This window comes from Microcaecilia unicolor, chromosome 1 (genome assembly GCF_901765095.1).
Source record: "Microcaecilia unicolor chromosome 1, aMicUni1.1, whole genome shotgun sequence".
NCBI classification, from domain to species: domain Eukaryota; kingdom Metazoa; phylum Chordata; class Amphibia; order Gymnophiona; family Siphonopidae; genus Microcaecilia; species Microcaecilia unicolor.
Genome location: NC_044031.1, coordinates 265,258,304 through 265,396,451, shown reverse-complemented (window position 1 = coordinate 265,396,451; position 138,148 = coordinate 265,258,304). Strand labels below are relative to the sequence as shown.

Below are 138,148 nucleotides of genomic sequence, written 5' to 3'. Positions count from 1 at the left end.
GTGGGTCCTGTAAATAATTCGGGAGGGTTACACAATCAGTTGGCGTCAACCTCTTCCAGATTGCCCACTTAAGAGTGAAAAAATTCAGCTCTCAGCATCAGGAAGTGCTCACTGAGGAACTTTCCTTCCTTCTAAAGGCTCATGCAGTTGAACCCTTTCCACCAGGGGAGGAAGGGAAAAGGCTTCTATTCCAAGTACTTGTGCCCAAAAAGACCGTGGGAGGGGGAGTGGTAGGTTGTCTCATCCTAAACGTAAGAGCTCTGAACAAATATTTGGTCAAATAAAAGTTCAGGATTATTTCTCTGGGCACCCTTCTTCCCAAGATTCGGAAAATCACCGGTTTCAAGTAGGGAAACACCATTACCAGTATCATATTCTGCCATTTAATCTCATCTCCACACTCGAGTGTTCACAAAATGCCTTGCAGTAGTCAGTGTCATTACGCAGACTGGGAGTTCGTGTTTCCCTACCTGGATGATTGGATGATAGAGTACGTCAGAGAGAAGGTGTTCACAAATTAATGCAGAGAACTATTCAGGTGTTGGAGCTACTAGGGCTCATGATAAACTATTCCCCAAGTCCCAGTTGCTCCCAGTACAGCAGTTGGAGTACATTGGAACCCTGCTAGATATAGTGCAAGCTTAAGCTACCTGCCTCAAGCACATGTGGATGCACTCATTTCCATCACCACTCAGGTTTGGTTCAGCCAGCAGGTCTGAGCTCAGCAGATGTTGAGGTGGTTACACCCATGGCTCACTTGTGAGGTGTCCAGTATACCCTAGCTTTCCAGTGGTGTCGGGCCACAGGGAATGTGACTATCATCTCATTTACCCCCAGCTAGCTCAGTCACCTCTCTGGTGGACAATTCAAAGTAGATTGACTCAGGGATTGCCATTCCAAATTTCTCCATTCTCTGAAAATTCTGACCACAGACACAACCAACTTGGGATGGGTTATTGATGTAGGTGAGCTTCACATCCAAAGGTGCTAGTTCACTCAGGAGACTCACTCAGGAGCCAGTGTGTTTTTTTTTCTAGCAAAATAGGTGCCGGTACTCAAATGCTAGGCCACCTTTCAGAGGTGGGGTGCTCACTGACAGACCCACCCCACAATGGCCAGGCCCCCTGCAACCAGTCACAGAATCTATAACAAGGCAGAATTGGTGTGTAGAGCCTGAGCTCTTTCATTAAAACTTGGGGTCCATAGGTCAATTTTAGCAGACAATGGAAAAGGTGCTGGTACTCAGTACCCCCAAGTACCCCCTCAAAAAAAAGCCCTGCCTGGAGCTGAGGGTAATTTGGAATGCTGTAAAGGCTTTCAGAGATCAGCTGTTGAATCAAATTGTTCTAAGCCAAACAATCAAAGTTGTCCTGTACTATTGCAACAAGCGGGGGGGGGGGGGGGGGGGGGGGGGGGGGGGGGTATGGTCTCTTACCCCTTGTCAAGAAGCTATCCAGGATGTAGCAATAGGCCTCTCACCATGGGATAGGGCCACATACCTGATGGTCTCTCGGTATAGTAATTGCCTGCAAGATCCCCCGAGTCACTTCCTCAGTAGGTCTTTTTGCCATTCATCTGAACAACAAAGTTCCTCAGTACTGTGCCACACTTAGGCTACACGACAGACTAGTGTCAGATGCCTTTCTCCTACATTGGGGGGAGGGCCTCCTGTACACACATCCTCCCATTCTTTAATTGGGAAGACTTTGAAACTCAAGCATGACCGAGGCACCATGATCTTGATTGCACCTTACTGGCCAAGACAGATACGGTTAATTTCTTCTGACATTATCTGCTGTTAATCTTCGGAGATTTGAATGTTTTCCAACCCTTATGACGCAGAACCAGGGGTCTCTTCTGCATCCCAGCCTCTGGTCCTTAGCCCTCACAGCCTGGATGTTGAGAATGTATAGTTTGCATCCCTTCGACTGCCTGGGGGTGTCTCTAGAATCCTGCTGGCTTCCAGGAAAGAATTCACCTCAGTGCAATTAGTGCTTATCACCATGTAGAAGGTAAGCCTATTTGCTTCATGAGAGGTTTGCTATTGTCAAAACCTCCTTTCAAACCTCCAGCTGTCATGGGAACTCAATGACCTTACCCTGCTGATGAAAGCTCCTTTTGAGCCATTTGATGCCTGTCTTCTAAGTGCCTGACCTGCAAGGTCTTACTTTTGGTGGTAATCACTTCAGTTCGCACAGTTAGTGCAGGCCCTAGTAACTGATCACCTTACACAGTTTAACCATAAAAGTAGTTCACACACATCCTAAGTTCCTAAGGTTGTATCAGAGTGCTGCCGTACCCAGTTCTTCCAACATTTTTCCCGAAACCTCGCGCCCATCTGTTTGAAAGTGCATTGCACTCCTTGGACTGCAAGTGAGCCTTAGCCTTCTATCTGGAGTGGACTGAAGTTTATAAAGAGTCCACCTAGCTTTTTGTTTCTTTTCTCCCAAAGAGGATGGGAGAAGCCATCAGTAAACACACTTTATCCAGTTGGCTAGCAGAATGCATCTTTCATTTATGCTTAGCCTGGGCTGACTCTAGAGTCATGTTACGGCTCACAGTTTTGGAGCCAATCGCTGTGTCCCGGTAGCCGACTTAAGGTCAACCTCCACTGAAGAGGTCTTGAAGAGCTGCAACTTGGTCTTCAGTCCACACATTTCACATCTCGCAGCTGCCTTGAGCAGAATAGCTGACATGACAGCTGGTTTGGTCAGACAGTATTGCAGAAGCCTAGAATACAACTTCCCCTCCCCCCCCCCCCCCCCCCCCGGCACATTATTTTCTGTTCCAGGCTGCATGTTCACAATATGAATTTTGTGTGTGTGTGATTGGTTCTGGTTGGCCTTGCCTTTGCAGGTCCCTTATTGGTCGGTCTCTCTTTTTTGTTGTTTTTTGGTGAGCCTTGTAGGGATTCCCACATGAGAGAAACTGTCCTGCTTGTCCTCGGAGAAAGCAAAGTTACCTGTAGCAGGTGTTCTCTGAGGACAATAGGACATACTCTCCCACCACCCCTAGGAGTTGAATTCTTATCCTCTATGCTTTTTACCTAAATGCGGGTCCTATGCAAGTCGGGTAGGAGGGAAGGCATGCGTGGTTAGGCCTGCCAAAGGCTTCTGGAATAATCAGTGTGCCGGATAGCATCCGCATTAGGGCTTCATAGATGATGACACTCGTGTGTGAGAATACTTGCCCTGCTATCCTTGGAGAACACCTGCTACAGGTGAGTAAATGCTAAATTTGTTACTCTCTGAGATGGGAGGGGAGATTACATATTACCAAATCTGCATTTTAATGGTGCAGTTTAATTCTGATGTCCTAACACATTGCAAATGGAAAATGTACTTGAAAATAGATTGAAATGATGGTGGTGTAAAGAACAACATGGCATATTAATACCTTTTAGGATTGCTTAATATTAAATCCGAGGTAATGTAACTTGTGCATATACACCTGTTATGCATTGTGTGTTTAATCTGTGGAATAAGACATCAATTGTTTAATGTTCCTATTAGATTATATAGGTTTGTGCTTTAATAGTGGAAATGCACATATTGAGCCACCCTAACTTCTAGATTGTGAGTAGTGTATATCGACTGCCCTTGATAAAGATGGGAAGAGGGCCTTTGTCCATTAAAATGTCATAAATATTGTGATCTGTTTGAATATGAAGTTAAATTCAGTAGAGAGATCATACTGATGAAATGACTTTATGAAATACCTAAGATACAGTTCAGAAGATACTGGTCAAGCTTAAAAGCAGTGAATGCACGTAATTTTCTTTACATAAAATTGAGGACCATCTCGGGCCCCATACAGTCTATATACAGTTTTTCTTAACTTACCTTCAGTGACCAAAATGGAGTGTAAGTAGTACAAAAAGTTGTTTTAATAGAAGCATTTTATTCTCCTCTCTTCTAAATTATTTTCCCTTTTAACAGTCATGAGAAGTGCTGCAATTTTTTTTTTCATTTGAAATTCTTGCAGAAAGCATGGATTGGCTGTTGTAACAATCTAAAATCATAGCCTTGTTTTAATTAGCAGACTACTTTCTGTTTTGTAGCATTTTATTCATAATGTTCCTCAGTCGTGGAGAAAAATATCTTAAAATAAAGACTTTGTATTTACTATGGATACTACCTGTTTTTTTTATCAGATATTCTGGTTCTCATGGTCTAATACAATTGTCAAGGTTTTCTGCACTTTATGTATGGCTGGCCTATATAGTTTTTGATTAGCTGTTGGCACCAATTGGTGGCTGAATTCCGTTTTCACTACACTGAACAGATGACATTTGGAATGTAATTAACTTATTAATGTGCTCTCTGTGGTTAGGTGAATGAATCTCAATTACTGTTCCCTTATGACTGGATAATATCAGTGGTTGGCCTAGAGTAGGCAAGTGAAAATGTTGGGTGAAAGTGTTTTTCTTACCAAAACCACTGACAGGTTTATGGGAAATGTTAAAATCTGAGATTTGTAAAATAAAATGTAATGGTTCTATAGTGGTAACAAATTCCAACATGCCTGTCATTGGAACACACATAGTTCTATTGCAGGTAATACATAGAGTAAGGAGCCTGTGTACTAAAGAGCAGTTAAGTGCAAAGTCTATTCAGTAAATGCAAAAGGGGGGCAGCAAGCATCTGCACTGCATTTGCTGTATCGGATAAATGCATTGGCAGATAGCACAATTGTCACAGGCCCTCCCACCCTCACCTAAGAATCCCAGTATCTATTGGGGGTGAGGGGGCTTCCTGGTGCCTAGTGTTTCAGGTCGGGGGCAGTGACCGCGCTTGCCTTTTCTGGTGCCAGGTTCAAAATGGCCACCATAACCACTTGCAGTAGTTTTGAGGTATGCTAGGGGATCAATCTGACAGGTAAGGGAAAATTGGCCTTATTTGGCAGACTGACCCCTTAGGGGTAGTACCACAAAACTACCACTGGTGAGCTTACTTTTGAACCCGGCACTGAAAAGGGCAGGAACAATCTAGATTCACTCCTTCCCTGATGTCCTATGCAACAGAGAAGTACCTCCCTCCTCTCCGGTAGGTGGAAGGGGGGGATCGATCTGTGTAAAGTTTTTGAGTTTATCGTTCGTATTCTGCCTCACAAATAACGCTTCATTTTTCTGCTTGCTATTCTGTGCACATTTTGGAGGGATTACTTTGCTGTGATATATATTCCCCCCCCGCCCCAAACCATCTAATAAAATGATTAAACAAAAATGAGTCGACCTTAGTAAAGGATTGATTTTAAACGTAATCACAGAACAGGAGGAGACTCTCTCCATTAACCATGTAGGTGTCCCTTCAGCTTTCTATATTAAATTTGTTAAACACTTGGGAAAAATAAAATGCTTCCTTTTGAAAGTCATTACTGTAGAAATCAGATAAGTGCTTTTACCATTAGCCAGGGGCTACTATACCAGTCCTCGTGAAAAGAGAAATGCAAAACTGGTAATTTTTTGTTTTGTTTTATAGCCATCCACAGGACCTTGGTATTGGTCAGTATTCTTACCCTGATGGTATTTTTCTAAAATGTGTGCTTAAAATAATTGAATTGGAAGGAGGGGAAGGAGAGCAGTATGGGTTCTGTTGGGGTTGGGAGTGTTTGTGAGTAGGATATCTGGAGGGGAGGGGGATATAGAGATTGGGAGGGGGCATTATTTAATCTTTTATGTTGTGACCTTGTTTGAACTTTGTATCAATAAGTTTGCTTTTATATGATCACGCTTCTGATACATGCGATCAATTTGTTTGACAATAAAAATATTCAAACATAAAATAGCTGAAATGACAGACCATTGGGTTTAGAATTAAATTTTATATTTGAGAGAACAGCTACTCTTGAAGATTTTTTTTTGTAATTCATTAAGTTATAACAAAGTACTTTTAGCATCAGTCCATTGAGCAAGAAGGTAAAAACACCACATATGGGTTTGCCATTGAGAAAACTGCACCCTTTCTGCCTCAGGTACAGTCTTACACTGCAAAATGTTTATTTTGAGTATATTCCCCTCCCCCGAACCCCACTCCCCCTAATTGCAAACGCCACATACTTACATAACCCTTGTTTTCCACTTGGGCCCCTACCCTTCTACTGCCAGTTTCCATACTATCACTTAGTAGCACCCCCCTGTGATCACTCTTTGGATGCCAGTCCCCCCTGTGATCACTCTTTGGATGCCAGTGGGCAGTGCTTTTTTTAAAGTAAGGACCAGGCTGCTACAAAGCCCTCACTAACTCTACAGTTGGCTATCAAAACTGTGATTTTATTCTAGTTGCATGAGCTCAGATGTCTTGTAATAGAGCAGGTGTGGGGTCCATATCCCATGTTAGGAGTGTACATTTCTGGGCCAGCAATAATGACTGTTCAAAAGCTTTTTGCCCCAGAGTACAGAACTGAGTTCATTTCCCACTGCAGCTCTTTGTGACTCTGGGCAAGCCACTTAACCCTCCATTGTCCCTGGTACAAAATAAGTACCTGAATATATGTAAACTGCTTTGAATGTAGTTGCAAAAAACCTCAGGAAGGCTCATTTCCCTTTACTAACAAAACCTCACCCTGAGGACAGCAGCAATTTCACCACAAACTGCCTTCCAAAAGTCCAGCCCTATCCTGCAGTGCATTAATTGAATCATGGTACTTCATTCTCCAGGGTCACTACCCCTATTCTAAAATACTTTCGTGTTAGTAAAAGTAGTAGAACAACTTCAATATACATTGGGCTGTATGAAATAAATTTGAGTAGAATGGATCACCTTTAAGTAGGCATCGTAACATCCCTTGCAGTCATTGCATGCTCGAACTCCTGTTCCCAGTACTGAGTCAAAGCCTCTACTATTTCACTTTCTCCTTCTTTGCACATATAGTGAGTTTTTGTCAGCCTCTAGCTGTAGGCTTATTAGCCATAAACTCCTTTTCTTGCTGTAACTACTTAAGCTTCCAGTGCATGATACTCTCATAGTGCTACATCTTTAGGAACACAATTGTGTGTGGGATATGTATGTGGTCTGAAGCTGCACAAAACATATTGTCTGTCCCAATCCATGAAATCTTGTAGTTTATGGCCCTGTTTTGCCCATTCCTGAGCAACTTTACTTCCTATCCCTATGGTGAAATCTGTATTGCCCACAAAGGTAGGCATACAGATGCCTCTGAACTAAAGTTCTTGGTGCCTGTGGAATTGCCTCCACATCTTTGCTGTTGCCTGTAGCCTGCATTAAACAAGAAATGTACAACTGGAGAGGAGTGGGATCAAGTGTAATGGAAAGTTGTAATTTGTGTACACTCAATTTAAGCCATCGTTTTACAAATCAAATACAATAACTACTCAGTACTAATTCTGTTTAGTACCTGGTCTTTCAAGAGATGGTAGATCATTGTTCTGGTTCAAAATTGCCATTAAAGAGCTAATGAAAATGGTGTTAGCATATTATGCAATATAGCTGACACCTGGAAACTTAATACTCATTCACAGTTCCTCCCCAAATGGGCATCAATTGCTCATGTATATTCTTGAGATCCGGCATGTAAATATATCTCATGTATATTCATTGTGGATATCCTGAAAACCTGATGGAACCAGATGTGTGTCAGGGACTGGGTCTGGAAGCACTGACTAGATGTGCTTTCACATGATAACCATTTTCTAACATTGAAGGCTTAAGTCTCCTAATACTGGATAGATGGTAAATTTTCAGAGCAGAACATTTGCATAAATGTAAGGTATAGTGGCCACTATTTAGGTTTATTTTGATTGCTCATGCTCTTGGTTAAGAATTGAAAATGTAGCATCGTGCTCATAGCTTTGCAGTTCAGTTCTGGATGTAAGGGCATTGTGCGTAAATCTTGTAATAATGTGGAAGGTTTTCACATTAACCAAGCCATTGCCTTGTTTACAGAGCCCAGGAATTGATGTAAATTTCATTCTCTGGGTCTTAAGAATACATTTATCTTACCTGAAAAAGATGAAGATAATCTACTAAATATGAATAATTTAAGTTGTGTAGAGCTGTATTCTTTGAATTCTGCCACAGTATCTCAAATTGAGCAATAAAAATCAATAAATACTGGGGAAGACAGGTACTGTGGTGCCTGCTTCATACATAAGCACTTCTTCCAGCTCCCAAATGGTACAGGTTACAGGGAGATGCAGTAGAAAAGAAAGAGGTGTTAACTGGCATTCTAAATCTGGTCAGAAGTTGTTACTGTTGCATAATTTCTGGGATTCCTTGCTCTTAGATCTTGTGCCTAATTCTACAGCAGCCCCAGTCGATAGACAGCCTCAGAATAGAGCCTCGGGTGTCCATGGGTGAACACCAGCTGTGGCCTAGTCTATGGCTATAGGTGGGATTGGTTTTTGTATAATAGGGTGTTTATTTTTTTTTTTTAGCTGGGTAGGGCTATGGCAAGTTTCTATTTTTGTATATTATGTGTTTGAACCAGTGAGCTATCCCAATCAATCTAAAAGTATATCTGACAGCTGCTACTCTGCTGGCCCCTTTTTTTGGTATTTAATTGTTAATACTGTGATAATTTGAACTAGCTATTGCTGTTACCATAGGAATGCAGCAGTTCAGTGCTTGCATCAATATTAAAAGCTAAATTCCTACTAGCACCATAGGCCATACAGTGTCTTCCATTTGTTATTTAGTTCCCCTCTCCATACGAACTACTTAAACTCTACAGTCGAATAAAGGATCCCATGGCCTATGTTGCCCAGATATGAGACCTGGTGGAAGAGGGATAACCAGTGGAACACTGTCATACCGGGGTACAAATTATATTGTAGTGATAGGGTGGATCGAATTGGTGGAGGGGTAGCACTGTATGTTAAGGAGGGCCTTGAATCAAACAGATTGAAAATTCTGCAGGAAACAAAACATCTTGGAATCCCTATGGTTTGAAATTCCATGTGTAAAGGAGACAAGGATAGTGATAGGAGTGTACTACTGTCCGCCTGGCCAGGATGAACAGACGGATGTAGAAATGTTATCAGAAATTAGGGAGGCTAACAAACTGGGCAACACAATAATAATGGGTGATTTCAATTACCCCAATACTGACTGGATAAATGTAACATTGGGGCATGCTAGGGAGGTAAAATTCCTTGACGAAATGAAGGACTGCTTTATGGAGCACCTGGTACAGGAGCCAAGGAGGAAAAAAATTCTAGACCTAGTCCTTAGTGGAGCACATGATCTGGTGAGGGAGGTGATGATGGGGTCACTTGGTAACAGTGATCATAATATGATCAGATTTGATATTTGCTTTGGAGTAAGTATAAACAAGAAATCCAATACGTTAGCATTTACAAGGAGGCAATGGTAAAATGAGAATGGTGAAAAAAAAACTTAAGGGAGTGGCTGTGAGGGTCAAAATTTTACATCGGGTGTGGATGCTGTTCAAAAACACCATCCTGGGAGCACAGGCCAAATGTATTCCATGTATTAAAAAAGGAGGGAGGAAGACCAAATGACAGCCGGCATGGTTAAAAAGTGAGGAGAAGGAAGCTATTAGAGCTAAAAGAAAATCCTTCAGAAAATGGAAGAAGGAACCAACTGAAAATAATAAGAAACAGCATAAGGAATGTCGTGTTCAATTCTGGTTGCCGCATCTCAAAAAAGATAGTGGAATTAGAACAGGTACAGAGAAGGGTGACAAAAATGATAAAGGGGATGGGATGACTTCCCCATCAGGAAAGGCTAAAGCAACTAGGGCTCTTCAGCTTGGAGAAGAGACGGCTGAGGGGAGATCTGATAGAAGTCTATAAAATAATGAGTTGAGTGGAACGGGTAGACGTGAATCATTTGTTTACTCTTTCCAAAAACACTAGGCCTAGGGGGCATGCACTGAAGCTACAAAGTAGTAAATTTAAACAAATCAGAGCTATATTTCTACACATAATGTGTAATAAACCCTGGAATTTGTTGCCAGAAAATGTAGTAAAAGCAGACGATTGTGCAGGGAGGAGGGTTTTAGATTTGTTGGGAAGGGGGAGCCTATTCTGAAAGGATGGGCTCCACCTTAACCAGGGTGGGACCAGGCTGCTGGCATCAGCATTTAAAAAGGAGATAGAGCAGCTTTTAAACTAGAAATGGGGGGAAGGCTGACAGTTGCTCAAAAGCGCATGGTTCGGGATAAGGTATCTTTAAAAGATATCACCAAAACAGGGAAGATAGGGTATCTTGATAGTGAGGTTGCAAAAGAGACCCTAGTAGATCAGGTGTCCCTAAATAAAAATCAGACAAAAGATTACAAATTAGTGCTGTTAAGTACTAAGCATGATGTAAATAGAAGCAACAAACACAGTTTGAAATATCTATATGCGAATGCCAGGAGCCTAAGAAATAAGATGGGAGAGTTAGAATATATTGCACTAAATGAAAAATTAGATATAATAGGCATCTCTGAGACCTGGTGGAAGGAGGCTAACCAGTGGGCCACTGTCATACCGGGGTACAAATTATATTGCAGTGATAGGGTGGAGGGGGGGTAGCATTGTATATTAAGGAGAGCTTTGAATCAAATAGATTGAAAATTCTGCAGGAAACAAAACATTTCTTGGAATCACTGTGAATTGAAATTCCATGTGTAAAGGGGAAAAGGATAATGATAGGAGTGTACTACCGTCCGCCTGGCCAGGATGAACAGACGGATGCAGAAATGTCAAAGGAAATTAGGGATGCAAACAAACTGGGCAACACAATAATAATGGGTGATTTCAATTACCCCAATATTGACTGGGTAAATGTAACATCGGGACACGCTAGGGAGGTAAAATTCCTTGATGAAATCAAGGACAGCTTTATGGAGCAGCTGGTACAGGAACCGATGAGAGAAGGAAAAGTTCTAGACCTAGTCCTTAGTGGAGATCATGATCTGGTGCGGGAGGTAATGGTGCTGTGGCCGCTTAACAGTGATCATAATATCGGATTTGATATTAGCTTTGAAGTAAGTATACATAGGAAATCAAATACGTTAGCATTTAACTTTAAAAAAGGAGACTATGATAAAATGAGAAGAACAGTGAAAAGAAAACTTAGAGGAGCGACTGCAAGGGTCAAAAATTTACATCAGGCATGGATGCTGTTCAAAAACACCAGCCTGGAAGCCTAGGCCAAATATATTCTGCATATTAGAAAAGGAGGACGGAGGACCAAACGACAGCCGGTGTGGTTAAATAGTGAGGTGAAAGAAGCTATTAGAGTTAAAAGAAAATCCTTCAGAAAATGGAAGAAGGAACTGACTGAAAATAATAAGAAACAGCATAAGGAATGTGAAGTCAAATGGAAAGCGCTGATAAGGAAAGCTAAGAGGGCCCTCGAAAAAAAGTTTGCATTGGAGGCAAAAACACGTAGTAAAATTTTTTTTAGGTATATTAAAAGCATGAAACCGGCAAAAGAATCAGTTGGACCGCTAGATGACCGAGGAATAAAAGGGGCGATCAGGGAAGACAAAGCCGTAGCGGAGAGATTAAATTAATTGTTTGCTTCGGTCTTCACCGTGGAAGATTTGGGTGGGATACCGGTGCTGGAAATGGTATTCGAAGCTGACGAGTCGGAGAAACTTAATGAATTCTCTGTAAACCTGGAGGATGTAATGGGGCAGTTCTACAAACTGAAGAGTAGCAAATCTCATGGACCGGATGGTATTCATCCCAGAGAACTGATAGAACTGAAAAATGAACTTGCAGAGCTATTGTTAGAAATATGTAATTTATCCTTAAAATTGAGCGTGGTACCGGAAGATTGGAGGGTGGCCAATGTAACACCGATTTTTTAAAAAGGTTCGAGAGCAGATCTGTGAAATTATAGACCGGTGAGTCTGACGTTGATGCCAGACAAAATGGTAGAGACTATTAAGAACAAAATTATAGAGCGTATTCAAAAGCATGGATTAATGAGACAAAGTCAACATGGACTTAGTGAAGGGAAATCTTGCCTCACCAATCTACTACATTTTGTTGAAGGGGTGAACAAACATGTGGATAAAGGGAAGCCGGTTGATATTGTGTATCTGGATTTTCAAAAGGCGTTTGACAAAGTACTTTATGAAAGACTCCAGAGGAAATTGGAGAGTCATGGGATAGGAGGTAGTGTTCTATTGTGGATTAAAAACTGGTTAAAAGATAGAAAACAGAGAGTAGGGTTAAATGGCCAGTATTCTCAATGGAGTAGGGTAGTTAGTGGGGTTCCCCAGGGCTCTGAGCTGGGACCGCTGCTTTTTAACATATTTATAAAGGACCTAGAGATGGGAGTAACTAGTGAGGTAATTAAATTTGCTGATGACACAAAGTTATTCAAAGTTGTTAAATTGTGGGAGGATTGTGAAAAATTACATGCGGACCTTACGAGCCTGGGAGACTGGTCGTCTAAATGGCAGATGACGTTTAATGTGAGCAAGTGCATAGTAATGATACATGTGGGAAAGAGGGACCCGAATTATAGCTGTATCTTGCAAGGTTCCACGTTAGGAGTCACAGTCCAAGAGAGGGATCTAGGTGTCGTCGTTGATGATACAGTGGGGGAAATAAGTATTTGATCCCTTGCTGATTTTGTAAGTTTGCCCACTGACAAAGACATGAGCAGCCCATAATTGAAGGGTAGGTTATTGGTAACAGTGAGAGATAGCACATCACAAATTAAATCCGGAAAATCACATTGTGGAAAGTATATGAATTTATTTGCATTCTGCAGAGGGAAATAAGTATTTGATTCTGTTGGAATGTATTGTATTTTTACATGCATTGCCTGTCACCTATTATTTCTCTGTGATTACTCTGTGACCTCTGATGTGAATTACTTAGAGAGGTCACACTGCTATGCAACTTCCTGTGGGGGTCAGATGCAGCACATGCAGCACATGCAGCACATGGAGCTCATGATCTCTCCTAACCTGAGAGGATCTATGGTGGTGTGAGCATCCATTACCATCTAAGCACATGGAAGGAGCTGATAATACAAATGTATAGTAATATGTATATATAAGCCTGTCTGATTATAATCTAACTACAAACTGTGAGTAAACAGATGTTTTGTTACTTCAACTTTAAAGTGACTCAGCAGTGAATTATTCAGGGGTGAATGAGAGAGAGATGAAGAAAGAAATTAACATTTCTAAAGCTGAAGCTGTGTGTACTAAAATCTGCTAATTATTTACTACAAATAATCCAACAAAAGGGTTACGGGCCCAGGGTCCAGGAATTGAAAAAGAAGAGAAATATTACCAGGCAGAAAAAAAAGGCCACATTTTTCTCTTAAGTTTTAAAGGAAAGATTCAGTCTGTCTCTCTCTCCCCCCACACAGCAGACAGAAGGCTAAGAAAATGGCTGAGGGAAGAAATTCACCATTGTTCTATTCTCTCAAGGTGCCTAAATTAACTGAGTTTAATTATCGGCAGTGGGAATTAAGATTCATATGTCTCCTTCGAGCAAAAAGATTAGATATATGCTTAGACCAAGACAGAACAGCTGAAAATATGGCTGAATGGGACAGTGCAAACTATTATGTGAAGTGCATGCTTTTGGAAGCTCTCTCAGAGAAACAAGCCATATTAGTGGAGGGAAAAGATACACCAAAGGACATTTTATATAAACTGAGAACTATGTATGCAACTACATATGCAAAGCAGCAACCAATTTGGTTGGCAGAGTTGAATGAAACCAAATTAAGGGATAAAAGTAAATGTAATGATCACATTATGCATCTTATGTCTTCATTTCAAAAGCTAGAACTTTCTGGAATTCCCATGTGTGATGCATTGAAAAGAGCATTTCTTTTTACCTCACTATCAAAGAAGTTTGATGTTTTTAGGTCTGTAAATGAGGCCATTGAAGGGCAATCTTTTGAACAGACAACATCAAAACTAAGGCAGGAATGCATAATAAATGATTCTGAGGAGATGTGTTCTCAAAGTCAGTCAGAGAGAAATGAAACAAATTTCTTGGCAAAGAACAGAGGAAGGCGGAGCTATGGGAAAACTCCACCCAAGGGCAAGCTGATTTGCTACTCATGTGGAAAGGAGGGACATGTATCTAAATGGTGTAAGGAAACACAAAACACTCCCTCTAGCTCACCTAAGCCAATGGAACTAAAGAATTTTCAAACCAGGAAATGTATGAAGGACAAAGATAAACAAAAGGGCTTTCTAATGGCAGAAAAATCTTTGACTATGGTAAATAATAATTCAAATGAAAGTACTTGGATTTTGGATTCAGGGAGCACATGCCATTTAACCAATTGTAAGAATTTCTTTCAGGAAATGTGTCCAGAGGAAGGTATTCTTAAAACTGCAAACGCAGGGACTGCTAAGATCCAAGCAAAAGGTATTGGATTCTTAAAATGCAAAGTGTCTAATGAAGTTAAAGAAATTCCTGTAAGTGATGTCTTGTATATTCCCCAAGCAGTTTGCAATATGCTTAGTGTATCTACATTAGATAAGAAGGGATTTGTGATTCATTTTGAAAACAGTAAGTGCACAATCTCTAAAAATGATGAAGTGTCTGCTGAAGCTTTTATGCATAATGATGTTTATAAGCTGAACATTTCAGGTGAAGCCTCACATATGGCGCAAGTAAGGAAGAATGATGGTAAATGTAGTCTGGAAATCTGGCACCGCCGCCTGGGACATCGTGATTTTAAGGTGATCCAGGATCTTTACAGTAAGCAACTGGCCACCGGCATTCAGATAAGTGCAGATGCTGGTAATATGGAGAAATGCATAGACTGTGTTACTCAAAAGGTGTGAGACCCTCATTTCCTGCATACACAGGAAATAGGAGTAATAAAGTGCTGGACTTAATACACAGTGACTTATGTGGACCGTTTAATATCCCATCATTGGGAAATAACAGATTTGTGCTAATATTCTTGGATGATTTCTCTAGATATTGTGTGGCCTATTTGCTGAAAGAAAAAAGTCAAGTCACAGACATGCTGAAGAAATACGTAGCCATGGTGAGCAATAAATTTGAAAGAAAACCAAAGGTTCTTCAGACCGACAATGGTGGTGAGTTCACTTCGCAAAGCATGCGCACATTTCTAGAACAAGAAGGCATTCAGCATATCACAACAGTAGCTTATACACCAGAGCAAAATTCTGTTGCAGAGAGAAAATTTAGGTCACTTGTGGAAATGACCAGATGTATGCTGTCAGATAGCAATCTCCCTAAAAGACTATGGGGGGAAGCCATTCTCACAGCAGTGTACCTACAAAACAGAATGCCAACTAAAGGCGCTGAGCGCACACCACATGAGACATGGCATGGTAGGAAGCCAAACCTGTCACACATAAGAACATTTGGAAGTACAGCATATGCTCATGTACCAAAGCAAAGAAGGCATAAGCTGGATTCCACAACAGAAAGGGGCATTTTAGTTGGCTATGCTCCAGGACACAAAGGATATAGAATTTTGAATCTGAAAACTGGCATTGTTGGCATAAGACATGTTACATATTTTGATGAAAACAAAGGGTTGATAAAGGCTGGATTATCCCAGATGAGCCTTATCATCCAGAATATGAAACTAGAACCATAATAGACATGCCAGTGTATATAAATGCCATACCAAGGCAGATGTCTGAAAGCAACTCACCTGTATCTAACGAGGAACAGGCAGAGGAAGCAGACACAGAAAGGATCATTGAAGAGGACAGTACAGTTGGAGAAGGGGAATCAATTGGAGAAGAACTCTCAGATTTAGAGGATGCGGAAAGGTCAGACCAACCTGTTGTCAGACGCTCATCCAGGGAAAACAAAGGTGTTCCACCCCCAAGACTGTCTTACCTAACAAAGTCAGCAGAAGCTCAAGAGCCCTTAACATGGGATGAGATTGAGAAAATGCCAGCAGAAGAAGCTGCTGAATGGCATAAAGCTGCACAAGAAGAAATTGATGCATTGGATAAAAATAATACTTGGATTCTTACAAATTACCTCCTGGCAAGAAAGCTATAGGATGCAAATGGGTATTCAAGTTAAAAAGGAATGCACAAGGAAAAGTGGAAAGGTATAAAGCCAGATTAGTGGCAAAGGGATATCTTCAAAATATGGAGAAGATTTTGATGAAGTGTTTGCACCTGCAGTGAAACACACGACAATCAGAACACTTCTGAGCATTGCAGTCTCAAAAGGCATGCAAGTCAACCACATTGATGTGAAAACAGCATTTCTTCATGGAGAAATAACTGAAGACTTGTACATGGAACAACCAACAGGTTTCATAAATACAAAACAAAGACAGCTAGTGTGTAAATTAAACAAAGGTCTTTATGGATTAAAGCAAAGTGCAAAATGTTGGAATGAAAAATTGCATGAAATATTGACAAATTTAGGATTTAAGCAAGGTGAAGCAGATAAATGCTTGTACACTAGGTGCACAAATGGACAATATGCATACATTTTAGCTTTTGTTGATGATCTGCTCATTGCAAGCAAAAGTGAGCAAGAGTACAAGGACATTGTAAAGTGTTTAAACCTCAATGTTGAGATAAAAGAACTTGGTAATGTGTCATACTATCTTGGTATAGAAATTGAGAAACAAAATGATGGTTCTTATCTTCTAAGCCAGAAGCAGAAAATAAATGAGCTTATTGAAAGTTTAGGTATGCAAGATGCCCAAGTTGTAAGCACTCCCATGATCACTGATTTTCTGAAGGATGAAACAGTAAGAGAACCTTTACCAGATAACATCCAATATAGATCAGCCATAGGTAAGCTTTTATATCTAGCTACCACATACAGGGCTGATATAGCAAATGCAGTAGGAATTTTGAGCAGAAGGGTCAGCTCACCTACCAAATCAGATTGGACTGCAGTTAAAAGGATGGTAAGGTATTTAAAGGGTACCATTGATTGTAAATTAAAGATTTCAGCCAATAGTAATCCAAAACTAATATGTTACTGTGATTCAGATTGGGCAGGGGATCATTCTGATTATAAATCCACAAGTGGATATGTGTTTATGTATGGAAATGTACAAATTTCATGGGCCAGTCATAAACAAAGTATTGTGAGTTTGTCTTCTACAGAAGCTGAATATGTGGCAGTATCGGAAGCGTGCAGAGAACTGATGTGGATTGAAAAACTTTTGCTGGATTTTGGAATAGCTGAAAAGAGACCAATCCAGATAATGGAAGATAATCAGAGCTGCATCCGACTGTCACAGAATGACAAGGTTCAGTCACGCACCAAGCACATCGCAACGAAATACCACAACGTGCGAGAGTTGGCAAAAGAAGGGGTCATCAGTCTACACTATTGTCACACAAGTGATATGACAGCTGACATCATGACCAAACCGTTACCCAGAGAACATTTTGTGAATCTGCGTATAAAGCTTGGACTTTGTATGAATAAATAATTGCATGACAGTTATGCATGAGAAGGGGTTTGTTGGAATGTATTGTATTTTTACATGCATTGCCTGTCACCTATTATTTCTCTGTGATTACTCTGTGACCTCTGATGTGAATTACTTAGAGAGGTCACACTGCTATGCAACTTCCTGTGGGGGTCAGATGCAGCACATGCAGCACATGCAGCACATGGAGCTCATGATCTCTCCTAACCTGAGAGGATCTATGGTGGTGTGAGCATCCATTACCATCTAAGCACATGGAAGGAGCTGATAATACAAATGTATAGTAATATGTATATATAAGCCTGTCTGATTATAATCTAACTACAAACTGTGAGTAAACAGATGTTTTGTTACTTCAACTTTAAAGTGACTCAGCAGTGAATTATTCAGGGGTGAATGAGAGAGAGATGAAGAAAGAAATTAACATTTCTAAAGCTGAAGCTGTGTGTACTAAAATCTGCTAATTATTTACTACAAATAATCCAACAGATTCCCCACCAACCAGTAAGAGATCTGGCCCCTACAGACCAGGTAGATGCTCCAAATCAACTCGTTACCTGCATGATAGACAGCTGTCGGCAATGGTCACCTGTATGAAAGACACCTGTCCACAGACTCAGTGAATCAGTCAGACTCTAACCTCTACAAAATGGCCAAGAGCAAGGAGCTGTCTAAGGATGTCAGGGACAAGATCATACACCTGCACAAGGCTGGAATGGGCTACAAAACCATCAGTAAGACGCTGGGCGAGAAGGAGACAACTGTTGGTGCCATAGTAAGAAAATGGAAGAAGTACAAAATGACTGTCAATCGACAAAGATCTGGGGCTCCACGCAAAATCTCACCTCGTGGGGTATCCTTGATCATGAGGAAGGTTAGAAATCAGCCTACAACTACAAGGGGGGAACTTGTCAATGATCTCAAGGCAGCTGGGACCACTGTCACCACGAAAACCATTGGTAACACATTACGACATAACGGATTGCAATCCTGCAGTGCCCGCAAGGTCCCCCTGCTCCGGAAGGCACATGTGACAGCCCGTCTGAAGTTTGCCAGTGAACACCTGGATGATGCCGAGAGTGATTGGGAGAAGGTGCTGTGGTCAGATGAGACAAAAATTGAGCTCTTTGGCATGAACTCAACTCGCCGTGTTTGGAGGAAGAGAAATGCTGCCTATGACCCAAAGAACACCGTCCCCACTGTCAAGCATGGAGGTGGAAATGTTATGTTTTGGGGGTGTTTCTCTGCTAAGGGCACAGGACTACTTCACCGCATCAATGGGAGAATGGATGGGGCCATGTACCGTACAATTCTGAGTGACAACCTCCTTCCCTCCGCCAGGGCCTTAAAAATGGGTCGTGGCTGGGTCTTCCAGCACGACAATGACCCAAAACATACAGCCAAGGCAACAAAGGAGTGGCTCAGGAAGAAGCACATTAGGGTCATGGAGTGGCCTAGCCAGTCACCAGACCTTAATCCCATTGAAAACTTATGGAGGGAGCTGAAGATGCGAGTTGCCAAGCGACAGCCCAGAACTCTTAATGATTTAGAGATGATCTGCAAAGAGGAGTGGACCAAAATTCCTCCTGACATGTGTGCAAACCTCATCATCAACTACAGAAGACGTCTGACCGCTGTGCTTGCCAACAAGGGTTTTGCCACCAAGTATTAGGTCTTGTTTGCCAGAGGGATTAAATACTTATTTCCCTCTGCAGAATGCAAATAAATTCATATACTTTCCACAATGTGATTTTCCGGATTTAATTTGTGATGTGCTATCTCTCACTGTTACCAATAACCTACCCTTCAATTATGGGCTGCTCATGTCTTTGTCAGTGGGCAAACTTACAAAATCAGCAAGGGATCAAATACTTATTTCCCCCACTGTATGTTGAAACCTTCTGCTCAGTGTGTTGCTGCGGCTAAGAAAGCAAATAGAATGTTAGGTATTATTAGGAAAGGAATGGAAAACAAAAATGAGGATGCTATAATGCCTTTGTATCGCTCCGTGGTGCAACCGCACCTCGAATATTGTGTTCAATTCTGGTCGCCGCATCGCAAAGATATAGTGGAATTAGAAAAGGTGCAGAGAAGGGCGATGAATATGATAAAAGGGGATGGGACGACTTCCCTATGAGGAAAGGCTAAAGTGGCTAGGGCTCTTCAGCTTGGAGAAAAGGCGGCTGAGGGGAGATATTATAGAGGTCTATAAAATGAGTGGAGTTGAACGGGTAGATGTGAAGCGTCTGTTGACGCTTTCAAAAAATACTAGGAGGCATGCGATGTAGCTACAATGTAGTAAATTTAAAACGAATCGGAGAAAATTTTTCTTCACTGAACGTGTAATTGAACTCTGGAATTCGTTGTCAGAGAATGTGGTAAAGGTGGTTAGTTTAGCGGAGTTTAAAAAAGGTTTGGACGGTTTCCTAAAGGAAAAGTCCATCAACTGTTATTTAATGGACTTGGGAAAATCCACTATTTCAGGGATAAGCAGTATAAAATGTTTTGTACATTTTGGGGATCTTGCTGGGTATTTGTGGCCTGGATTGGCCACTGTTGGAAACAGTGGGCTCGATGGATCTTTGGTCTTTCCCAGTATGGCAATACTTATGTACTTATGTACAGTTAGCTTAGTGAGGCTTAAAAAAAGGTTTGGATAGCTTCCTAAAAGAAAAGTCCGTAAGCCATTATTAAAATGACTTAGGGGGAAAATGCACTGCTTATTTCTAGGATACTGTCAAAATCTTAATGGTGCTCTACTTTATATGTGAATAAACAAAACAAAAAATAAAGTAGTAGAGATGTAATCACTCAATCATGCAGTAGGTATGTTTTAAGGGAAGTCTCATACAGTCACTTTAGGCGAGCTTGTGTCAATCTGGTATGCCTATTTCATGTGACAACTTTAATTATAGACAACCCCCTACCGTCCATACCTGTTTTTATATAAATACTTTTGTCTTATGTCTGCTAATCAAATCACAACTGAAAAACTTCTTGTGTGATTAAGTGACCCAGGTGAATTCAGTAATTGAAGATTTGGCTAAATCTATCTCCATTATGATTCATGGTATTGGCTGTTCAGTTCTTTCTCCTATTTAGTCCTATAATCCCAGGGCAACCCACCTTGATCTCTCAAGAATTCATTTTAAAAATGTATATGCTGCTCAATCTACTAACCTAGGCAGCTTACAATAGAACATACACAATTTATTGGGATTCATAAATCACATCCAAAATTAAACAAACCTAAAATCACAAATTGTGTCAACATTGTGCCCTCACTACTTATTGTAAGACTAGTAAAAAAAAGGCCCGTTTCTGACACAAATGAAACGGGTGCTAGCAAGGTTTTCCTCGGCGTGTGTATGAGAGAGAGAGAGAGAGGGTGCGAGTGTGTCTGTGAGAATGAGAGTGTGTGCCATGGGCTCCCCCTCCCTTCCTCCGAGTTCCAGGGTTGTCCCTCCCTCTGAGTTCCAGGGTCGTCCGTCCCCTCCCTCCCTTCGACTTCCAGGGTTGTCCCCTCCCTCTGAGTTCCAGGGGACTGAGTTTCAGGTTCCCTCCAAGTTTCAGGTTCCCCCCTCTGTCTGAGTTTCAGGGTCCTCCCCCCCCCCTTGGAATACGATGTCACCCATGAGGGTGATGTCATCTCTCCCTCCCTCCCAGTTCCAGGCCCCCTACCTCAAAATTTTAAAAAGTCATCTTCACTTACGAAGTCAGGTTTACGGTGGCTGGCAGCAGCGGTAACAGGCATGCAGGCTCAACCCTTCTCTCTCTCAGCTGTGGTCCCGCCCTTGTGGAAACAGGAAAGGAAGGCGGGACCAGAGCTGAGAGAGAAGGGGTGAGCCTGCATGCCTGTTACCACTGCAGCTGGCCACCATAAATCCGACTTTGTAAATGAAGTTGACTTTTAAAATTTGGAGGTAGGAGGCCTGGAACTGGCAGGGAGGGAGGGATACCAACACCCTGATGCGTGTGATGTCACGTTCCGTTGCCTGGGAACAGCTGCAGCGTTCCCTTCCAGTGATTGGTGTTTATGAATACAGAAGTACGTGACGCCATTTCAGGAGATGGATACAGCAGGAGCACGAATGCTTCAAGCCTTCACTTTCACGGATTCAGCTTCAGAATATTGGAGGTGCTTTTTATTATAGAGGATAGGATGTTTAATCTGCCCAAAAGCCCCATGCTACAGCAGTACATTCTGCAAAGTTATAAGATCTCAGATGTAGGTCAATTCAGTCATCTTGTTTGAAATGCCTATTTAAACAAATGAGTAGTGATTTCTTACATTAATCAATATTTGTTATAGCTTGCAGCTCAGAGGGTAAAGAATTCCAAAGCTTTGGGCCTTGCAACATAGAATGTTGTTGACCTAAGTACCACTGTAAAGAGGCTATAAATCCTTTGGTAGAAATAGCTGGCTCATACAGGCACTCCATTTCTTCCTTAGTCAGTATTGGCCCAGATCCTCTACCTCAATCCAGTGTACCAACACTACATGCTGGTACTGCTTGGCTGGACCAAGGTGGAATTCACTCTGTAAGCAATCAAAAGGCCTTAATGGTTCTCCGTCCAACAATTGCTGAGACTGATTTGGGACAATTCTCTATATTCCCAGCACTGAAAGGCCACTGAATTTATTCCAGGGGAAATGCTGCATTGTTACAGAAAGAAATTTGCAGTGATACTTGATCTGGTGCTAAAAACAGTTCCAACATTGGAGTGTGAATTCCACTATTGGGTTTAAAGCTGTAGGCACCACACTATTGGGCTTTAGGCATCCAAAGCAATGCAGCCAACCTGACTGAGAGATTCTGCTCCTGCTCTATTAACAGGGCCAATCTTAGACAGGGGTGGTCAGAGAGGGCCCTGCGCTCCTAGGAGCTCCACATCGCTGACATGTCTGTCCTGTCTCGGAACACCTCCCTGCTCTGTACCATAATGTGCATCCACATTTCAGTGGAAAGCATCAGGAAGCGGCAGCAATTTTCAGTCAGCTGCCGTGCCCAAAGCCTCCTCGCTGCTGCGACCTGCCCCTTTTGATGCCACTTCCTGTTTCTGTAAGGGTAGGTTGCAGCAACGAGGAGGCTCTGGGCTCAGCAGCTGACGGGATATGAAAATCACTGCTGCTGTCTGCTGCTCTCTACTGACACGTGGTGTGTGCACATCAAGGTATGGGGTGAGGTGAGGTGAGGTTCAGAGAGCTCTAAACCTCCATTTAAACTCTGATAAATTATGGCTTGTGGTGGGGGGGGGGGGGGCACTGAACAGGTCTGCACAGGGCCACACAGTTGCTAAGGCCGGCCCCAAGTCCAGATATTTGTGTGGACCCCCCCCCCCCCCCATACTGCTAAGTAATACCAATGCAACTTGGGTACCCCCCCAAGCCTCTATTTTTACTGTCAGCAAACAGGAATTTCCTCGCTAGTCTGGGCTTTTTGTACTGCTAAATGAAATCATTAGCAGTTTTTGCATAGCCTCAAGGTCTTTCCAGGTCACAAACACAGGCAACACTTCAAAGAGGTAACCTAGGCAGGACATTCATTTTAATTGTGTCCACCAAGCTGCAAAATAAATAGCTTTGCCTATCCATCTAAATCCCTTTTTATATATCTTGAAATAGCATTGAGTAATTACCTTCATAGATCAACATTTGTATATTAGTTAAATTGATTCCAACTTACTAATAGTCTTCACTGCCCGTTTTAAATACAAACTCTTTCTTTACACCTCTGAGTATTAGATAGTCCAAGCTGATATTTAGAGCCCCAGTTTTACCAAAATTAACATAACGCAAGACCTTTGCATACTACTCTAAAGTAAATTACTCACTAGATTGGGCAATGTAATTACTGGAGAAGTCAGTGAATCTCATTTTTGAATACAGCAATTTTGTATGCTCCACAGGGTGCTATTATCCCTTTCACCTTAGCACTGTCCCACACCAATTGGGCTAATGGTTTCATCACAGGGTGAACATTTATGGGGAAAGAAGATGCCCCAAACCAAACAGAAAAATTACAAACATTTATTCTTACACATGCCTTCAGTTTAGAGAACAGTCCATGAACAATCCATTTGGCTCCACTCCCACCTTTGTCAAGACTGCATGTAGAAAATTCCAGTGCATCTAATCAAGTCTTCTCTGTATCAATTTCTAGCACAAAGGCCCTCTGGCTGCTTATTCTAGCTATCTGTATCAAATTGTCATTGCCTATTGTCCTGCCACAAACCAGAGTGCACTAGCAATGGCAAAACTATATTCAGCTGGGTTGAAGAACCTTGGTTAGGTTCTTGACATCAGTGTTTAACAATGACATAGACCTATATGATTAGCATTTTATCCTGTCCTTCTTTTCATTAGGAATCATCTGTCATACCTCCAACATTGAGAGACTTAGGTTGTATTCCAAGAGTGCCCCATTATACACATGCAACAAATAGGGGATTATCTCACCAGCAAACATCATATAAAACTCCACAGCGAACCTGTTTAATCCTGGGGCTTTATATTCTGTAAAACTTCTTGGGGAAATGTTGGAGAGGAAGAAGGCAATTGCTGCTGGGACATCTGGACATTCTCCCCCTCCAGCTTTAACTCTGGGAGTTTCTCCAAGACCTGCAACATTGGGAAAGAAGTCAACAGAAGATGGCTGCCATTTCTGCCTGCATGTGAACCTCCACAATGATCCTCTCCCATGTATTCCTTCTTTACCCTCCTCCCCTTACATTCTGTAGGCTCATGGCAGACACTCAAATCATTGTCCTCAAGCAGCTATGGGCTCTAACCTTCATTCTATCACATATAGAAAATAGGAGCTGGCCATGCTGCTCCGCTTCCAGCTCCCACAACCCTTATGGTACCATCTGCAGGAAGGCAGCTTCAGTCTCAACCAGCTTGTGTTGTCTGTCACCCACACCCCTGCTGTTGCCAGCAGCCCTAGTGCTACGCACTTCAACCTGTATTGCTAGTGTGTATTATTTGTTGTACCTCCATTGGCCGTTCCTCAGGAGATAGGCAGGGAAAGACACTTCAGAGAGGTCCAAGGAGGCCCATGGACACCTCCCACCACTGTGGAGGAACCCCACAGGGGGCCTGGTCTCTCTGAGCAGAACCACTGCCTGGGAGTCCGATACTGTCCTAGCTACAAAGAGAGAGAGCCCACAGGCTGACACTCTTGGTACCTTGTCCCAAAGGACAATATGACAAAGGCACCAGGTCCACGAATCAAGAGCCTGGGAACAAATCCACCAAGCTCACATGAGGCTGTAGCAGAAGACTGCACCCAAGGAGAAGTCTTGCTGCACCAATCTAGCACATGCCACTATCTGCTGGTGCCAGAGAGTATAACCCATGTGTCTGACTGCTCTTGCAGGACAATATGAAGCCTTAATTCTCCACATGCAGCATCTGCTCAAAATGATGGAAATGTTGGGGTCCCTAGGGTCGCTATCCCTACTACTAGGGGTTATCTCTCCTCTAACAAGTGATCTGCATGGCAGGTGGATGGGTCTACTGTGGATGAATTACCTATGGGTAGCCCTAATTTATTACAAGTTTTGGAATCTTTAAAGAGTTGTATCAGTGTCTGATCTACAGTTCTAGTCACACATGCCTGGAAACTGGATATAGAATGAACTCTGACTTTCTTTAGGAATAAGGATAAAATGTCCTGGAGGATATAGTTTAGGTATTCCCAGATGTAAGTGTAGGTAATCTGTTTCTACAGATGCATAGAAAAGTTTTATCTTTGGGAGCTGGTTTCTTCTTAAATTTTATCCATAAATGTTTGATCTCCTATTAAGGGAATAGTTACATATTTTTTGATCCTGAGGAGTTAAGGTTTTTCATGGACCCCAGGAAGATAATTTTATAAGAAAATGTCTAGTTTTAGGAACTAAGATCACACATAAATAGTGGTATTTTGGTCACATGATACAGACATTGCATAACTCTTCCTCTCAACGAATCCCAATGTGTCTATAACACCTGAACCTTCTTCGACCACAATTACTCTATGTATTTGTTTCTATGCTGGAGATGGCGAATGCCTCTACTGTACTATGTAAGCCACATTGAGCCTACAAATACTGTAGGTGGGAAAATGTGGGATATAAATGTAACAAATAAATAAATATGTTCATAAATGGGTTCTTTTTCTCTGGGCATGATTTTATAAATATATGCGTAGAACCAATGGTTTGTGCTTTTGCCAGTGGGGCACAAATGGGTGGAGTCTAGGCAGCATGCACAATTACATGTGTAAATTATACAATTTTAGGTATCTAAAGAAGGTGCACAGATTATAAGTGTGGGCACTTATACCAGCTGTAGAACTCACATTAATGTCCACATCTGCAATGTAGGTATGGGTTATGCTACAAACGGTAGTAATTTATAAAGAAAATGAGGTGCCTACTTTCTTGTATAAAATAGTGCTTAAGCAGGCATCTACTTTTTTTTGTTGTTACATTTGTACCCCGTGTTTTTCCCACTCATGGCAGGCTGAATGTGGCTTACATGGGGCAATGGAGGGTTAAGTGACTTGCCCAGAGTCACAAGGAGCTGCCTGTGCCTGAAGTGGGAATCAAACTCAGTTCCCCAGGACCAGAGTCCACCACCCTAACCACTAGGCCACTCCTCCACCAAAGTAAGTGTCTCCTTATCTCCTAGAAGTTCTGCCAATAATGGCAGTAATAATGAGGCCCCAACTACTTCTAGTAGTTAGCATGCATTGACTAGGCAACAAGTCTAATGTAGCTAAAGTAGCTTCATGTGGCTATGTTAAAACATACTGCTTTGTAATATCAGCTCTTTTCTTATGGGTTCCTCTCTCTTTTGGCTAGTAGGAATATTGAAGACAATGATGGGGCTGTTTGTTTTTTTTTTTTTCCTTAGGTTACATTTTGATTCATATTTTCTTAATCAGCTCTTTCCTTATGGGTTCTTTTCCCTTCTGGTTAGTAGGATTATTGAAGACAATGGCAGGGTTTTTTGTTTTTCATTAGGTTGTATTTTGATTCATATTTTCTTAAAACTATCTGTCCCTGTTTCTTTTCTAAGGTCAAGATTATATTAGAAGTATTCTGCTGTCATGTTCTGCTTCTTTATTGTAGGTAAGCTACTTTTAAGGCTTCCCACTTGTGAGGTCCTTGGAGAAAGCAAAGCAGCTTACATGTAACCCATGTTTCATGAGCACAATAGGACATTAGTCCTCGCAAAACCCACCTGTCTGCTCTAGGAATTGGCCTTTATAAAGTTTTATGCAGAACTAAAAAGGCCTTGCATAATAACTATACATGGTTTACCAACTTTGCACACATTCAGTATAACATATTCACTTTACTACTACTTGACATTTCTAAAGCGCTACTAGGGTTACGCAGCGCTGTACAATTTAACATAGAAGGACAGTCCCTGCTCAAAGGAGCTTACAATCTAAAGGACAAATGTACAGTCAGTCAAATAGGGGCAGTCTAGATTTCCTGAAAGGTATAAAGGTTAGGTGCCGAAAGCAACATTGAAGTGGTGGGCTTTGAGCAAGGATTTGAAGATGGGTAGGGAGGGGGCTTGGCGTAAGGGCTCGGGAAGTTTATTCCAAGCATAGGGTGAGGCGAGGCAGAATGAGCGGAGCCTGGAGTTGGCGGTGGTGGAGAAGGGTACTGAGAGGAGGGATTTGTCCTGTGAGCGGAGGTTACGGGCGGGAACGTAAGGGGAAATGAGGGTAGAGAGGTAATGAGGGGCTGCAGACTGAGTGCATGTGTAGGTAAGAAGGAGAAGCTTGAACTGTATGCGGTATCTGATTGGAAGCCAGTGAAGTGACCTGAGAAGAGGGGTGATATGAGTATATCGGTTCAGGCGGAATATAAGACGTGCAGCAGAGTTCTGAACAGATTGAAGGGGGGGATAGATGGCTAAGTGGGAGGCCAGTAAGGAGTAGGTTGCAATAGTCAAGACGAGAGGTAATGAGAGCGTGGACGAGAGTACGGGTGGTGTGCTCAGAAAGGAAAGGGCGAATTTTGCTGATGTTAAAGAGAAAGAAGCGACAGGTCTTGGCTATCTGCTGGATATGCGCAGAGGAGGAGAGGGAGGAGTCGAAGATGACTCCGAGGTTGCGGGCAGATGAAACGGGGAGGATGAGGGTGCCATCAACTGAGATAGAGAGTGGAGGAAGAGGAGAAGTGGGTTTTGGTGGAAAGACGATAAGCTCGGTCTTGGACATGTTCAGTTTCAGGTGGCGGTTGGACATCCATGCAGCAATGTCGGATAAGCAGGCCGATACCTTGGCCTGGGTCTCCGCGGTGATGTCTGGTGTGGAGAGATATAGCTGGGTGTCATCAGCATAAAGATGATACTGGAAACCATGAGATGAGATCAGTGAGCCCAGGGAAGAGGTGTAGATTGAAAAAAGAAGGGGTCTAAGGACAGATCCCTGGGGAACTCCAACAGAGAGTGGGATGGGGGTGGAGGAAGATCCATGAGAGTGTACTTTAGTGTGTTTAAAAGCAAACCCCATCCATCCTCCCCACCCTCCCAAAAATGGCTTATTAATGTCACAGTACATGTAAAGTTTCCTGGTTTTGTGAGGCTCTTTATGGTCTAATTCAGAAATTAAATAGATAAAGGAGATTAACATACCATCAGCCATGCTTTTTGCCATGTGCCTGCAGATTTAAGTGTGGTATTGGTGTAGACTGAGCAGATGCAATTGTAGAAGGCCAGGCAGACTAGTTAATAAGTTCCTATATTAGCAATCAACACAAGTGTGTTCCCTTTTCCTGGTCAGGTATACTGAGTGAAGGTGGGCTTCCATTACTTTAGTGAACAGATTCCTAACGTTCTCTGCTCTGTACAACAGCCTATAAACTTTCCAACACATTTATTTGAATGCTGAAAAAAGAAAACATTCCCCTCTTGTTTATCCACTTGTTCTCTGTAGGTGAAAAACAACAGTATACAGTGACAGAAATGGTTTCATTTTAGTTGATTAATTAATAATGTGACTTCAGTTAACACAGTGTGTCCACTCTGCTGCTGGCCCATCTTGCAGTATGGATTTGAACAATATAAAGAACACCTAGCAAAAATTATGAATTTTTATGCAGTGGCAGTTTCTATTGAATCTTAAGCTTTTCATTGTACCCTAATTTTAAAAACCATTGAAATTGGCTCATTAAAAAAAAGATGTGTATGTTGCAATGGTCAACAATATATCTGAATAGATTGTTGTGGGGCTTGTAGTAGGGAGTATGATACTAGCTTATAACAAACATAAAGCTTAAAGTAAAATTCTTTCCTTGATTAAATATTTCAACACAAAGTTGATTACAGGTATTGATGAGAAAGGAAGAACAAACTGTGCTCTTGCCCTCAATGGAAGGGAGGAGAAATGAGATCAGATTGTGCACTGCCCTGCCCCTGTTCACTCCAGTACGCCCTCCAGCGTTGATTTCTCTGACTCTCTAGCTGTGGTCCTGCAACCTACTTTGATGTTCTTTATGGTCCCAGAAGAAGTGGAACAGTTCCAAGTACAGTCATGGATAATGGCCGTTAGCTGCTGTCATGTGAAAGACCAGATTGGTTCATCTAGTCTGTCCAGTACACTGGTCACAATTGTAATGGTTGCTTTGTGTAGGTTATTGCCCCCCTGCCTTTTTTGAAGTGTAAAAGTAATTTAACTTTTGTTTTGGGTAGAAATGCTCTATATTTGGATTCCATTGTCTTGCTACTTAGAGATCCTCTGTGTTTATCCCATGCCTTTCTGAGACAACCCTGAGTACATCCAATTAATACAGAAACAGAACCACCTCTGTCAGCAGCATATCATGGTACAACAGCATATCCATTGAAGCGCCAGAAACAAAGGAGGGAAATGTGACTGGGGTTGATATATACTTTAATGTTGTAGTGCTAATAGTGCATAGATAAAACATTTAATGAATGTTCTAGCAAGATTTTGTGGAGTGCAAAAGCTGTGGTCTTCCAGCAGCTGTTTTGGTATATTTTCAAGAAATGTCGTCATCTCCTAGAAGTCTTTGTTTTCTTCCTCCTTCATTGACTCAACAGCAAGTTTCATTTGCTATAAGGAACAAAGAACAGCAGTGTCGTAAGCAGTTAATTGTGTCACTGTTTAAAATGCTGTAAGAAAGCAGTAGAACCAAACCGTCAAACTGAAAAGATATGTTGTGCATGAAATCTAATTCCTATGTACAACTTCCTCAGAATAAAGACAATTGTTGCGTTTTAGGGTCATGTTTCAGTAACACAATGGCTATGATACTAAATAGCAGGGTAAGGCACTGTATGATTATCTGATGCATCACTGTCTTAGGGTCTGGATTGCATGAAATGGACCAAAAATGAAAGAAAACTCAATGATGCCACTTTTAAGTAGGATTATGAAACAAACAGCTGGGTGGAGGCATACCCAGAACTGAATGCATTTTCAGGATTTTGTGTTCTGTCGCCTTCTCATATTAATGCCACCTTACAAAAGGTTAGAAAATAACTGAAAACACGCTGTACAGTATATTAACCTTTAATTCTGCATTCAAGTAAACTAACAAAAGAAAAACATGTATCACTAGAATCAGACAGATTTTCAGGATATCTACAATGAATATGCATAAGATAAATCTGTAGGAATCCTGTTCAGAAGGAATGGATCCTAAGGAGCTTAGCCGAGATTGGGTGGCAGAGCCGGTGGCAGGAGGCGGGGATAGTGCTGGGCAGACTGAAACGGTCTGTGCCAGAGCCGGTGGTGGGAGGCGGGGCTTGTGCTGGGCAGACTTACACGGTCTGTGCCCTGAAAAGGACAGGTACAAATCAAGGTAAGGTATACACAAAAAGTAGCACATATGAGTTTATCTTGTTGGGCAGACTGGATGGACCATGCAGGTCTTTTTCTGCCGTCATTTACTATGTTACTATGTATGTGCCTCCTCCATTGTATGCAAATCTATTCAGTAGGAATATCCTGGAAAATGTGGCTGAGTGTGTCTCAAGGACTGGGTTGAGAACCCCTGCAGCCACACAGTTCGAATAGAAGTGGCACAGTCCAGGAAAGAGAGCAAAATCGAAAAGCTGGAGTAGAGAGAGGAGGGTACTGCAGCTACAGGGACTCTATGGAGACAGCACCAGAGCCAAATCGGGAGAATGAACAGGGTAGACAGAAGTGGGTACTGCAGCCATATGGAGAGAGCTACAGAGACCACTAGGGAGAGTGAGTAGTGTGGACAGGGGGTGTTAAGCCTGCAAAGAGAGCATGGAGAAAGGTTAGTGGAGCTATTAGGCTTTATAAGAAGGAAAATCTGCATACAAAAGACAAGTGGCTTCATTTCCTAATGTGAATTATGTGTTTAATAAATAGGCTCCCTTGATACACATTAGTACATTATCCCAGAAGTTTGCAGAATTTTAAAATACTGTGTACATTATTTGTGACCCACTAAATAAAAAGGTGCCAAAAGTGGGGTATGTGACTTATTTATATCACAAGATAGAGGGATATCAACTAGAGAGCTGCACAGGAATGGGGATTGCAGGAATCCTGTGGGTACGGAAGAAATTGCCACAGGATTCCTGCGGAGATGGAAGAAGTTGCAGTGGGATTCCCGTGGGAGAGTATTCAAATTCTCTGGTGGCTCCAGAATTAGGCTTGAAATGTACGGAGAGAGGTAGTTGGAGCACCAGAATGAGGCTTAGAAGACTCATTGGTTGAATACTGAATACAATCCAAAAAAACACAGGACGCTGTTGGGGTTGGGAGGAAACAGATGGCTGCACGCAAGTAAATAATAGCGGGTATGGGTGGGGATGGAGGACATCTTAGCGGGTACAGGTAAGAGGATGAGTTAAGATTCCATTGGGGATGGATGAAATTTCTGTCCCCATGCAACTCTCTAATATCAACTACATAATCCTACAAAATTTTAGCCTATGTCTTTTAAAAAAATGAAAAACGTTTATCAATTTAAAAAAAAAAGTATGTTTTTTTGGAAAAATGCATTTGAAAAACAGGAAACTTAAAACATCTATCTCTGTAATCCATAGAAAAAGAAATTGCATAGACCCTTTTCTACTGACCTATAGTACACAAAACTTTCAAAAATGAAAGTTGCCTAAATTTACCCTTCCAAACTGTTATAGCCTTTACCTCTGTATTTGCAACTCCACTTTTGGTACTTTTTCACTCAGTGGGTCACATTTTTTACATTTATGCACAGAATGTCCTCAAATACACATGAGGTAAACTACAGTTCTAAAAAATGACTCACAAATTCACAGTGGACTTTACAAGCCATGGTTTGCAATATAAAAATCAGAGTTAGGCCTCAGGTGCACATTCAGATCTATTTATTTAATGGTGGTTAGTGGGGAAAGAGGGTAGCTCAGGTACTTTTTATTTTCATTATTCCAGCATTTCACAGTTTCTCTAGTGCTGCCTGACTGCAGCCTTCTGGTTAGTCATGATTTTTCAAACCATTTTTTATGGTGTTGAACACAACTTTCCAAAACTTCTCTGATCAGAGACTGGAGCACCATTTTGACCTGATAAAACCATCTTATGGTAGTTGATGGGCCTAACTTCCAAAGTTGGCCTGCTCCAGACTTGAAAGTTAAAGTGGCATTTTCAAACTGGTAATCTGTGTGATCACTGCTGTGCTGAACTGTTTTAAGTTACTGTGGAAAACATGTTTAAATTCTGAATAATGCGACAAATATAAAACTTTGGGGTCCTTTTACTAAGGTGTACTGAAAAATGGCTTGCGGTAGTGTAGGTGCGGGTTTTGGGCGTGTGCCGATCTATTTTTCAGCGCACCTGTAAAAAAAGGCCTTTTTAAAACATTTTTGCCGAAAATGGATGTGCGGCAAAATCAAAATTGTCCATTTTGGGTCTGTGACCTTACTGCCAGCCATTGACCTAGCAGTAAAGTCTCACGTAGTAATCAGGTGGTAATGACCTGTGTGTGTCAAATGACACTTGGTGTGCATACGATATACGCACGTCCAAAAATAAAAATTATTTTTCGGCTGTCCTTATCGGACATGTGCCAAAAATGAAATTACCACAACAGCCATGCGGTAGCCTGGCGGTAACTCCATTTTGGCGAGCGTAGATGCTTACGCAGCCTAGTAAAAGGGCCCCTTTGGTATTTGTAATGAGTTTACTTTTCTGCCTTAATTACAGTGTTTAACATGGATGAAAAGTGTATCACATCAGCAAAGTCATAAAGCTCCCCCCCCACCCCCACCATCTGCCACAATCAGAAAGCTGGCCCTATCAGTAGTGATACACTTATTTCAGGTTTCTGTTTTCTGGTGGTGCTTCAGATCACCAGAGGTTTCTTGACTGGAAGAAAACAGCAAGAAAAGAACAGCTATAATGACAGCGGTAAAATACATATAACAGAGTACAGCAATCACAAGAACTGATGCTTGACATACACAGCCGCACATGCAAAGTAAATGATCCCTCAGCGTTTCATATACACAGCCTCAGTCTTCTAAAAAAGTGCCAACTAGAGAGTTGCACGGGGACAGAAATCTTACCCGTCCCCACTGCAATCTTACCAATTCCCGCAAGAATTTAACCCATCCCCATAAGAATTTAATAGTACATAAAGAAAATTCCGGTGAGCTCCCTCAGTCTCTCTCTGGATTTGAGCCACAGCACTGTAGGCAAGGAAGAAATGGAAGATGAAACTTGGAACACTCTGGTGTGCACATGTAAGATTTGTCTGATTTACTGGCACTGTGTGCTGAGAGGTCACCACATGCACGCACCAGTAGGCAGGGGCGTATCTGGACTCGGGCGGTAGGGGGGGGCAGAGCCAGAGGGAGGGGGCACATTTTAGCCCCCCCCCCCCCCCCCGCCATTTCCGGACCCCCCCCTCGCCACCAATGACACCCTCCCCCGCTGCTGTCACTTACCTTTGCTGGCAGGGGACCCCAACCCCCCGCCAGCCGAGGTCCTCTCTTCCATGCAGGCTGCGCCGCTGCAAGTTTCAACGCTTCCTGTTCTGAGTCTGACGTATGCACGTTGTACGTGCAGGACGTCAGACTCAGAAGAACAGGAAGCGTTGAAACTTGCATCCTGCACGGAAGAGAGGACTTCGGCTGGCGGGGGCTTGGGGTCCCCCGCCAGCAAAGATCGGCGACGGGTTGGTGGCGGGCGGGCGGGAGGGAGGGGGAGGTGGAGAGGGTCTGTGGTAGGGGGGTCCAGGGCGAAATCTGCGGGGGCCCAGGCCCCTGTGGCCCCATGCAGATACGCCCCTGCCAGTAGGTCAGGTGACATCCGATGCTCATGCCTGTGTCAGAGTTGAGTTCTGGGCATCAGCCCGGGAGCAAAGAGGATTAAATGTAACATAGTAAGTGACAGCAAATAAAGACCTGAATGGTCCATCCAGTCTGCCCAATAGTCACACTCATTATCAATTCATGATTAAATCAATGAATGTGATATTATATACTTGATTATGGTCTTTCTTTCGTGTTTCTGGAACATAGACCATAGAAGTCTATCTTATGTTCCAACTGTTGAAGTTGCCGTTGAAGCCCACTCCAGTCTGTTTGTCTTCTCATTTGTGGGACACAGACTGTAAAAATCTGTCCAGCACTGTCCTTATGTTCCAGCCACTGAAGTTGCTGTCTAGGCCCTTTCCAGCCCATCTTAAACCAGATTGAGACACAGACCCTACAAGTCTGCCTGGTATCAGCCCTAGTTCATCATAGCCAGAGTCGCCATCTAAGCGTCACTTGAAACATCCACACACATGCAGCCATTTAAGGTTAGGTTTTTTTTATAACTTTCATTTTCTAATTAGAGATCCTCTGTATTCATCCCACGCCTTTTTGAATTCAGTCATCATTTGTGTCTCTACCACCTCTTTAATGGAAGATTTTCCACATTTGTGCTGTTAAAGCAAAGAAGAAGGAGGAGGAGGAGGAGACAGTATTCAAAGAACTTGGTACTCGGTTGATGAGAGGCTGGTGCAGGTGCAGCTTACACTTCCACAGGAATCCCCGCAGGAACTGCCTCCATCCCCGTGAGAACCCTGCAGGAACTGCCTCCGTCCCCGCGAACCCCATTCCCATGCAGCTCTCTACTTCCAATAGAGGCCAATCCAGGTCACAAATACCTGGCAGAAACCCAAGTAGTAGCAACATTCCATGCTACCAATCCCGAGGCAAGCAGTGGCTTCCCCATGTCTGTCTCAATAGCAGACTATGGACTTTTCCTCCAGGAATTTGTCCAAATCTTTTTAAAACCCAGATATGCTAACCACTGTTACCACATCCTCTGGCAAAGTTTAACTATTTGTTGAGTGAAAAATATTTCCTCCTATTTGTTTTAAAAGTATTTCAGCATAACTTCACTGAGTGTCCCTTAGTTTTTGTACTTTTTGAAAGAGTAAAAAAATCAATTCATTTCTACACCACTCAGGATTTTGAAGACCTCTATCAAATCCCTCCCCCCCCCCCCAACTGTTTCATTTCCAAGCTGAAGAGCCCTAACCTCTTTAGCCTTTCCTCATATGAGAAGAGTTCCATTCCCTTTATCATTTTGGTAACTCTTCTTTGAACCTTTTCTAATTTCACTATATCATTTTTGAGATATAGCGACCAGAACTGAATGTAACACTCAAGGTGAGGTTGTACCATAGAGCGATACAGAGGCATTATAATATTCTTGGTCTTTCAAGAAGATGAGAAGGGGACACCAGCTACGTTAATAATTTCTTTTGTTTTGGAACCTGACCGAGATTGGGTTCTCAAACAGTTTTTCCGTCATAGAGATGAACTCTTTATGAACAATAAAATTAGGATTTTTCCTGATATAGCAAGAGCAACACAGAAACGACGTCAAGAATTTTAAGCTTCGTGCTAAAGTTCTTCAATTGGGAGGACTATACTGGTTAAATTTTCCTTGTAAATGTGTTATCAAGATTAACTCAGTTAAATATATCTTTTATGATCCATCTCACTTGAGTGCATTTCTAGAGTCTAAGACGATCGTTACTCCTAAGCAACACTCAATAGTTCTAGTTACATCTACTCCGTAATAAGGAAATTGGCCCACTAGTAACTTCTTTTTTCTTTCTATATATTAGAGGTTGTTTCATGAAATTGTACCTTGCTTCTCTCCTAAATAGTGGACTTGAAATGGACAGTATAAGAAAAATATTTTCTCTCTCTATAATTTTGTGTATTTTGTTCCATTTTTTCATCACAAGAGTTTTCTTATAAATATCATTAATACTTATTAAAAACAACAGCAACAATATTCTTGGTCTTATTTAAGATACCTTACCTAATAATTCCTAGCATCCTGTTCATTTTTTTGGCCGCTTCCACACACTGGGCAAAAGATTTAATCGTATTGTCCACAATAACATCTAGATCTTTTTCTTGGGTGCTGACCCCCAAGGTGGACCCTACCATCAGGTAACTATGATTCGGATTATTCTTCCCAATGTGCATCACGTTGCAATTCTCTACATTAAATTTCATCTGCCACTTATGTATTGGGACTTATTAACCACCTTTATGAAGAGATTCACCCAAGGCAGTATACAGCAGGTACAGTTTAACATAAAACTTACAATTTTGTTAACAGTAAAAATGACTAAATATTTTGGATGCCCAGTGTTCCAATTTCCTAAGGTCTTCCTGCAATTTTTCACAGTCCATATGTGTTTTAACAACTTTGAATAGTTTTTTGTCATCTGCAAATTTAACCACCTTGTTTATCATTCCGAGTTCCAGATCATTTATAAATATGTTAAATAGCACTGGTCCCAGTACAGATCCCTTGGCACTACACCATTCACCCTCCTCCAGTGGCGTTCCTAGGGGGGCTGGCACCCGGGGCGGATCGCCGATTCGCCCCGCCCCCTCCTGATGCAGCGCGGACCTCCCCCGGCGAAAGGACACCTCCGCAAAGGAACCTCCCCCCCCCGCCGGGTACACGCCTCCGGGGGGGGGGTGCCGCGTGCGCCTGTCCTCCGTTGTTCCATGCTTCTTCTCTGCCCCGGAACAGGAAGTAACAGAGAAGAAGCATGGAACAACGGAGGCAGGCGCGCGCGGCACCCCCCCCCCCCCCCAGCGGCGTGCACCCGGGGCGGACCGCCCCCACCTAGGAACACCACTGCCCTCCTCCATTGAGAAAAATGGCCATTTAACCCTACCCTCTCTTTTCTGTCCAATAATCAATTCCTAATCCACAACAGAACCTTGCCATGACTCTCATTTTCTCAGGAGTCTCTCATGAGGAACTTTGTCTTCCAGTGGATCTAACTGTGCAGCATTAAAAAATAAATAAATAAATAAAACACTTCAAAATACTCTTATATAAGATTCGTAAACCTGTTTTCCATAGGAAGACTAGGTTAGAAAAGGGACATTCAAGATTTTCCAGGTATTTTCCAAAAGGATTTGCTGAACAAGGAGCTATACTTAAAATAGTATAAGAACATGCAGGAGCATGGGTGTATCTGCAAGCATGTACAGCAGGAAGAGAGAAAAAAGTGGCTTTGTGCAGTATATAACTGGTGGAGTTCCCAGCTCTGACACTTATAAGTGTTGGATTTTGTAACAGTAGACACACAAGAGGAGCCCATTAAAGAGCTGAATTCCACACCAAATTTTTGTTTTTTTTAAAGTGTTTTTTAAAGTCAATGAGAAAAGCACAAATGCTCCCTAATTCACTCAAAACCTCAGGTCCAAATGAGCAGTCAGTTCACACTTATACATGATTCAAAATATATATATAAATGTTGAAAGGGAAATTTATTTATATATTCCTCTTGTAAAATAGGAAGTATGTTTATCTTTTAAAAGTCCAACCACATTATGCCTAGAACATGACCCCATGAAATCAGTCAGGGCAATATTCAGCTGGTGGAAGTGAGTATTTTTTATTAATTTAGATCTGAATATTCAATGCTGGGTCATGTCCAGGAATTGGCACTGATTATGCAGGTGTACGGCCGCACTCAGAAGTTTTGCCAATATTAGTACCAAACCCACATAACTACATAGAAACAGAGAAAAATAAAGGCAGATAAAGACCATGAGGCATATTTTCAAAGCACTTAGCCTCCCAAAGTTCTATACGTTTCTATGGAACTTTGGGAGGCTAAGTGCTTTGAAAATAAGCCCCCATATGTTCTATCCAGTCTGTCCATGCCATCTACTCTCCCAATTGCTCCCTAGAGATCCTACGCACTTGTCCCAAGCTCTCTTGCATTCAGATATTGTTTTCATTTTCACCACTTCCACCGGTAGGCCATTCCACAAATTCACCACCCTTTCTATGAAGAAGTATTTCCTCAGGTTACTTCTGAGTCTGTCCCCTTTCACCTTCATCCTATGCCTTCTCGTTTCAGAGCTTTCTTTCAACTGAAAGAGACTCACCTCCTGTGCATTTATGCCACACAGTTATTTAAATGTCTCTATCATATCTCTCCTCTCCTGCGGTCGGGTATGCAGACACTGGCACTGAATATCACCAAGGCCCAAATAACTCCTGGCTCCACCCCAACTCTGCCCTGGTACTGCCTGGACACTGCTCTGGCGGACAGAGCGGATATTCAGTAGCACTGCCTGGTTAAGTGCCGCTGGATATTGGTAGTCATCCAGGTGGTTTAAGTGGACCTGAGCCACATTGAATACCAACCTTTGTGTAAATACGGCTCTTCTAAAATTGCTTCTAACACCCATTTGCATGTGGAAATTCTACTTGTCTTAAACCTTCTAAAATGACCTCCAAAATGTTTTTCTATTTTCCATTTCTGTGTTCTAATAGTAATAGTATCCTTAGCTGAAAGCATGGGACTGGCGCCTCACTTGAGTCAGCCTGCACAGTTTTGCCCCTTCTCAGGCAGGGAGTTGTTCCGATTTCCTTATGAAAAATAGGGCATTTCTATGTATAGAATGATGCCAAACTAGGGTGGGATCAGCCGCTTTGGTTTAACAACATAAATTTAAAAACAAGAACAGGGTAAGTGCCACTGAGTCATGTCCACTCATGGTGACCCTCTGGCTAGTTGCCCTGAAATGTGTTCAGTCTTCAGTCAGGCAGCTGTTATTCTTCCATTCATAGAGTGATATCCATAGCAGCTATTATTGTATCAATCCATCGCATTGCTGGTCTTCCTCTCTTGTGTTGACCTTCAACCTTGCAAAGGTGACAAAACATGTTGGGCCACTGAAAGGACATGTAACGCCCCTTTGCCTGGGCACTTCTGGGTCCAGGGTCCGAGTGGGCTGGAGCCCCCATGAAGGGCAGACTCTGTCGGACCTCATTCACTCACTTGACACGCGGTGCCTCCACATGGGGAAAGAAGTGTTAGTAGGTGGGACGACCCTCTTCCCCCCCAGGAACCTGAAAGTTAAGGTCCATATTTCTGTGGGAAACAAGGCTGGCAGTTAAGATAGGCTGCCTGTGGGGAGACAGCAACCTTTTAATCCAAACGACCACTCTGCAGGTAGCAGCTTATTCTTCAACTTCAGACCATAAGAACATCCAAATGTATAAACTCTTCATCAAATAGTACAATCTTTAAATAAATCTTCCTCTGGTATTCCCCCAGTGGAACTCCTGTATTCTCCTCCCTTAGGATATATATTACAAGGCACTCTCAAACAGGGCTATTTACAGTTTGTACAGTAGTTCTAGACTTGCCTATCCCCAAAGATAGTATTCCAAAGGTTATGCTCCTCTCTGTTTCAGGTTCAGACCCTCCTGATCTGACCTCCACCCAAGGTGAACTTTGCATTGGCTCACCCTGGCTACGGGATGGGCACTCCCTGGCTCCTATCCCATGCTCCTGGGCTGGGTCTCTCCATTGCCCACCCAGAGCTCTCCTTCACAGTTATTATTTCTCCTAGCAGTAACACTCCTTGTATTTTGCCAGTGGATTCATTTCTTTTCAATGGGATCCCCCTTTTTCTTTGGGTCACTTGGAAGGGGCTTGCAAGCAATCAAAGAACCACAACAACCAAACTACACTGAAAACCAACCACACCCTAAAAGGGCAATTAACTCTTTTATTAACAGCTAACTCCACCTCCCCCGTCACTCTTCCTTTCAGTGCACACACTTTCTGTATTTTATTCTAAAGCTACTCCCCTTGGGCTGGGCTTCCTCCCACCCAGGGTCTTCCCAGTCACTCCCTCAGTGACTCTTTACAGGGACTTACTCTGCTAGTAATCCCAACCTAACAGGGGATTACAGATACTAAAATCAAACTGGGTGTCTATGAAGTTTTTCCACTAGCTTTATGGTTACTCATCAATAAACATTAGCACCTACTGGTTGTTGTTGGCTGCTTTTTGGTGACAGCTTCTTGATCAATATAAAGGTTGTGCATGAGAACTATCAGGTGTTCTGGTATACCTATGCTTCTTAATGTGGCCCAAGTTTTTCTATAAAAATGATTTTTTTTATAATGAAATTTTAAATTTTACAACCAAGCATTAAAACACTTGCACGGCAAAGGAACACAACATGCAAAGAAAAAAAAATACAAATAAAAAAAAAAAATCTGAGCATACTGGTTCCTCAAGTTTAGGATCCAAAAATGAAAGTTTAGGAGGTCAAAATTATAGTAGATAAATGATCTATTAGGAAAAGAAGGCCCAGACGTTTTCATGATTTATGCAGTCAAAGGCTTTGCTGTAGTCAATTAAAATACATGGAGATATCCTTTTGGTATTTTTTCATCTTTTTGAGGATCCATCTCACATCTGTAATGATATTTCTTGTTCTTCACCCTGTCCTGAACCCTGTTTGCACTTCAGGCAGTTCTTGAGTACACGTTTATCAGAGCAATTGTGCAATAATTTCCAGTCAGTCGGCTCTCCTTCTTCAAAATATTGGTATGAACACAGATCTATCTAGTCAGTCGGCCATGATACTTGCAGTTTGTTTTTTTGTTTACTAACAATTTGTTTAGTTAGAACATATAAGATCATAACACCTAAAGAGTTGCCCAATTGGGTCAGACCAAAGGTCCATCTTGCACAGGGATTCTCAATTCAGTCCTCACAACACACCCAGGCCAGTCAGGTTTTCAGGATACTCACAATGAATATGCATGAGATCTGTATATGATGGAGGCAATACAAATTTATCTCATGCATATTCATTGTGAGTATCCTGAAAACCTGACTGGTTTGGTGTGTCCCAAGAACTGAGTTAAACCCCCTGATCTAGCCCAGTATCCTTTTTCCAGCAGTGGCCAATCCAGGTCACAAGTATCTAGTAGAATATCAAAAATTTGCAAGATTCCATGCTACGTACCACCAGGGATAAGCAGTGGCTTTCCACAGGTCTACCTTAATAACAGTTTATGGCAATGATTCCCAAACCTGTTCGGAGGAACCCCAGCCAGTTAGGTTTTCAGATATCCATAATGAATAAGCATCAGAGAGACTTGCATACCAAGATTTGATTTGATGACTTGATATGCCGCTTAGTATGGCAGTTTTAAAGCTGTTTATAAACAAAATGCATTCAATAACATAATAAAATCTAGAAAGAAAAAAAATACATACAATTTCAATAACAAGTGTAACAAGAACCAATCCTATATAATAAAACTCACCCTCAACGTTCTGAGGACACTGACGTCACTGTCAGGTACTCCGGGCACTTCCTTCCGGTTTGAAGCCTTCGTGGTGGTGAAGCCACCGAAAACACTGTGTTGGGGCCCCGCCCTCGCATCAAACGTGATGACGTCGAGGGCGGAGCAATGACATCAGTGGCTTGCCGAGGTCCGCAACAATGGCGGACAGTGCCTTCAGAACGCCGAAGGGGTGAGTAAGGAGGGGGGGGGGGGGAGGTTCGGAAGGAAACCATGCTAGCGCCCGTTTCATTTGCGCAAGAAACGGGCATCTTTTACTAGTATAACATAACATTCGATCTTGTATCCCGCTAACATCTTGCAGCTGAAAGTGGGTAACAGAGCAAAAGAGCCAGAACAATCATCTTGGAAAATAAAGAGTCAATTTAAATTAAAAATGATCTTGTAAAACAAATTCCGGAACAACAAGGTCTTAACCTGCTTCCTGAACATCAAAATAAGAATGAGAGGACAGAAATATCTCAGCAAATTCCTTCCAGTACACAGCAGCCTGAAAAGCCAATGTCAATTCAAACACTTTTAATCTTCTCCTTCCTTTAGGCGAAGAAAACCAGATATGCACAATTGGATAGTCTTGCCCTTGAAGAAGCAGCATTTACATGTACCCTAGCCGCATTTAGGCTCATTCAGGCACACCAGCTCTATGTTTGGTGTACTGCAGAAACTGATGCCAGGTTGCACTAGTATTATATAATGGAATCAGATAATGTTATAGAATAGATGTTTCCTGACCACACTCAGGATGCCTTCAAGAAGGCATCCGCTTACAGAACTGACACCTGTTTTTGGAACACACTTTTCATGTCTTTCAGACCAAGAGGAGAATGGGTGCCATCTGGGGACTCAAGAGGGAAGACAATCTATTACTAAAGGAGAAGATGAGTTTGAATGGAGAACCAATCTAGCCTAGACTGAATGGAGAGTCAGGAGGAGACAGTCTGCCTGACTACCCGCTTAACCAAATACTTATTATTTTATTTTATTTATTATTATTATTTGTAGCATTTATTCCCCACTCTTTCCCGCTCGATAGCTTACAATGTATGGGTACAAAGTGTCAATTGGAATTGCCGGTACTGTATTAGCATGGTTCTCCTATATGACAGATCAAACATACTCAGTGTTGTAGGAGAACTCTTATTCAGACCCATATACATGTGGAGCGCACAGGGATTGTTACTGGCACCAGTCCTGTTTAATATATTCATGGCCCCTTTACTTGGGCTTAATCAGTCACTTGATCTGATGGCATTTGCCTATGCTGATGATTTTCAGATCCTGACCATCCTTGATCCTTCCAATACACATGAGGTGGCCACTCGAAACCAAAAGCTTGTTAAAACTGCAAATTGGTTAGTAGATTATAAGACGAAATTAAATCCCGAAAAATGAAAAGGTATGTTGTTTAGCAAAAAAAAGAAGCACCTATAACAGGCTCTCTTATAAACCGGGTTTCCTCAATGAAAATCCTGGGAGTGATCCTGGATAATGAGTTATCATGTGCATCTTTTAAAATGATGCCTTGAAAATGATCATTTTTTCTACAGTTATCAGCAATATTGATTACTGTAACTCATTACTGAAAGGGGATTTAGTACAATTTTTGCAAAACACCGACATGATTGCTTAAAGGTGCTAAAAGTGGGATCATGTGACACCCCTTTTCAAAGAAGAACATTGGTTGCCAGTAGTTCAAACAACATTTAAAATCTTAACACTTGTCTATAAAATCTACCAGTCTGGGCTACCTCCCTCCCTCTCTTGTTATCTAGTACACCATGCATCACCTCGATTGCTGTGATTTGTCTCAACAGAATTTGTTACATAAACCTTCCTTTAGACATATTCACCTGGATTTAATTCGTATTTCCATTTTTAGCATGGTTGCCCCCTTGCTTTGGAATCATGGATCTAATTGTTTAAGGCTGGAACCCTCTTATTCCTTATTCAGGAAGCAGCTAAAAGCATTTTTATTTCGGGATGCTTTTTGGCAGAGGAGGTGGAGAAGAAGGTTGAGTGGAGACTGATGATATACAACAAAAAAATTTTCTCTTCTCAGATAAAAACTGTACTAATTTTCGGTTATTTCTTTTGAAATGTTTACATATATTTTATATAAACTGCTATGTAAACTATATTCTAAAGGGAGCTGTGAATTTTAAAAGGCTATTTACATTTTGAACTACCCAATACCACAGTTTATCTACCTTTTCTGTTGCTCTCTGGAATGCTCCAACAGAGGTGATTTTTAAGAAAAGCAAACAGCCTTAAGGATGGAATGCTTGGATGAATGTGGAGAACCTGTGAGGTCAGGCAGTGAGGGCCTCGGGGCAATTCCCTCCTCCCTCCACAAAGAGTAGAAACACTTCTACCCACAAGGCCAAGGGTTACATAACTAGAATGCCAATAATCCTTTTATTCATGAAAGAACTAACTTTTCTTTTATAATCATATTATTTCAAGACGACAATGGGGGAAGGCACTAACATGTTCTTGATGGAAACAAGAGATTTGTACTACCTATGGTGGGTAATATATTATTTTAAATCTAGCGTAATAGACAGTAGTCAGTATTATGATGAGTAGTCAGGTCAGACAATTTTTTTTAAAATTCAGAAATCAAAACTTAATACAATTCAGCCTAAATAGAACGAAGCTGAACTTAGTCTACACTGCTAGGACATAATTCTATGCCTTCATCATCCTGTCAACATGCCTTTATCATGACCTTTCAATGTGTATTGAGCTCCAATTGTATCATCTTCCAAAACTAGATTTTAAGAGCACTTTTTAATCAACTTTCACAAACATCCTGAGACAGCAAATTAACTTAACTGGAATGAGAGGCACAGTGGAGTTCTTGTGTCTGTTTACAATCATTGCAGGGACATAAAATCAATCCTTGTCCTCTTGGGTGAAGGCGCCAAGCGTATCCGATTAGGAAGGACATTAAAATCACAGCAATGGGTTGATTTTATCAAATGTACTATAAATGGTTATAAAGGGTCAAAGTGAGACTGATGAAAAACAAATGTAAAAGGTGGTAGTGTTAGCTCACACCTGAAAAACCAGATTGTTTAAGGAGAGGTAATAGGATTAACTATACTCATTCAACATGCATCTTTACTAGACACTTGGTTCTAACCTGCCAGCCTATCCATGGATTTTTTAAAGTTATTTTACTTCCTAAGGCTGACACACCACCATTCCGATGCTATCAGCACTCCCTATAATTATTATTATTATTTATTGCATTTGTACCCCACATTATCCCACCTATTTGCAGGCTCATTGTGGCTTTAGCATTACCACTCAAGTGAGGGATATTCTTAATAGAAGTCAGAAAGTCCCAAGAGGCTAATTTCTCCCCCACATCTTCTTCCCATTTGCTTTTGATTTCTTCCACCCCTTTGATTTTCCAAAATTGCCACAAAGCCTTGTGTACACCGGATACCGTGGGGGTATCCTCAGCGACGGTCTCAAATAAGAAGCTTATCCCCACTACGTAACCACAGAGCCCCCACAGGCAAAGACCAAATGTAGTGTTTGATCTGACAATATGCAAAGGTGTTCCCCTATCTAAAATTCTCTCGCCCCTTTAATTGTTCCAAAGATTTCAAACCTCCCTCTGCCTCTAACACATGCTCCAAAGTTCTCAGACCCAGTCGCTCCCAATAGATGAAAGTCAAATTATCCAAGCCTGGAGGGAAAGCTGGATTACCTCTTAGAGTTAGCAGCTCAGTAATTTGAGGATCCCCCCACCAGACCCTTCACCAAAAACATCCATGCTTCCCTGAGAGGGCCCAAAATCACACTATTTCTAAAATATCTAGAAAGCAAGGACCTCTCCGCGTGCAGTAGAGATACCAATGTAAATGGGGCGAAATAAGCTGACTCAAATGCAAGAGACGTAAAATAGCTAGAGGAGTAGAGCCAATCTCAAACGTGGTGCAGGAGGCATGCAATATTATAAAGTCTCACATTGGGAAGGCCCAACCCACCTTGTGACCAATTACCTATCAAGTGATGAACACGCAGTCTCGCCTTCTTCCGTTCCCAACAGAACCGAGAAGCCAGCTGGTTGAAACGTTTTAAGTCTCTCTGCAATAACCGCAGTGGCAAGGTCTGAAGCAGATATTACCATCTGGGAAAAATTACCATCTGTAAAAGGCAAATGCGTCCTATCAAAGGCAAGGGCAGCGCCTGCCACATGTCCAATCGCCGTTCAGTGTTAAGCAGCATCTGGGTTACATTAAGATGATACAGATCTGTTATCTCTGAAGTAAGTAAGATACCCAGATATTTGAAGGATCTATCTGCCCAACGCAGAGGGAACGACCCTGACCAGGATTTCTCAAGCCCTGAAGGGCTAGCCAGGGCTTCTGATTTCTCCAAATTTAGCAGAAACCCCGCGAAGTCTCCAAATTCATGAAAAGATTAGCAGAAACCCCGCGAAGTCTCCAAATTCATGAAAAGATTCTAAAAGGGCCCCCAGCAAAGCCTGTGGATTAGTGAGAACCACCAAGAGATCATCAGCGAATGCTGCCAACTTAAAACTTTCCCCACGATATCTACCACTTTTATATCCACGTTTGCATGAATTTCCTGCACAAGGGGACCTAAATAGAGGACAAAAAGTAACGGCAACAATGGGCATCCCTGCCTAGTCTCACACCGAATCAAAAATTCTTTGGAAATTCGACCGTTTACCATTACCATTGCCCGAGGCGACGCATACAAAACCTTAAGCGCTGCAATAAACCATCCTGCAAAACCATATGATTCTAAAATGGCGAACAAAAATTCCCACCGAACACGATCAAAAGCCTTCTCGGCATCAAAACTCACAATTAAGGAAGGCTGCTGATGTAGTTTCACAAACTCCAAGGAAGTTATTATACGTCTAAGATTTTTAGCTATAGAACGATTCTTAACAAACCCCACTTGTGATTCATGGATAAGAGAGGGCAGCACCCGACCCAACCGATTAGCCAAGATTTTTGCAAAAAGTTTCACCTCGTAGTTCAAAAGGGAAATTGGTCGATACGACGCTGGCAAAGTCGGGTCCCGACCTGACTTGGGCAGGACCACAACCTGCGCCACGTTCAAATAATTTGGCAGTGAGCCCTCAGTCACCCATGAATTAAAGACTTTTGTTAAGGGTTCAACAATTGCTTCCCCCAGCAGCTTGTAAAACTCGGCCAGAAGCCCATCTGGACTCGAGGCCTTACCCAACGGACTACCACTGATTGCCCCGTAGACCTCATCAGGATGAATAGGTGCATTCAAGACTTCTCTATCTGATGGAGCAATGCTAGGAAGATCCAGGCCTTCCAAATAAAGATGACTTGATTCCCGAGGAGTATATAGAATCTGATAAAAAGATTTGAAAGTGTCACAAATGGCCTCATCCGAGTACACCATCCCCCCCCCCCCCCAAGGAATCCCGAAGGGAGACAATAGCTCTAGATGCTTGTTTCCGCGCTATCAATCTGGCTAATAATCTCCCATTCTTATTACCATATTTATACAATTGATATCTATAAAAACTTTGGGACTTGACAGCGTGATCATGAATTAAAGAATTTAAGGCAGTCTGTGCAAATAACTCCTCCTTAAGAGACGCAGTCGGACGAGTCCCAAACCTTTGACGTAAGATCAAAATTTGCCTCTCCAAGCAAAGAATTTCTCTGTCCCTAGTAGCTCTTCTACAATGACTAGCATAGCTAATAACAGACCCTCTCAGGACCGCCTTTGCTGCCTCCCAAAAAGGACTACATCCGACTCAGAAGATTGATTAAAGTGCCTGTAATCAGCCCAGCTCGCCAATAGATTCTCTTTAAATTTCACATCCTGATACAAATAACATGGGAAGGCCCAAGCTTTACAAAAGGGTCCCTGACCTCCCGGATTCCAATCCAACCGGCCGCAGCGTGATCCAAGATCACATACGGGCCAATCCGCACATCCACCACATCTGAAAACAGTGACCTGGAGAGCAGTAAATAACTTGATTGAGTTGCATGCGCTCGAGACAAATGTGTGTAATCTCTTTCCGCAGGGTGTAGAATCCTCCGCATATCCAGAAGGTCCAGCAGAGAACTAAACTGCGGCAGACCTTTTGCAGTCCCAGGTCTCACCTCCCGAGGGGGGCAGGATTTATCCAATTGTGGTCCCAAACCATATTAAAGTCTCCCCCCAAGATTGAGGGGACGGAATCTTCCCTACAAAGAATGTCTACAAGTTTCTTATAAAATGCACAGTCCAACTGGTTAGGGGCATATATACTACCCCCAGTTACTGCTCGATGAGCAATCACCGCTTGGCAAAAAACAAAACGCCCCCCCCCCCCCGTGGTTAGTGACCACCTTGCTATTCTGTGTGGTTAAACCTTTGAGAAATAAGATGGCCACTCCCCCCTTCCACCCCACAGCCGGCGTTGCTATGCACTCTTCCACCCAGCATTTAACCAATTCGGCATGCTCCAAGTCTGAGAGGTGAGTCTCCTGTAATAATGCCACATCTACTTTAAGACGCTGGAGGTACTGTAAAACCTTAGATCTCTTTATGGGGGAGTGAATACCCCCTACATTCCAAGTTATGACTCTTACCAGCCTAGGGGACATAGAAATGGAAAACTCTCAGCAAAATTCATGTCTTCAGAGAGTGAGACCGTCCCAGCCTTCAGCCTCTCCCCCTCTCCTTCCAATGGAACCCACCGCCCAACCAAGACGCTCTCAGCTTTGACTCTCCCCTTCCCTTAATCCCAAAACATTCATCAGCCCCAAGCACACTTCTCACATCCACACAAAATCTCAACTCCTGAACCCCAGACCCATATATAGCTCCCCTCCCCCCTTTCTACCCTGAATATTTTGTTCCCAAATGGAACGAGTCACGTTTTCGAGGCCCCCCCTCAAAACTCCCTATGCCAAACCTTAAACATAACCTTTGTATAACCAGCCCTTCCTCTTATGCCCCAGAAGGTACCACTAACTTCCCATTTCTATAACACATTACAACTTAATGAGCAGTATACAACAGCTGCGAACTAAAAAAAAAAAAAGGGATCCAATGCTCGAGTTCTGTTAAGCTCCTTATACGCAAGAAGCTCCATGTATGTTGCTTGGTTGTTGCAACTGACTAACTTTAATCTTCAACTTTACTAGTTAAAGGAGAGCAAATGTCTGCTGTACAAGCAATCTTGTAACACAAACTGAAGGGTGATTCGGTCCTTATGCCGCCACCAATAGCACCCAGACCTCGTGTTCTCATGGGATGAGTATCCAAGGTTCTCTCTCAGGTCTCAGCTGGGCCCAAAAGATGCACAAAGTTCTTCGCCTCATCCACTGAAACATAAGTTTTGGTGACCGACTGATGTGTAATCCTCAGCTTAGCCGGGTAAAGCAAGGCAAATTTGATCTTGCGAGCAAACAATTGTGAGCAAATGGGAGAAAAGTTCTTCCCCCCCTGCAGCCACCAGTGCTGAATAATCCTGAAAGCACAATATTTTTTGATTATTGTATCGCAGCTCCTTTCCTCCGCGCAATGCTTGTAGTATCAGTGATTTGTGATGAAAGTTGAGGAGGCGGTAAATTATCACCCAGGCCTGGAAGCCGTGTGTTGTTTCAGGCCCACCCAGTGTGCCCGCTCAATTTGCAGCAGACCCACCGAGGGCGTCAGCGCCAGTTCCTGCATTAGCCAAGTTTTCAAGAAGGTGCGAATGTCACGGTTGCCCACTGATTCAGGCAGGCCCACAAAACGAAGATTGTTTCTTCTAGACCGATTTTCCGGGTCCTCTATTTTTCCCTCATATGAAGCAACCATTTTTTGTATGCGAGCCTGCACCACCTCCACCGCTACCATCCGATCTTCCAGTTCTCCAGTTTATTGTTGGTACGCAGCTAAGGCCTGGCCAAGTTTCCCCATATTGCTCTGAAGCTGTTCCAACTGTGAATCTATCGGGCTCAGTCTCTTATCCAAAATGACCTCCATGGCTCCTGTCACCTCGGCAGCGATCTCCGCTGCCCACTCAGAGCCGACCAGGGAGCTCATAGGGCTTGCGGGCGCTGCCATTTTGTTCTCGTGTGCCCTGCTACGCTCTTTATCTTTTCGCAGCGATGTCGCAGCCATGCCTTACTTCAGCTCCCTGGTGCTGCGCATGAACCTCCCAGCGCTCTCAGCTCCCCTCAACGATGCACAATTTCAGGAGTTAGGCCGCCAGAATCGCGGGAATCCTGAAGGGGTGGCAGGAGCAGAACCGCTAGCGACTGCTCCTGTTCATAGTGTCACGTGACCTCCAGACATTTTGCTTTAAAAGAAAATGTTTCTGCCCTTCCACAAGATCCATTTAATACCATCCCTTTTCCTTTCAGGAGAAGTAAAGTTAACTTGGAAAGTGAGCAGGGCTGGAATTAGGCAAAGTGGCATGAAATATGCCCTCAAAAAAGGGGGCTGGGCCAAGCCAATATTGCAATGAGGGGAAGTGACACCCTCCCCCATCCCTCTAGTTGCTGATGCTGCACTGTGAAAAATATTGGTGGTGGAGATATTATACGTCCCTAGAAAAGCTGTGGTGGTCATTAAATCTTTGAGGTCTTTTTTCTCCATTCAATAGCATATTGATTCCGCAGTTACACTGTTGCTCTTAACTACAACAGTCCTTTTCTGTTGATTACTTGTTGTGTTTGCTATTTGAAGAGAACAGTACAAACTCCACAAAATTTAGAAGTGCTGGGCTGTCATCATGAGATTTCAGGGATCTTATACGTTGAATGTATGTGAACCCCCCCCCCCCCCCAAAGGTAATTTATTTAATTATTTAAGATTCCATAGCTGCTTTGCACAAACAAGTCAAAACTGGTTTTAGTTATTCCTCCCCCTATTAAGAAACAAGAAAGCGAGTCCATGGTGTGACAACTGACAACTGTTTTAAAAAGATAAATTGTGTAAGGTAAGAAAACACTGGAAATGTTTATGAAATAACCTGATTAATTTAAATGCAGTTAAACTCTAAGTCTGGATGGCATTCACTCAGAATAATTATGAGCTGATTGAGACAGGCACAATGCTTAGAAAATGAAGAGTAAGTAGCATAGTAGCAATTTACAAAAGTCTGTCCAGAATGGGAACTGGGTAATGACAAACCTATTAATCTTACATCATTAGTGCCACATAGTCCTTTGAATTAATCACTGGACCATAAATCACCCTGACAAACAGAAGCTGGAGAACAGGACAGACACACAAAAGGAAGGTCATGTCAGACAAATATTACTTTAGATGTATATATCTAAAGTATGGGAAGAAAGAGAGCACAGTAGACATTTATATCTTGACTTTGGGCAGGCATTGCTCATTGTAGACCTCATCAATTCAAAGGTTTACTCTATCCACTCTGAAACTTATATTTCTGCCAGCCTCAAGAGATGCTCATAATACAATTGCAATAACAAATCTATATAAATAATTCTCACCGTCAACGTTCAGTGAAGCACTGAATCTACTCTTCCTAGGCTAGGCTGTCAGCACCACTCACCCTCATAGACCCGCCCTGAGCCACGCCCCTTCCGGACATAATTCACAACTCCAACGTTCTAATGAAGCCAAATTTCTAATCTCCAACTTCCGTCATGGTGTAGATCCGAATTCCACCATGACTGTGTGCCCCGCCCTCGCGTCAAACGTCATGACGTCGAGGGCGGAGTCACGGCGGACCAAAAAAGTATTAAAAACAAAAAACCGCCAACGGCGCTAAAACAGATTAACAGTGCCGGTAAGCCCCCCCCCCCCTGGATCTCTGTCACTCGGCCCTCCCAAGGTGCCACTTCACCACGTCCCCCTCATCCGACTTCGGACCCCCGCCCTCTCCTCTACCACTTCGGACCTCCCCCTCCTCCCCCACACACTCCCTCTCAAATCGGTGAACAATTCGTTCCTACCCTCCGCTCTCCAGTCACGATACACCTCCGGACGTACAGGACACCACCCTCTCCTCCCCCCCCCCAAAGGGTCGTCACATCATCCCTGCTAGCGCCCGTTTCATTGCTCACCGAAACGGGCCTTTTTTACTAGTAATAATATAATGCCACTGGATAAATCTTAACATAAGTTATGATTGACTGTTGTGCAATTTCACTTAGCATAGTATTAGAGAGAATATTCTTAGGTTATTGAAAATGCTCTTGTGAGACAAAAGGGGCATTAAAGAAGAGACCATGAACAAGTGAGATTTCTATATTTCATTCATTTCTTTAAAGGAAACATCTATAACAAGAAATCATACTTAAACTGTAAAATTGGAGAGCACCACTGCATATTTTTAAAAAACTGCTAAATATGTTATGCTATACTAGTTCTTTTTTATAGGCGCGCTAAAAAATGGATTGGCGCACACCAAAAACCCGCAGCTACACTACCGCAAGCCATTTTTCAGCACGCCTTAGTAAAAGGACCCCTAAAAGCGGGAGATTCTTGTGACAGCTTAGAGGCTAATAGTGTTATAACATGAACTACTCCCATTATCCAAGCAATACACAAAGCAAGCTCTGTACAGCATTCTGCCAAGAGCCTTAACTTAACGTAACCTAGGAAAACCAATCCCTATGGAGATCAGATCTGGTCTCGGCCTAGAAGGGATATTCTCGATCAGATACAGTCTATTCAAAATGTCTGTGGTGTTTTAAGCAATGTGGTCTACCTCATCCACATGAGACTTGCTTGTGGCTTACCAAGCTTCCTCCTTTCACATCAGACCATACATTAGTAGTAAACAGTAGGGTGATGGCTGAAATTAAACAGTGGGTGGACAAATAAATATGTCTGACATAGTTAATCTTAAAAGGAAGTACAGAACTACTACAATACATAGAAAACATCGACTGCAACACACAGACAAAGGCGTGATTTTAGAAACCTAATGTACTCCATGTCTAGCAGTATTATTTAAAGCCAGCATAATTGTGCTGTTTGCTTACAGACCTAATTAAGGTAGCATAGCTAGGCACAAATGTATTGAAATAGTCCAATAAACAGTGTTTACCTATAACTTATTTGATGACCCCAGTGGCATAGCCACGGATGGGCCTGGGCTGGCCGGGGCCCACCCAAAATCAGTGCTCTGTAGGTATGGCTGGCAGGGATCCCCCAGCCCCGCCAGCCAAATGTCTCCTCCCAGCAGTAAGAACACTTAGATCCTGCCCAGCCAGCAGTGTTGCTGAGCCGCTACTGCCCTACCCCTCACTCATGCTCAGTTTGTGCGTATGCAAAGGCTGGCCATGTCAGGGTAACTCTGGGACACAACCACCAGCTGGGAGTAAGTGTTCTTTTTGCCAGACTTGTAGATCCCCACCAGCTCAGATGCTTCTTTTGGTTTGATTTTTTTTTTGGGGGGGAAGCACTAGAGGGGCCAAGGAGAGTGAGGAGAGCACCAGAGGGGGGTTGAGGAGGGCAGGGAAAAGATAAGTTTTCAGGCCCACTCTCTTTGGGCTCAGGTCCACCCTAAATTTGCTCTCTGGCTACGCTCCTGGATGACCCTTAGTTCTGCTTATTCTTTTTTGCAATACCCTGAATAACTTTAAAATCTATACAAAGAAATGTTATAAAAAATATGTCCAAGCTTTTGCAATGGAAATGGAGAAAGTATGGACACTGAAAGAAGCATCTGATCTACCAGTCTTCTGTTACATAAATGCAAAGGGTTTGGTTTTCAAAACCTATTCTCCAGTTCTGCATCATGGCTAAGCTATTTTGTAAATAAAGTTCTAAATCCTTTCCTATGATTACAGACTTAACTTCTTTAATAGAGAGCAAATATCATCAGCCACAGTAAGGGACTTGTGTACACACATAGATGTCTATATGTCTTTATAAAATATGAGAACAAATCCTGCAGAAACTGCACTTAGATTGGAGGTGTGCATAGGAGCAAACTTTTCAAAATGATTGGGGGTGCTAGACACAACCCAATATTCTCCCTCTGCCTGCTACCATCAAAAAAGAAATAGTCCTAGATTGCATTCACAGACAACACGAGGCTCCATTTCCCAAACGTTTAGCTTGCACACCATTCCTTATTCTTGAGACATTACTACACCATCAAAGCACTATCCCCTGCACATTTAAAATCCAAACCACACCTTGTTAAGGTATCTTTAACAGTATACACAAACCTGGGCAAAGAAACACAGAACATTACCATACCATAATAGCACTAACTGCCAGGACACGAAGAGCTACAACCTCATGTGTGAAAAGGCAGCTGTGTAAATATTACACTGGGCCCTAAAGCACCAATACACTATCTAATGAAGAAAAAAAAAACCCAAAGAAAACAAACAAGATCTCTATGCAGAATACCTGACACAACAAATATATCACAAAGGACCAGAGATCAATATGAAGGCAAAAGAACTGAACTAGAAACCTCAAGAAGTCAACTAAAATGGAAAACATCAGAGATATGCGTTTCCAAAAACTGACATATTTCAATAAATTAATTCAGAATAAACACAGTTTATACCTAATTGTTCAACCACCCTTAGGATTCAACTTTAGGTTTAAAAAGCAAAACCATGTGCATGTAAGGACTAGATAAATGAATTAAAACAAAGTTTAAAGTAAATGCCCTTAATATGTAATACTTGGTAGCAATAATAATGGAATATTCATATAGCTGGCAGCCTGAGACAGCAGATTCTCCCCCCCCCCCCCCCCCCGAACATAATTAATTTTGTATGAACTTGGTGGCTAATAGTGTGTTGAACTGGAAAATGTTGGCATATTTAGACTGCCTCTGGACAGAACTTCTGCATGAAGGAAACCCCTACCTCATTATTCAATACCTCTCTGTGAAACAGCAGTAATAAAAAAAAAGGCAAATGCATTTTTATAATAACCACTGCATTCCACAAAACAAAAAGGAGCAAGTTCCCATATGCCATTTTTTTCTTTTGATGTAAACAGGAAAAAAAAGATGTTAAATGCTCCCAGGTCTCAATGTTTTGCATTTTTTAAATTGTAGATATAAATAGTAGGTCTGATTTTTAAGCACCTGATTCTCATAACATGATGTCTGTTTTGGTGGCCCTTTACTAGGTGAAAACATCTCTGCACGAATACAGAGAGTCCCTATAGTCAGTCCCTCTAATGACACAATGATGTACAATTTAGAATTAATTACTTAATACTTCCCCTGTGTGTATCCATATGCTGCAAAGTCAGCATATTTGAAAAAATGAGCGAGATCAAATAAAAATGTGGATAGAGCAGCTCATAGGTTTGGTTGCTTTGATTTGCGTGAATGGGGATGACTGACAGCTGCGCGGAGATGGAAAAGTAGACATTTAATTGGCTTCAGCTTTTTAACATTGCCTGTTCTGGCTCCCTGTACCACTGCCCTTCTTCAATTTTCTGAGCCACTAGCAGCATCAGTGAGGTAAGCACACTGCCTTCAGTGGCCCCAGAAGCTCCCCCTCTGCTACAGCATACCACTTATGTGGGACAGGAAACTGAAGCAAAGGGAAAGCTTCCGGGCCATAGAAGGCTGTGTGTTTACCTCACTGACGCTTCCAGTGGCCTGGAAAACTGAAGGACAGCGGCGAAAGGCAGGGAGTGGAACAGTGGTGCAGGCACTTTATGCCACTGCCCCAAATTATTGAGGGTGCTTGAGAACCCACAGTACCCACAGAGTCAGCGCCTATGGAGGTGTGGACATTACAACTGTTCAAGAGCAGGTGTAAATGTATGTGCATACTTTATAAAGTAGGTGCATAAATCATGACTCTGCCCAGACTCCGCCTCTGAGCATCCCTACTGTACAAGTGCACGCCAGCCTGCACAGCATGTATACCAAGGTCTGTCACCCCATATTCAGAAACAAAATAATAAAATAAAGCCAATACACAACAAAGCTACAAATATATTTCAGATACACACAATGTGGTCGATATTCAGAAGCACGTATCCAGGTAATGCTGCTGAAAATCACCACTGACCACCAGGTACTATCTATATGATGCTGAGGCAGCCTGGAGGCGGAGCCGGGAGTTACCTGGTTAGCATAAGTATGTAAGGGTTACCATACTGGGACAGACTGAAGGTCCATCAAGCCCAGCATCCTATTTCCAACAGTGGCCAATTCAGGTTACAAGTACCTGCAAAATTCCCAAAACAGTACAGTACATTTTATGCTGCTAATCCTAGAAATAAGCAGTGCATTTTCTCCAAGTCTATCTTAATAATGGCTTATGGACTTTTCTTTTAGGAAGCTATCCAAACCTTTTTAAACTCCGCTAAATTAACTGCTTTTACCACATTCTCTGGCAATAAATTTCAGCGTTTAATTACACGTTAAATTTACAACAAGACTGCCCTAACTTTATTTGGTTAGTTATTCATGTTCCAGTCTCAATATCGCTGGTACTTGGATAACGGCCAGTGTGCTCTGTACACCCAAAACATTCAGTGCCAGTATCCAGGAATCAAAAACCTGTGGCACTGCCTGCAGGCTGAATATGAACCCCCCTCTGTTTTCAGTAGGTAAGAGCAGGGCTCATTGCCAGTTGAAGAGGGTTCTATTTTCAGGAATTTACTTAGCTACTTCATGCTGACTTTATGGTGTGTTTTATGACAGAAGGCAAAGTTACATTTTCATGAAGTTCTCCTGAGGGGCAAATAATCAAAAGCTCTTAGCATGCTATGAAAATATACTTTCCATATTTCTAAGGAGTTACAAGAGGCAGTCGTAGCACTGATCAAGTCGTAAAATTCTTTTTCTGGTTTGCCAGCCACAAGCAGACTATGAAGACAGTTCCAAAGAATCAGGACAAAAAATAGTTTTCCATTTAAAACTGCAAACAAAAGGGGCAACTTCTATTTTTCCTTAAGAAGCAGAATGACGGGGATGGGGAAATAATAATGGATCTTGTTGGTCAATCTCAAAATACCATTACTAGTTGTTATGATTCTGCTGGATAGGCAGGGGAAGGTTTGGGACTCACTCCTGATTGGCTTGTCAGGGGCTGAGCCAGCAGATGTCAGTAGCCTGATCCATTTCAGCCTGTCTTTCCCCTGTAATCATTGCTTTGGCGTTTGATTGCTCTGATTGCTTTCTGAAGCCAGTCTGCGCTTGATCGCTTTTGTGCACGGTGGAATCTAGTCTCACTCCTCATGCTTGCTTTCTGTGTGTGTGTGTGCTGGGTTCTCCCAGAGCCTGATTGCCTCACTACCCACAGCTGGGGGCAGATGCACTAAGGTCCTCGGAAGAGCCCTTCCCTTACCGATTCCATAGTGAATCGGTAGGGAACAGCCATGCATCAAGGAAAGGGAATGCAAACGAGCTGCTCGTTGTAGCTTACTTGCATTCTCTATTCCCTTGGAAGCCAGTTGGCTGGTCGAGCATGCACAGAGCAGCCAAGCATTATACTGGCTGGATGTCCTTTATGGACATCCTTCACTAAAAAAAAAAAAAAAAAAAAAAAAAAAAAGAGGACGACTCTGACGAGCAAAAAAAAAAAAAAAAAAAAGACGTCGTACTTCTTAATTTTTACTCTCGCTCTTCTGTTTTAAATCTTCCTTTGAGACATTTTTCCCTTCCTCATCGGCAGCTGAAGAGAGGGCTAATGGACGAATGTGAGGCCCCCTCCACAGCCTATCAGCCAATCACAGCAAGTTTAGCTGACACCAGTGAGAGCTAAACACGCTGTGATTGGCTGAGACCTGGAGGAGGGGCATAATTGAGAACTCTTGAAGAAAAGTTCGTCCTGCTCATCAGGGACGTCCTTCTAAAGTGCTTAACATGGGTGTCCTTCACTAAACCAAAAAAAGACGTCCCTGACGAGCAGGATGGGCTTTTCTTCAAGGGTGCTCGATTATGCCCCTCCTCCAGGTCTCTCTCAGCCAATCACAGCGCGTTTAGCTTTCACTGGCGTTAGCTAAATGCGCTGTGATTGGCTGAGAGGCCATGGGGGGGCCTCACAATTGTCCATTAGCCCTCTCTTCAGATGCTAATGAGGAAGAGAAAAATGTCTCAAAGGAAGATTTAAAACAGAAGAGCAAGAGTAAAAATTAAGAAGTACGACGCCCTTTTTTGTTGTTGTTTTGAGTGAAGGACGTCCAAAAAGGACGTCTTTTTGGAGTGGGTTTTTATTATTATTATTATAAGTGAAGGACGTCCAAAAAGAACGTCTTTGGAGTGTTTTTGTTTTTTTTACAGGTGACGGACGTCCAAAAAGGACGTCCCTGACGTCATTTTTTTTTTCCGATTCTTTCCTTTGCCCCAACGAGAGATGTAGACCTCCCGTTAGATTTTCCACGGTTAGGCAATCGGAAAACGGTAGTGCATCTCATTACAATACGATTTATACACATTGGGGTACTAATGTGCTCATCTGCATTCCGTTTTCGTTAGCTGCTACCGTGATCGGAAAATGGCTCGGAGAAGCATTTAGTGCATGCCATGGATTACTACTTGCTCGTTAATGGCTCGTTAAGTTTTGTGCATATGGCCCCTGGTTTGCTTTCTCCTTCTCTAACGTAGTGCTGTCTGGGGTAAGCCTGTGCCTTGAGTCGTTGTAGTTTGTTTGTTTAACTTTCTCTCCCTCGGTGTTCCCTTTGTTGTGCTGAGCTTCTGCTCTGCCCTCTGTGGTTCTACCTCCCCCTGTCCTTGTAGTCTGCTCTTGTTTGTTTGTTTTAGTTCTCTTTGTTTGCTGTAGCTGTCTCCTGTGTATGGGGAGCAGTGTTCCTTTTCTGGTCTGTGTGTGTCAAAGCAGCATCCTCTGTCTTTGTCTGCTGAATGTTCTGCTGTTTTTTCCCTTTAGCAGTTCCCTTTTTCCTTTGGGGGTTGTGGGACCAGCTTTGTATATTCCTTAGGTAGTTCTCCCTTTCCCTTTTGTATGCTGTTTAGTCAGCCCAGTGTATTCCCTTGTGGGGATGCCATGTATTGTTGTATGCTGTAGATACAGCCTAGTTCCCTTGTGTGTTGAATGTTTCAGCCACAGTGTATTCCTATAATTGGTTTCCTTTTTTCTTGAGGGCTATGTAGTATAAGCCTAGAGTGGTTCCTTCTGGGGCTTCCTGTCTTCTTGTTCGCCTGTGGCACAGTCTTGTATTCCTTTAGAGGCTTCTGCCTCTCACTCTTCCCTTTGTGACTCTACTCTGCGCTGTGTGCGCTGCTTGTGGCCCAGTTCCATTTGGAACCCTTGTTATTCTTTCTCCCATCCCAGAGTGTGACTCGGTTCCCGGTTGGCCGTGAGGCCCGCTTGCTTGGTCTCTGCGGGAGTGGGCTCCCAATTGGCCATGAGACCCGCCTGAATGCTCCATCTTCCCCTTTCTGGTGGTGCCTGGTGGCTGTTGCAAGTGTGTGGGGTTTGGTGGCTGGGGTAGTGCCTAGGGCTTGTTCAGTCCACCTTAGGCCTTGGCCTAAATCCTATACTGGGCCTCGGCCTGGGCTCAAGGGCTCACGTCTGGAATAACACTAGTATGCTGGGGGGGGGGGCATTCTTGTCCTACGGTATAGAAAAATGTCACTTTCAAACTTCCATATCTCATGTAGAGAGATACAGAGGCCACAGATCACATTTAAGGGGTTAAGGTGTTCAGCTGCAGTCAAAGAAAACCGATAGGTTTTGACAGTCACACAACTCGAAGAACCATCAGCGTGTACTTTTATACTTTTATGTGTTTTTTACCAGATCATTTAGGAGTGCTGGTGTTGAAGTGATCATAATTGTTGAGTTTATTTATTTAAATCTCCAGGAAGGGGGAGAAACAAGTTGAGGTGTCTACAGATCTAAAAGTTAATTGAGGGGGCACAAGACTTAGTGAAGGGAAATCTTGCCTCACCAATCTGTTGCATTTCTTTGAGGGGGTGAACAGACATGTGGATATGGGTGAGCCGGTTGATATCGTGTATCTGGATTTTCAGAAGGCGTCTGACAGAGTACCTCATGAAAGACTCCAGAGGAAATTGGAAAGTCATGGGATAGGAGGTAGTGTCCTGTTGTGGATTAAAAACTGGTTAAAAGATAGAAAACAGAGTTAAATGGTCAGTATTCTCAATGGAGAAGGGTAGTTAGTGGGGTTCTCCAGGGGTCTGTGCTGGGACCGCTGCTTTTTAACATATTTATAAATGACCTAGAGATGGGAGTAACTAGTGAGGTAATTAAATTTGCTGACGACACAAAGTTATTCAAAGTAGTTAAATCGCAGGACGATTGTGAAAAATTACAAGAGGACCTTACGAGACCGGGAGACTGGGCGTCTAAATGGCAGGTTACGTTTAATGTGAGCAAGTGCAAAGTGATACATGTGGGAAAGAGGAACCCGAATTATAGCTACGTCATGCAAGGTTCCACGTTAGGAGTCACAGACCAAGAAAGGGACCTAGGTGTCGTTGTTGATGATACGTTGAAACCTTCTGCTCAGTGTGCTGTGGCGGCTAAGAAAGCAAATAGAATGTTAGGTATTATTAGGAAAGGAATGGAAAACAAAAATGAGGGTGTTATAATGCCTTTGTATCGCTCCATGGTGCGACCGCACCTCAAATATTATGTTCAATTCTGGTCGCCGCATCTCAAAAAAGATATAGTGGAATTAGAAAAGGTGCAGAGAAGAGCGACAAAAATGATAAAGGGGATGGGACGACTTCCCTATGAGGAAAGGCTAAAGTGGCTGGGGCTCTTTAGCTTGGAGAAAAGACAGCTGAGTGGGGAGATATGATAGAGGTCTATAAAATAATGATTGGAGTGGAACAGGTAGACATGAATCGTTTGTTTACTCTTTCCAAAAATACTAGGACTAGGGGGCATACGATGAAGCTACAAAGTAGTAAATTTAAACCGAATCAGAGAAAATTTTTCTTCACTCAACGTGTAATTCAATTCTGGAATTCGTTGCCAGAAAATGTGGTAAATGCGGTTAGCTTAGCAGAGTTTAAAAAAAATGTTTGGATTGCTTCCTAAAGGAAAAGTCCATAGACCATTATTAAATTGGACTTGGGGAAAATCCACTATTTCTTGGATAAGCAGCATAAAATGTTTTGTACTTTTTTGGGATCTTGCCAGGTATTTATGACCTGGATTGCCCACTGTTGGAAACAGGATGCTGGGCTTGATGGACCTTTGGTCTGTCCCAGTACAGCAATACTTATGTACTGAAGGTTCTCCCAGGACAGTGTTTCCCAAGCCGGTCCTGGAGTACCCCCTTGCCAGTCAGATTTTCATGATATCCACAATGAATATGCATTAGATTGATTTGCATACACTGCCTCCATTATTTGCACATCTCTTTCATGCATATTCATTGTGGATATCCTGGAAACGTGACTGGCAAGGAGGTACTCCAGGACTATCTTGGGAAACACTGTCCTAGGGCACCTAGCATATTTGCACAGATCCTGAGTTGTTGAACTGGATTTATGATGGGAAGAGTTGCTGCAAATAGGCATGCCACACACTAGGTTGGTATTCCAAATGGCTCACATTTATTTTAGCAGTATCTAAATTGTAGAGAATCACAGTAGAAAGAAAGCACAGTTTACATATAGCCCCTATTTCCAATTATGAAGAATCAATATCTCTGTTTCACTAGCTATTTAGAGTGCACATACTGACCCCTTTGGTGATATATTTCTGTTTATAGCAGGAGAGAGTCAATCTAACTGTAGCCTATGCTACTATCTGGTTACCATATGAAATCTCTTGGGTGGTCTCCCTTATCAAAAAAGAACACGTACAATGGCAATTCAAAAATGCCAGTGTTTACAGTATATGCTTCCTACTTCCTGGGATCTTGACAGTTGGATCTGGCTTGGATTGGCTGTTGAAGATAGGATACTGGACTTGACAGACCTTGGCAATGCTTATGTTCTACTTATATTTCCCATTTTCCACATCCTGCTGTAGTACTGCAGCTGTTGAGTCCTTACAAATCTCCAGGAAGCTCTCATCAGCTCCTTTGGAAATGTCTCTGTAAACATTTTGGGGTCCTTCTTCACCCCCTACTGAATGAGATCATTTCTCATCTTGCGGTATGGGTGAAGGGATCATAACACTTCCCTGGGCTAGGTTAATGGATTTAATTATGACAAAAGGCCTTATACATGCTTGGCAGAAGAAAGATATGAATCGACCTGCTGGAGGATCAGTGATTTATCTTAACAAGCATTTGGTATAAAATCTTGGGAAGAACATTATAAATCAAAATGACAACATATTCAAATTTTTCTCAGAATAAAATGTACCTTGGAAGAAAGAAACAGATCCTGGAATAAATTTAACTGAGAAGAATGCCATTATAAGGTTTTATAACAGAAATTAAGGTTTAAGGTTAATATAAGTGAAAATTACTTGAAAATAGAACATTTGTATTTAGTGTGCAAACGATTTTAAAATGTATCAGATTAATGAATGAGTACTGCATTATTACCTAAGGATATTTTTTTGGAATCAAATGTTTAAAAATTCCCAAAATTAGTTAAAACCTGGTTTATCCCAGTTTAGGAGGGAGGTGGCATTTTTTAATGACAGTAAAAGGAAAGTAAGCTCAAAGAGCAAAGACTGTCTTTGTTTTGTATTCTAGTTATGTTTCATGTATATCTATGTACAGTGTTATGCAGTGATATTTTTCTACGAGAAAAGGTGCCAGTATACCCCCTCACTGCGATCAAAGCTCGACCTCTCCCTGGTCATAAGCTCCCCCTCCAAGATTACCTTAAAAGACCAGGTGGTCTAGCAGCCTCTTCATGGTAGGAGAGACCCCCCATTCGCTCTTGTGCATGCTGGTTTCGCAATCAAAATGGTTGCCACAGCAGATAGTGAGATTACCGTGAAAGGTCACAATAACCATTTTGAGATTGGAACCAGCATAGGCAGGAGTGGCTCCTATATCAGTTCTAACCTCAAAATGGCTGCTGGAATCTCCCATAATAGTCGTGGGAAGTTGTGGCAGCCATTTTGATTGCAAAACCAGCAGGGGCAAGACCGAGTAGGGGTTGGTCCTATCCAGAAGAGACCACTAAAGCTTTTAAGGTATGCCCAGAGAGGGCCTACAGATGGGGGAGGGAGAGCTTGTGATCAGGTGGGGAGACACCCACCCACTGGCAACTGTAAAAAAGTGAAGCCAGGAAAAAAGTGCCGGTACAATGTACCGGTGCGTACAGGCTCAAAAAAAAAGGCCTTGGTTTCTTGAATGTTATTCTTGTAAACAGCTGGGGAACAAAGTGTAGGTATTGGTGGTATACAGTGGTGGAAATAAGTATTTGATCCCTTGCTGATTTTGTAAGTTTGCCCACTGACAAAGACATGAGCAGCCCATAATTGAAGGGTAGGTTATTGGTAACAGTGAGAGATAGCACATCACAAATTAAATCCGGAAAATCACATTGTGGAAAGTATATGAATTTATTTGCATTCTGCAGAGGGAAATAAGTATTTAATCCCTCTGGCAAACAAGACCTAATACTTGGTGGCAAAACCCTTGTTGGCAAGCACAGCGGTCAGACGTCTTCTGTAGTTGATGATGAGGTTTGCACACATGTCAGGAGGAATTTTGGTCCACTCCTCTTTGCAGATCATCTCTAAATCATTAAGAGTTCTGGGCTGTCGCTTGGCAACTCGCATCTTCAGCTCCCTCCATAAGTTTTCAATGGGATTAAGGTCTGGTGACTGGCTAGGCCACTCCATGACCCTAATGTGCTTCTTCCTGAGCCACTCCTTTGTTGCCTTGGCTGTATGTTTTGGGTCATTGTCGTGCTGGAAGACCCAGCCACGACCCATTTTTAAGGCCCTGGCGGAGGGAAGGAGGTTGTCACTCAGAATTGTACGGTACATGGCCCCATCCATTCTCCCATTGATGCGGTGAAGTAGTCCTGTGCCCTTAGCAGAGAAACACCCCCAAAACATAACATTTCCACCTCCATGCTTGACAGTGGGGACGGTGTTCTTTGGGTCATAGGCAGCATTTCTCTTCCTCCAAACACGGCGAGTTGAGTTCATGCCAAAGAGCTCAATTTTTGTCTCATCTGACCACAGCACCTTCTCCCAATCACTCTCGGCATCATCCAGGTGTTCACTGGCAAACTTCAGACGGGCCGTCACATGTGCCTTCCGGAGCAGGGGGACCTTGCGGGCACTGCAGGATTGCAATCCGTTATGTCGTAATGTGTTACCAATGGTTTTCGTGGTGACAGTGGTCCCAGCTGCCTTGAGATCATTGACAAGTTCCCCCCTTGTAGTTGTAGGCTGATTTCTAACCTTCCTCATGATCAAGGATACCCCACGAGGTGAGATTTTGCGTGGAGCCCCAGATCTTTGTCGATTGACAGTCATTTTGTACTTCTTCCATTTTCTTACTATGGCACCAACAGTTGTCTCCTTCTCGCCCAGCGTCTTACTGATGGTTTTGTAGCCCATTCCAGCCTTGTGCAGGTGTATGATCTTGTCCCTGACATCCTTAGACAGCTCCTTGCTCTTGGCCATTTTGTAGAGGTTAGAGTCTGACTGATTCACTGAGTCTGTGGACAGGTGTCTTTCATACAGGTGACCATTGCCGACAGCTGTCTGTCATGCAGGTAACGAGTTGATTTGGAGCATCTACCTGGTCTGTAGGGGCCAGATCTCTTACTGGTTGGTGGGGGATCAAATACTTATTTCCCTCTGCAGAATGCAAATAAATTCATATACTTTCCACAATGTGATTTTCCGGATTTAATTTGTGATGTGCTATCTCTCACTGTTACCAATAACCTACCCTTCAATTATGGGCTGCTCATGTCTTTGTCAGTGGGCAAACTTACAAAATCAGCAAGGGATCAAATACTTATTTCCACCACTGTATGTATTGTAAAACAAAGATAAATATTTGCTTTTAAATAAGACAGCAAATGGGGCTTTAAGACCACTGAAGGTCTCCCACAATTTCAATATTTATAAGATAATATTTCCACTTTCTTCCCACTGGTTGGTCTATTTATAGAAAGTCGATGTGCAGCAACAAGACGAACAAGGTTGGAAAATGATCCTGTCTGCCACTTAGACACACCTGCTGTGTGTTACCCAACTGTTTACTACTTGCCTGATGGTTATTGTCTGAACAGTAATGTAGGGGAAGATGAAACACCCACCTCCTCGCCCTCCCCCAATCTGTAATTAATTTACCAAAATAATGACAAAGTTTCATCAGCATCTCCTCACACTTGCTGCAACCAGGAGAATGCACATTATTTACCCTTAATCTGTGTTAAAAAGCAACAGCGTACAATATATTATTGGACTACATGTTAAAATAACATGCAATATGGTAATATATTGTATGCTATACATTATATTTATTTATTTGTTACATTTGTATCCCACATTTTCCCACCTATTTGTAGGCTCGATGTGGCTTACAGAGTACCGGAGAGGCGTTTGCAGGCTCCGGTGTGAACAAATACAAAGTGATGTTGTGGTAAGATAAAGTTAATGTGGAGGCCATTGTTTGAATGCATACCAAGGTTTCTGATTCTCCCAGCTGTTTGTCTCATTTGCATATACATTTACCAAAGAAATTACAGTTTTGTCTACAGATAAATGGGGTGTATTTTGGTTGGGGCTGGTTATTTATTGTGGTTTCATTTTCTATGTTCTGAATACAGTGAATAATGAACACTGGACACTGGAGAAGTTCATGTTACTTGCTGGAACAGTAAAGTTCAATAATAGAGACCTTTATGTCTCTATCTCATTTTATGGGCTATTTTATGAGAACACAATATGTAGTATGAGATGCAAAGCACAGCAAGCAAATGCATAAAATATCTCATTACTATGTAAACTGAATAGCACAGCTTGTGGTGAACACTACAAGCCACGCTACTCCTTTAAAAATATCACCAGGAAAAAGCTAGCAATATTTTTCTGTCCCTGGAACATTGGAGCATCAGGCCATGACTTTGGAGCCCAAAGAGCTTCTTAACGGGACCAGAAGGATCTGCCTTTCTGTCTCTTCTCCCCAATCATATCTCACTCAGCCTCCCCCAATAGAAATCCTTTCACACACACAAAATCTCCCAAAGCATTCTCCCCCCCCACCCCCACATCTTCCAGAGCTACTTTATGTAATTGCTGGTGTCTGGTAAGGTTGGGACAGCAGCAATCCTCTTGCCAACACCAAGTTCAAAATGGTGCCGGTGACCCTCATGTACTAGAGTGGAATTAGAAAAGGTACAGAGAAGGGCGACGAAAATGATAAAGGGGATGGGACGATTTCCCTATGAGGAAAGGCTGAAGCTTCTAGGGCTCTTCAGATTGGAGGAAAGATGGCTGAGGGCAGATATGATAGAGGTCTATAAAAAAATGAGTGGAGTGGAATGGGTAGATGTGAATTGTTTGTTTACTCTTTCCAAAAATGCTAGGTCTAGGGAGCAGGCGATGAAGCTACAAAGTAGTACATTTAATACAAATCAGAGAAAATATTTCTTCACTCAATGTATAATTAAACTCTGGAACTCGTTGCCAGAGAATGTGGTAAAGGCGGTTAACTTAGTGGGGTTTAAAAAAGGTCTGGGCGGCTTCCTAAAGGAAAAGTCCATAGACCATTATTAAATTGACTTGGGGAAAATCCACTGCTTATTTCTAGGCTAAGCAGCATAAAATGTATTGAACTTTTTCAGGATCTTGCCAGGTAGTTGTGACCTGGATTGGCCACTGTTGGAAACAGGATGCTGGGCTTGATGGACCTTTGGTCTGTCCCAGTGTGGCAATACATATGTAGGACAAGCTGCAATATAAGGGCATGTGGAGCAACAACCTAGTGATTAGAGAATCAGGCTGACAACCAGGGAACCCCAATTCAAATCTCATTGCTGCTCCCTGTGGTCTTGGGCAAATCACTTAACCCTCCTCTGTCCTAGGTACAAACAGATTGCAAGTCCTCCAGGAAATGTGACTGACCTTGAGCTACTACTGAAAAAGTGTGAACTAAATGCAAAGAATAAAGACCATTTGTATTCTAATGACATTTATCATATTTCTGTTATATGAATGTTCTGTGCTTTTTAATATATATATTACTAAGATTTAATTTGCCTATGTCCAAGTTTACCTTATTGATTGTATTTTATGCTTACATTTGGTAATTTTACTACTGTTACGCTATTAACATAAATTGTACATCGCCTTGGCTGAATTTCTTCATAAAGGCAGTGAACAAATCCCAATCAATTAAAATATATTTTTATGTTATGTAATTGTAACCCAGTTAGAATTGTAGATAATGCAGGTTAGAAATTTACAGAAAAGAAACATAAATAAAAAGGATATCAACTGAGCAAGAGCAGTATTTTTTACTCAAATTTCATGATCTACAGTGTCAAGTGCTCCAGACAGATCAAGCAAGATCAAGAGATTCTGTTCACATGCATATATGCCTTAGGATCAACATGGCTTTTTCCTTGCCATGATTGGCTCAAACTCCAGACAGACAAGGATAAAGGACCTGGTGTTCTCCCACATTCTAGAAGCAACTGAAGAATGTAATATGCACGGTGCATCAGCAAGGTGTTTTCTCCTCCACAAAGTCAGTACACATTAAATTTTGTTAGGGAACTGTTCTCTCATGATCATTCCCACACCACAAAAAAAGAAGAAAAGTCTACTTTAAAATTTTGCTTAGCAGATGGATGTAAGGTTTCCTCTTAAAAAGACCCCTCCCCCCCCCCAAATATTTGTTCTTTTTCTCGTTATTCCGGAGTGCTTAGTATGTTTGTTTCACTGAATCTCATAATATGAAAAGTGTGAGAATGTATGGCAGCTGGCATGTGCTAGAGGGTGATGCTGCTACTGCACTTATGGACCTTTGAATGGAGCTTAATGAGATACTAATTACCCACCCGGAAAAAGAAGAGAGAGATGGTGGCACTTGGGCTTCTTAGCAAGGCAAATATACAGCATTCATCACACAAACCTAGCTCAAAAGGGGGACAGGTCTTCAGACTGGAAAGAAGAGGCAGCAGCAACCAACTGCACGCAGAAAGCTAGCTGCACATTTAACAGATACAAAAGAAACATTCAGTGCTGTGTGCAGTCCAGAACCACAGAAAGCTATTATGCAAATAATAACATTAATCCAAATTGTATATATGTCATCCAAACAGGATTATATTACCACTGTGAAAAGATACATGCAGCCACCTCTGGGGTCAATAAACTCAGAGGCAGAGGGGGGGGGGGGGGGGGGGTGGAGTTGAACTACACAAATTTATCACCTGTCCTCTGCAACCTTCTCTTATTCTTTTTCTTTGGTCCTGGGTTTGTAGCACAATAATACAACTGGTGTGGTTTGGAAAAAGGTATTTTATATAGGTATAAGCTTATTACAAATGTACAGCACTTAGAACACAAAGTTGCTATAAAGCTGCTTCTATCTGTGTTTGTCTCAGTGTCTGTGTATATGAGTGAATATGTTTGTGCTTCTGAAGGTATGTGGATATGAGTGTCTGTGTTGTATATCTGTTTAGGAATGATTGTCTATGAATCTGCATCTCTGTGTTTATATACCTGAATTCTTTTTTCCAGTACCTTCCTATGTCATAATTCGATTGATCTGATGTGTCCTGATTAGCAAGAAGGTGTGAACTCCTTTGAAGGCCCAGTTCTCAGAGACAGCCTTCTTTTGTTACTCCAGCGCTGGTCCTATAACATGCAAACTAATCCCATCAGATTGGGAGACATCTTGTCTCTCTATACTAACAGGTATCAGACCAGGGCTCAGAGCTGCCTGCAATATCTCCCAGAGGCCTTGGTGAACTCTCTGGGTAGGCCCTGGATCTTCAGTTAGGTTGTCAGGTTAGGCCAGGAACAGCACAATGCCATGCTGACATACTCCCTCTAAGCTCCCCAGTTGTTGATGCCCTGGGGGGAGGGAGAGGCAAAAAGTTGGTTAAACCATGGTTCCTGTGACTCACCCTGATTTGCTGCCTATGAATGGACTAGCAACTTATTTTTAACACCTTACGTACAAGGGAACTTCCAAAGAGACGACAGCCAAAGCAACAATTTCATTATTATTAACTAAAAGCAATTTAGTAAACTAAGGCAGGGATACAGAGTGTAAGTGGCCCAAGAGCAGTTTTATTGTTACATTTATATCCCACATTTTCCCACCTATTTGTAGGCTCAATGTGGCTTACATAGTACTGGAGGCGTTATAGACTCCGGTGTAAACAAATACAAAGTGATGTTGTGGTAAGATAAAGTTCATGTGGCACAGCCACACTAGGGAATCGTACAACAGAAGAGTTGTGTTATGTCCATTACATTCTTTAGTTTTGTTGTGTTGCAGAGATCAGGCATTTATGTTGGATCGGTAGGGTATGCCTTTTTAAACAGGTTAGTTTTTAGTGTTTTCCGGAAGTTTAGATGGTCGTTCATAGTTTTCAAGGCATTTGGTAATGCGTTCCACAGTTGTGTGCTTATTTAGGAAAAACTGGACGTGTAAGTTGATTTGTATTTGAGTCCTTTGCAGCTTGGGTAGTGCAGATTTAGGTACGTTCGTGTTGATTCGGATGTGTTTCTAGTTGGTAGGTCGATCAAGCCTGTCATGTATCCCGGAGCTTCACCGTAGATAATTTTGTGAACCAGAGTGCAGATTTTGAAAGCAATGCGTTCTTTGATTGGGAGCCAGTGTAGTTTTTCACGAAGGGGTTTTGCACTTTCAAATCGTGTTTTTCTGAAGATAAGCCTAGCTGCCGTATTTTGAGCGGTCTGAAGATTCTTTAAGGTTTGTTCTTTGCATCCCGCATAAATTCCATTGCAGTAGTTATAATGAGGGGAAAGGATGGGCTTGAATGTTGCTTGAGTTATGTTATATTATATGACAATTATATACCATCTTCCTTGAACAAACCTGTTCTCCTGACTCAAATTGCAAGGCTGTCACCACATCACTTTTCCCCTCTAGGTTAGCCCCCTGTATGAAAGGCTGGCATCTCTCTTAATTTGAGAGTCAGGAGGGCTCATACTTTCAATGGGAGATGCCATAATCTAAGAAGTCTGTCTTTTAGTTGTTTTTATACTGTGTTTGTATTTATCGTAATCTGCCTAGGATTTAGGCAGACTAGAAATGAAAAAATAAATAATACAGTGGTGGAAATAAGTATTTGATCCCTTGCTGATTTTGTAAGTTTGCCCACTGACAAAGACATGAGCAGCCCATAATTGAAGGGTAGGTTATTGGTAACAGTGAGAGATAGCACATCACAAATTAAATCCGGAAAATCACATTGTGGAAAGTATATGAATTTATTTGCATTCTGCAGAGGGAAATAAGTATTTGATCCCCCACCAACCAGTAAGAGATCTGGCCCCTACAGACCAGGTAGATGCTCCAAATCAACTCGTTACCTGCATGACAGACAGCTGTCGGCAATGGTCACCTGTATGAAAGACACCTGTCCACAGACTCAGTGAATCAGTCAGACTCTAACCTCTACAAAATGGCCAAGAGCAAGGAGCTGTCTAAGGATGTCAGGGACAAGATCATACACCTGCACAAGGCTGGAATGGGCTACAAAACCATCAGTAAGACGCTGGGCGAGAAGGAGACAACTGTTGGTGCCATAGTAAGAAAATGGAAGAAGTACAAAATGACTGTCAATCGACAAAGATCTGGGGCTCCACGCAAAATCTCACCTCGTGGGGTATCCTTGATCATGAGGAAGGTTAGAAATCAGCCTACAACTACAAGGGGGGAACTTGTCAATGATCTCAAGGCAGCTGGGACCACTGTCACCACGAAAACCATTGGTAACACATTACGACATAACGGATTGCAATCCTGCAGTGCCCGCAAGGTCCCCCTGCTCTGGAAGGCACATGTGACGGCCCGTCTGAAGTTTGCCAGTGAACACCTGGATGATGCCGAGAGTGATTGGGAGAAGGTGCTGTGGTCAGATGAGACAAAAATTGAGCTCTTTGGCATGAACTCAACTCGCCGTGTTTGGAGGAAGAGAAATGCTGCCTATGACCCAAAGAACACCGTCCCCACTGTCAAGCATGGAGGTGGAAATGTTATGTTTTGGGGGTGTTTCTCTGCTAAGGGCACAGGACTACTTCACCGCATCAATGGGAGAATGGATGGGGCCATGTACCGTACAATTCTGAGTGACAACCTCCTTCCCTCCGCCAGGGCCTTAAAAATGGGTCGTGGCTGGGTCTTCCAGCACGACAATGACCCAAAACATACAGCCAAGGCAACAAAGGAGTGGCTCAGGAAGAAGCACATTAGGGTCATGGAGTGGCCTAGCCAGTCACCAGACCTTAATCCCATTGAAAACTTATGGAGGGAGCTGAAGCTGCGAGTTGCCAAGCGACAGCCCAGAACTCTTAATGATTTAGAGATGATCTGCAAAGAGGAGTGGACCAAAATTCCTCCTGACATGTGTGCAAACCTCATCATCAACTACAGAAGACGTCTGACCGCTGTGCTTGCCAACAAGGGTTTTGCCACCAAGTATTAGGTCTTGTTTGCCAGAGGGATTAAATACTTATTTCCCTCTGCAGAATGCAAATAAATTCATATACTTTCCACAATGTGATTTTCCGGATTTAATTTGTGATGTGCTATCTCTCACTGTTACCAATAACCTACCCTTCAATTATGGGCTGCTCATGTCTTTGTCAGTGGGCAAACTTACAAAATCAGCAAGGGATCAAATACTTATTTCCACCACTGTATAAACAAAAATCTCCTCATTTTAACTAATACCAATATAAAGTAACTACCATTTATTTACTTTGAATTCTCTATTCATATCAAGCTTTTCATGTATAAAATCCACTCCTCAATTGTGCCAGGTCCTTCTACTTCTCATGCATTCCATCCATCTACTCTATATCACTTCTTTCATAGTGCTAATTCACACTCAGTTATCCTTACTACTGCTTATTCGCATACACTTTTCCCTTGGAGACAATAAGATACATTTACATCAATATACCATTGTATAACAAATAATATCATCACAACATATATGACCCTCATTATTGCTGTTAAATACACTGTGTATTGAGTCCAGCTCTTAATTTCAATTCTTTCTGTGCTGAAGAGCTACTTATAATGCACTCAAATGTAATGTGCTTCAATAAAAGTTATTCTATAAACAATCTTTGACAGGGTGTTATGACTGTTCTCCTTTGGTCCACACTAGATTTGCTCCTCAGTCACTGCTCCTTCGGTATCTCAGTGATGATTCTCCATTATCAAATTCTAATCGCCATCTTAACTTGCATTGTTGAAAACTTAGTTTTCTTTTGAGCAGAGCCTCAATCGTCTAACCCATTTTAACTAGAGACATAGGCAGAGCAGTAATGAAACTTAACCTCCTAAATGCAAATAAGAAAATCCAGAAATCTGCAATGTGACTGGCAGCTTAGTGCCACCTGTATAATTTATACATAAGCACAGTTTATTATAGTGATGAACTGTTGTGTCTATAAGTACATTCTACCTGAATGGATAGAGGGTGGAGATCACTAATGAACTGCCTGCCCACACAATCTGCACTTTCCATCTGTTAGCAAGCAGTAAAGATATCATTTAAGTTGCAAAAAGGGTAGCAGACAGGTAAGGAAATATATTTAAACTTTTCTTAAGCATATCATAATCAGAAGGAAAAAGATCCTGACAAAATGTGGAAAATGCCGATGCAGAAAGATAGGCTAATCTCGGCTTGCTACTGTGATGACAAACTGAGACACTCTCAGAATACACAGAGATGTAGCTCCTAGGGGAGTAGGGAGAATAATACCTGCCATGGCAACCAAGCAGGCCTGTCTTCTAGCACTTTCTGAATGAGCATTCACAGGAGATTAATTCAAGACACGAAGCAATGAAAGGGCTCTTGAGATCCATAACTGTCTCCCACAAATTACGCTTATTGTGTGACTGGATGTTTAGGACAGATTGCACATTATCTGGGTTGAGGCAGGACTTTGTGCTACAAATTTACACCAAACAGATTAAAACACGTACAACGTGTCGTCATTTTTATCTACTGAACCGAGCAAGTTTACTAAAACACGTCCAAGGCATTTTGTCAATGGCTGAGTGCATTTTTTCAACATTTTAACAGCATATGGCATCCTTTTTAATCACCTCTATAAGAAAGCACTGAAGTCACTAAAGCAAACTGCTTCGACAAAGGGTTGTTTGCTAAAGACAGACAATTTGATTTGGTTTTAGTCTGCCACACACCTTCGCAGACTTATCTTTTTTTTTTAAACAACAATGCTGTAAACTCTTCTTTTTTTTTTTCTTTTTATATCAGGCTGAATAGGAGGCCAAGAGTAGCATAAGAAATGTGCCCCTGTTTTAGAACCGTTCAACAATTACTTGGGTTGCAAGAAATTTTAGCAGAAGTATTAGGACTCTTCACACCTTTTTCACACCTTTCTCAGTTCCTCCTCCCATGGTTAGCCGAATCTAACTTACATACATGGATGTAGCTCTCCTAAAACTATGTGGGCTGCCCTTAAATTCTGCAGCATCAAGGCCAATGAAGAATCATAGGGGAAAGGATGGCTTATTACAGCACGGGCATCAAGAAGAACATGGTGGTGGACCTGGGGGGGGGGGGGGGGGGGCGGTCTGGAAATGGTGTGTGTCTGTTGGTGGAGCGTGGGATGTGCATGCATACTCTGCCAGCCTTGGACAGACATGTGGTGGTGATAAGGGCCCTCTGAGGCTGAAAAGTGGTGCCTCAGGAGGTGTGCTACAGGTATCGAAGAGGTTGGGGGGGGGGAGAGAGAGACAGAGTGAGAACGAAGAAAGACAGAGTGCTGGGAGGGGGGGGGGGGAGAGGAGGAGGAGAAAGAGAAGGTGCTGGCTGGGAAGGAGATGTATTTTAGATGTGTAGGGTATTAGTGCCAGGATGATAGATAGCTGGCAGCAGGATGAAGGTCTACATGCTGAATAAGGACCCAGCAGTGGAATTACTGGGACACTGGCCACGTGTCCTCTGGCTCTGCTTTCAGAGGTCACAGAGTCATAGTAAGTGCTACTTTCCAACATTATATGTGCCAGTTTTTGGGGAATGGAGAAGGCCAGTTAATATAGTGCCTGTAGTTTTTCCATGGTTTTGGATTTTTAATGTTATATAAATTCAGTTGCACATTGTATATTATAAGTGCTATAGGACTGACTGAATGATTGATTGATGGATTGGTGGATTTATACATACAAGGCAGATTACCTACATTAGTATTTACACCTGTAAGGTAAGGAGCAGCAGGAAAAGAGCGGTGGGGAAGAGTGAGTGTTTGCAGGAAGGAGCAAGGGATGTATGTGAGAGAACAGGATGGAAGGGAGAGAAGAATGGAAAACTATATCTAGGATAAAGAGAAACACAAAGAAGAAAAACAGAAAACAAAAGAAACGGAACCTAGGAATGACCCCAAATTTGCAGGCCACAGCACCAAGAAGCCACCTCTCCAGCAGTGGGAGAAGCCTTAACAAACCATTATCTCCTGCTGCCGTGAGACCAGTCTTGCAATAAGAGCTGTGAGGTTTTGCAGCTTGTATTGTGAGACTGGTCCTGTGGCAGAACGAGATAACATCTTACTACTACTACTACTACTACTACTTATCTTCTGTTTCATATTTTTATTAAGGTTTTTCAAAACATAAAACAGAAAGGAAAAATCAAACAATCCATGGCAATTAAAATAAGCATAAACAAAAAGACAGAACATTATCAGCATTCCATGGCAACACCCTTAGACAATCAGCAGTTATACAGTGGTCAGTGCTATTAGGATCCTGACAAAATAAGTCTAAACGAGCCCAAGTGTTTAAGACAGACCTAACTCTCTGATGTTTATGAGCCAGAATTGTTTCATATTTTCTAATCACACACACGTAACTCCACCATTCATTATAATTTAGATTCACATTATTTTTCCAGTTTGAAACAATTAAGTGTAAAGCAACAGCTAACAATATATTAAACAATGCTGCCAATGGAGGATGAGGCTGCTGAGTGGGAGTTCTTTGCTCCTCAGCGGGAGTGTGCAAGATGATCCACAAAAGCTGAATGCATGAGACTTGGCAAGTCTGCCCACCCGCCACTAACCCCTTTATTCTATAACAGGGAGCCTAAATATAAGCGCCGCTTTGTGCTTAAATGTATAAAATATTGCCACCCATGCAAGTAAACTGTACACCTATACATGTGAATGGCAGCAGCACTCCTGAGTGGTATTCTATGATTACATGCGCAAATAGCATAATGCATAAAAGCAAGAGGACGTTTGCAGGAGAGAAACATAGGCGGGCCACAGACAGATCTAACAGTTACGTGAGCAATTACAGAATACTGTGAATTATGTGCATAAGTACAGCATTTAGGTACGCCCATTTACACCAGCTATAGACCTCATGTACATGGGCCTGCCTACATTTAGGTGAATGGCAGCAGCACTCCTGAGTGGTATTCTATGATTACATGCGCAAATAGCATAATGCATAAAAGCAAGAGGACGTTTGCAGGAGAGAAACATAGGCGGGCCACAGACAGATCTAACAGTTACGTGAGCAATTACAGAATACTGTGAATTATGTGCATAAGTACAGCATTTAGGTACGCCCATTTACACCATGTACATGGGCCTGCCTACATTTAGGTACGCTGATGCTGGCTGATGCTAGCATCCTCTAAGGACATTTCTGCGCGTAAGTGTCCTTATAGAAAAAGCTCACTATACATTCTTCATTTGGGTGCCTAAATGGTGGCATGCAGTTATAGAACTGCCCCTGAGTACAGTTATATGTTATTAGTAGGACTGAAGGTCTATATGTATCTATGTATATGCAGATATACAGTATACATACACAAACATGCATGCATAAGGAGAAAATGTCCCAAAATCCATTTCAGAACCGCCCATCCTGCCTGCAGGTATACTTCATTTCTATGCATCATTAAACAGCCAGTTAAACCAACCCAACATCCACTGGAAGACTTGCTTTCTTAATTTCCAACTGTTTATTGCAAGTAAGTGAAAGAGATAATTTACTGTATGCAGACAGTTGAAAAACAAGGGTTCTGCCCTAGCATGATAAATCTTTGAAGCTGGATGCTAATCAACTGAACGACAGACTGCCAGATCAAAAAGGGTGATGTACAGTGATTGGAGAGATGGAATCCGAATTATTGCAGAGGTGGAAGTTAAACTTTAGTGGAAAACGGGAGGTCTGTCTGGATAGATGTAGGACTTAATGCAGGAAGGATATTCAGTCTTGTAAAAGGATATTGGCTTGGCTTCTTTGGTGAAAAGGAGGATGCTTTCTCCAGAGAGCTGGGGACAGCTTGCTCTTGAGTCCAATATGGAGAATTCTGCTCTGCAGGGAGGGGTGAAGAGCAGTGGCGTAGCCACAGGTGGGCCTGGGTGGGCTGGGGCCCGTCCACTTAGGGCTCAGGCCCACCCAACAGCAGCACATATTTAGTGCTAGCTAGTGGCGATCCCAAGCTTTGCCAGCTAAAGACCTCCCCCTGATGGTGCTGAAAACACTGCTTTCCACTTCAACAGTCTAAGCTTCCTAAGCTGCTGATACTGGCCTCATCGCATTGAGGGGGGGAGGGGGGAGGAGAACACTTGGTGCCCACCCACTTCTTGACTAGGCCCACCCAAAATCTGCTGTCTGGCTACGCCCCTGGTGAAGAGAATACTCATAGGACTAGGGGACTGAAATGACTAATAGGGTCAGAACATGTGCTTGGGGGGAAGAGGGAGAATAAAGCTAGAACTTGGCAGGTTTCTCAGTGACTGAGGAAATGGGTCAAACAGACTATGGATCCTACCAGGAAATTGATATTAGGCTTGAATCATATAATACAAGTACATTAAATGCAAACTTGCACACACAGCCATGGCTGAATAGTGGTTGTTAGGACCTACTGTTTTGATTTGAATGCAGCTGCTCTTTTTCATCATCCCCTCACCCCCGAAGCTGCCACCCTTTCTGATTGCCTAGGTTGCTTAATGGTTAAGCCAGCCCTTGTCTTTTCATCATCCTTTTGGCATACAGTGTTCCTTCTGCTGCTCTACAGCCAAGAACATGAATAGGGGATTCAGGACAGGAAGGTTTATTCACAAATGTGTGACTTTGTTAAATATGTGTTTGCTATATGTGTGGGAGTGAGAGTGCATAAATCTAAATGGATGAATCCTATGCTCAAGTGTCAAGTTTGTCTTCTCAACCTCTTGTTAATAAAACCCCTCATTTATGATGATATGCTCTGAATCCTATCTGTAGGTATCACTGTTGGGATTCCATTCCTCTTTTCCAGGGGCTGTGACCTTCTACATCAGTGTTTTTCAACCAGTGTGCCTCAGCTGCTCCCTAGGCGTGCCACCCCCCCCCCCCCCAAAAAAACTGCCTTGTCATCCCAAAATCTCCCTAGCAGTCTGCCATCACCTCCTTACCTCTCTTTCCCCTGTTCCCTCCTATGGGCCCGGAATAGTATTCCTACCTCCCTCTGCTCCCACGGGAATCCATACTTGCAGCATTAGCCGGCACTACTGGCAGTGATTACAGCAGGCTCTCTCTGGTCAGCCCCAGGGTCCTTCCCTATGTCACAACTTCCTGTTGCCAGGTGGAATGGCAGAGGGAAAGCTTCAGGCCAGCCAAAGGGAGCTCGATGTAATCACTGCTGGCACTGCCGGCCAATGCTGCAAATCTGTAGACCCGTGGGGGCAGTGGGAGGCAGGAAGGTTTGCTGGACTCACGAGGGGGGAATGGAGGAGTGAGAATCTGTACATGGATTGAAGGGAGAGAGGAAAATTCTGCACATCGATGGCAGGGACAGGGGGAAATGCACATGGAAGGGAAGGGACGTGGGGGATCCACATGGATGGAAGGGAATGGGAGAAGAGGAAATGCACATGAATGAGATGGAAGGGAAGGGAAATGGGGAATGCACATTGATAGAAGGGAAGGAGATGAGAAAATTCTGAATATGGATAGATGGGAACTGTGAGTGGGAGGTGGGGAGGTGAGGAACACACATAGATGGAAGGGAAGGGAGAGTGGGAAATGCACAAGGATTGAAGGGGAGGAGGAAAATGCTGCAAATATATCAGGGAAGGGGAGTGAGAGATGCACATGGATGGGATGGAAGGGAGAAGGGGAAATGCAGATGGATGGAAGGGAAAAGGAGAGGAGAAAATACTGCACATGGATAGAAGGAAAGTGTGTGTGTGTGTGGGGGGGGGGGGGAACGCACATGTGTAGAAGGGAAGGTAGAGGGGGAAATGCACATGGATAAAAGGGAAGAGTGGAAAATGCTGCCCATGGATAGAAGGGAACTGTGTATGTGTGTGTGGGGTGGGGGGGAGACACATGTATAGAAGGGAAGGGAGAGGGAGAAATGGACATGCATAGAAAGGTGGGGCGCTGCAAATGGATATCAGAGAAGGGAAGTGGGGGATGCACAGGGATGATGGGATGGAAGGGAAGGTAGAGGGGGAAATACACATAGATGGGATGGAAGGTAGAAGGAGAAGAGCACGTGGATGGGATGGAAGGTAGAGGGGGAAATGCTGCAAATGGATAGCAGGGAAGGGAAGTGGATGGATAGGATGGAAGAGAGAGAGGGAAATGCACATGAATGGAAGGGAGAGGGGGAATGCTGCACGTGGATAGAAGGAAAGTGTGTGTGTGTGGGGGGGGGGGGGGGAAACGCACATGTGTAGAAAGGAAAGTAGAGGGGGAAATGCACATGGATGAGAGGGGAAAATACCACACATGGATAGGTGGGAAGTGGGAGGGAGTGGGGGAAATACACATGGATGAAAGGGGAGAGGGGAAATGCTGCAAATGGATAGCAGAGAAGGGAAGTGGGGGATGCACATGGATGGAAAGGAAGGAAAGAGGAGAGGAGAAAATGTTGCACATGGATAGGAGGAAAGTATGTGTGTGCAGGGGAACACATATGTATAGAAGGGAAGGGAGAGAGCAGGCATATTGGTGCTCTAATGTATTTCAGTAGCATAATTAAATTAAATAACTACTTCTGAAGGTTACAGGTACAGGTTGGGTGTGGAGGAGATTACTTGCGGGGATGGGATGGATCTTAGTGGAGACAGGCAGGTATGGGTTAGTTTCCAGTGGTGAGCCTTGACAATTTTGCGCCTTGTAAATGTGCTGCGAGATGAAAATCACTGTTCTACGTCATCCCCAGCCCATGAGACAAAGTCAAGTCTGGGAAGAGAGAACAAAGTCTCTCAATGGCATATAACAGCACTGCCCACGAACCAAAATGCCAACAAAACAACACGAGGAAAAGAAGAACCAACAAGAACTGAAAAGATAACATGTTATTTATAACCAATGCAACTGGCACAGAACACACTCCACACCACTCATACAAACACACACAGCACGCCCTCACAATACTCAAAACCCGAAGAGCTAAAGATAACTAAGGTTTTCCCCAATATATAGACCAAAGAAGAATGCACCCTAGTAGGGTAACACTAGGAGACGCCCATATAAATAAGAGATATGTCACCCAGGAAAAACAAACACAACAAATCACTAAGATAACAAAATGACCATGATGCTAATCAACAAGAGAGATCAACAGAGTTTATTAAATCGAAGAAACATAACTAAAACAAGTAAATGGACCATTTCGGGCGATAGTTCCATCTTTATTTTTCTCTTCACCATTTTTTTTCCAGATAAGTACATGGTTACCTCAGATTCCACTTTATTACATAAGAACATGGTCTCATTATCTTGTAAGTTTTTAACATTGAAAATCATTGTACAAAGTTGAAATGATATAAAATGTTAAAAAATTAATACAGTTAAAAAATAAAAAAATAAACGTAAGTAAAGAAAAAAGAAATAAAACATTAAGAAATACGTTGGGCAGGTGAACAAAAGCATAAGATTAGACTGAAAGTTTCCACTAACAAACAAGTTCACCATAAAAGAAAACATATTAAGGTTCTCAGCAGCTTCCTCTCCTTTCACAGAAGACAGGATGGGGGGAGGGGGAGAGAGAATTTCTACAGCCTCTGGGTCTTCAGAAGTTCAGATATCACCATACGCGCCCGGTATAAGAGGCTTGGGGAGGCCACAAGTGCAGCCAGCCTTCACATAACAAAAAACTGTTGGCTGTGTACCCAGCAACAAGCAACAGGGGGATCTGAGAGACCCTACCTTCTTTGCAGCAGTTTCTCCCATCTTTCTGCTCCTCCAGCCCGCCCTTCTTTGCAGCGCTGCAGTTTCTCTTCTTCCCCACCCCGCCCCCCACGACTCTCACTTCAGGGCTGGCATCTCTCCTGCTCCCTTAAACGCTACCAGTAGCAGTACTGTAGTGATTACAGCAATCTGCTTTAGCGCCTCAGCCTTCCCTACCACAGCTCCCGTCTCATTTGATGCAACTTCCTGTTTCGCAAAGGCGGGAACGCGCGGGACACGTCATAGTAGGGAAGGCTGGTTGAGTTTGAATACTGTTCACCAAAGGAAAATTGTGGCATGTTGGATTTCAGGAGAGAAAACCTCCCCATGAGGTGCTGAGGTAGATTGCTGATCTCCCTACAGTACCGCTACTGGTAGCAGCATCGGTGGTCAAGGCAAGTAGAATGCAAGGGATCACTGGGCTGTGGGTAGGCTGTGGCTAGAACCGCGATGGGGGGAGGGGAGAGACACAAGACTTGGCTCTGCTGGATCTTGGGGGGGAGGGGGATAGACTTGGACAGATAGAAAGAAGTGCTGGAGAGGGAGGGGAATAATAAATGTCGACAAGCTGGTGGGAGGGGAGGAGAGAAGAAGCGTGACTCACAGGAGGAAGCCAGAACTGCTGAGGAAGGATTGAAGATTGGTAAGTGTTCTCAGGTTTTATAAGTCAAAATAAAAAATAAATATTTTGTTTCATGCAGATCTCTTTTGTTTAAACTAAATGGGTTATAAGCCCCCTAATACTGTGCCAAAATTGAAATTTGAAAACTCTTATCTCTATCTGGTTGTTAATAAAAGGAGCTCATTGTGAACACTATCCACCCTAAAAGGATGTTTTGTGGCTGTACATGAGAATTGTGATATGATCCCTTGTTTCCTATCGTTAATGGTTTGTGTTTTCCGTATGGGTGGTATATTGGTGTATTAGAGTCTGCCCAGTGTAGCATTTATGGTACAGTAAGGTTCTGAGCGTGTTTTTGCACAAGTTTGTGCTTAGTGTTTTGCGGTTCAGGGATTGTTGGCCTTATTGAGGTGACAAACATCAACACTTTAATTTAATTTTAGTTTGTCATAACATCAGACATGGTTTGGTTTTAGAATATTTTGGATGATCTGGTGTTGAATTGTTCCATAGATGTGTATGTGGTTTAGTGTTGGTAACTGCTTGAAATAATTGAGTTTAAAATATATCTCATTTATGATATATAAATCCATTTTTACATGCACTTGTAAAAATTACTTGTCAATAACCAGCAGCCCTTCCTTGGGACTCAGTCTCTTCTCCACCATGGCAAATTTATATACGGAATACACTGCAAGAAAACTTTCACTTGCTAACCTTCAATCTCTCTAATTAAGGTGCTACTTGCAACTTTTCACATTTGGGATGAGATACCCTTCGCTCCCCTAGATATTAACCCTGAGCAGATCATTGACACCTATAATGCGAAGTCTAGTTGCCAGATGTTACTTCACTAATGTGACCATTTCATTTTGGGATTTTCCATGGATGGAAATAGCAGGGTTTAATAACTGATAACATTTTTGAATAGTATACATTGGTTAGTATATGCTTTGAGCAACCACTTTATTTTTTGACATATGATACATATCTAATATCTGCATTTAATAAAAGGTATTAATTGTGACTTTTAGTTTTACTTATTTTTTTCTGTGTGTTGTCAGACAATTATGGATGTAAGCCCCACCCCTAACCTCACCCCCTTTAGCCTCCCCAAACAGTTGGGCCACCGACAGCCTATGGATATCACCCCTGAAACTCAAGATACAGAGATGAAGTACAAGCATTCTGTACGAAAACTAGGATGACGGCTAGAAAATGATTTATCAGAGATGATCAGGCATGCCACCCTGACATGCTCACTAGGTCCTGCTCTGAAAATGAATTATCTTCCACAGTAACCAGGTAATACTAATGAGACAAGCACAAAAAACCTGCTCCCTCTGTTCCCCTGCCTGAAATTAAACAACAAAAGTAGGTATCAGAGCATATAGCAAGGGATTTGCAAGAAGGATTTTTTTTTTGTCCCCACTGTGCATAATTTGAGAGACTCATCTCCTTAATGGCAAGAATGACAGCACTCTGTGATCCAGACAGCAATTTAAACTTTGCTGGAAGAGGTATTCAGACTCCAGCCGAGGCACAGCTCATGCTGGTGCCATATGCAATAAAATATGCCAACCAATTTACATTTTATAGGCTTTTGTATTCAATTTGTTTGCATTAGGCTTTCCTCTAAAAGTGGAACATTCTATTCTCATTAAGAACAAAGTATTGTTCATGCTATGACAGAGCTATGGCATTAATGACAGGAAATAAAATTTAGTTTTATCTAGTTGGAAGCCAAGGGAATTTGTACTTATATGGAGAACACAAAGCTTAGGATAAAAGGCTGGTTCTAAAGTGATCTGCAATTCTGTGTCTTCTAATCAAACCAATACAACAAAAAATAAAAATAATCAGTCTGCTTATTTAGACAGAGTTAGCCTAGCTACTGTTTTCCTTGCTTTGGTAATATTGTCACTTTTACCATGATTTCCTGGGTTCATACTGTATTATTACAAAGGGTGATTACAATCCAGTAAATCCAGGTTTCAGAAGAATGGACAGACTGGAAGTGTGATTTTAAAACTGTAATTTTTCAATTATCTCTAGGTCAGCATAGCCTCACAGTCACACGGGGTTCAGGGGTAAATCATTTTTCCCTACACAACTGTGTATAAAAATGAAGGTTAATTAAAAAAAATAAAGAACATTAAGCGATACATTTTTATTACACCGACTTACACATTTCGACTAGCTTCTGGGAGCTAAAACCCCTTCCCTCAGGTTGGGATAGAGTTGTGTTTATGGAATCAGCTAAGAGCAAGTGTACAGTGACCTACCATGTTTTCCCCATGGAAGCCACTGACATTAAATTGTAATTATCTAGGTCACAGCTAAAAGCATACACCAGGAAAAGATTCACATTAAGGAAACACCATTTACAAACTACAGAGGAGTGGAAAATTACTGGAAGTATGTTACAAATAAATCAACATCTTTCAGTAGGTTTCACTTATTTCCTGTCCTATAAGAAGCTGTAACTTTTTTTTAATCAATATAAATTTGTGTTTGATTAAAGGAAACTAATTGGGGATTTACATGTTATTTTTCTGTAGTTGTTCACTCTCTCCCTCTCAATCAAGCTAGGAAATTCCATCTCCTCAGCTCTTTAAAGGCTGAAGGCAACCTCTAAAATTCAACTTTTCTATGACACTTTCTAATTCAGATTATAGTACAAATTATGCAAGAGGAAAGAGCATTATTAAGGTTAGAAGGAAGTGATTCTTTGCAAGCATGGGGCAGGACGAAAGGGTGCTTAACAACAGAAGAATAAAGAGTAAAACCAAAGATCAAAAAAGGTGTGCAGTATTATAGTATATAGTCAAAACAGGCAGCCTGGGGGCCTTCATCTACCATAGTCACTACACTTTCTCTCACTGCACCTACTGGCTACACCATGAGCCCTTTGTCCATGGATGGTGCACATCACCTACAAGACATGTCTTCAACTGTTGACACCTGGCTGTCCAGAATACCTGAACTTAGCTTATTACTAATTCCAAGACTAGTTACTAGATTCATTTATAAAAACAAAACAAAGGGATCAGTGTATAGGAGTTTCAATACATCGTCCTTCATTTTTACACAGTTATTAATCACTTCTTTATGCTGTACAGAACATTGTAATTGATCCTTGCCACCGATTTCTCATTTTCCTCCACCCTAGTTCAGACCCACAAGTACATTCACTTTGAAAAAAAATGCTACTTGTCTGTCTATAAAGCATAGATATTTGCCTACAAGTGTTAAATCTCTGAAGGTATTATTTCCAAGTATTTGCACTTATTGATTACGTGACCTATGATTTTGCCATCCTATCAACTACAGCTCTATGCATTTCTTTTTTTTTTTTTGGGGGGGGGGGTGGGGGTGGCTGTAGAGGACTAGCCTAATAGAGCAGTAGGCTGAGAACCAGGGAAGCCTGGTTCAAATCTCACTGCAGCTCCTTGTGATCATGAGCAGATCACTTAAGCCTCCATTATCTCAGGTACAAAGGTAGATTGTAAGTCTTCTGAAGTCATGAATTGCCTACTTGTACTTGAATGTAATTCATCTTGAGCTAGAACTGAAAAGGTGTAAGCTAAAATCCAAAATCCCTCTCCCCCAAATCTAAATAATTCCCAAGTTCAGAACTCTAATTTGAAAACAACTGACCCCTGTTCCTGCCAACTGTCACTACCTGTACAACATAGACACATTCATATCCACAAAGAACATGGAGTATAATGGGAAGTTGAGTGGCTCTCAGTGCACTAGTCTCTAGCCCATGGGGAGGTAAAAGCTGAGATAATACACAAGACATGAGAGAGAGACTGCTGACGGAGGGAAGTGCAGAAGTGAATTCCTGGCACCCAATGTAGAGATCCTAACCAATTGATGTGCTTGTATACCACTTGTCTACCATTCTAAGAGGTGTACAGTGAACACAAGAAATAATAAAAGCAATATTAAACATCACAACATAGATAAGATAAAACAATGAACATCATCCAAATCTTCATATGTGAAAAAGAAAACAGACAAAACAACAAGAAATTAGCTCAGTAAACATGGGGAAAAATCTGGGGAAAGCCACTGGAATCTTGGGACTCTCTGGGACTCTGTCAGGTACTTCTGACCTGGACTGGCCACTGTTGGGCTAGATGGACCCCTGTTCTGACCCTGTAGGGCAACTCTTATATTTTTAAACATGAGCTGTCAACGTAAAGAAACTGATGGCTGCAGTGAATGGATGAAAATGGCAGGAAAAGGACTGCATGCATCGGGTAGTCCATCAGTGTAAAGCCACAGGAAAAAAACATCCTTAGGAAAAAGTGAGAAAAATCTTGCATTAATGCTCTACTATCATATAATACTTCTTGACTTCCAGTTAAATGTAGACAAGTATCCAGTAAATGTGAAGTACCTTCGCTAAGTGGTCCTGAAAATTCTTTAACATCCATAATCTTCAAAACGAGTAGAAAAGTACTCTTAACAGCAACACTTCTGGGTATTTTTCCATCTGCATTATGGAATATGAGATTCCTTTAGCTAAACAATACAGATGTCTTTTTCCATTTAAATGCGATTACACACCACATCAAAAAATGCTCAAAGCGAGTTACAATATTCACTGTACATAGACAAAAAATGAAGTGAAGAAGCCAGTGAGCTAAGCAGGACTAAACGTGAAAGTGCTCTGAAATCACTAAATGATAAAAATGAAAACAGAAATAAACTTTTTGCAAGAGCATGGAACAGCTTTTTAACAACTTACTTGGACATTTGTCCAACTGGTGGTGCCTCATGTGAAAGACGTTAATTTCCTCTGCATCAACAGAGGTCAAAGAGGAGTTTGGATGTTCAGACTGTTAAAGCACATCACTTTTCAGCTGGATAATAACTAATTGACCCACATGAACTAGGAAACAGTAATCATAACATGATCAATGTGACTTAATAAACGGAGTGCAGTCACTAAGGAAATCCACTGTAGCAGTATTTAATTTTTGAAAGGGTAATTATCATAAAATGAGGAAAATGGTTTAAAAAAAAGCCAAAAGGCTCAGCTGCAAAGGTTAGGCCTTTAAATCGGCCACGGACGTTGTTTAAAATACTATTTTGGAAACCCAGACCAGATGCATTCCATGTATTAATAAAGGTGGAAAGAAAAGCAAACGACAGCCAGTATGGTTAAAGGGAGAAGTGAAAGGGACTATTAGGGCCAAAAGAACATCCTTCAGAATATGGGAAAAAGATCCAAATGAAGAAAACAAGAAAGCAATATAAACTAGATGCAAAGCATTGATAAAGGCTGCCAAAAGAGAATATGAATAGAAACTTGCCTCAGAGGCAAAAACTCATAGTAATAATTTTTTCAGGTATATCAGAAGCAGAAAGTCTATGATGAAATCCATGGGATCGTTAAATCATCAAGGAGTAAAGAGGGCACTCAGGGAGGGCAGGGCCATAGCAGAGAGGCTGAATGAATTCTTTGCCTTGGACTTTACTGAAGATGTGACAGATCTACTGTACTAGAGATGGATTTCAAGCATGACGATGTGGAAGAACTGAAAGTCCCCTGGACCAGATGGCATAAACCCCAGGGTACTGAAAGAACTCAAATATGAAATTGCAGAACTGCTGTTAGTGATCTGTAACCTGTCATTAAAATCATCCATAGTATCTGAAGGTTGGAGAGTGGCCAATATAACGCCTTTTGTGTCTCTACCACCTCTTTAATGGAGACTTTCCGCATCTGTGCTGTTAAAGCAAGGAGGAGACAGCACTCAAAGAACTTGGTACTCTGTAACTGAGAGGCTGGCACAAGTGCAGCGTACACTTCTACAGGAACCCCGCAGGAACGGCTTCCGGTCCCATGGAAACCCCACAGAACTGCTTCTGTCCCCACGGGAATCCCACGGGTTCCGTGAGATTCCCGCAAACCCAGTTCCTGTGCAAGTCTCTAAAACAACCCCAAAGAGGGGGGAAAAAAAAACAAATTAGGGCAAAAAATATTTATTTATTTGTTACATTTGTATCCCACATTTTCCCGCCTATTTGCAGACTCAATGTGGTTTACATAGTACTGTAGAGGCGATCGCCAATACCGGTTGTTATAACAAATACAAAGTGAGGTAGTGGTAAAGTTCATGTGTGACAGACACATTGGGGAATCGTAAGAAGAGGAGTTAAGTTATGTCCAGGGAAGGCAGAAAAAGAAAACACTGTGAACCAGATGCTGTGAGAAGTTGCAAGCAACACGTTCTCTCCTCACCGCGGATGAATAGAGACTGATGGTCCCACACTCTCGCAGTGGGCGGGAAGGCACTCGAACATGCACGGGTGGGAGTGCTGTCATGAGCTCTTAAAAGAGATAGTACACTGTAAAAGCATTCCACATAGAGCGACTTGGATGACATAATCCATATGTGAAAATGAACTGGCCTGCTTGTCCTCGAAGAATCTAACTTACAGTATTCTATGAGGTGCACGCATAAGTAGGAGCCCCATCCAGGCTCCACCCATGTGTACACCCCCCTTGCATATACATGCACTATGTGAGTTAAGCATGTGTTTACAAAATAATGCTTAGGCAGAATTTTGGCATTTATACAGCTAAGTGCACACATACACAGATGTAAGCCATTATTCTAAACCAGGGATTCTCAACCCAGTCTGTGGGACAGTCAGGATTTCATAATGAATAAGCATGAGATACATTTGCATGCACTGCCTTTATTATATATAAATCTATCTCGTGCATATTCATTGGAGATATCTTGAAAACCAGACTGGCTAGGTGTGTCCCAAAGATTGTATTGAGAGCCTCTGTTCTATGCATTTAATGGGTGCATAAATGACGCCACCTGTGTAATAGGATTGCCCCCATTCACGTATCTTTTGGTATTGTTCCTGAAATCCCTGCCAACCTGTCTTCAGAAAACTGCATAACTGTTCACTGGACATTAGGATGTTCAACCATAATGTATGTGGTCATTGGGCCCAAATGTTTAAAGCAAATGATTTATACAGTTAACTGTGACGTTAACAACATAAATTGTCCATATACTGATCTCACTAATTCCAAAGGAAGCTCTTGAGTGGCTTCTCTAATTAGATGCTAAATTAGTACTTCCTGTGCCTATTACAGCAACTAGCTATTAAAAATTATTTTTTTCTATGGCACGCAGAACAAACGTTAATCTCACAGTAGAAAAAAAATATGCCCTAGAAAACCTTTGAGGTTATAGAGGCATGAATAACCTCTGAGTCAGACAATTCTTGGAAACTAATACCATTGTTGAGTTGATTCAAGTGCTGTAATTAGGACATACATTTCCAAGATGTGTCTTTTCCATATACTATTAACATCTGAACCACTTCCTTTATTAAAAATCTCATAAAGCTTGCAGTTTTCACATGGAGTACCTAGCAATGCTATAGGCCAAAAGGAAATCTACATCAAACTAAAAAAAAATCTAATAAAAATCACAGCACATATTTTCTCTCTCTTACTCACTACAATCTCCTTATCTCCTTAACCTCCACCTTAGCTCTACTTACTTAGTTATAAATAGGCTGGGAATGGAACAGAAAGCGATCTGTTACCAAAAACTTTAGGAGTGCTGCAGAAGCCTTGCTCATCCATTTTTGAAGAGGCATGGTGGGATTGCTCAGGACTTCCCACACAATCCCTCCTTTAGTAAGAATAAAGAAAACATTTCAAAAGAAAGGAAGGCACATGCTGAAAGCAAATCACTATGATAAATAGTTTTTGACCGGTAACCTATACATTATTATTTACAGTAGGTATTTAACACATCCTTCACCACTGCTGCACTCTCTTACCCTTCTGTGAATTTACAGTTTTATCCTTGTCTTGCTATAGAAATTGTTCACCCACTTGAGGGAGGAGTGAAAGACTATTTAAGATAAAGAAAAGCCACATTTAACCACCTTAGTATTACATTTTTATGACATTCAGAATATAGCACTGTATCCACACATCAACAAAGCAGATATCTTAAGTTTTTGTCTTCTATCCAATAAAGTACAAATAAACATCTTTTACATATTTTTAATAAAATCTTTGTAAGTTTAAAATTAAATACAATCAAGAGAAATGCTCGTTCAGAATAGCAAGTCCTGTTTCTTTTTAGTGTACTTCAATGGCACAAACCTCTGTAAGAACGAAAAAAAAATCTGCTGGGTTATTTTGGTGGCAATTTCACTTGAAGTTGTTTTGTTGATTTCACAGTTTAACTGTAAGTGCAAAAAGGGCGCGAGTCATAATTGCATCCTTAAAAAAGTGCGTCAGGAGTGATCTAAGTGTATATGTCACCTTCATATTATGCAGCATGTCCTATATTTTTAGGTATTCTCTGCATGCTGTAGGCAAACCCTAAGTGCCTGAAGATTTAACTGTTGGTGCCATTTTTCATTGTGCAAGAAGTTACATATGTAATAGAAAACTTCTATATGCAAATTTAAAATGACGAAAAGGTCAGACAGAAGGAGTGTGTGGCCAAAGCAGTGCTGCTAATAAGAGATCCCTAGGCCCCATCAGCAGGAGAGAGGCTAGAAGAGCTTGCCATGGGATAAACAGGGCTGGTTGGTTTCTGCAGATCCCAACAGCCAAAGATAAAAAAGAGCTTGCCGATGGAGTAGCATAACTAGTGGAGATTCCTAGGTCCTGTCAACTGAAGGACAGTGGGCGTTGATGTTCAGAAGGAATGGATCCTCAGAAGCTTAACCGAGATTGGGTGGCAGAGCCGGTGGTGGGAGGCGGGGCTGGTGCTAGGCAGACTTCTACGGTCTGTGCCCTGAAAATAGCAGATACAAATCAAGGTAAGGTATACGCAAAAAGTAGCACATATGAGTTTATCTTGTTGGGCAGACTGGATGGACCGTGCAGGTCTTTTTCTGCCGTCATCTACTATGTTACTATGATGTCTAAGAAGTGCAGAATCTTTGGCTCCAATCATAATACTGATGGGCCTGAGAGGAGGTAGTTGTTCTTTGAGGCCTAGCAGGAACTGGAGGAGAATGTGAGAGGGAGAAGGAGGGAAGGGTGACTGTGTCTGGACAGTGAGCGTGAGAAAGGAGAGAGGACTGCACTGTCTGATACACTAAGTCATGCACCAACAACGAACATGCAGGGGGCTCTGGTGAGAACAGAGATTTACTGGGACAGGAACACTGAAAAGGTATCATAAAAATACATTTGGTATGTAGGCCAGCTGATAAACTAGCAATATGGGTATCTGCATAGATTCGCAGTGCCTCTACTAAAATCAGTATTAATTTCAGCTTTGCCTGACATTGGTAGTTGCCAGGCAGAGCACTATTCTACACCTGAACACTCTGGTTTCTTCCAGAAAGAGGGATGAGACAAGAGTGCACTATTATAATCAGAAGGGAACTGTGTTTAGAAGGAAACTCCCCTGAGTATGAAAACCGGATTCACACATGACTAAACTGTCTTTGGCTTTTGCCTTCGCGACCTTCGAACATTAGGGAAGAATCCTTCAAACCTAAGCCTTATATTATTATTAGATTTGTTATATACTGCCTTTCCGTGGTACAATCAAAGCCAACTGCCCTAGTGGGCGCACAATCTAAGTTTTGAATGTGTGTATGTATGTGGGGGGGGGGGGGGGGGGGGGGGGAGGGGAGTGGAGGAGTGACTCCTTTGACTGTGTTCTCTGGGAGGTAGGTGGTATATATGTATGTCTGCATATCTGCAGGGGAAGCGTTTGAGCATGCTTGTAAGAGTGTGTGTGTGTGTGTTTGTGGGTATGTGTGTGTGCAGGCAGGCACTTACACCCATGGGAGGATGGGGGGTGCATTCAAGGAATGTGCAGGGAGTGTAGTAGTGATTACGGTTTTGTTCTGTGTATGGGTGTGTGTGTACATTGTGTGTGTGTATATGGGGGTTGGACCTGGCAGGCTATGTGCATACATGGCTGTAGGGAGGTTATGGGCATACATTTTATGCTTCCACACCCAGGTTCTCCCCTTTCTTTTCTACTTTGCTCTGCTTCTAGTATATCACACGTGACCGTAATATATTACTGGTGATACAATCTAGTGCAGCAGACTGAGGGACCTAGATGGCTGGAGCAACAGCTGCAGCAAAGATCAGATGGTGCCACTGCAGTGGCGTTCCGTGCTTGGCTGACACCCGGGGCGGATCGCCGCTGCGCGAACCCCCCCACGGGTGCAGTGCAACACGGCGCCCCCCCCCCAGCGTGGAACAGCACCCCCCTGGCGTCGGCACCCCCCCTGGTGTGGACCCTAACCCCCCCCCCCCCGGCGCAGCGCCTCTCACTCCCCCCGACAGTCCCCACCTGCCTACCAGCTGAGCTCCGGCCGGCACCTCCAATCTGCAGCGCTGCTGACTTTAAATGAAGAAAACCGTCTCGTCGTTGGCCCTTCACTCACTGAGTCCCGCCCTCGAGGAAATAGGAAGTTATATCAGAGGGCGGGACTCAGTGAGTGAAGGGCCAATGATGAGACAGTTTTCTTCATTTAAAGTCAGCAGCGCTGCAGATTGGAGGTGCCGGCCGGAGCTCAGCTGGTAGGCAGGTGGGGACTGTCGGGGGGGGAGTGAGAGGCGCTGCGCCGGGAGGGGTGGACGGAGCACCCCCCGACCTGTTGACACCCGGGGCGGACCGCCCCCACCGCCCCGCCCTTGCTACGCCACTGTGCCACTGGAATCTTGAGATGTTCCTGCCACTGCCTACTCCATGTAGCAGAAGGAAAAAGAGACCTACCACTGCTCCCCACCCCCCTATTCAATTCTGCTCTCTGGATGCTGTTTGTGTTCCCCTTTGCAGTTTCTGCCAGGCATGCAAATTCCAGAGCAGTTCAGCAACTGTCATATTTCTTGACAGAAGTGAATTGACATAGCCTTCCTCTTCACTTGGCAAGGGTGACAATTTGCCAGGTCTGCTATTTTCTGCCACTGGTTTCAGCAGATGTAAGGTGGCAGGGTCAAGGCTCCCTGTCATCCTGCCTTTTCTCCCAAAACCACACTGGATCCAGCAGATGTTCTCTTTGGGGGAGTCTCATCTCTTCATCACTCCTTAGCTCACGACTTCTGTTTCTGGTTCGTTTCCTCTACGCATATCTGCTTGTGCATGTGCAAACAGGTATATACATACAGACAGACCCTCAACAAAAGGTATGCTTGCTCTGCAAAATGTATTTTACATAGGTAAACATGAAAACTATTAAATGGGCATGCTGATAAGTTATTTCAAATATCAATTATACAAACATGATAATAAGAGTGGCAGATTGTTGGCTCATCCTCAACCGGGTCCTTTTAAGACAGATGTCTTGTACTCTTCTGGAAAATAGAGAAACTGAAATTTATCATATCATGCAAGAATATTATGCTCAGTCATATTCTCTCCCAAATCCTCCACCAGTGGAAAGTTCCATGTATTTGTCTGGCTTGGATCTGCCTGGGTTGGATCCTGAGAATTTGCGGATGTTAAATGCCCTTTTTGGAGAGGAAGAGGTTTCCTGGGCTATACAAAAATGCCCCCTTGGGAAGGTCCTAGGCCAGATAATTTCAGAGGGGAATTTTATAAAATGATGAGAACTAAGGTGGTCCCCCTGCTGAAATCCATGTTCAGTTCTACAGTGCATAAGCACATAAGTATTGCCATACTGGGACAGACCAAAGGTCAATCAAGCCCAGCATCCTGTTTCCAACAGTGGCCAATCCAGGTCACAAATACCTGGCAAGATCCCAAAAAGTACAAAACATTTTATGCTGCTTATCCCAGAAATATTTTCTCCAAGTCCACTTTAATAATGGTCTATGGACTTTTCCTTTAGGAAGCCGGCCAAACCTTTTTTAAATTCTGCTAAGCTAACAGCATTTACCACATTTTCTGGCAATGAATTCCAGAGTTGAATTACACGTTGAGTGAAGAAAAATTTTCTCCGATTTGTTTTAAATTTACTACTTTGTAGCTTCATCATATGCCCCCTAGTCCTAGTATTTTTGGAAAGCGTAAACAGACGCTTCACGTCTACCTGTTCCACTCCACTCATTATTTTATAGACCTCTATCATATCTCCCCCGTCAGCCATCTTTTCTCCAAGCTGAAGAGCCCTAGCCACTTTAGCCTTTCCTCATAGGGAAGTCGTCCCATCCCCTTTATCATTTTTGTCGCTCTTCTCTGCACCTTTTCTAATTCCACTATATCTTTTTTGAGATACAGCGACCAGAATTGAACACAATATTCGAGGTGTGGTCGCACCATGGATCGATACAAAGGCATTAAAACATCCTCATTTTTGTTTTCCATTCCTTTCCTAATAATACCTAACATTCTATTTGCTTTCTTAGCTGCCGCAGCACACTGAGCAGAAGGTTTCAAAGTATCATCAACGACGACACCTGGATCCCTTTCTTGGTCTGTGATTCCTAATGTGGAACCTTGCATGAAGTAGCTATAATTCGGGTTCCTCTTTCCCACATGCATCACCTTGCACTTGCTCATATTAAACGTCATCTGCCATTTAGACACCCAGTCTCCCAGTCTCGTAAGGTCCTCTTGTAATTTTTCACAATCCTCCCGCGATTTAACTACTTTGAATAACTTTGTGTCATCAGCAAATTTATTTACCTCTCTAGTTACCCCCATCTCTAGGTCACTTATAAATATGCTAAAAAGCAGCAGTCCCAGCACAGACCCCGGGGGAATCCCACTAACTATTCTTCTCCATTGAGAATACTGACCATTTAACCCTACTCTCTGTTTTCTATCTTTTAACCAGATTTTAATTCAAAATAGGACACTACCTCCTATCCCATGACTCTCTAATTTCCTCTGGAGTCTTTCATGAGGTACTTTGCATGGAGCAGAGATTTTGGGTATGTCTTGGAGGGGGTAGACTTTTCCTAAGTTGATAAAGGCTATTCCAAAGCAGGTTTTCAGTACGGAAAACAGTCAATACCACATACTTCATAGAGCATATATATCACAGCTACAGGCCTCTAAAGCAACATGGGTAACTCTTGCACAATGCTCCAAGTGTCAGCAGAGGGACAATACTTTTTTTCATGCATTCTGGAGATGCAGTGCTATTCAGGCTTTTTCGAGGGCAATTTATAGATACTTGAGGAATATTTTGGGCCAATGTATTGTCTTTTCTTGGAAGGGAGTTCTGTTGGCTAAGTGAGAAGCTTAAGGGATTCCTGATAAAACTTCTCATTTATTTTTAAGTAAGGCCTATACCTTGAGGAAGAAGTGTATACTTAATCATTGGTTGCAGGATATGCCTCCCTCTTTTTGGTATTGGAGAAAGAGAAACAGATTACATGTTTTAATATTATGGCCGGAGTGAGCTGCCCATGTCACCCACAAAAGACAAAAGGCTTTTTTTGTCTGTTTGGAATTGTTATTTACAAATTATCTCACATAAGGCAAGAAGTGCGGTATTGAATAAATTCCGGAGCACAACATGATTTGTTCATTATCTAAAGATGAGCTGTATTGGGGTCCTCTGCCTCGGAGAAAGGGGGAGAGGAAGGTTAGGGGTGGGAAGGGTGCAGAAAAGCTGGGTACATTCCTGTCATATAAGATGACCAGGAGTCATAGGAGTCCAGACAACAGGCCATCATAGTATTGTGAAGGGACATGGTACTGGAGCTGGGTGATAGTGGGTTTTTCATAATTTGTAGCATTTGTATCCCACATTTTCCCACCAATTTGCAGGCTCAAGTGGAATCTTAACTTCTTTTTATTTCTCATGCATTATGGTGCTTTGTTCACTTTCATATCATTGTTTATTTGTTGTCATATACTTTATTGTAGTCTTTGCCTTGTACTATTGTTCAGAACTTTGCTATATTGTCCTTTTGATCCTGAATAAGAACTGATAAGACATAAATGGGCATGCTAAGTGGACTTGTCTCCCAAAGTTATCTGTATTTTCATGCATATCTTAATTTAAAGAAAAATAAATAGCATCTTCTGTTTAGGGCCCTTATTCCTAGATCCAAGTCTAACTGGTCACTTTGCACCCATAGTTATATAGTTGCTGAGCAATTTTCAAAGAAACTCTTATGGGTAAAGAGTGTTTGCCCTGGGGGGGGGGGGGGGGGGGGAGGGAAGAGGTGGTCCTGGGGGTGGAGCCAGAATTGGCCAGCAAAAGTAAGCACAGAAATTCTTGCATCTGCGTTTTGCAGGTTTACCCTGCATACTTTATATCTGCGCAGTATGTTGGGTTAAAGATTCTGATAGAACCACAGAAGAACCAGCCTTACATTGAAGAGCAGACAGACCCACAGAAGAACCAGCCTTTTCAGACTCATGATGCACACCTTATGGCCGAAACACGGCCTGTGTCGAGTCTTGGAGGTTTTAAACATATAGAGTGTTGTTTGGTGTGTTTCTGTTACCTTCGCTGTAAGTTGGGTAAACGATTCCCAGAGCACCAGCTCGTCAAAACAATTTTTAATGAGAAATTCTACAAGCTCTTCCTCAGGGATGAAAATGATATTCCCTATAATGTCATAAAATAGGGCCTTTCTCTATTTTCTCGCCTATCCTCATAATTGTCAGCAGGGAACTGGTTCTTGCTCTGCCTTCTTAAATCAGTGAACTTACATTTTCTCTAAGAATATAGATAGTGGTACTGGTCCATATATGAAATGGTTCAGTGTATGTTGACATGGAAATGGTTCAATATATGTTGACAAGGAATCTATCTTTTGATTATGTGAGGAGACTCCGTGTGCACATTTAGTAGAGTTCTGGTATCTATCTGTGGCTCAGAGGTAGAGAAAAAAGGTGATAGATATTCAGTTTTCCAGTAAGGCATGCTTTTGTGAGCTTACATACTTCCTTTCAGAGTAGGATCGTTTATTATTTATTAAAGTTTGCTATAACTCCTAATACAGAAAAGGTCAAAGCGTTTTAAAAAGCAAAACAGCAATCCTACAAGAAAAAGATCTATAATATTTGATAGGAAAGATCACAACAATAGCAGAAACAACTCCACCTTTCCGGGTACCTTCACTAGAGGCATGCGCGGGGAAGGTGACAATGGGAAACCCTTGGGAATCTGAGGGGAAGGGGGACAAAAAGTCAGTACCACTGAGATGGGAGGGGATAGATAAAAAGTGAATGGAGATGGAAGGGGATGGATGGAAAGTGAATGGGGACCAGATTATGTCCCCATGCACACTTCAACTCAGAAACTTGACACCAACGCCTCAGCTAAAAATCAAGAGAGGAGCTCACCTTGATGAAAATTGATACATGTGTTCAGCAGTCTTGGCAACGAGGGAGACCACTGGTAAACTGATGAGCATATTCATCAATTTGTTTTGAGCATGTTGGCAGAGTATAATCTCCACTGAGCTAGTCTTATTTAAGTGACTGATAATGCAGTTAATATGAAAACAGCATTTTGAGATGAGGTCTGGATAGGTTGCACAGGTCATAATCTCAATCTCATGGACTCCAGTCATCAAAAACTGAAGCTGATCCGAATGACCTCTCCAGTGAGGCATGAGCTTATGATGTTGTGCAAAGAGAAGGTTATACTCACTAAATAAACAAAAGTCAACCGTTTGCGGAATAAAATGCTAAAGAAGTGCGTATCAACTTGGTAGAACAATATTCTACTGACATTGAACTCTGCGGCACAGAATATGGAACAGCAACTGTCACTGAACAAATAGGTCCTGACCAAATTGTGCACAATTGATAACTCCTGGTGTTGGAACTATTTGACAGGGCTACAAAAGTCGATAGATAGTAACTGGTCACTAAATTTGGTGGTCCCAAAATGTCAGTTGAAATAGCATCTGACAACTGCAAGCTCAGACAGCCATATCATAGCATCCTTAAAGAGTCATCTTGCAGATCACCTGGATCACTATTTTACAGTTACAGAGACACACTTAGCAGCAATGTTACTGGTTCCAAGGCTGAAGGGTTGTTTAGATCTGATGACAGTTGAAAGGCAGAACAGTGCCATAAACAGACTGTGAACACTGACAGCAGATCAAGCTGTAGTCAAGGTACTATTACTACTACTACTAATCATTTCTATAGCGCTACTAGATGTACGTAGCGCTGTAAACATTATATGCAGGTACTTTCTCTGTCCCTAGAGGGCTCACAATCTAAATTTTTGTACCTGGGGCAATGGAAGGTTAAGTGACTTGCCCAAGAAGCTGCAGTGGGAATCAAACCCAGGTTGCCAGGATCAAAGCCCACTGCACTAACCATTAGGCCACTCCTCTACTCCAATTCAGAAACCACCACCAAATTGTAGAACCAATTGCCAAACCACCACCAAAACGTCCAAAACAAGAAGAATCAGGCAGATTTTTTTTTTTTTGTGGAGACTTATTCAAGAACCAGGAAACAGCTTGAGTGATCAACAAAGTGGATACATACATATGAAGCTCAGACAAGAAATTTTGCTCGTCTCTTACTACTTACTGGCAGCAGAGGTCTCATGTGAGGCCAAAACTGACAGGTGTTGCCTGCTTGGAACTCCTGCAACCAGCACATCGTCAGAACATTCTTTTTCAGTTGCAGGACAAACAATTGAGAAATACAATGGAACTGAACTATGGCTCTGTAGGTGGTTTATTATTTTTACAATAGTAATAGTAGTAGTACATAGTTTGAAATGATAGTTTTCTCACAGTCCGTGTTAATAAATATGCTTTTTCTTGTATATTTAACAAAACTATGCCTATTGGTTTGTGTCAAATTAGCAAGTTATTTGAATTTATAAGATCTTTTAAATGTGGGTTTGGTACAAGGATGGAAAAGACTTGACTGGGAATGGTAAGGGGACTGTAGCAATATGAGGGGGATGGGGTGAGGATAGAATAGAATTAACAGGAAATGAGGACCAGATTATGTTCCCGGGCACACGTCTACTTCATGCCTCAAAGGGACCCTATCTCGAGTCCTCAAAGATCTTTGTGAATAAAGTGTAGTCTTGTGTCTCTTATAAGCTTTCGCCCACAAGAGGGCATGGATCCGATTCCAAAGGGCCGGGGCTAGCCAAAACAAGGCACCTGCATGCCCAGCAACCCGAGAAGCTGAAGCAAAAGCAGGAATAGCTATCCTATGGGTCCGAAGAGATCTTAGAGGCCTACCAGGCACATACGGATTCCTATTTTTACTATCGTTTCAAGAACTTACTGTAGAGAGTCCATAAGCCTTTAGGTAACTTTTACAGTCAATCTGAATATGGCCTTTGTATCTTTGAGATTTGAACACCATTCCTGGTTGCTTTGTCCTCAGGGTCTGTGTAAGGTCATTGCCTCTGACCAAAAAAAAAAGAAATGCTTCTTTCAGTTCCCCTCCAATTGTCATTAGTGTTTTCTTCTCATTCATGTTAGGAAAACCAAACCAGTATATAAATCTGAAGAATGAAGAGTACAGTAGGGATATGCAAACTATTTGACACTGAAACTACAACAGGCTTAAATTTGATTAAAAAAACCATGGATTCTCCTGGGATCAGTGTTCTGTCCTCAAACAGCCTTACACTAGTTTATAGTGTGGCCCTAAAATTAATTCATGCTTTTACTGTTATTCTCACTTCTAAGGATTTTTACTGCTGCAGTCCTCACAGCAAAGATATGTGAGCAATGCATTGTGTGTAATGTAGTCTCATATGTAATGCAGCCACCTCTGTCTGTCTGTATAAGGACTGTTACTATTGGTCTATTCTGCTGCAAAGACGTCTACCTGCTATCATTTCCTGGTCATTCTTACTATCTCTGTCCTGAGAGTTAAGCCAGGTATGACCTTTCCTTCCAATTGACAGCTGTCATCTGGGGCCCTGCTACCTGATGGCAGGCTGTGTCCCTACTGGTCTCTTTACCTCCTCCTCCCTGGGCCTGTGTGAGCCCCTTCTTGGCCTCTGCTTCTCCATAGGCATTCTCCATCTTGCTTCAGACAGCACTTGTCCTGTTAAACCCCTTGTAACAAACTCGTTTTTTTTACCTCGTAATATCTCTCTAATAAGATATTGCACATTCCAGCCACCCAGCTCTGAACTACTGGCATCTCTAACTATTTTCTCACCTCTGCAATAAAACTGCCTTTCTTCAGATTTCTACCTCCAACCACCGATTCAGCTCTCAGAATTACGGAGCCTCTGTTGCCATGGGGCAATACTTCTGAACATATGACTGAGTAAACTACCTATATTTATTCAATAAAGGAAATTTCAGAAAATAAAGAGGCTTCAGGTGTGTGCTGGTGTGTCAAGGATATTAAAGCTTTAGAGATATTAAGTCTTAAGAGGCCTGACAATCATATTTCCCTGTGGATCTACTGGTTTAAGAAAACCAGCTGTGAATTTTGTCAAACGTGCTCTAGATTTTCTGCAGATCCTCTGCAGTCTTTGCCTGTGATTTGGCTTTTGCTTTTAAAACAAAAAAAGGTTCATCAAATCAGTTAAATAATCTCATGGGTTTTTCCTCTAAAGAAAATTCAGACATCCCTAGAGCAGAATATTTTAAGTGGGTCACATCTGTTCTTAACACTTTGGTTTTAATGAACAATCAAACCATGACATTTTACATTTATATCACTGTATTCAGAACGGTATCACTGATATGTTTTCTGTACAGCAATAGCACATGGGTTAAAGAAAGAAACATCTACAGGCTGATACAAGAATTAGGTCTCCGGAAATGGGCTTCCAGTTTCAGAGAGGAGGAGGTGCAAACTATCAGCTGAAAGACACTTGAGATCCGGAGAACCCAAGAAGACCCAGCCACAGGGACAGTGAAGGACAGCGAAGGAGCGGAAGATGTTTCTGGATAGCCAAAATTCCAACAGTGAGATCAGATCCAGCTGAGAGCTGCCAGACTGCCTAGTAGCAAATAGTTACATGGAGCTATTGCAAGCACGTCTAAACAGCATATTAGTTGGAATCTGAGCACTGGAAGAATGCCATGCCAAATATAAGGGCCAAATATTTGCTACGTTGGTGTACATCAGCTCACCACTACAGACAGATCCTTATCTACAGTGTGGCTTTTAAAAACCTGTTATTATGCCTTTGGAATATATTTTGCCTTTTTCTGACTCTCATATCTAAAATACCACATTTTTATTATACAGTATCACAATTTATTTAGTACTGTCTGTGTGACTCATATATAATGGTGATGGTTGTACTGTTTGGGCAATTTTGACCAACTACATTCTACCCCTGAAATGTAATCTCATTTGCTGATGAGATTTCATTTCTGACACTACTTCCCAAGTTGTATATCTGTCTGATACAAAGTTTTAAAAAACGGTCAAATATATCTAAATTAATATTACTACTACTTATCATTTCTATAGCGCTACTAGACGTACGCAGCGCTGTACACTTGAACATGAAGAGACAGTCCCTGCTCGACAGAGCTTACAATCTAATTAGGACAGACATACAAGACAAACAAGAGATAAGGGAATATTAAAGTGAGGATGATAAAATAAGGGTTAGGAGTTAAAAGCAGCATCAAAAAGGTGGGCTTTTAGCTTAGATTTGAAGACAGCCAGAGATGGAGCTTGACGTACCGGCTCAGGAAGTCTATTCCAGGCATATGGTGCAGCAAGATAAAAGGAACAGAGTCTGGAGTTAGCATTGGAGGAGAAGGGTGCAGATAAGAGAGATTTACCCAGTGAACGGAGTTCCCGGGGAGGAGTGTAGGGAGAGATGAGAGTGGAGAGGTACTGAGGAGCTGCAGAGTGAATGCACTTATCTAATAAAATAAAACGCACCCTCAACGTTCTGAGGACAACGTTCTGAAGCCATCTGACGTCACTCCCAGGCTGAAGGGTTCGTGGATTTGTGGTGTGAAGCCTTCAAACCAGCCAGCCGTCTCTGCCCCGCCCTCGCGTCAAACGTCATGACGTCGAGGGCGGAAAAAAACCAAACAAATCAGGCAGCGCAGCGTCAGGGAAGGAGGCGGCGCTCCCGACGTCTCTAGCCTTCCCTTCGCTGTGTTCCGCCTTCTTCTGACGTCAAGGATGACGTCAGAAGAAGGCGGAACACAGCGAAGGGAAGGCTAGACGTCGGAAGCGCCGCCTCCTTCCCTGACGCTTCGCTGCCGGAACCGCCACGGAGGTAAATTAAAAAAGAAGAAAAAAAAAAAGGGATGTTGGGGGGAGAGAAGAGGGTGGCCAGTAAACTTGAACAATGGGAGCGGGAGGGCAGGGAAAAAACGACAGCATGGATGCGAAGGGGGGGGGGGCATGGATGCGAAAGGGGGGGGGGGGAGAAGAGGGCGGGCCAGGCTGGGACATGGGAAAGAGAGAGGAGCATGGATGCGAGGGGGGTCATGGAAGGGAGAGAGGGGACTTGCTGGAAAAGGTTGAATGGAGGCGGCAGGGGACAGAGGAGCATGGATGGGCATGGATTGGGAGGGCAGGGCTCAGGGACAGAGGGGACTTGCTGGAAAAGGATGAATGGAGGGGGCAGGGGACAGATGGGCATGGATTGGGAGGGCAGGGCTCACACTCTCTCTCTCATATACAATGTCTTTCTGACTCTCACTCTCACACACTCTGTCTCACACTGTATCACATTCACTCTCTATGTGCCACACAGTCACTCACACACTCGCTTGGTCTCATACACTCACTCTCACAGAGAATCTGTGTCTCACACACACTCTCTCTCTCGCCCACACACACACACTCTCTCTCACACTGTGTCTCACATACACACTTCCACACACTCTCATTCTCACACACACACTCTCTCAAAAACACACTCACACCCATACTCACTCTCTCTCTCACACACACACACTCACACTTTCACTCTGACTCTCAAACAGTCACTCTCACATACACTCTCCCAAACATACACACTCCGAGGAAAACCTTGCTAGCGCCCATTTCATTTGTGTCAGAAACGGGCCTTTTTTACTAGTAGGTCAATAAAAGGAGTCTGCACTGTATACGGAAACGGATAGGAAGCCAGTGAAGTGACTCGAGGAGAGGGCTAATATGAGCATAACGACACTTGCAGAATATTAGTTGTGCAGCAGAATTTTGAACAGATTTATTATCATAAAAGTATGATTTTTTTGGGTTTCTTAGCGCAGGAGAAAGTAGTACCAATTCAAACAAGTGAAGCAAGCAAGCACAGCATGGCTTATGGAATTTTTCCAACCCCTGTGTATGTGTGCCTTTGTAGGATGGTATTGTATGTATTCACATGTATCTGCATGTGCATGCTTGTGTGTGTGTGTGTGTCAGTATGTGTGTGTATATTTATACCTAGGTTAGTTCTCCATGTGGCTGTCATTGGAAGAGGAAAGGAAAGGAAAGGAAAGGAGAGGAGATCTGTTTGAAATATACAGTTCCTTAACTGCAATGTTACTGTGAATCAATGTTTGTTTGCTGAAGCATTTGGAACTGCTTTTCCCATTTGGGAGAGGTGGGATGGCTTAATTTCCCTTTCACCTCCCAACACACCCAGAAACTTCATTTGGAGATGGCATAGCTCCTCCTAGAAGGCAGCTGTCTCCTAACCCAAGGGTCTCAGGTTCTACAGAATATAAGGCTGCCAACTGGATCCAAATTTGCAGGACAGGGTTGATCCAATCCTGGGTTTAGCCCAGTGCATGCTGGAACTTGTAGTCTTGATTTTCTTAGGAAATGCTAAGGAAGATGTCTTTTACTAAAGCTTAGCTCGAGTTATCTGCAGCAGGGCCCATTTTATTCCTATGAGACCTGCAGCAGATAACTCAAGCTAAGCTTTAGTAAAAGACCCCTTTAATGACAGGAGACAGCATGAGTCTATCTGGCCCATTATCGGAGCTGAAGGCAGTGGGCGGAGCTCGCCACCATATTGGTCACAGCAAAACAATAGCGATTGCTATAGAAAATGACAGCAAACTTGTGAGGTTTATATTGCTCCAAGGCTTTGCATGTTCTCTGTTAAGATGGGAGGGTCAAGTGTTCAGCACTGCATGCGTCTGGTAGCGCTATAGAAATGCTATTAGTAGTAGTAGTAGTAGTTATATTCAAAATGTATTTGTCAATGCTCCAAAGCTTGCTTTGTTATTTGCAATGCTGTATTGTGGATTTCAGTGCTGCACTATATGCCTTTATTTTTGCTTATGATTGAAATAAAGATATTTCTATATAAAACCAATAGCAAATGCTTATGACTGCCTATGTATTTTTTTATTTGAAAGCTTCCCATATATTGATATATATGATGAAATAAATTTGAAAATCACTAAAATAGCATTAAAAATTATTGTAGCTGGTAGAAACAGTAATAAATTCTCTGTATTTTGTGCTCATTTTTCTACACTGTTCTATAGAATACAGTAATACATGGCCATATTTCTATGAGGATATCCTGTTTCCTGATGGGTTCATCTTAACTGTTCTTGTAATCTGCCTTGGGAAGCCTGGTGTTATGAAGATGGAATATATTGAAATTAAATGGAAGTAAAATTAAACTCTCCTTTCATTGGGGCACATAGAATCACATCTTCACCTCATCTGTTTTATAGAAGTTTACACTTTAGATACACAAAAGGGTTATTCTGTTTTGAGCATTTTTCAGGGACAAGTGGTTTTATAAGTCAAAATAATAAAAATAAATATTTTGTTTCATACAGATCTCTCATTTGTTTAAACACAAATAAATGGGGTATAAGCCCCTAATGCAGTACATTGGTTGTCTTATATTTTGTTCTTGTGATGACTTATACTGTTAAATTTGAAAATCACAACACAACTTCACACCAGTTGTGTATTTCTAGTGCGAGACACTCCCACTCTTATGTAATTAGTTTAATCTAATGAATGGAGAAAAAAGCTTCAGTATCGCCGCCCAGCCCAGTGAGCAACGATTCCTGGATACAGCAGATGAGATGAGTACTGTTGATATATTATTGAAGCGGAACCATTGATACAATAAGAGATACAATTTAAACCCCTGATGCAGCAATCGTGAAACTGGGGGCTCCCTGTCGGGTTGAGGAGTGGAGTACACCATATGAGGAGAACACTACAATGCTGGGATAAGCTAAGTGATTTTTAATGGTGTCCCCTGTTTGATCTCATTGGACAGAACTGAATTTTGTATAGAGATTGTTTGCAGAACTTAAATAGTGGGGACACCTAGAGTGGTTAGCTGATTAGTACAGCGCAAGTAGATCAGTTTAAATTATACAATTATGAATGGAGTTTTTTAAGCTATATGATGGCACGCCAAGCTCATGCCTTATAGCCGAATACGTTTGGCTGGCTGGGTGGCGATAGTGAAGCTTTTTTCTCCATTCATTAGATGAAACTGATTACATAAGAGTGGGAGTGTCTCGCACTAGAAATACACAACTGGTGTGAAGTTGTGTTGTGATTTTCAAATTTAACTTTAGAAGCTTGAATGGATTATTAGTCATATGACTTATACTGTGCCAAAACTGAAAACTCTTCTCTCTGGTGGATAATAAAAGGAGCTCAATGTGAACACTATCCACCCTAAAAGGTTGTACATGAGGAATTGTGATATTGCATAAATAAGTGTGTATTTTTTTGTTCCTAGTCATGTATCCAAAGGTTATATAATCCTTTCAGGAAAGCCAGTTAATCGTTTAACTTATTAGTGCCGCATAACCACAAAGGCAAGGTATGATCACATTTTCAATATGGTAATACTAGAGTCCAGCTAATGAACAGGTTATTTTGAGATAGTCTTCACTGGACCAAACTTGCTTTCCTTGTGCCATCACCAACCAGTTGGATAGGCAGTGCCTTAAAAAGTGGGAGCTAAAGAATTTTTTTTTGACATGTATATCCCACATTATCCCAAGCAAACTCGGGTTCAATGTGGCTTACATTTGAAAATACAGTGAGACAGAGTAATAGAATTCAGTAACATCATGGAAGCAAGTAAATGGATGTGTGTGAAATATTAATGAAAGTTGAGATTAGCATATATACCCAACCGGGCATTTAAACATCTGTCCTTTAATGATACAGTACGTGTAATTGGTTATAAACATCGCTAGAAGACACCTTTAATAAGACTTGAAAAGTATATTTCGCATAGCGTCCATTTCAGACATCATCTATCAATTACTAGCTCCTTATTCCGTTCTTTTACTGAGTTTATCTCCGTTTTCCCTCCTTTTTCTTTTTCCCCACGGTCTGTATACATCACATTTTAAAACAACTTCTCTCATACGTTTTACTTCCTCATGATTTGACCATTTATATTGCATTACAGACCACCTTTTTTGACTTTTCACAATAAAAGATCACATATTTCCACAAGTACCAGTACCATTCTATACAACACATCAGATGCTCTTCGTCTACAAAGGTCAGTGGTCTTTAGGATGCCTACGCCCAGCTTTTGGCTGTATTTAATATCCTTAATCTAGCTATTTGCAAAGTTTTCATCACATCAAAGGAGGATTTCCACCCACCCTCCCCTCTCCCTTTTTGGTAAAACTCCTACACATATTGCACTATATGTCTGTGCTTCAAAATGCAGGCTTGTATTGTAAACACATTTTTTACTTTAGAAAAACTTTTGTACATGTTGTCAGTGGCTACCTTATGCATTATATCCAGAATGTGCCATCTGTGATTTTAATTATGTCAAGAAGTGCCATATGTACTCTCTCTATATATTTTTATTATTTTTTTATTGTTAAGAAAATGTTCATTCATTTCCATACGCTTGTGTATATGTCGTTGTATTTGTATATTTTTTCTTATTTTTAGAATTGCTTTTTTCTGTCTTTAGATTTTTAACAGGAGTTTCTATCTGTTTGATGACCTATCTAGGAACATTATTGGATGACAGTTTCCTAGGTATTGTTATGAATTTATTTCATTTAGTTTTTAAAATGTATATTTATGTATATCTTTTCATGTAGTTTTATGTACATTTCTTTTTCCTTTTGTTGATTATTACATATGATGTTTTGATATTTTATAGACCCCTGATGCAGGCCGGTGAGGCCGAAACATGATTTGTGTCGGGTCACTCTTTTTAGATTCCAATAAAGGTTATTCTGAACACCAGCTGGGAGAGGTTCCGTTGCTCTACTCTTTTCTTGCTTGGCGCCTTCCTTTCAGTGGAGCATTTTGCCTTCTGTTTGTGACTGTTGAGCTCAGGCTTCAACAGCCTCTGCTCCTCGGATAGGACCAAACATTAAAACAAGCATTTAAACCTCCACCACCAGCTCTTTTCAGTTTAGTCTTTTAGGTTTCCAAACCAAAACTAGTCAAACACAAATGCCAACCAATGCCTCTTACTGGCTTCCCCCATCAATGCAACTTTTGATTTTGAAAATAAGCACCTTGTTCCTTTCCACTTATTATCAGTTTCAAATGTCTACCTTGATTCTATGAAACATGCTTCTTCACAGAACTTCTCTGCCATAATTTTTCCATGTCCTAGCTTGGCTTTTCCTCTGTCCTTGGGCAGTTCCTCTCAGGCTGTGGGGCTCCTCCCCTTCACTGGTCCCAGGGCGATTTATATGCTGTATTGAGGAACTACCATTTCCCTCTCCCTGCTCCCCTAGGCCACTCAGCTGCCTAATTCCAGGTCATGTGGTTAGGCTAAAGGACCTAACTTCACCCGTCTTGCTCCATGTACCAAGCTAGCTTGCTTGTCCTAGACATCAGAGTAATGCATTTTTCCTCTCCCCCAACCTTTAAAGGGATATGCACGCTCCATTTCCATGATTCCCAGAAGTCAGAATTTTCTTCCCTTGGGCTCTATGACTGTCCTGGGGCACACTCTGTTCTCTAACACAATATATGCATGTGCATATACCCAGATATGCTAATATTCTATGAAGGAAAGTAGGTGCCTACTTTCCTTCATAGAATACATTTGATATAGGAATTCTAGGCACCTCTTCACATGCATAATTGCTTTTGAATACTGTTTTGTTAAGGGCATTCATGCCAAATGCCTCTGTGGATTGTGTATGTGTGCAGTTGTCATGTCCCCTGACTATTCAGGATATGGGCATCTGAGTATAGGGCGGCCATCTTGGATGTGAGCATCTCCAGGATAGGACAGCCATCTTGGAGCTGGGTGTCTTAGGTGGTGGCAGCCATCTTGGAGTTGGGCAGCTTCAGGAAGGAAGGCCATATTTGGGCGTAGGGCATCTCCTCTGATGGGGGCAGCCATCTTGTGACAGCTGCACATGCTTGAGCCTAATTCCTGCACTATTTAAAGCCCTGCCACCAGTCCTTCCTTGCTTCGGCTTCTATTTGGTTCCCCTGAGTAGTGGCAGTGCTTCTGATGTTTCTTCTGATTGCTACCTGGTTCTGACTTCTGCTGGTATCCTGACTACTCTCTGCTCGCTGCCTGCCCTGACTTCTGCTGGTATCCTGACTACTCTTTGCTTGCCGCCTGCCCTGACTTCTGCTGGTATCCTGAATACTCTTGCTTGCTGCCTCCCCTGACTTCTGCTGGTATCCTGACTACTCTCAGCTGGGTGTCCATATCAATCTCCGCCTCCACGCCACCTGCGGTCCGCAGTCCGCAAACCCTGTGGTTCCGGAAGTCCTGTTGGCCGCCAGCACCTGGGGGCTCAACTCCCAGGGAACGACGGTCGCCGCAGGTGAAGACTAGGGGTTGTTCGGCTGTCCGCTGGGGGCTGGTGTCTACCTTCACCTCAGCACTCCAGCTGGACCCAAGGGCTCACGAGATTCCAGTTCGCGACAGCAGTAGAGCCACGAATTACATTTTCTGAACTAGGCAAAATGCAGTACTAATTCTTGTTCAATGCTAGCTCTTTTACTCCAAGCAAAGCACAAGGTGGTTTTATGCTAACACTCATATACCATACAGATGGAGTGAAACATCTGTTGTTATTATTAATTGATCTGTGAAACTCTCTGTTTATTGTAGCCGTCTTTATTCTTTTGTTGTAAAAACTACCAAACGAAACACTTAGTAAGTAGTGCTATAGAAATATGGAGTTTTAGCATAATAAAGGTGAGTAAGGTTGTTTCCCTCAGCAGAAGTGGAACTACTGACATCTTATTGTGTGCATTTCTGCCATTCAGTTGTGATATCAGGAACTGGACATGTGAAGTGCTTCTCATACACAAGGTAATTAAGCACAACCAGTAATATGAAAAATTCGTCAAGTGGGTAGTTTTCTTGCCCCCCCCCCCTCTCCACTGATGTTACTCCATTAAAAAAACCCAAAACAGATTTCTAAATACTTTTCCTGTAGCAGTGACAGTAAAAGCTCATACCCAGATACCAAGCAATTAATGTTTCTAATATTAGAATCATCATTAAGTTCAAAGTTTAAAAAAAAAGAGGCAAGGCAAAGTAGGGAAAACAGTATTCAAGCAAGTGGAAAATAAAATTTGTGCAGAGACAATGGAACAATTTACTTAAACGTAAGGGTTCCCCTCCACACCCCCCCCCCCCCGGACCACCACTCACAACTACCCCTAGTTTATAATCTGCTGGCAGGTGCTCAGGGTCACAGGAAGTATTTACCCTGCAGTGTCGTGGGGTGGTTTTCTCACCATGTCTGGGAACTAACTCTGCTCCTAGAATCATTCATTCATGACATTTGTGTACGGATTTTATCAAAACACTGTTGACCACCACAAATAAAATACAATATTTAAAACAATAAATCATAGCAAAATAACCTTCCTTAAAACATATTCATATCACAGTTTCATTTGGTGTAGCATAAGAGAAAGTGAGTTTCTGAAATTAAATCTGAAGCTCAAGTTTGTATAGCTCATCTAGGCCAGGGATGTCCAGGTTCAGACGTGCAAATTTTGCAACGTCACAGAAAAAATAAGTGTATTTGGTAGCAAGTACAATGGGAACAACCATTTTACAAAACAGAGCTGCACCTGGGGCTTTGTGCATACAAGTAGCGGTACATGTAAGTTACAGAGTTTGCTACAAACATTTATAAAAGATATGTTTTGCAAAACTGCACATCCAAGGGGAGCCAAACAAGGAGCAGCGCTCCAAAGTTCAAGTTTTTTTTCCAATCAGAGAGGCAAGCACAATTCCCACCTCAATCATGCCTCCAAACCCAAGGTCGAAATGAACCATTAGCTGAAAGTAATCAGAGTAGGTGTAAATGCGGACATTGAAATTTGAGTTATACATGCATTTCCATTACAAAATAGAGAATACCGTATATTTCGAAGGTCCACCGAAGCCCCACCCAGAACACATCCCCTTCAAATCTGTGTGTGCCACAGTGGCTTTTCTAAAATCACTACTTACAATGTAACTAGTGTCTGTCCCTTCTAAAATCTAGTTACTGAACCGCTGAGGATATAAAGAAAACGGGATCAGAGGAACAGGAACTGAGTTTAGAGGAGACGAGAAGATGTGCAGTTTCTTCATCATCATCTGTGATTTTGGAAAAGGACGAAAGGGTGGAAGGGGTTGAAATAAATTTGTGAGAATGAAGTGGGGGAAACGGAGATGGATGCGACCTAGCAGAGACCAAAGGATTAACCTTATGAACCTTGTCATAGAAGCACTCAGTCATAGTCTAAGTGAGGAGCGAGCGGTTCAAAGTGAAGGCATTTTGAGGAGGGAGTTCAGGGTGGCAAAGACACGGAGAGGGCTGGAGACAAGAGAGTTTGACAAACGACATAGGGGGCAATTCCGTAACTGGGTGCCACAATGTAGGTGTCTTGATGCAACTAATTCTATAACGGCATCTAAAGCCAAGGTGATGTTATAGAAATCTAGCGCAAGTTGGCATCAGTGCACCCGTCTATGCTACGTCAATAGTGGGCATAAACGAGCTCACCTATATGCGGCATGTAGCATTATAGTGTTCTATAAGCAATGCACATACATTGGAGGCACAAATATGCCTACCCGTGTGTAAGCCCCCCTTGTAGTTACATGCTAAGCAAGTGGTGCACCTATATTGTAGAACAGCACTGAATGAGCAGCTGCCATTTACATGCATAAGTGTACCCTTACCAGGTAAATGACAACATTTACCTGGAGAGGAGTGGAAGAGTGGCCTAGTGGTTACAGCACCGGTCTTGCAATCCAGAGGTGGCCGGTTCAATTCCTGCTGCTTCTCCTTGTGATTTTGGGCAAGTCACTTAACCCTCCATTTCCTCAGGTACAAACTTAGATTGTGAGTCCTCCTGGGACAGAGAAATATCCAGATGACCTGAATGTAACTCACCTTGAGCTACTACTGAAAAAGAAGGCGTGAGCAAAATCTAAATAAATAAATAAACATTCTATAAATACAGGGGCACAAATGGTGCCCAGTTTTATAAAGAGGGAGATAATACTCTTTTTTGACAAATGCTAGAGCAGACTGGAAGGAGGTCCAAGAATTTGAAATGTATGAAGTCAGCATGGCTGTAGGACTTTAGCAAAAGGTGCTCAACAGAGCTGGCAGAGCAACACAGATAGTGGATTCTGGAGGTCAGCCAAGGTGGAGGTTGGTACAACTTACAAAATGGGGAATGGGAGCAGCCAGTGTGTCCAGAGCAGAGGAGAGAATAGTATTATTGCAGAGGTTCTTAACTAAGGGTGCAGGAAGAGGTCAAACAGTGTGCGGAGAAGAGTCTTGAAATCAGAGGCAATTTACTGAAACTTTCTAGATAAGAGTGGAGGCAGTTATTAGGACAATTAACAATAGGATAACTGTATATAATTTTAGTCAAATATTAGCTGTTAGCATTGTTAGTAGCTAACAATTGGAAACATATGTAGCCGTCAGTAGTGGATACGATTTAGGAAGGAGGTGTGAGGGTTTCATTGAACAGTTGGAGAGATGTGGTAGCCATGTAGTCCACTTTTAAAGGTAATCAATAGAAATAAAATAAATAAAACATAGAAAAGAAAATAAGATGATACATTTTTTATTGGACTAACAATACATAGTACTGTTATTTATCAACATTTGCTTATTTGTGATCTGATGAAGGGTTACCTTCGAAAGCTAATCAAAAAATGTATTGTTAGTCCAATAAAAAAAGGTGTCATCTTATTTTCTTTTCTATGTTTTCTTTTATTTTATTTCTATTGAACAGTTAAAAAGGGTGCAGGACATTTACATCTGTACAGCACACATCATAGCAATATGGCACTGGATGTTGTGTCTGCAAAATAAATGAAATTTTGAACTCAAAGCTGCATTTTTAGTTTGAATGCATAGGTATACTGAAATTGTCTCCCACAACACCTGTGATTAGAGTCCAAATCGGCGGAAGAAGAAAAGAGAAGCTATCTAGAAGCATACTATGGTAAGAATAAATTCAGATAATACACTTTTTCACAGTGAAGGAACAGGAAATGAAAATGAAGTCAAGCAAGTTTTCTAAAAGGATGGCTTTCCCATTTTAATTGAAAACTTTGGCCACAATTTGTGCTCAGTGGGGCACGTCAGATCACAGTAGGAGAGTTAGTACACCACTGTATCCCCTGTAGGCTCACATTCCTTTGCTTTTATGTTTTGCTGCAATCACTCTCCATGACGCTAAGGTCCACAGGGCAGGGTTTCTTTGATTTTTGTTTTTTTTTTACCTTGATCTCTTCTTTGCCTTTTTTCCCTTCTTTTTCTGTGCTCTGTGGTGTTACTGACTGACAGTGCTTTATAAATAATAAACGCTGTACACAAGCGGGGACACACATCAAATAAACCCTGCTTTCTAATGAAGTCTTGCCTGGGTGCTTGACACTTTGGTTTCTGGGGTACTTATCTCCATTCTGATCAATATTTCCATAGGCAGCACTAGGGATCTGATCTCATGCAATTTGCAGGGGCTATAGATTTTTTAGACACTTTGCAAATAATCTGACAATCTGATTTAGTTTTACTCTGCTGTCGTACTAGCCTAGAAATCAATGTGTTGTAAGCACTAAATACTCTTGACCACTATTTTAACTTAGCTGGCCGGGGGGGGGGGGGGGTGGTATGATGTATCTATAATGATCAGAGGATGTTTGATAGCAGTATTAACATGCAAGATGGTTTGTTGCAAACATAAAAACATTCTAGAGGAGAGAGATTTTTTAGGTTTCTTGTGCCATACAATAAAACAATTGTGCAGCTATAATACAAATGCTACAATCAATACTCACAACATTTATATTATTCTTTCAGAAGGCTGGGGACTGGCACAGTCAGAATATCTCACATTTGCATCAAGAGTATCTTATATTTGCATCAAATTACAGTAGCCAAAGAGCTTATGGAAGTTTTCCCTTATCTTATTCCTTGAACACCCATTGCTGGCTGATGTTATTCATTTTTCGGCCTCATGAAGATTCATACTGACTGGAACCTCCCCCCCCCCCCCCCCCCCCCCACTCTTCTAAAAAGTTTACTATGGCAGGAACATTACATATCCTTCTAAATGTCAAAAACTAGTGTTCTGTTGTCATTTAGCACTGTTCGTGGACTTTGAGGTGTTAATTTTATTTTCCACCTGTAAAATACATTTTACACACAGAAAAGGACTTTATAAAATATGCTAATATAGGTATGCATGCAAAGATGTCACATACGTATATATGTGCTATGTGCGGGCGTTCCCAGGGGCAAAGTCCAGGCAGATCAGGGACAGAGTTTTAATATACACGTGCATTTCATAAAATAGGCAAGCTCATACCCTCAGCTACACCTTCTTTGGAGCAAATCTAAATTTGTCCAAGAATATCTGTGTGCCATTGTACCCGCCTATTTATAAATGCACATAGCTGCCTTACAACATATGCACTTTTTTGAACTTTTCACACAGGTGACCTATTATTAAATTGGCTCTCAGATGGTCAAAAAAGGAAAGGAGGAATTTTAATTTAGTAGGACACAGTTATTTTTGTAGGTTATGAAACCTTTTAGGGACCAAAATACACATTATCTAGAAATGCACTTGAAGTTTTAAGATCAAAAATACTTTCTTCATTCATCCGATGAATGAACCTTTACATTCTCAAAAGATTATGCCCATCATCATCTTGAGTAATTCTTTTCTTTCACATCATTTCTACTGAAAAGATTTTTTAAATTAAATACAGTGGAAATATACTAAACATAAAGCAATGAAATGCAAGCAACCACTAACAGATGTGTAAAATATATAATTCATGACAATGAAACCTGGCCAATGTCACCAAACTCAACACATACTCAATAAGCTGTCAAACCATTCCAACCAAAATGATGTTATACTCAAACAAAGCAAAACATTGTGGGGCTCTTTATTTATCAAACGTTACCCTTCTATTACCTGTGCACTACTGTATTATCCAAACTGTCTGCTTTAGGACAAAGATTCCGAGGTGGTGTGGATGCTGCTTCAGCTTTCCTCATTCATTTGGACCCAACAAAGTTGGAATTGGCCTCTGCAGTTGCTGCAACAGGGCAATTGGGTTCACCTAGGATCTTGGTGAGGTAATAGCCTGTGGTCGATGGTGAAGCCCAGAAGATGGAAACAATCTCTAGAGTGGGGGCAATTTTAAGTCAAGTGGGTGAGGGTCCTGGTAAAGCCTTAGGCAATAGCTTTAGATTTTATCTGGCCTGCATTTGAATCTTTGAAGCAATATCTTTCTAAACATTTCAATTAATTTTCCTTCACTTCGAAAGAAGTGCAATCACAAGTAGAGTTGTATGATGCTACACATATTGACCATGCAAATAAACTGGAAGTTCTGAAGTTCAAGATATTACGGAATCAGGGAATGAATTCTGCTTTGAATAACAAAACTCAGACTCTGAAATGTAACAGGTTCCTGAATTTAAGGTTCTTGAACTTTTGGAAGTCTGACAATTGCAGGGATTAATATGATTTAAAATGTACCTTTTAAAGGTGCCAAGATATCTGTTGGCGGCTCTACTGCCAACTTCAAAGTTTACTATTTATCACAAAGAAAACAGTAGAATGAGCGAAGATGACTCCCATATGGTACAGTCATCTCTGAAGAGCCTGCACAGAAAACTTCAACCTCCTTCCTGAGGCTAAAGTTTCCATGGTTACTGTGCAGGTCTCCTCCATTCTTAAGCCTGATTTGGACTGGATTGGGTGGCAGAGCCGGTGGTGGGAGGGGGGGCTGGTTGGGAGGCGGGGATAGTGCTGGGCAGACTTATATGGTCTGTGCCAGAGCCGGTGGTTGGGAGGCAGGGATAGTGCTGGGCAGACTTATACGGTCTATGCCCTGAAAATGACAGATACAAATCAAGATAAGGTATACACAAAAAGTAGCACATATGAGTTTATCTTGTTGGGCAGACTGGATGGACCGTGCAGGTCTTTTTCTGCCGTCATCTACTATGTTACTATGCTACTATGTACCTTTCCTCATATTTCTACAGTGACAGAACAAAAACACACATAGTTGTTGATACAACAAGCAATAACTTTGCCTACTGGTACTCAGTTTTCTGCTTTGATATCCCTGCAAATGTCTTATTAAGTTTCAAGAAAGACATAACCCAGCCACTGAAGATCTTTTCCTCAGGATAAAACCTTGGTGATATCAGTGACATTTAGAAAAATGAAGGCAGATAAAGGCCATATGGCCTATCCAGTCTGCCCATCCATGCCATATACTATCCCTTCCTCTCCTTTAGAGATTCTATGTACTTGTTGCAAGCTTTCTCGAATTAATATGCAGTCTTCTACTTGAGTACATCTCTTTGTGGCTTTACCTGGGGAAGGTGGGGGAGGGGGGATTGTTATAAACTATAACTACATTAAGTATATGGACACTTCCATTGCTTTGCCATTTTTGAATTAGCTAGTTTTGACTTATACTACTAGTTCCTTTAATTTGTTTTTCTTGTTTTCTTTTCATTTCTCTCAAATTGAGAGCAGTACAAATGCTCGTCAATTTTATTTCTACTGCTACCACATTTGGACAAAAAGTTTAGAATGTTTCCTGTATTATTTTTCATGAGTCCTTGTATTTCTTTCCAGTACATTGATCTTTTTTGCTTCCATATTTTAAAATTCTTATTAAATGTAAAGCTTAAAAATGCCCCAAGGTAAAAAGAGGGATTGTTTAATTTGATTAGCCTGTTCTACACTGATGAATATCTAATGTGATCTGGTAAACACAATGTCTTATTAAGAGCAAAATGCTGCTAGCAAGCTGACATCTCTCTCCCCATCTGGCACTACTCCAGGCATTTAATGGCTTCAACCAAGCAGGATTAAACTATGCAGTTATAAAGAGACATTAAAAAAAAATATCTGCACTGCTTACAGGCCGGTTGAAACCACTTTTTCAAAGGGAAATATCCCCACGGACATTCCTGCAATCTCAAACTTCGCATCTGCTTTATTCCAGGTGTAAGGTCAGTGTCATAAAGCATGTTTTTGAAATGAACTCCCTATGTGCAGTCAGTAAACACTTCAGGTACCTATGGAAGGGAGGGCAATTTTCAGTGAGGCTGGGGGTCCATGTGCCTTCATCCACAGCTCCCCAGGGATTTTTCTCTTATTTATATCCAGGGGCGTAGCCAGACCTCGAGGTGGGAGGGTGCCAGAACCCAAGGTGGGGGGGGGGGGGGGGCACATTTTGGTCACTCCCTTTGCTGCCAGCCCCCTCACCGCCCCCGCCACCGCAAATACCTTGGCTGGTGGGATTCCCCAACCCTCACCAACTGAAGACTTTGTCCAGAACTGGTCTCCGGTGGCGGCACCGCCGCAGACCAGCACTGGACAGAGTCCTCAGCTGGCGGGGGTTGGGGACCCCTGCCAGCCAATCGGGGGCCCAAGCCCCCATGGCACCACCTAGCTACGCCACTGTTTATATCCCAAACCAAACCTGATTATTGTAGTAATGCTCTTGGGCTTGGAGCCACACCCCATGTGCTAGGGTTCCTTCAGGAATCCTGAATCAAGGAACTTAAATCTGGGCCAACGGGCAAAACCTTTATGTAATGATCATGACTTTCTCGCACCAGGGCCTGTGAGCGCTGCCTTCACTGGATCTTCCAGCCAAACCTGGGAGCCGAAGACCCAACTCAGGGACTGAATTGGGCACCGTCTACATGACCACTGAGCCACTGGGTCAACCCTTAAACATTTTATACAACAAATGTTTCAGAAACAAACAGGAGACAGTCTACTGCAGAAGAAGAACAGACAACCAAACAGCAGCCGCGATCCAAGAAAGATCAAACACAGCAAAAGTTTATCCAAATGTCATCTTTAATGGAAACAGGACCCAACCTGGTCAAGTTTCGGAAAAAACTTTGTCAGGGGTCACATAGGTTTCCACAATGCATTCACAGATTCAATGCAGGTTCTCACTTTTGGAATAGGACCAGAGCTTTTTCTATGCAGTTACTGCAGTACATACATTGAATCTGTGAATGTATTGAGGAAACTTATGTGACCCCCTGATGAAGGTTTTCCCGAAATTTGGCCAGGTTGTACGCAAGTACATAAGTACCACACTGGGACAGACCAAAGGTCCATCAAGCCCAGTATCCTGTTTCCAACAGTGGCAAATCCAGGTCACAAATACGTGGCAAGATCCCAGAAAAGCTCAATACATTTTATGCTGCTTATCCCAGAAATAAGCAGTTGATTTTCCCCAAGTCAATTTAATAATGGTCTATGGACTTTTCCTTTAGGAAGCCGTCCAGACCCTTTTTATACTCCGCTAAGCTAACCGCCTTTACCACATTCTCTGGCAGCGAATTCCAGAGTTTAATTACACTTTGAGTGAAGAAACATTTTCTCTGATTCATGTTAAATTTACTACTTTGCAGCTTAATCGCATGCCCCTAGTCCTAGTATTTTTGGAAAGAGTAAACAAATGATTCACGTCTACCCGTTCCACTCCACTCATTATTTTATAGACCTCTATGGTATCTCTCCTCAGCCGTCTCTTCTCCAAGCTGAAGAGCCCTAGATGCTTCAGCCTTTCCTCATAGGAAAGTATCCTATCCCCTTTATCATTTTCGTCGCCCTTCTCTGTACCTTTTCTAATTCCACTATATCTTTGTTGAGATGTGACGACCAGAATTGAACACAATATTCGAGGTATGGTCACACCATGGAGCAATACAAAAGCATTATAACGTCCTCATTTTTGTTTTCCATTCCTTTCCTAATAATACCTAACATTCTATTTGCTTTCTTAGCTGCCGCAGCACACTGAACAGAAGGTTCCAACGTATCATCAACGACGACACCTAGGTCCCTTTCTTGGTAGGAGACTCCTAATGTGGAACCTTGCATGACGTAGCTATAATTCAGGTTCCTTTTTCCCACATGCATCACTTTGCACTTGCTCACATTAAACGTCATCTGCCATTTAGATGCCCAGTCTCGTAAGGTCCTCTTGTAATTTTTCACAATCCTCCCGCGATTTAACTACTTGAATAACTTTGTGTCGTCAGCAAATTTAATTACCTTACTAGTTACTCCCATCTCTAAATCATTTATAAATATGTTAAAAAGCAGCGGTCCCAGCACAGACCCCTGAGGAACCCCACTATCTACTCTTCTCCATTGAGAATACTGACCATTTAACCCTACTCTCTGTTTTCTAAACTTTAACCAGTTTTTAAACCACAATAGGACACTACCTCCTATCCCATGACTCTCCAATTTCCTCTGGAGTTTTTCATGAGGTACTTTGTCAAACGCTTTCTGAAAATCCAGATGCACAATATCAACTGGCTCGCCTTTATCCACGTTCATTCACCCCTTCAAAGACATGTAATAGATTGGTGAGGCAAGATTTCCCTTCACTAAATCCATGCTGGCTTTCTCTCATTAATCCATGCTTTTGAATATGCTCTGTAATTTTTGTTCTTTATAATAGTCTCTACCATTTTGCCCGGCACCAACATCAGGCTCACCGGTCTATAATTTCCCGGATCCCCTCTGGAACCTTTTTTAAATATTGGCATTACATGGGCTACCCTCCAATTTTCTGGTACTACGCTTGATTTTAAAGATAATTTACATGTTACTAACAATAGTTCCACCAGTTCATTGGAAGTTGAAGGTATGGTCAATACGCCTTCCCTTTTCCCTACCTCAAAGAGGTGAGAAGGCAGACTCAGACATCGCCAGCCCCTGCTGGCCCAGAGAGCAGGACAGCCAGGTTAGGGAATCAAACTCAGGTTTCCTGCATGGCAGTGTAAACAATTCTTTACTTAATCTTACATTTTGTAATTATTTCACAGTAATATGCAACCATCTCTACAAAAAGGTGACTAAAGTCACAAAAAACAAAACAAAAATGGGGTTTTAATGAATTCTGTTAGAGCAAACAATTTGTAATATAACGGTCCAAACCCCATCCTTTTACATGAAAAAAAACAAAAGTTACAGAAGTTCAAAATTGTAACTGTGAAATTAGGCAGAGTTTGATTTTCTTTTCCCAGAGAAAGCAATGATTGTTGTTCTAATCCTTTTCCACACAAACTTATTGTTCAGGGAGTTGGGATAGGTTGGAGATTTATCATAGAGGAAATTGGAAGGTTAGATGAAGGGTTTAACATTTAAGAAGGCAGAGGGTACTATTAATGTTTTTATTATTCTGGTGATTTCTTTAACTTGGCTTTTCTATTTTTCCTCTCTTATTTTTCCATGGATTGACTTGGAGGTGGAATGGGTGGGCACAGGTGTGGAGAATATTGGGGAATGAATAATAGGGAGTGGGCATTGTTTTTTTTGGTGATTTTCATGTAAGGGGGAGGTGGAAGACGGATATTTGCATGCTTATATTTTCTCAAAAGGGAGGTGGGAGTGATTTGGTGGGAGGGTGGAGGTGGTTTTATACTTGGTTGGTCCTCTAAATTGGTCTAATCCCAGTTTGGGGGGATTTGGGGTATGTTGGTTTATGTTTTCTTAGAGGGGCAGAAGGGGGAGAATGGATAGATGGATAAATGGATGGATAATCTGGAAGGCAAGGAAACAGAAATAAATAGTATACTGCCATGGGTATTAAGGTAATTACTTTGAATACTGGGGTGCTAAATGGGCCTGTGAAGCGGAAGAGAGTTATGCAACACCTGAAAAAATTAAAAGCTGATATAGTTCTATTGCAGGAGACATGTAATTAGACTCTGGAATTCGTTGCCGGAGAACGTGGTACGGGCGGTTAGCTTGACGGAGTTTAAAAAGGGGTTAGATAGATTCCTAAAGGACAAGTCCATAGACCGCTATTAAATGGACTTGGAAAAATTCCGCATTTTTAGGTATAACTTGTCTGGAATGTTTTTACGTTTGGGGAGCGTGCCAGGTGCCCTTGACCTGGATTGGCCACTGTCGGTGACAGGATGCTGGGCTAGATGGACCTTTGGTCTTTCCCAGTATGGCACTACTTATGTACTTATGTACCTCGAACATGCTAATTAGTGGTGTAGAAAAGTAGCAGCCTTCTCTTTTAAAAGCAAGAAGTGGGGTGTGGCCATAATATTAAGTAAGAACTTATCCTTTGTAAAGTATGAAGAGGGGTGCGCCCGCACCTTGAGAACTGCATTCAGTTCTGGTCATTGTGTCTCAAAAAAGATATAGTGGAATTAGAAAAGGTTCAAAGAAGAGCAACCAAAATGATAAAAGGGATGGAACTCCTCTTGTATGAGGAAAGGCTAAAGAGGTTAGGGCTCTTCAGCTTGGAAAAGAGATGGATGAGAGGAGATATGATTGAGGTCTACAGAATCCTGAGTGATGTAGAATGAGTAGAATTAAATTGATTTTTTTTACTCATTCTGGGAGAGAGGTCAGGGAAGAGTGGAAAAGGGAAGGGAAAGCTTTTCAAGACACTATTGAGCTTTATGAGTATGTGGATATTTGGGGAGAATGTAACCCAGGGAAAAAAGAATGCTCCTGTTTCTCTTCAAAGTATAAAACTTATTCTAGGACTGACTGAATTCTGGTGGAAAGGGGTACTATTAACAGAATCACACTGATGGGTATAGATCCCATATGTCTGTCAGATCATGCAGTAGTATTTACCATGGCGAATCTGGAGGGATGTGGAACAAAGGGAGTGTTGGCGATTAAATGTGGGACTCTTAGGTAAAAAGGGGGTACAACTGCAACTGCGGTCCGCTTGGGAAGAGTTCCTGTTTTTCAATGATGAAGATGGGATGGCAGTAAGGACTGTCTGGGATGTAGGGAAGACCTTTATAAGAGGGAAATTGTTGCAAATAGCAGCAATTTACAAGACAGCAAGGGAAGCTAAGTTGCAGGCCCTGAAATTAGACCTGGATAAATGCCAGAAAGCCCATGCACTAACTGGAAGTAAATGTACCTATAAATGGTTAATGGAAGTTAAGCAAAAACTAGAGGCTATAGAAGTTGAGAAGGTGTAGTTTCTACTGAGGTTACCTCGCAGGTCATATTTAGAACATAGTAACAAAGTCAGAAAGCTTCTTGCCTGGTATTTGAAGAAAAAGAGATCCTCTAAATTGGTCAAGGAGATAATGGAGGATAAATGTCTCTCATGAATATTCATTGTGGATATCGTGAAAACCTGACTGGCAGGGGTGCCTCCAGGATCAGGTTTAGGAACCACTGGTTTATGCTATTTCCTGGAGCTTTTTCTTTCGAGGAGAAGATACTTACTTTTCCATGTGGAATCTGAAATTTGTTCAATATATGGTATGCTGTATTTTGGTTGGTATAATTGTTTCAAAACGTTTAGCTCTCCTACTTTAAAACAGCAGGACAAGCAAAGGTGGTTGTTTCTACATAATAATGCAATTGTCAATTAAAGGCAAAGAAAATTGTTAAGATTCTCCTTGAAGTCTGATTTCTATTTAATATCCAAAGAGTTATTAGCATTTAAAGTGGAGTGGAGGAGTGGCCTAGTGGTTAGCGTGGTGGACTTTGGTCCTGGGGAACTGGGTTCGATTCCCACTGCAGGCACAGGCAACTCCTTGTGACTCTGGGCAAGTCACTTAACCCTCCATTGCCCCAGGTACAAATAAGTACCTGTATATAATACGTAAGCCGCATTGAACCTGATATGAGTGGGAAAGCGCGGGGTACAAATGTAATAAAAATAAAAAAGATACTGAAAGATTTAACCCATCTCTGCTGTTTTGTATTGGAAAGGAGTTGGCATAGCATTGGTGTTCACCAGAATCCTGTGAAGGTGTTGCATCGATTTTTTGTGAAGCATGAGGTACAAAGTAGACAACTAAAGAGTGATCTGAGAGATTTTTTTGAAATAGGGGATGTGATAATACTAAACAAATAATATTAAATCAAAAAATGTAATGTGTCAAAAATTCCCTTTACGAGGAAAAAACGAAAAAAGCAACCTGAGGTAACGAAAAAGAGAAGCTGCAAAAAGGTAGGAAACACCCAACCTGATATTTTGGAGACACTTGTTTTCGTTTGCACTGCTGCTGCATCATTTAAAATCTGGAACTTAAGTCTGGGTGAGTTTATCTTGTCTCTAGGTGCGCTTGATCTGAATTATTATACAGAGAGATAAACTATCTGATGTTAGAAATAAACCCACCTTAAATTCTGTATGCCACTTTGCTGAGCAGTGGAGGTTCAGTGGGCAAAATAAGTGATTTTACCCAGGAAACAGAACCTGAAATTCTCCACACATAAAGCTGCAGGTCTCACTTTCACTGACTAGTGTATCTCTGTGGGAACACCATGCCATGGTATTACATATTTCAGAGACTGTCAAGTTGAGCTCGCAAGACTGCTATTTCGCTTGCGCCTATATCTGCCATAGGTTAAAATAATTGCATTGTTTTTACACATGGACCAGAAAGGCAATATATAAACTCCCGATTCGACTGAGTGACTGCACAGAAAAAATGCATTGCGACAGACATGAGAACATAATGACTTTTTACTGACTAATGACATTACACCCTGAAAGAGTCATAAAGAGCTACTCCCATACCTTTTTATTCAAGGTCACTTTAAGGTCTCCATTCTGCAGGCAGCCTGTTTCACTTTTCACTGTAATGATGTGCATGGCTCATTACCCTTTGGATTAAGAAACCAGGGTCAACTATCTCTTTCCACAATAAAGCTGAATAATAATGAATTAGCTTTGCTACTAGTTGTTCAGGACTTTAGAGAACAAATTGATGAACAATTATTGTTTAAGTGTCAACTGCAGACTGTAGTTAGGACTGCCTTTTATAAGCTTCGACTCTTGAGGTGACTGCGCCATTTGCTGTAACCTATTGATTTAACGCCATTGACTACAACACTGACTGTATCGGGATTAGATTACTGTTAACTGTTTTGCATCCATTCATCTTCATGCGTTACAGATGGTTCAGAATGCTGCGGCCAGGTTGTTGACTTGATATGGCACTTGAGAAGATATCACATCAATTCTTTGTTGTTATGGAACCAGAGGTGGCCGGTTCAAATCCCACTGCTGCTCCTTGTGATCTTGGGCAAGTCACTTAACCCTCCATTGCCTCAGGTACAAACTTAGATTGTGAGCCCTCCTGGGACAGAGAAATATCCAGTGTACCTGAATGTAACTCACCTTGAGCTACTACTGAAAAAGGTGTGAGCAAAATCGAAATAAATAAATAAATAAATAATGTATTAAATTTAAAAATTCGTTGGCTGGTTTTTAAACCTCTCAGTGGCCCTTTCAATGTTCCAGGTTATTTTTATGATTTAACTGTTTTATTGTGTATCCAACCATCCATAATATAAAATAATATAACATTACAATTTTATTCCATTTTTATTCCCACCCTCCCAATATCCATAGCATATGTGTAACTGTCCAGTATATGGCATAAAGTAGATAAGTACAGAACACTGAGAACCCAGCCTCTATCTAAATTCTAGCAACGAGAACAGCTTATCATCTTCTTGCACACAATGTTCTAGGAGACATACACTTCCTGTTTGCTATTTGATTAATACACCATTTTCGTTACCTGGCCTGAAATTTTGCATTACCCCCTAATGGAAGAAAAAGAGAAGTGGAAGGATCTTGTTGCCCTCCAAATTTCCCAAAGAGGCTGCAGAAGTATACTCCGCCTAACTATAATAGGAAGACTCTCTTTCCCTGCGTCCAACAAAAAATTGTAGGTGCAAGGAGGGTGAAAAAGGCCTTCTCCAACTGAGTGGGTGTTGTAATAGACTAGCCCAATTATACAACTTAAAATCAGGTAACCCCCCCTCAATTTTCCATTTACCTAATAAATACTTGAAGTGTAAATTCAGCTTCTTCCTCCCCCCCCCCCCCAACAGCATTTCCCCCTGCTCACACCTCAGAAGCATTAAATCTTTATGCAAGAACCAAAGTGGAATTGTCCTCATGACATAAAGCCAACGCTGAAATACAATCATCCATGTCAGCATAATTCTATCTGAATTCCAGATCAGGGCTGGTCTTAGCAATGGTGGGGCCCTGTGCAGACCAGTTAATGGTGGTATAACAAATATGAATGCATAAAAATAAATATTTTCCTTACCTGCACTGAAAGTAGACCACACAAAGGAAATGGAGCAGCAAGCACACATACAAACCACATCCCTTAAGAAACAGTACAACAACCCACAGCACACAGAATACTCCAACATTTTTTAAAGCCTTTACTCCCATCACTCCCTGCTCAAGATGACTTGTTGGGATGACACAGGTTTTCTTATTGGCTGAGGACTTGTGGTAAAGCCTCCTCAAAGACAGATGAACCCTTGCAAATCACTACTGACCCAGCAGGATTTACCCCCACACAGCAGACACATTCTGCTCCCTCCTCCAACACCAGAGCCTGCTCATATCTCACTGCTAATGTGAGAGATCCCAGGAGCCCCACCAGAAAGGAAATCGGCACACAGGTCTTTTGTGCTGCAGGAGAAGTGGTGTGCTGGAGCCGGCTCGCAAGATCCGGTTGTTAAATTTTGTCCGGACTTGCGAGCCGGTTGTTGGAAAGGGCGAGCCGACTCTCCCTCCCTCCGCCCTCCGGATCCGGTCCCTCACCGATCCTACCTTGACCATCGAATTCTTCGGGGCAGGCAGTGTTGCCTGCCCGCTGCTATCGCTGACTCTCCCCCGCTGCCTGTTTGCACTTTAAAAATGGCCGCCGAGACTTCCAGAGGCGGCCTCGCGAGACTTCTGTAAGTCTCGGCGGCCATTTTGAAGCGGGATCGGGCGGCGGAGGAAAGTCAGCGATGGCAGCAGGCAGGCAACACTGCCTGCCCCGAAGAATTTGATGGCCAAGGTAGGGTCAGTGAGGGACCGGATCGGGAGGGAGGGAGGAAGCAGGAGAATTTGCGGAACAAGTTGGGAGGGGGTGGCAGGGAAGGGAGCTGCTGGTGCATACAGGGCAGGGGAGAGGAGAGGAGGGTCACTGCTGGACATGGGTGGATGGAGGGCAGGGGAGAGAAGGGTCGCTGGCCATGGGTGCATGCAGGGCAGGGGAGAGGAGGGTCACTGCTAGACATGGGTGGATGGAGGGTAGGGGAGAGGAGGGTCGCTGGCCATGGGTGGATGGACGGCAGGGGAGAGAAGGGTCACTGGCCATGGGTGCATGCAGGGCAGGAGAGAGGAGGGTCACTGCTGGCCATGGGTGCATGCAGGGCAGGGGAGAGAAGGGTCGCTGGCCATGGGTGCATGCAGGGCAGGGGAGAGGAGGGTCGCTGGCCATGGGTGGATGGAGGGCAGGGGAGAGGAGGGTCGCTGGCCATGGGTGCATGCAGGGCAGGGGAGAGGAGGGTCGGTGGCCATGGGTGGATGGAGGGCAGGGGAGAGAAGGGTCACTGGCCATGGGTGCATGCAGGGCAGGGGAGAGGAGGGTCACTGCTGGACATGGGTGGATGGAGAGCAGGGGAGAGGAGGGTCGCTGGCCATGGGTGGATGGGGGGCAGGGGAGAGAAGGGTCGCTGGCCATGAGTGCATGCAGGGCAGGGGAGCGAAGGGTCGCTGGCCATGTGTGGATGCAGGGCAGGGGGAGAAGAGGGAGAGAGAATAAATGCTGGACATGGATGGAGGGGAGGAAGAGTGAGGAAGGAGATGAGATAAGGGAAAAGGAAGAGAGGAGAAAAAACTGCACATGGATGAAGAAAATAGGCAGAAGCTGAGGACCAGAAATGAAGAAGAAAGGAGGAAAGGAAAGAAATAAATGGAAAGGAAGCCCTGGAAACGGAGTTAAGAGGACAGATAGCAGCAGAATCGGATACTGGGCCAGCATGATCAGAAAAACAGTCACCAGACAACAAAGGTAGAAAAAATCATTTTATTTTCATTATAGTGTTTGGAATATGTTCCCTATGGAGCAACTGGTGCAGGAGCCGACGAGAGAAGGAAAAATTCTAGACTTGGTCCTTAGTGGAGCGCATGATCTGGTGAGGGACGTTATGGTACTGGGGCCGCTTGATAACAGTGACCATAATATGATCAGTTTTGATATCGACCTTGAAGTAACTGTACACAGAAAGTCAAATACGTTAGCGTTTAACTTTAAAAAAGGAGACTATGATAAAATGAGAAGAACGGTAAAAAAAAACTTAGAGGGGCAACTGAGAGAGTAAAAACTGTACAACAGGCGTGGACGCTGTTCAAAAATACCATCCTGGAGGCCCAGGCCATACACATTCCGCAAATTAGAAAAGAAAGACGGAACTCCAAAAGACAGCCGGCCTGGTTGAAAAGTGAGGTGAAGGAAGCTATTAGGGCTAAAAGAAACGCCTTCAGAAAATGGAAGAAAGAATCATCTGAAAATAACAAGAAGCAGCATAAGGAGTGTCAAAGCAAATGCAAGGCGCAGATAAAGAAGGCCAAGAGGGATTACGAAAAAAAGATAGCATTAGAGGCAAAAAAACATAGTAAAATTTTTTTTCGGTATATTAAAAGCAGGAAGCCGGCAAAAGAATCGGTTGGGCCGCTGGATGACCGAGGGGTAAAAGGGGCGATCAAGGAAGACAAAGACGTAGCGGAGAGACTGAATGAATTCTTTGCTTCGGTCTTCACTGAGGAAGATTTGGGTGGGATACCGGTGTCGGAAATGGTATTTCAAGCGGACGAGTCGGAGAAACTTACTGACTTCACGGTAAACCTGGAGGACGTAATGGGGCAGTTCGGCAAACTGAAGAGTAGCAAATCTCCTGGACCGGATGGCATTCACCCTAGAGTACTGATAGAACTGAAAAATGAGCTTGCGGAGCTACTGCTAGTGATATGCAACTTATCCTTAAAATCGAGCGTGGTACCGGAAGATTGGAGGGTGGCCAATGTAACGCCCATTTTTTAAAAAGGCTCCAGGGGAGATCCGGGAAATTATAGACCGGTGAGTCTGACGTCGGTGCCGGGGAAAATGGTAGAGGCTATTATTAAAAACAAAATTACACAGCACATCCGAGGACATGGATTACTGAGACCGAGTCAGCACGGCTTTTGTGTGGGGAAATCTTGCCTGACCAATTTACTTCAATTCTTTGAAGGAGTAAACAAACATGTGGACAAAGGGGAGCCGGTTGATATTGTGTATCTGGATTTTCAAAAGGCGTTTGACAAGGTACCTCATGAAAGGCTACAGAGGAAATTGGAGGGTCATGGGATAGGAGGAAATGTCCTATTGTGGATTAAAAACTGGTTAAAGGATAGGAAACAGAGAGTGGGGTTAAATGGGCAGTATTCACAATGGAGAAGGGTAGTTAATGGGGTCCCTCAGGGGTCTGTGCTAGGACCGCTGCTTTTTAATATATTTATAAATGATTTAGAGATGGGAGTAACTAGCGAGGTAATTAAATTTGCTGATGACACAAAGTTATTCAAAGTCGTTAACTCGCAACAGGATTGTGAAAAATTACAAGAGGACCTTACGAGACTGGGAGACTGGGCGGCTAAATGGCAGATGACGTTTAATGTGAGCAAGTGCAAGGTGATGCATGTGGGAAAAAAGAACCCGAATTATAGCTACGTCATGCAAGGTTCCACATTAGGAGTTACGGACCAAGAAAGGGATCTGGGTGTCGTCGTCGATAACACACTGAAACTTTCTGCTCAGTGTGCTGCTGCGGCTAGGAAAGCGAATAGAATGTTGGGTATTATTAGGAAAGGTATGGAAAACAGGTGTGAGGATGTTATAATGCCTTTGTATCGCTCCATGGTGCGACCGCACCTTGAGTATTGTGTTCAATTCTGGTCGCCGCATCTCAAGAAAGATATAGTAGAATTGGAAAAGGTGCAGCGAAGGGCGACTAAAATGATAGCGGGGATGGGACGACTTCCCTATGAAGAAAGACTAAGGAGGCTACGGCTATTCAGCTTGGAGAAGAGACGGCTGAGGGGAGACATGATAGAGGTATATAAAATAATGAGTGAAGTGGAACAGGTGGATGTGAAGCGTCTGTTCACGCTTTCCAAAAATACTAGGATTAGGGGGCATGCGATTAAACTACAGTGTAGTAAATTTAAAACAAATCGGAGAAAATTTTTCTTCACCCAACGTGTAATTAAACTCTGGAATTCATTGCCGGAAAATGTGGTGAAGGCGGTTAGCTTAGCAGAGTTTAAAAAGGGGTTGGACGGTTTCCTAAAGGACAAGTCCATAAACCGCTACTAAACGGACTTGGAAAAATCCAAAATCCCAGGAATAACATGTATAGAATGTTTGTACGTTTGGGAAGCTTGCCAGGTGCCCTTGGCCTGGATTGGCCGCTGTCGTGGACAAGATGCTGGGCTCGATGGACCCTTGGTCTTTTCCCAGTATGGCATTACTTATGTACTTATATCAGGTGCTCAACATTAAAAGTTTATATTTATTTACTTATTTATGGCATTTTATCCCACATTAAACATGAATTAGATTGGAACCTGGGATCATTTAATTTTTTTTTCCTGGAGAGAGTAATGCATTGCCACCCACCGGCTATAGCCAGCTCTGCAATTTTGGGGGGCGCAGAGGTGGACGGGGGGGGGGGGGCGCCGAGGTGGACCGGGGAGAGAGCCTGTTGTTAAAAATTTACCAGCACACCACTGTGCAGGAGCCAGAAAGCACCCCTCCCCAGCTTAAAGGAAGATCTAACAGGGAATGCGGCTGCTGGACACAGAGCAACAGGTAGTTAAAAACTGATAAGAATTGCTTTGTCCTATAAGACAACAACAAGACAGAAAATGCACACGTGCCTTTCTTTTCTGCTTATATTCATATGACTCAGAATGTGAGTAAAAAAATAACAACCCTGCACATTAGAACTTATGCTCATAGCTGCAGTGTGCATTATCGAGGAAGGAAGAACATTACAAAATGTTACTGATAAACAGACTAAGACTTGAGATGCAGTCTAACTAAAGGTGGCCATATTCTGCTCTGCCTCTGTCACGTCCCTCACCTCGGTCCCGGTTGGGTCTTCTGGCGGCGCAGGGACGCACACCGCCATAACGATTCGGCGCTCCCTCATGTCTGTCAACGTCAGACGCTGGCCCGAAGACGCCCCAATGCTGACGCCCCTGCGTGACGAGGCTCTCTGCCCCAGCGCGGCCGGCTGACGTCAGATGCCGCCACTATTTCCACGAGCCTTCCCTGTCCCTCGGGGCTTCAGCTTCTATTGAGGTAGGTGTCACGCTGCTCCTTTGTTTCCCTTTTTCCTTATTCCTCGTTACTGACTCTTGTCTGCACCCGGATTACTCTCTGACCTGCTGCCTGCCTACTGACTCCTTTCTACACCCGGATTATTCTGACCTGCTGCCTGCCTACTGACTTTTGCGTGCATCCGGATTTCTCTCGTCCCGCTGCACAAGTCCTGCTGGCCGGCCGCACCTGGGGGCTCAACCCCCGGGGAACAGCGGTCACCGCAGGTGAACTTTGGGGTTGCTCGGCCGCCAAGCAGTATCCAGGTTCGAGTCTTTGCACCCAGCAGCGCTCTACTTGGCCTAAAAAACTCACAACTCTGATAGCCTCAGGTTTCAGTGAATGACCTACTTTCAGCAGCTTAGAAAATGAAAACACAGTGCACAAAGGATCAACTAAAATCACAGCCTGGAAGCTTGCTCTTTTTAACCTCAGATGAGGAATTTAGAAAGAAGCTATCAGCTCTGAGTAATTTCACACTAAATCCATCCTAGGAGCACATCAGTCTGGATTCCTGTGTTTGCTTTTTTATGCTGTGTCTGTGATCAGGCTGTGTCTATGTGATCAGAGCAAGGCAGCTTTTCAGGGTTCAGCTCTTTGTAAGGCAAAGAGCTATCTGCAGGATAACAATCTAGAGTCTGCAATTTTGCTCCGGGGTGACATCTGGTTGCTAGCTTTTTATTTTTTTAAACTAGACTTGTGATTGTAATAGGCTAGAACATATTCCATTAAAAAAGACCAGCAGAAGCACAGCACCAACGACTCAAATCACAATACAGTGCACCTCTGTAAACAGCTGGACAGACAGATCTAATACTTGTACCCCTCCTGCACGCAGAGACCTGCATTTCTGATACATTCCTAATAAAGACAGGATTATGAATCTGTGCTGACACAACAGCTGATGATCACTAAAATATTCTGCATCACCATGTCAATTTTTGCAGATGTCCTTTTTCTCTTCACTCTGTAGGACAAGCACCATGGTAAGGAAGGAAATGAGGAAGCCCTTAAGGCTTTGATGCCTCCATGGTTGCAAAGGAAACATTTTCAACAATCACACTTCTAGCTACACGCCTAGATCCCAAACAGATAACATAAACACAAGCTGTTATCGAACATGGTCTGCAAGGTGATCACAGGAGCTCTGATAAAGACAAGGTTTTTAATCTGAATGTCCCACATTTTCTGCAGTTATTACAGGGAAACCGTACAAGCGTAACAACAGACAGCTCTTCCTCCCCACTAAGCATATAACGTGGCTGGGTGGAAAATATGCTGAAGCTGTGATCTAAAAAATGGTAAAATAATGAAAAACGCTGAAAAAAAATGCTCTGCACAGCACATGCTCCCAAGATATTCCTTACCAGTCTTCTCTCAGGTCCAGCTGCAAATGTGGAGAGAAAGTGAAATGACCTTATAGAGAGATCAGCTGAATAGTGCAGACAACAGATTCTGTTCCTGTAATAACTTCTTTCTGTTTCTAGCAGTAGAAATTGAGTTGAAGAAAGTGCCCGTTCCTTACCTGCTTTTGTTTGAGAGCTTCCAGTGACTCAAACTCCATCCTGGCCAATTTCATCCGGATCTCATAGGGGTAGTCAGGAATCACAAATGCCATAATAAATTTCATTGCCAGCAGAGCATGCTGCAAAAAACAAGCAGAAACATCGATGAGTACCATGACAGTCTTATAAAAGGAAGCAACAGGCTGGAAGTTTCCGGAGCATGAAGCGAAAGACAAAAGCCTGGACTACAGTGAGTTTTGCTTAATCTAATAATTACAAACAAAAATCTATATCACCTAAAAGTACATGATCTCCGCCAAAATGAGTTTTTCCATTAGTTTTCCATCGTCATTTTCCATTTGGATGTCATCTGCAAGCCAAGCCATCAGACATGACCTTCAGAATATATTTCAATTCTAACCTGAATGACAGGACAAAGTCCTGCAGTAAACTGTTTTCATTATCAGAAGCATCCAATATCTTTGTTTGGCTAATCACTGGATACCACTGTCAGATCGAAGATCAGCTGACTAGTTTACTTTGCCCATATTTACAAGGAAAAATAAAATACTTGATTACTTGTATAATATTACTCCTTAGGAACAGTCAGTTTTAATGGATTTTGCACTGGTTCTCTAGATGAGCCTAAAAGTTTCAATCCAACACCCAATAATTGCATAAACCGTAAAATCAACACAAATGGGTAGTAACAAAGAACTTTTACTTTGTTTACCGTACTTAGTACAATTGGCAATACTTTTACTTTTTTTTGCCATACATTTTACTTGTAACTTGTTATAAGTAAGCTGTACTTTTCTACTTTGTAACGAAGTACAAACTTAGAAAGGATTTTTTAAAAGTATTTTCCATGTCTCTTGCAGCTGATTGGGCCTGAACCTCCGGTCCCAACAACAGCTGAGCTTCAACCAGAAGTTCAGGCCCAATCAGCTGAAAGCCAGCATCTGATATCACCGCTCCTCTCCCTTCCCCGAAGCTAGCTCTGCCCCCAGCCCCCCCCCCCCCCCAACTAGAAAGAACAACCTTGACCTGGACAAGTTCGAAAGTTACCGGCCAGTATCAAACATCCTATTTCTAGGAAAACTTATCGAACAAACAGACTGTGTTCAGCTCAGTGATTGGCTAGACCCATGTCAATCTGGATTCAGACTAGTTATGGAATGAAGATGGCCCTCATATCCCTACTAGATGATCTTCACAAAAACCAATACAGGGGATTTGCCTCAGTGTTAGCACTGCTGCCTTTGACCACAATATCATGCTAGCACAACTGGCAGAAACAGGTATCAATGGCACAGTACATGTCTGGGTCAGACAGTCAACAGCCAATACTGTTTAGCAGCACCTCATCACTGACCTGCGGGGGTACCATACGGATCAATATTGTCCTCTATTCTGTTTAATATCTATCTGAAGCCACTAGCCAAGGTAATTCAGTCAATGGATATTCAGTTCTACATCTACATGGGTAATGTGCAACTACACATGCCCTCTGAACCAAACTTACCTACAACACTGTAAACTAGCTACCTGTTTAAAAGCAATTCAATAATGGGCTAAAAATAACAAACTTTGCCCAAACCCAAGTAAAACTGAACTGCTGTGGGTCTCTAACCCAACTGGCCACATACGTGACATCAAAATCTCATTTTGGAGATATGAGCTCCCCCTTAAATCACAAGTCAGGGACCTTGGGATACAGCTACACTTAACATTTACACTGATTCCCCAAATCCAAGCAACCTTCTGAAACTGCATCTACAATCTGCAACAACTATGCTATCTCTCTCTATCATCAAGAAGACAAGTCAGACCAATATAGAGTGCATTACAGTAATCTGGCATGACTATAAACAATTTGCACCAGCTCCAACTGATCCAGAATGCTGTAGCAAGACTGATGGAAGGTTATAAGCAATGTAATCATATCACACCATTTCTGCAAGAACTTCACTGGCTACCAGTTCAATACAGGGCTAAATTTATAACTCAGTGTCTGATCTTTAAGTTCTTAAACAGGGCCGTGCCTAGGGTCTCTGGCGCCCCCCTGCAGACTATCAGTTGGCGCCCCTACCCCCCTGTGAAAATGATCACGCCCCCCCCGGTGAAAATGATCGCTCACCACTTGCCACACTGACAGGAATTGTCAGCAATATTCTTAGAAACAAATTGCTATACATTGCAAAATAAGATAGCAGATGTAAATTCTCAAAGTGGACATATTCCAAACGCTATTTAGACAAAAATTAAACTGAACCCCCAAGATGCCAGACTCTGCATACAATGCAACACCACAGAAACAGAAAATGTCCCCTAGTACTGTGCAAAATATAAAGACTGCAGATGTAAATTTGAAAAAAAACTAACAAGAACCAATCACCACTTTACAAATTAACAAATAGAAATAAAACAAATATAGAAAATAAAATAATACCATTTTATTGGACTAATACATTTAGCTTTCAGAGGCCAAAACATCCTTCCTCAGGTCAATACAGTATAGTGCTGTTACAGTATCCTATCCTGACTGAGGAAGGGGGTTTTGTTCTCCGAAAGTTAGTCAAAATGTATTAAAATTAGTCCAATAAAAAGATTACCTATTATAAACATTTATTAACAAAGCTACAATACTACTGTATCCTAAAGCAAAAAAATAAAAGTAAATATTTTATTTACAGTTTGTTGTCTCTGGTTTCTGCTTTCCTCATCTTCTTTTCACTGTCTTCCTTCCTTCCATCCAGCATCTGTCTTTGTTCTCTCTCTGCCATCCAGTGTCTGCCCTCTCTGCTGTCCCCTTCATCCAATGTCTGCCCTCTCTCCCTGCTCCTTCCATCTACATCTGCCATCTATTTCTGCCCCTTCCATCCACCATCTGCCCTCTCTCTCTCCCCCTTCCATTCACTGTCTGCCCTTTCTATCGCTTCCATCCACTGTCTGCCCTTTCTGTCTGTCCGCTCAATCCACCATTTGCCCTCCCTCTCCCATCCATCAAGGTCCCTCTCACTCCCCCTTCCATCTAGGATCTGTCCCCTCTCTCTGCCCCTTTTTTTCAGCCCCCAGTTCCAGCCCCACTATCTCACCAGTCCCCAGTTTCAGCCCTAGCCCTTTTCTCCCACCAGTCTTGAGCTTCGGCCCCCAGCCACTTCTCCCTGTCCCCTTTTCAGCCCCCAGTTTCAAACGCAGCCCTTTTCTCTCACTAGTCCCGAGCTTCAGCCCCAGCCACTTCTCCCTGTCTTCTTTTCAGCCCCCAGTCCCCCCAGTTTCAGCTCTTGTCCCTTTTCAGCCCCCAGTCCCAGTACTAGCCCCCTTATCCCACCTACCCTCCTTTTCAGCCCCCAGTTCCAGCTCCCTTCATCCACATGCCTTGCATTAGGGCCTCCCCTTTCAGCCCAGACCCCATCTGGGCTCCCCACCCCATCCCCTTCTGCCATCTGAGATCCCCTCCCCATCCCCTTCTGTCATCTGGGCACCCCATCCCCTTCTGTCATCTGGGCACCCCACCCCATCCCCTTCTGTCATCTGGGCACCCCTCCCCATCCCCTTCTGTCATCTGGGCTCCCCTCCCCATCCCCTTCTGTCATCTGGGCTCCCCCTCCCCATCCGCCATCTGGGCACCCCACCCCATCCCCTTCTGTCATCTGGGCACCCCATCCCCTTCTGTCATCTGGGCACCCCACCCCATCCCCTTCTGTCATCTGGGCACCCCTCCCCATCCCCTTCTGTCATCTGGGCTCCCCTCCCCATCCCCTTCTGTCATCTGGGCTCCCATCCCCTTCTGTCATCTGGGCTTCTGTCATCTGGGCTCCCCTCCCCATCCCCTTCTGTCATCTGGGCTCCCCTCCCCATCCCCTTCTGCCATCTGGGCACCCCACCCCATCCCCTTCTGCCATCTGGCCTCCCCTCCCCATCCCCTTCTGTCATCTGGGCACCCCTCCCCATCCCCTTCTGTCATCTGGGCTCCCCTCCCCATCCCCTTCTGTCATCTGGGCTCCCCTCCCCATTCCCTTCTGTCATCTGGGCTCCCATCCCCTTCTGTCATCTGGGCTTCTGTCATCTGGGCTCCCCTCCCCAACCCCATCCCCTTCTGCCATCTGGGCACCCCTGATCCGACCCCACTACCAGCTCTGTCGAGATGACAGCGGGTGGGGGGGGGTGCTCCGCTCCCGCTGCTCCCACCCTACCTTCTTTTAAAAAATAAATCAGTAAAGCGGCGTGGCAGGCAGCGCAGCTTCGCGTCTGCCCTGCTTGTAAAACAAGTAGATCTCCTCGTCGGGCCTTCGCTCACTGGGTCCCGCCCTCCACTGAGGTAACTTCCTATTTCCTCGAGGGCGGGACCCAGTGAGCGAAGGCCCGACGAAGAGATCTACTTGTTCTACAAGCAGGGCAGACGCGAAGCTGCGCTGCCTGCCACGCCGCTTTACTGATTTATTTTTTTTTTTAAGAAGGTAGGGTGGGAGCAGCGGGAGCGGAGCACCTCCCACCCGCTGACACCCGGGGCGGACCGCCCCCACCGCGCTCTTGGTTCCCTCAGTGTCCGCCTTCTTCTGACGTCAGAAGAAGGCGGGACACTGAGGGAACCAATGAGTGCAAGGGAAGGGAGACATCGGCAGGGCTTTCACCGACGCTGCTGCAGCCTGCGACCAAGGTAATTTAAAGTCCTCGGCGGCGCGGGGCGAGGGTAAGCACCGCGGCGGCGCCCTCCAGAGGTGGGCGCCCCCCTGCGGCGCTTACCTCGCTTACCGCATCGGCACGGCCCTGTTCTTAAAGGAAATGGACCAGAGCACTTAAAGAACACCATCTCTCTCTACACACCTCCAAGGTGACTAAGGTCCTCCCAAAGAATATGCCTAACCACACCCACTTCAAAGGATATCACATGATGTGACACCCGCCAACAAGCCTTCTCTGGATTACCCCACATTCTCTGGAGTGCACTCCCTCAAAGACTTTGCTCAATACAAGACTATCTCTACTTCTAAGCCTTTTATGGAAGAAGCAACTAGCTAGTCACACAAGTACCAACACTGGATGCATATATTGTAACACAAGTTGCTTGTCCACTCTTGCCCAAGCTTGAATGCAATTTTATTTTCTATCTAACTCCTGTTTGTCTTTTTTATCTACCTATGTTATACTCTACTTAAACCCTGGCCTATGCTGTCTATTAAGCTGTTTTAATGTGTTATGTTGCCATTTTAGGCAGCATACTATGCCATACTGCATACTGTTCTTAGAATATTTTTTTTCTGCCGAAACTGTCTACTACCTATGTGCAGACTATTCTTGCTGTACAAGATGGTAAATAAATCCTAATAATAAATAAGGTACAGCTCTATTGATTTCTTTAGCAGTGTTTTCATAGCTTTACCCTCTATCAAACACAGACTGATAGACTGTCTCTGTTCTGCTTTTGTGCTGTTGGACTGTATCTACTTTCTCCTAGTCTCTTAGAGCTCTGTCTGTCTCCAAAAGATGTTGAGCAGCTGTGAGGGATGCAACTAACACTTCCTTGATCTCTCAGTATACTGAAGTATAATCTACTTGTCTGCATTCATGTATCCTGGTTTGTTAAGTACTTCATCTTCTCTAAATGGATTTGTGATCATTTCACCTGTAATTACACCCTTGTATCCCACTTTAGGTACATGCCTTCCCTTTCCTTGCAAATTCTAAGCAAAGGAATTTAAGATTTCAGTCTTCTGTTGTTTCCTCTATCCTAATTGTTCTCCTTTGGTTTTCAGTCTCTCTCTTATATACCTAAAGAAAGTATTAGGTGCTCTTGACTGGCAATTTTCTTCTCTGTTTGGGCCTTTGTTCATTTAATTGCCTTTCCTGCTTCCCTTTATTTCTTTTTCTTTTTGATGATTCTTTTCTTTCTTCCTCCTCCTGTGTGTGTGTGTTTTTTTTTAAATTTTAGTCTTTACTATTTTTGCTGCCACTTTGGAGAATCATATTGTTCTCTTTTGCCTCTTCTCCTTGATAACCTGCCTTGCATAAAGATTTGCTGCTTTTTCTGTGTTCCCTTTTATTGTTGTCCACAGTTCCCTTGTACCCTTTAAATCCACAGGACCTGACAGGGCTTCCTCAAAGAAATGATTCATTATTTATAAGACAGTTTTATGAAGTCCAAGACCTTTGCCCTGGCATTGATTAGTTTTAGTTTATTATTGAAAAAACACTGAATCATCATCACGTCTGGCTAGACTCAAAAGCATAAGGTCTGAGCTATGAGCTGAAGATGGTCTCATCATGGTTTCCTGGTCGAAATGATAACTTTTATAATATGAAAGAATTAATGCCATGCAACCCAACCCCACTGAGGACATACTGACCTTACAAACAATAAGGGATGATTACATTTCTTGCCAACCTTTACCCCACCCTTCCACATACACACACCGCAACTGTACAGAGACCACTGGAACTAAATTATGTCCTATCAGTGTTGGTGATGCCACTATTGCTCGCCATTTCTAAATTTAGTATCACTGCTTCTAGACTGAGTGCTTCAACTAGTTACCTAGTACTCCTTCTAGGAATCTAGGTTTGCGCCACTCCTAGCCGATGCCACAGCTGACAGGCTGCCCTTCATATCCCCAATAAGCAACTACTTCTTTTTGCATCTCATCCTTTGGTTATCTTTCATCATCATCAGCCTAGAGGTGTCCCAGAATAGTTTGAAGCTTTATGAATAAGATAGAGGCTTTACTGCTATCTATGGCCCCTGTACTCGGACTTCCAATCCATGTGTTTGGCCCTCAGTGTACCCCTTAGAGAGCAACTTTTGAGGCATTACAATTTAATGTGATTTGAAACTTAGATTAGTTTAATTTCCCAGCAAAATCATTTTAATCTTGGCTAACTAAATTGAATTGAGCAGGAATAAAATAGCTTAATTGGTAAGATCTTGGACTAGTCAAAATAAAGTGGTTATTATTAGTGTTTTATTTGTTGGAGGGGGGGGGGGGGGCAAGCAGTTTTAATGGTTTTACTTCAGAGTTATGTTTTAACATCTTATCATATTAGGAAATCTCGTCCAAAAGGCTGGATTGGATAATTCCCTAATATTGCTACAGAGTGTTTATTTTGCTCCTACATACATAAAAGTAATTATAGGGAATAGGCCCAAATTACCCAACAATAATTTGAAGAGAAGTCAGTTTAGAAATTTACGGAGAGTTTTACAGACTCCCCCAATACAAGAGGAGAATAATAATGCTCAACCAATACCTTGTATTTATTTTAATGCCAGATCTCTATGCAATAAAAGTATTACATTAAGAGATCTGAAAGGAGATAACAATGTTGGTTTAACATTTATAACAAAGACTTGGCTAACTTATTTGGACAGTCTAATTGTACTTGATGTGTGTCCTCCAGGTTACAAGATTATCCATTGTTTATGACCTACTAAATGGGAAGAAGGGATTAGATTAATACATAAAACTTTATTATGATTTAAATTATTGGCATCATCAATAACCACAGGACTAGAACGTATGATTTTATCAATTACATTATGATTACTACTACTACTTATCATTTCTACAGCGCTACTAGACGTACATAGCGCTGTACACTTGAACAAGAAGAGACAGTCCCTGCTCCACAGAGCTTACAATCTAATTAGGACAGACAAACAAGACAAATAAGAGATAAGGGAATTACTAAGGTGGGGATGATAAAATAAGGGTACTGAACGAGTAAGGGTTAGGAGTTAAAAGCAGCATCTAAAAGGTGGGCTTTCAGCCTAGATTTGAAGACAGCCAGGCATGGAGCGCGACATACTGGCTCAGGATTACAGGGTTCTTTGGGTATTCTTTTAGTTTATAGGACTCTAGGCAACTGGGCTATAAATCAGACTCAGTTTCTAGATTTATTTCTCAGTATTCAACTACTTTTACACAATTATTATTACTGGGAGATTTAAATTTACATTTAGAAGACAATTCTGACTTAATAGCTAGAAATATGTTCTGTTATTTGGAATCTATGCCAGTGGCGTAGCCAGACCTGACATTTTGGGTGGGCCCAGAGCTAATATGGGTGGGCACTATGTATATAGGTATGAGTAGTGTTTCTTGGGATACTACAAAATAATGCCTTAGATTGCAATAGATTATGTATTTCTAATTAGTCTGCCCAACAGCTGCCCTGCATCAGCATAAACCATATACATACTTAATGGAAAAACTAATATTTTTAAAGAGGGTTACGTTATCCCATATTTTAATCTTGACCAGACATAAGTCTACTATAATGGCAAACATCTCAACACATATGACAGGATCCTGCAATATAATTACAGCAATGGCATATCCTTCAAATTTTACTTTATAATAAATGTAAATGCCTGATTAAACTGTATTCAAAAAATGGGTAAATACCTTTGAAGTTCTTTTTCCCTTCCATCTATCCCTGTAGCCTGGTATCAGCCCTTCCTTTCTCTTTCCTACCCCCATCTATCCTCGTAGCTTGGCATCAGCCCTTCTTTTCCTTTCCTTTCCCTTCCCTACCCACCCTCATCCATCTCTGTAGCCTGACATCAGCCGTTCCCTTCCCTATCATCTATTCCGTAGCTAGGCATCAGCCCTACCCTACCCCTCCCTGTAGCCTAGCTTCAGCCCTGTCCTACCCCCATAGTCTGGCATCTCCCCTGCTCGTCCCAATCTCCCCCACCCACCCTGAAGCACTAAGTATAAAGCCTTTTGCTTTTTAATGTCCTGAGCACTTCAGAGCCCACCCCATCCAAAATCCCACCTACATTAAATATAAAACTTTTTTTAAATTTTAACCTGGCTACTACAGAGACCATCCCCAGCCAAAACCCCATAAATATGAAATATACAACCACTGAGCCCATTCCGACCCAGAAACCCACCAACCTTAAATATAGTAATAGCCTTTTTTTTCCCTAGGCAGTGAATAGCCCACCTACACCTAGATGTCCACCAGCATTACACATGTTTAAAACTTTTATTTTACCCGGGCTTCAGTATGCAGAGAATGTGCTGGTTCCTGTGCCTGTTTTGTGGCTGCAGTGGAGTGCTGAGGCCTGTGGCTATACTGAAGGCTGATCACTGAGGGCCCAACTGTTCTTCAGCTCACACACAGGTGCAGTGGAGGAGACCATCCAGCCGATTTTTCGCTGTTGTGCATGGCGCGTTGTGTGTGTGTGGGGGGGTCTGAGTCACACTCAAGATGGATGGACGGATGGAGCGCAGCGAAGACGAGGCTGAGC

General features: G+C 42.5%; 1 long non-coding RNA gene across 1 annotated transcript; it reads right to left on the bottom strand.

The window, feature by feature from the left end:
* Positions 1 to 29,246: 29,246 nt before the first annotated feature.
* LOC115472068 lies at positions 29,247 to 129,050 on the bottom strand. Its single transcript, XR_003942461.1, has 2 exons — positions 128,910 to 129,050; positions 29,247 to 29,446 (listed from the first exon to the last, which is right to left on the bottom strand). It is a non-coding gene; the product is annotated as an uncharacterized LOC115472068 (long non-coding RNA).
* Positions 129,051 to 138,148: the final 9,098 nt, after the last annotated feature.